The sequence below is a fragment of the Ambystoma mexicanum genome, chromosome 5p, assembly GCF_040938575.1.
Source record: "Ambystoma mexicanum isolate Mex_15411 chromosome 5p, UKY_AmexF1_1, whole genome shotgun sequence".
NCBI classification, from domain to species: Eukaryota; Metazoa; Chordata; class Amphibia; order Caudata; family Ambystomatidae; genus Ambystoma; species Ambystoma mexicanum.
Window position 1 is genome coordinate 53,728,124 of NC_090930.1, and position 144,179 is coordinate 53,872,302.

Below are 144,179 nucleotides of genomic sequence, written 5' to 3' on the forward strand. Positions count from 1 at the left end.
CCTAGTCAGCCCAATTGCAGGCAGAGAACTTGGCTACTGTGCCACTTGGAACTGCAGGCCGCCTGTAGTACCACAGTTGGCCTAGTGCGCCCCCACGACAGTCTTTCTTAAGTAAGCTGCTCTTGTTAGCCAGAGATGTTGGAGGGGCTGGGGCAGGATCAGGATCATTGTGACCACGCAATAAAAATATCACAATAGCACTGCTGCTCGCCTGGAAATGTTCAAAATAATATTTAAAAAATGGTGCAATTTCTTTCAGGTGGTTTTTTTCCAAATTCCACACCGTACATTTCCACTTTAAATCACTTACATGACACAAGTACACCCACTTTTAGTACATTAAGCAATCCATAGACACGCTGTACAGTAGAAGCCTACCAGGGTAGTTCAGCCGGTTGACAGACCGATGCTGAAATGTTATATATTCAAAACTACAGGTTGTTAATCGTATGACTTTTTGCAATGCATTATAAAAAAAGTGCTATACAATGTGTTTGGCCAGGGTATGGGTTGGGCTGGTTGCTTGCTTGTCTTCAGGGCTGAGGTGGGGATATTTCTGCCCCTCTGAAAATCAAAAGTTGGCACCCATGAACCCACAGTTTAATTTCCTAAAAACTGCTGTCAGCATAACAGAAAAATTTATTTGTGATTAACCAGTTTGACAAGCATATAACATCTTTATAAATATAACTTGAGCTAAAACACAGAGGGGCACACAAATAATGATAATGATGTGTTATTTATATAGCGCCTTAATCCAAAGCGCTTTACAAAGCACATATTTACATGCAATATCACCCAACTGAAATTGGTACTCATGTATCGACCTCAGAAGGATGAAAGGCTGAGTTGGCTTTGCTGGGATTTTAACCTGCGACCTGCAGATCACGCTCAGATCGCAGCAGCGAGCGCTCAACCCGCTGAGCTATATTACTGGCAAATAACAGATTATGTGTGGTGTCTGACAACAAAAAAAATTTCAAAGAAAACTTGTGAACGCAAGCAACATTTTTCAATTTGTAAATTACTTTTTTTTTATGTAAGTGTGAAATGCACATTTGGAAAACAATAGTTTGCCTAGCATGTAGAAAGACTGCATAAAACGCAAAGGAAGGGCACAAAAATGACAGGATATTTGTGTGGTAGTCCAACAAATATCTTTCTTTTTGAGACAGATACTAATAAATAATAATGCAACAAAGGGGTTTTTGAAGTTCTTAATATAATCGTGAAGGCATATGTTATTCCATCTGTTTATAGAGAAGGAAATAATCGAGCCCAAAAAATATTGGTAACAATTCAGAGGTTTATAAATATCCTCACCCCGATATCACCCGCTAGTAGCTCTCCACTGTTGGCCTCCACTACAAGTAGCTCTAGCTAACGTAAAGGTTGGAGACCCCTGTTCTAGAGTATTGCATGGGCTATTTTTTACCAACTAGGTCCTTTAATATTTAAATGGGGGCTTGTAACCCTTTAGGTTTACCCAAGCATTGCATTGTAAAGTATTGATTGTTCTTTACTACAACACTAAAACTGTTTTTTTTCTTTTACTTGTAGGGGCGTGTGACGCTGCTGAGTAAGAAGTTATAGCACAACCGCCCTCTGTGATCCCAACACCACGCACCCCGCCAACTACAGGTCAGCCGTCCGCACCACCATTGTACAATGCCAATATTCATCACTCTGTGTTAGATGGGGCGGTGAAGTTCCTTTTAATTAAAAAGAGGTGCTTTTCGCTTAACAGGAGGCGGGTGTCTCAAGGGTTTGCAAATGTTCTAGGGCCATCTAACCTGCAATGTATTATTGTGCCCAACAACCATATTCCCCAGACTATTGAAACACCCGGGCCTGTAGCACCTGTGAATGTTAGAACTCCCCAGAAGACAGATCAGGGGTGTCATTACACCGGGCCCGTGGCTCCCGGTAGTGGGCTCTGAAAACGCTTTAGTCAGAGTTGCGGTTAGCCCGCGTCCATGCACCTCCAGCTGGGGTGAGATCACACCACCTCATTTGGACTCCCCAACGAGCTCCAACGTTGGCGTCTCTGGTAATCCTCTACTAAGGACCCCCGGTTGTGGGGCGATCACACCACCCCACGCATACTCACCTACAAGCCCCAACAGCGTAATCTCTGGTAATCCTCTACTGTTGTCCCCCAGCTGGCGGGCGATCACACCACCCCACGCATACTCACCTACAAGCCCCAACAGCATAGGCTTTGGTAATCCTCTACTGTGGTCCCCCGGTTGGGGGCGATCACACCACCACCCCCCGCATACTCACCTACGGTCCCCAAAGCTGAGATATCTTTTAGTAATTCTGAAGATATAGAATGTGTGGGGGTTCAACCCAGCACCAGTGTGACCCTAGAGGTGGATCCTATTATACTAATTTCAGATTCCCCCTTAAAAATAGAGTCTCAAGACTTCGTATACGCCTCGGTTATCCGTGGATCAGGCTATCCCCCGAAACACCTTGATCTGTCCTGCAGGGGTCCCAACGGTGTAAACAAACAATGACGTACAACAATTATTTATTGTACCGAGTTTAATTTACAGCCCTTAAATACCCCAAAGCCTGTGAATCTTAATAAAGCCAACGGTTTTGTAAATATTTGTGATTCTAAAAGGGATAGTATTTTTAAGCAGATATTTCAGCCCCCAGTTTAAAAAAATCGGAGAAAGGAAAAGCACTTATTAGGATTGCATAACAACTATAGATTATGACGCCAGGCCTGCAACTTGAGACACCGGTTTGGTAAAAATGTTCTAGCAGATATGCGTAAGCACATTTCTAAGGCCAAGCACATCCTTTTCACTAGAGAGTCTAAAAACAGGTGTTCACCCAGCTAAAAAAATTATGAAAAATAACAGGCCCCAACGCTTAAAAATAAAATAGAAAAAAAGAAACGTCGGCTACAAAAGCATAGACCGCCCAGGCCTGATTTTGCAGAACCCCCTGAGCCCTTAAGACCCAGGGTGGACCCTGGGATGGGTACATCCGAGACCCACTTAAACGCAGCACCTAAGACACCGCGGCTAGTGTTGGAAGATACAAACACCCTCTCAAACCCGGTTAAAAAGCGCTGCATACCTGTAAAAGATTTACCGGCACGTCGTTTAAAATGGCTTCAAACCCGCAGGCAGCAGAAAATGTTTCTGAGATGCATGAGAAAAGCTAAAATAATCATCATGCAGCGCACACTTAAAGATTTAGACGCGCAGCCCCAAAACACACCACCACAGCACAAAACGGACATGGTTTTCTTGCAGAGTGTGGGTACATACCAGAGAGATCTAGCAAAGTTTAGAAGCGTTTAACACTATGAAGTGTTCCGCTTTGTAAATTTGGATCAGTTAATATCAACTGGTCAGGGTCTATTAATGATCACAGAGGCGGTTGTAAGGCTCTTCTCCCAGATTCTTGAAACGGTTGGGCCTAACGATTTTGTCCAGATACGCCAACACAGCACTGTTTTAAACAGGACTCTTTTCACCAGGCGGTCATTTCGGCAGACCTTTGATGTTTTGGAGTTTTGAGAAAACATTGGAAAACTGCCACAAAGTAAGGTGGAACTGGTCATAAACGTGCCATTGAGACTAGTGTTGGTGGTTGTCTGGTGTAGAGAGGGAGGGGTGTACAGGCCCCTCAAGAAACCCTTTACAGCATGGTGGTGTCCAAGAAGAAACAATGGCTCTTGGATTTCAATTACTGGGACTTGAACATATGTATGGCTGCAAGCAATATAGGCCTGCTAAAGCCTAGAATGATTACGGACGGGTACATTCAGTTAAAAGCTCTGGATGTTCACAGAGTAGTGGGTATATCCCCTGATATAATTGTTGGCTTTAATGAATTGTGTTTATTTTAAGATCACCTCAGTGTACCTATCAAAATCCTGTATAATGAGGACAGGTTTTGGAAATACTTCCTGGCAGGTGACAACATGAATAAGAACACTATATATATTTTACACCACAATCAGCACTATTATGGAATCTTAAACCTTCAGAGTTCCTTAGGGGCTCGAAATGTATGCCCTCATTGTTGTCACATATACAGCAATTAGGCGGCTCACAGGTGTCACTTACACTGTAACATGTGTCAGAGAGATGGTTGCGTGGTGACCAGTGAATCGGGGTTTAAATGTCCCCGGTGTAAAACATTTGCCCGGTCCAAAGACTGTCTTCAACAACACATTGAAAAAGCCTCTCAAGGTATGTCATCTTAAAACAGACTGCAGGACCTGCAGCCATTTTATAAAGGTCAAGCATGATTGTAAGGGACGGATATGCCCCCGATGTGATGTAGAAGGGGTCTCCTTGGATGAACACCAGTGTTATATGACACATCCAAAAGAAGAAGCCAAGACAAGGAATTACATAATCTTTGAGATGAAACGCATGCAAGAGACAGGCATACACATCCCCAACTATATCTATGCTAAGCATCTCACTCGTGAGGACAGCTGGCAATTCGAGGGAATTGACTGTGCCAAGTGATTCATCACCACATTTCTGGCTAAGAAATTCCGAGGGTATAGCTTTTTGGCTCACAACAGTCAGGGCTACGATGGCTTCTTCATAATACAACAACTGATTAATGAGAGAGTCAACGTCAAACTGATAACTCAGTGTGCAAAGCTGAAGCTCCTCACTGTACCAGACCGTAAAATTTGCTTTATCGACAGTTTGAATTTTCTGGCCATGAAATTAAGCAAACTGCCTAAGGCTTTTGGTTTCCCGGGGTCCAAAGGGTATTTCCCCATTTCTTTAATATGGTTCAGAATCAGAATTATGTGGGAGCCATCCCCCCTATGGAGTGTTATGGGTCAAAATACATGATGCCTGCTGACAAGGAGGCCTTTCCTAAATAGTATACAGAGGCCCGAACACAGGTTTTTGATTTTAAGAGAATGCTAAAAACCTATTGTTGTGAAGATGTCAATATTTTGAGAGCCGTCTGCAACAGTTTTCGAGACGCATCATAGACCTGACCCGAAAGGTGCACACTATGGATGATCTTCAAAACCCTGAGATGAAGATAACATATGTTGCCTACATAGATCCCTTTACATTTATCACCCGGCTAACATGTGTATGCATATATACAAGCAGCTGTTTCTAAAGTCTGAAACAATAGCCCTCATACTCCGAGACATGTATCACGGGTGCCAAAAACGCTTTTCCACACCCTCCATCCAGTGGCTAATGTATATGGCTGAGCAGATCAAGACTCCTATACAACATGCCCTGCGGGGAGGAGAGAAAAAGATCGCCCCTATTTTCTAGACGGCTATGCTTCTTTAAATGGGGTGCAACAGGCCTATGAGTTTAACTGGTGTTTTTATCACGGGTGCCCACAATGTTACAAGAAAGATGACTATAACACCCTGACGGCGTGTACTTATGATTATCTTTACAGGAGAACTCTTTTTTAAAAAAAATGTTCTTGAGACCAGGTATCTGCGCGTTATTACGCTTTGGGAGCACGAGTGGGCAGAAATGCTGAAAAAAGAATACAATTTAAAGATTTTCCTTAAGCATACAAATTTACCAGAACCCCTAGAACTGTGTGACGCTCTTTTTGGAGGTAGGACTAATGCCATCAAGCTCTATCACGAAACAGGCCCTGGTGAGAAGATACACTTCTACGACTTTACCAGCCTCTACCCCTTTGTCATCCATTCAAAACCCTACCCTTTAGGGCACCCATGTATCATCTATGAACATTTTGGGGATATTAAGCAGTATTTTGGCTTGATCAAATGCCAAGAGTACCCCCCTAAGAAGCTTTATTTCCCGGTCCTCCCTCAGAGGATTTCTGGTAAACTCATGTTCCCGTTGTGTATGGCTTGTGCAGAGTCAAAACAGACTGAAAAATGCACACACAGCGAGGAGGATCGCTCGATCATGGGTCCTGGTGTACCGTCGAGTTAAAAGTGGCCTTGCAGAAAGGGTACCATCTGGGGAAGATTCATGAAATATGTCAATTTGAGAACATCACGGTAGAACTCTTTTGCAAGTACATGTGTATGTTCCTGCAGAGCAAACAAGAATCTTCAGGATACCCCGAGGGCTGCGATGACCCCGCTTCTCGACAGAAGTACATAGATGAGTATTACACACATCAGGGTATACATTTAAGACCAGAATTCATCGAGAATAACCCCTCCAGATGGCAACTAGCTAAGCTGTGTTTAAATTCCTTATGGTGTAAGTTTGCTCAGAGAACAAATTTACCAAACACAGCTATTATAACCGATCCTTACAAGTTGACAACCTATCTTTTAGACGCTGGTTATGACATTTCAAGCCTGCAGTTTATAGATGAGGAAACAGCATGCCTCTGTTGGAAATACGCTGAGGAGTACCCGACGTGTTCCAACAATATAAACATATTTATTGCGTGTTTCACAACAGCTCATGCCTGTTTGGAACTTTATACCATCATGGATGCTCTCCAGGAGTGGTGTTTGTACCATGACACTGATTCAGTCATTTTTGTTGGCGCCCCCAGTCAGGAGAATCCCCCACTGGGTGATTATCTGGGTAATCTAACAAGTGAATTAGCTCCTGGTGAGCACATTATAGGGTTTGTTTCTGCAGGGCCCAAAACATATTCCTATCGGACATCCTCAGGGGCTTCTGTATGAAAGTAAAAGGCATCACTTTGAATGTCAGCAACAGCATGAAGATCAATTTTGACAGTTTGAAAGAGTTAGTGTGTGAGTACACTTTAAAAAAAACACTACGAAGGCTATTGTGGTGCAGCAGCCATCCATAGTGCGGGAGAAAAAGCGCTGGGAAATTAGCACCCAGATGCTGCAGAAGACTTTGAGGGTGGTGTTTGATAAACGGGTTCTCACAAGCAACTACAAAACATTACCCTACGGCTACTGAAAAGGAAGCATCGCGCAAGATGGACACCCGATTTCAACACCCATTTTCATGCGTGCTAGCGGGTCCTTCCAGCTGCTATAAAAGCTATTTTATCAAACAGCTCCTAGAAAATGCCCACACCACGATGTTGGCCACGCCGGATAATGTCATCTGGTTTTGTTCTTGCTGGCAGCCCTTGCATAATGAACTGGCCTCTAAAATACCACACATGAAGTTTGTGGAGGGTTTACCATATTCTCCGAATGACGACCGGTTGCTACCACCCAGCCTTGTTACTATGATTATCGTAGATGATCTCATGATGGAGGGTGCTCATAGCTCCGAGCTGGAGAATACATTCACGCAGTATTCACACCCCTGTGACCTTAGTATCTGCTACATTGTACAGAATGTATTCTACAAGGGCAAGGGCAACCGTTCGATAACGCTAAACGCCAGTTAAATCATTCTGTTTAAGAACCCCAGAGATAAACAACAACTCTCGGTTCTAGCTAGACAGATGTAGCCGGTTTTTCATGCAGGCCTTTGAAGACGCTACCCATAAACCTTATGGCTACTTAATGGTGGATTTAAAGACAGATTTACCAGTCGTTTACACACAAAAGGCCTCTTGAAAAACCCACTGAGGAGAAAAGCAGCCCTGATTAGTACCCACAACTGACCATCATGACGGCACGTATACGTCAGAATTACGCTCTCCTTCAAATGTTAGTAACGGTACCGCCCCAGCAACGCAAGGCCATTCTGTTCTTGCTTCTGATGATTTAGTATCGGTTATAGCCGAGATTGCCTTCAACACCGTCAGAGGGAACGTTCCGCTATCCGGCCGTCAGTTAGGTGTCTTAAAAAAAAAGAAGCTCGTCCTCAAGAAACTGCATATCAAGCAGCCCTCCATAAAAGTTCAAAGAAAACTTTTAAAACAATCTACGACAAAGTTACCCTCTATTCATCTATTCTCCAAACATACTTAACACATTTTACACAAGATAAGAACAAACTAACATTGTACATGCCCCCAGAAGAGCCCAGAAGAGCCCACGAGTCTCGGCAACACAAGCCCCGGACTCCCCGTTTCTGATCCCCTGGTGGCGGAAATCCTGAACACCATTAACCCCTGCTATCATAAAAATGCTGAACCATTGTTGAACAAGATGAATGGTGACCAGGGGCTGGTACCCTGGAACGCAAAGGGGGAGTTTGTATATAAAGGCACGGCTGTCAAAACGCCCATGATTTAGTTTGCAGCATTACCAATCCGCAGGCCTTTTGGAGACACAAAAAACCTAGAGGCTGGGATCTGTTCATGCAATCTGCTGCGGACTTAAACATTCCTGCTACTTTAGTGGGAAATATGGGGCATCGCGAGCTGCTTGAGACATTGAAAGACACAGGTGTTAAAACCCCATCAGAGGATGTTGATTCCCTAGATATTTCCTTAAAGAAAAGAAAAAAAAAGAAACCCAAACGCGAGGCCAGGTTTAGTGTGTAACTGTGTGTTTTTTTAATTTTAAGAGCCATGTTTAACCATTGTAATGTGTATATGTATATGGGTTTATGTATCTGTTTTTTATAAGTATACCCAAACCTGTTGATTAAACAAAGGCGCTGTTTGTAATAAAATATGTGTTTATGTAAATGCTTTTATATCTATATCCCTACAAACTGTATAAACAAAGGTTCTGTTTGTAATAAAATACCATTATTATTTATACCAACCACACGTTTTGCATCTAATTATTTCAAGCATGTCTAGCACAACATTTTGTTTTTTAAAAAATATTAATTAAACAGTACACAAGTAAGAAGGAGACTGTTGTTTAAAAGTACAAGATGTTTTTATTTAGACCTGTACACATATCTACTGGTTAGTAACACGCTTACATTTCTGACAAAAACTATATACATTTACAGGTGGCTGGCGATATTTACACTTTTTCACAAAATCCGCAACCATCTGATCAATTTGTCTGAGATCAAGAGAATAGGATTGCATAACAGACCGCAGTGATTGTTTCTCAGAAATTTTAGATACAAAGTAACAAGCGTGCTGCCCACATTTCACGGCTTCAGAATGCTGCATCTGAGCTCTATGATAATGTAATACAGGTGCTATATGTTTAACATAGTCCAATAGATCACTGTTGTATATAGGGTGGCTTGGGAAACACCCCAGACTATCAAAAACAGTTATTGCATCAGCGTCTATAAGCATAGCTATCCAATGTGTGCCTCCTTGATGCTGGGGATCTGTGTTCACCACAAAGCTGATGGGCAGCTCACCAGGTATATCCATTGGAATGTTATCACACGACTACACGCCTCGAAATGTTTTCACAGCATGTTTGTCTTTACGCAGGAAACGCATGATCTGGTAGGTATCCATTACATATCGTACAGCACCTGCTGCTGATTGTTGAGTGTTATGACTGAGTCAAATAGGGCCATAATAATAAGATTCACAGTACTTGGTAAATTTGCAGCAAACTGTACCTCAAGGTGTAAATTACCATTCCTAATCAGATTATAATGTCCTGTTGATGCATTATCGGGTCTCAAATCAAAAGCCACCAAGGTGTAACCACCGTCGTAGTCGTCACGCGGTATCACAAATCCTTTATCACGCATGTGCTTGCCGCTGGTGGAGACCAGTCCCAGATACTCCCTTATTGTATTTTTCTGTTGAAAACTAGGGCTGTAAGCTTTGGCGGGTATGACAACCCAATCCTTAAAAATAGCAGCGTAGTTAATGTTGTAATGTTTAAAATTAAAAGGATTGTTTGTGTAATCCCCTAAAAAAGCGGTGTTATCCCCAAAGCAAATAATGATTATTTTGGGTAGCTGTCCCAAGAATAAGTTATCTTGACTGGCGACACGGCTGCCCGCTGGTACACTGAAGATTTTCAAGGAGGTCCTCTCCACAGGGTATTTCAAGTTAGATACTTGTAGAGCGTAAGCATGAGCGAGTCTGACCGTAGATGACACGTTGACCCTTTAAATGAATACATTCGCTGATACTATTACCAGTTTGTAGGTTTCTGCATCATCACTGTTAAGACAGAAAGCGTCTTTATTTCGAGAGAGTTTAATTTTCAGATCAATACCATTCACCATAAGTTTCTCCTGGAAAAACAGATTCGCGTGTAGACGCCCTAGTAAATCAAAATTTCTGCTACCAGTCGCATACAATGATCTCTTTATAAAACCCTTGTTGTTTCCATCTAGACCATAATCCTCCATATGTTCCGCCGTGTCCTTATAAAAAAGCCCTGCAGTGAGCTGGGTGTCCAAAGTGTCATTGCTGTAGTTCAGAATGCTTTCAAGGTACGCTGTATAGGCGTACATATTGACACTCTGTGTAATCAAGCAATCACCTAGAGTAATGTCCACCTGGTTGAAAAGGGTGGCCACCGAGTAGGCAATCGTGGCCACCTTGGCAGCCGCTCCGATAGCTGTCCCATCCTCTTTAGTTATTCTACAGGTTAGGTAGAGTAAGTTGTCATTCAGATCCAGGTTCATCTCCGTTGGGCCCGATATGTAAAACTCGATGGGGGCTAATGATGATAGTGCCGCTAGGGGCGGCACGGCAAACAGGTCTAGTTCCGATTTCACACATTCCCCCGAGACAGAATGGATAAATGCCATCTTTTAGAAAATATTGATGCTGGATCGGTTTTTATTTCGCTTGCCCCATCTGTTCTTTGTCATACGTTTTGTCTTCTGAGCGGATCTAGTTGTTGATCTTTGTTTTTATGCGGCTTTGGAGGCCCCCGCCTGTGCGAAGCTCACCTTTTTCTTTTTGCCGGGCTTTTACCCACGTAAACCAGGCCAGAACCCTCTTGTGCTGGTTGGTTGAAACGATTTGCGATGGAAGTTGTTGCAGTAGACACCACATCCTTAGCAATATTTGTAGCAGCTGCTTTCATATGCGGCTTGGCTTATTCAAACCCTTTGCGCAGGAAGGGCATGGCCCTCTGAAAAAGACTTCTGAAAATACTGCCTAGACCCTCACCACACATCACAGGCGTGCCTTGGAAGTAGGGCTGATTTCCATAACCGGCCTGTCTGCGGTAATAATGCCAATAAGTGTGCGGCTCCCAATAATTCTTCGTGATCACCATGCTCTCATTGGCCCTCATCACAAGTCAGGCGTTAAGGGTTTAACGGCGCCGTCGGCGCCGTTAACCCTTAACACCTGATTCACACTTTAACGCCTGCTTTTTGCAGGCGTTAAAGTCCAAGGTGCCGTAATTAGCGCCTTCCCCATCCCCATTATGCCCTATGGGGCAAAAATGGGAATGAGGAAGGGCAAATGGTGAATGAGGAATTACCGCCCCACTCACCTTGGAATGGGGCGGAAATTCCGCCATCCACCATGGCGGAATCCGGCATGGACCATGGTGCTAATAGCACCATGGTCCACCCCCTGACTTGTAATGAGGGCCATTGTCTCTCTCCCATCTAGGGCGCACGTGTAGTTTCACCAGGACCTCCCCATATTTAAATGAGACCAGATCACTGTGATCGTCCCTTATCTGAATGTGATGGTGTCAAAATGACACTTAGAAACTGGAATATAATCAGGCTTCATGTATAGTACATTAACAATGCCGTTATTTTCATCCTTGACTTGTGAGGTTCGCATCAGGGGGGCATATGACTCACCAACTCTTTGGTATTCTACAATATCGCTGTAGATCAAGAGGCTGTAAAATCGACCATCAATATCTGTACGTGTTTTGTCCGTATTTTTCATATTATTTTTTATATGTTGAACGTTCCACAACACCATCCAAAGTTTCCCTCTACATATAAACTCCACAGTAAGATTGGGAGATCTTACAAATACTTTCCGGTGGGAGTTATTTAGAAACAGGTGTATATTTGCATAGCGCTAGAGACTTGCAATCGATTTGTTGATAGTACCTAGCAGCGCTTGTATTGTGGGGTAGAAGCCGTGAGGAAAACCCTCGTTTATCAATTCAGCAGGTTTTCCACGTCTGATGGTATACCAGGAATCTTTTTTGTCCTGGGTGTCCCACGTATGGGAGTACTGAATCTCCATCAGCCCCGCTTCCCACTGACCTTTTAAATTAACGGGTTTAGCCAGTTTAACAGAATAATCGATATTTTGTTTTTCGGGAATATATCTAAAGAGGCGTTACTGGGTAAGGTGATATAAAAGCCAGTGTTTTCCATCTTCTTCTTCTTCTCAGGGAGCGTCTCTGTTTTTTAGATCCTCTAGAGATGCTGCGTTGACCCAACTATTGAATTTCTCAGGGCAACCTACTCATTTTACCAGATGCTGTTTCTTAGACCACTTACCTTTACTCTGAATAATTTTTTCAACCCTATAAAGACGCTGGGGATCGTCAACCACCTTTTGTAACTCCTCTGTGTAGAAATTACTGCTTACAACTTCACCAGCATAATCATTCAACTCTTTCACGGATGCTTTTGCCACTATGAAAATGTCATCAGTAAAGGATTGATGGTAACCTTTTGTAAAGACACCTTTTAACTTGGATACTTGAACGTGGTCCCCTACGCAGAAGGCTGTTTTCTTGGTCTTCTCCGATAGTCTTCCAGCATACAGGTTCCGCCACGCTGACAATGAGTTTTCAGAGATTACAGACCTGGAAGGCATTTTGATAGACCGGTGGTAGCTGTCATTATACACATCGATAAAAGTCTGTAATATATCCACATAGCGTTGCGTATTATAGGCTATGAAATACCTCCATAGTTTAGATTTCAGGGTTCGATTAAAACGTTCAACAAACGCTGCTTTAACCTCAGTGTGTGTTATAAAATGATGCACACTGTGTTGCTTTAGAATGTTTTGGAGGGGCCTATTCAGAAATTCCTTACCGGCATCAGTTTATAATTTTACAGGTACTCGGCCCTTGCTGAAGATATGCTTGAAGGCCGCAGCCACTCTTGCACCAGTCTTATCCCTCAAGGCCTCGGCAAACGTGTATTTTGATAAAACATCTATCACCGTCAGGATGTACCGTGCACCTGAGTTCTGCTTTTCAAGGGTACAAACATCCACCAGGTCAGCTTGCCACTGCTTGTCTTTCGAGGCTGCAAAGGTCATTCTTCTTTTAAAACATTTTCTAGCATTTCTATGGAGGGTATACGTCTCCTGACCAAATAGCCAGGTCTTGACAGCTCCGCGTGTGATGGGGTGTTTATCATGCTGTAATTTTCGATAAAGCGCATCAACACCCCCATATCTCCCAACACTGCATTTATCATAATAGCTTTTATGCAATCTTGAATGCGTGTTGTTATCCATTGAAGCACTACAAAAAAATAACCAGACACAGGGTTGGTGTATAACATTTTATTTTTACTTTTTTTATACTGATTAGTATACATGTACGGGATGACGAACCGTTACCAACGCTGATATTTTATTGGACGCATTACATAACAAGCTATACACATCGACGTGGTTGCCCCACCTGTAACTCTGTAGGCACCAGATACTCGTAGCATTTAACAGCTCAGATAGTTCAGAGGCTTGTAAAATACGACCTTTAAGGCAGAGGTATCTTGCATACATTTCAGCCACGTGGTGTTGCAACACGGTTCTAGGACGCAGGTATAAAGATCCCAAATTGTATCGGAATACAGAACCGTATTCATCTCAAGCCGGCATCTTGATGATGTTAGAGATGTCCCTTATACAGATTGCACTTTCACAAGTCTGCGCATATCGGAGTCCCGGTGTAAAAAAAACCCACAACAGGTGTGGGCTGTTTCCAGCTATTCTCGCTTTCAGCATAGCGTATAAATGTTTTTCCACACACATACGTTCAGGCGTCAGGTAGCGCTCCACATGCCCGGCTTGTCCTCCAGAAACGCTACCCTAGAAACAACGGTACACGTATAAGGATCAGGTTTATTGTATTTTTATCTTTTAAAAAAAAAAGCTTTTGCAGTACCGGACACCCCTGATGGTTGTTCCTAAGACTGAACAGGTTAGAAAAGTATCTCTGCATTAAACATGTTTCTAAAAATCTTGCGACACGTGTGTATTTCCAGGATTGTTTTTGTTAGTAGCCCTGCCATACTAGCATGTACACGCATACCCATGGTTTTATAAACACATTTAAGCATCTGATAAATGTTATATGACTTCAACATCTGACATATCCCCCGTATTGCTCCAGATTGATAAGTCGGGAGTAAACAATCATGTGCATCTTGCTGCGGGTCTCCACATTTATGCCCTTCACACCATCGGTAATAATCACGCTTCAAACATGTTTTCACAACAGACGCCGCAAAAGTTTGAACCGTTACAGTCTCCAAAAAGGTCATATTTACATCTTCTTCCTCATCAGAAATTTCAAAACGTTTCAAAATGTCACATTTCTTACACATATCAGCGTCTGGGAATGCTGAGCTTTCGACCCTTTTTAGAACAGCACACGCAATAATAATTGACAGCGTTAAATGCGTTGGTCAGGCCCACCGCGCCGTCAAGCTTTTCTGGCATTTTCTGCAATTCAAAAAAGAAAGAAGTTTAACTCTTGAGCATATGTTTTCACAGGTTTTTCACACACACACACACACCCGCACACCCCAGCCTTGCTTTATTACTTGCCATAGTACACGTTTCAGACCCAGCATCTTCCAGCACAGAGGCGCTAGTGACGTCCATAAACAACCTGTCTTCATCGGATGCTGTGTCTAACGCCGGGGTCATTGCGGCCTCTGGAAACAGCTGCTCTAAAACATTCAGATCCTCATACAGCAACTCCTTAAGAGCCTTAACAGCCTTATCCATATCTACGTAGTCTGCATCAGTGTAGGGGTCATCTACACCAGAGTCGATGATCCCAGGCTGGCTTTCCCGTGTCTTATCCATAGCCGCTGCATCATCAGGGTCCCCGTCGACGGCTAGAGCCGGTGCCGGCGGACTTTCAGGGATGTACTATTTTTGAATGGCTTTCAAATCCTCGGCCTCTGTATTGTCCTTAGAGTAGTAGCTGTAGTGCATCATAATTCCCGGTCTTGCGGTCTTTGAGCTATCAGGTTTTTCTAGGGCTTCAGGAGTGGCTTGTACATCACACCAAACCCCTCTGTATATATGCACCCTACACGCTCCACCTCTATAGATGGCCGCCGCTCAGACATCATCTCCATGCACCCCACCATTCAAAACCCAACGCCACAATTCCGGGTCTTTGTAGGAGACCCCATCGGCGGATCCTCCGGATGTCACCCACAAAGACCTGGAAGTGTGGTGCTGAGTTTTGAAGGGCGGAGGACATCCAGGGGACGAACCCCTGGGGCCCCTAGGGACTCCAGGCTTTGGGGGGACCTTCCTGCTAACCCCTATGATGTCACATCCTGTGGGACATCCCCGCTAAGGACCAAGTTCCTGTTAAACACACCTGCAGCACTTCCGGGTTGGGATGTTTGCCCAGGCGGAACTTCAGGGGCACACCTTATGAGGTCACGTGCCAGAAGTGACATCATAGGGGCTGGATATCCGGTCCAAAAGGGGCATGGAAACCTGTCAAGCCTAGTTTGATGATTATAGGTATCATGCTTTACTACTCACTTCTCCTAGGCAGGGGGTAATGTATTTATGCGCCCAAGGGCACAGCTGGTGGGCCCCAAAGAAACCTACTGGTGCAAAGTGGCAACGGCCGAAGGCCATTCATTGCTAGTCGGCCTGAAGAAACTATAGTATAACAAAATCCTTGAAATTCAGTGAAAAGCTTTCTTTAGTTAGGAGAGAGTTAAGGTTATCAGATTTAGCATGAAACATGCATAGCAATGAAACCTTTAAAATTCAGTGGAAAAACCTTCGAAACTGCATGGAAGCATATTCCACGTGTTAGAGGAAGCATGATTCCAGGCTGTATGTCTTTCCTGGGTGAGCCCCATCCCCATAGACTTTGCCCCATTACACTGAGCATGTGCAGCAGGGGCCATGTTGTACTGGGCTGCCTTGCTGCAATGGGTGCGGCAGTAGCCCAAACCAAGTGTTTTTTTGTAACTATGGAAATTTGACACCGTGGCTAGAAAGCCATACCTTTCTCCCCCCACCCACTGGGACACTAAATGGCTTGAATGCCGCTGCACCAGATCAGTGTTTTTCTTGAACAGGCCTGATCAAATACAGGACACCCTCATGCTTTCTCGCCAGTAAGGTTCTTCAACCTTATCATGAGAGGTTTCTTTATGATGAAACACTTGGTACACCCAGTATATTTAAAGTGATTCTCAGTTGTATCAGTTGGTTTAATCCAAGCGGTGTGGCACTTCATGCAATCAAATTGTGCCTCCTGGCTGCAACAACAGCTGTCTCTTTTTACGATTTAGAAAACTGATATGGTTTCACACCAGTCTAGTATTTCTTTATTCCAATTATAATTTTTATTTAAGAGCTAACAGAGCTGGAAAAAAAAGTGATTCCACATAGAAAGCAACATAAAATGAATACAATACACATCCTAAATCCATTCCTAAAATGAAAAACCTTTAGGAGCAGAAACACATTTTAACAATCTTAAATTATGTTCAAAAAGACACACAAAAGCTAGTGGACAGACACAAAGGGAGAGGGACACACCGTAAATCATCAAATACAGAGCTAATTAATGGAAAAACAAATACTGTTGCATCTTTGTTTGCACTTTGATTACTGGATCGGTTCATTTTTTGATAACTATATTTGAGACCCAATCACTGAATATTGTTTATGGTCCATATTTAAATCTTTCAGAATCTGCTTCTTCTTTTTTTCAACATTCAAAGCACAGGAAATCTACAACACATACCAAGGAAGATATGCATAGGCTTCTGGGAGATACTGCAAGATTACACCCACGGGGCAACCAGAACCGCATGCTATCATGAACCTCTGTCAGAAATGAATGTAGTCAAGGGTATCCTCAAAGCCCTGTGCTATCATGAACCTCTTTCAGGAATTAATCTATTGAGGGCTTCCTAAAAAGGATGAGAAGCACGTAGAGCCGCAGATAATACCCAGCACAGTTCAGAAACGATCAGTGATAAAAATGGCCACCTAGGCAGAAGACCAATAAAAACAAATAACAATACCCGTTGCTCACCACTTTACCTGCAGTAATCAGCCTTCTTACTTTCTCAAATCCCTAAACTGATCAGTCCTATTTCCTCTTCTGCCATAACACAGTGCAGTATTTCCGATGTTGCAATAGAGCAAACTTCAGCCAGAAAGCTTTGGAACATCCAGACAATGCATACTGTTCTGCTGCGGGAGCGTTTCGATATCGCGTCAGATCTTCTTTTAGATAAAAGCCTGGACAAACTCAGTAGATTTATATGGTACGGGAATAGTAGTCAACTCTTTGTGAAAAGTATTTTTTACTGTGAGAACATTCACATGGCGTCTAACTTGTATGAATTCTTTGTACCAATATATTATTCTTGTAAACCTGATCACCATCATGACATTCCCATTCATCCTCAGAAGTTATGATGGTGCTATATTAGTTAATGCTTTAATTGAAAGTGTTTCTGGACTTTAGAACACATATATGGTTTCACAGAGTGAAGCATTTCTGATGTAACGATAGAACGCTTTTGGCACAAAGATTTGTATGTTCTTAGTTAGAATTAGTTAATTGATGACTGATCAGCTGTCTCTTTGTAATGAAGTCCTTGCCACACTTAGTACATGTATATGATTTCACACCATTGTGGTATTTTTGATGCACTGAGAGACCCTCTGAATGAGCGAAAGCTTTGCCACACACAGAACACATGTATGGTTTGAATTATCTGGTGTCTGATCAGGTTGCTAATTGTAATGAAAGCCTTGTCACACTCTGTACATGTTTACGCTTTCACTCCAGTGTGCGTGCTCTGATGTTGTATTAGATGTGTGTTTGTAATGAAAGTATTGTCAAGCATTTACAGGTTTTCATGCCAGTGTGAGCTACCTGATGTAGCATCAGATGTCTGTTTATACACTTCATATATTTCTATGGTTCAACGCCAATTTGAATACTTTGATGTTTCAGACCTTCTTTTGAACTCAAAGCGTTGTTGCACTAGGTACATTTACATGTATTCACTCCAGTGTGTATTGCCTGATGTAGCATCAGCTCTCTCTTTGTAATGAAAGCCTTGTCACACTCAGTACATTTAAATGGTTTCACTCCAGTGTGTACTGCCTGATGTAGCATCAGGTCTCCCTTTCTAATGAAAGCCTTGTCACACTCAGTACATTTAAACTGTTTCACTACAGTGTGTACTGCCTGATGTCGCATCAGGTCTCTCTTTGTAATGAAAGCCTTGTCACACTCTGTACATTTATATGGTTTCACTCCAGTGTGTACTGCCTGATGGCGCATCAGCTCGCTCTTTGTAATGAAAGCCTTGTCACACTCTGTACATTTATATGGTTTCACACCAGTGTGTACTGCCTGATGGAGATTCAGGTATGTCTTTCTAGTGAAAGTCTTATCACATTCTGTACATTTAAATGGTTTCACGCCAGTGTGTACTGCCTGATGGCGCATTAGGTGTGTCTTACTAGTGAAAGCCTTGTCACACTCTGTACATTTAAATGGTTTCACGCCAGTATGTACTGCCTGATGGAGATTCAGGTATGTCTTTCTACTGAAAGCCTTATCACATTCTGTACATTTAAATGGTTTCACGCCAGTGTGTACTGTGTGATGGCGCATTAGGAGTGTCTTACTAGCGAAAGCCTTGTCACACTCTGTACATTTATATGGTTTCACGCCAGTGTGTACTGTCCAATGCAGCATTAGCAGCGTCTTTCTAGTGAAAGCCTTGTCACACTCTGTACATGTAAATGGTTTCACTCCAGTGTGTACAGCCTGATGGCGTATTAGGCATGTCTTACTAGTGAAAGCCTTGTCACACTCGGTACAGTCATATGGTTTCACACCAGTGTGTACTGTCTGATGAAACATCAGGTATGCCTTTCTAGTGAAAGCCTTTTCACACTCTGTACATTTATATGGTTTCACACCAGTGTGTACTGCCTGATGTAGCATCAGTTCTCTCTTTGTAATGAAAGCCTTGTCACACTCTGTACATGTAAATGGTTTCACTCCAGTGTGTACTGCCTGATGGAGCATCAGCTCGCTCTTTGTAATGAAAGCCTTGTCACACTCTGTACATTTATATGGTTTCACACCAGTGTGTACTGCCTGATGTAGCATCAGCTCTCTCTTTGTAATGAAATCCTTGTCACACTCTTTACATTTATATGGTTTCATGCCAGTGTGTACTGTCTGATGTTGCATCAGCTCTCTCTTTGTAGTGAAAGCCTTGTCACACTCTGTACATTTATATGGTTTCACGCAAGTGTGTACTGCCTGATGGAGATTCAGGTATGTCTTTCTTGTGAAAGCCTTATCACACTCTGTACATTTAAATGTTTTCATGCCAGTGTGTACTGCCTGATGGACCTGCAGGCATACCTTTATAGCGAAAGCCTTGTCACACACTGTACATTTAAACGGTTTCACACCAATGTGTACTGCCTGATGCCTGATCAGGCACGCCTCTGTAACAAAAGCCTTGTCACACACTGTACATTTAAATGGTTTCACTCCAGTGTGTACTGCCTGATGACGCATCAGGTGACTTTTTGTAATGAAAGCCTTCTCACACTCTGTACATTTGCATGGTCTCTCGCACGTTTGCATTCTGCGATTCATGATGAGCTGTTTATTTGTAATGAATGTCTTGTCACACTCACTACAGTTAAATGGTTTTTTGCCAGTTTGAGCGTTCTGTTGTAGAATTAGCTGAGAGTTAGTAATAAAAGCGTTCCCACACTTAGTTAATATGTAGTATTTAACACTAGTGGGAGTTGGCTGATATAGCCTCAGCTTTCTATTTGATAAGAAAGCGTTGCCACACTCAGTCCCTTTGTATGGTTTTCAACAGTGGTGTCAGGTGCCTGATCACCTTTTGATTTATAATGAAAGCCTTGATTCCCCCTGTACACTTAAATCAGTTATTCATGGTGTACATTTGAAGGTGTTGCTTTGGGGCATTGTTATTTCTCAGTGTGATGCTTCTGCTTAATTTTCCTGCGTTATTAAAGCTTTATCATTTGCTCTAGTGCCTTTAAGTGCTCCCTGTGTGGTGTGTCCTGCGTGATGTCTCTTTAAGTGGGAACTGTTACAAAATACTCTTCTGCACTCGGAACATGTATACAGTCTACTCCATTCAGTGGGCATTCGGGTTATAAAGCTATCTCATTCTAAAAAAATCCTTCCAGAACTGGAGTTCATATGTTCACTCCCTGCAGTAATCATTTTAATTTGTTGTATATATATTTTTTCACTAAAGCTCTGCACATAGAACATAATATACATAATTAACATTAACCATGTGAAGTTGTTTTTCACTTAACCTCGGAATGTTGAGTGACTGAGTTGGCCTTGCCAGGATTGTAACCTGTGTCCTGAAGAATACACACATATCTCAACTGTCAATGTGTAACCCGCAGTGCTATCTTATTAGCTAATAGCTCCTGAATACATTACTGTAAGTCTTGTTCATTTTCTCCTTATAAAAGATACTTTCATACAGTCAGTACTCATATACAGTCACTCAACCGGAAAGTACATCCCTTGGGCAGGTATCTTTCTGCATAATAGCAATCACTTGAATGTACATTATTAAGATGGCAGGGCATGCCAGCGCAACGTTCTGCATGACCACATACTTCCCTTTTACGCTTCGTAAGTGCAGCTCAGTGTCTTCAGATGCTACTCTGGCAGGTGCTGCTGTGCCGTTGTCAACATTTACAATGTACTTCAGCAACCACGTCAGCCATCCCCGGTGCCAGAGAAGGTGGTGTTTAGCTGGTTATGCTGGCCATGGGGCATCAGTGGCTTCAACTTGCCGACATTTGGGAATCGGTTTCTACAATGATTTCCACCATGCAAACTTCTGATGGTTAGGCTTGTAAGTCATTCCAATCCTTCTCTTGTGGGCTTTCCACTCCTTTGTAGTTTTTTGGCCTTTGTGCTCCCAGAAAGAGTGGTGTAACATTGAGCGTACGGCAGTGGTATTGTTCAGGATTACAGTTACCTGTGCTTATTTTAAGATTGTGCCTAGCATTTAACTTTATAAAGAAAGTTGTGTTGCATTCAATGCATGCATGCGCCTGTCCCAGGATCAGATTTTCTTTTGTGGTTCTCTTATATCTACATGCAATCAATGTACCCCTTGCTACATTCAGTACATGTACGTGGCCTATTTCCTGTGCACATCTACATTCCCTGGTACGGTAAATGAGGTACTCGTCATTAGATGGTTAATATCTTCAGTGTATGGTACCCAGTGGGTACAAGAGGTTATGTGCCTTCTAAGCTCTTCTGACATCCATAAGCTTTCCAGAGGCTGCAGTGGAGAAAGTGGGAATGATTCTCTGCATCCTGAGAAGGTGTCGCTGGGGCGTTAGCCGTCATGGGAAAAGTCTTCTTGGAAAATCATTTTCCCGTCTATTCCTCCACAGGACTCCTTTTAAAAATGCTTTGTTCCTGCAGATCGTTACACTGTTGGACTGAAAAAAGAAACTTGGAATTAGTGTTTTTAGAGCAAGAAACTGAAATAATATAAGAAATTATTGTGTGGATTTCCATAAATGCATGTATTGCTATGGTACTGAACCGGTAATAACTTGGAATGCAATTAAAATCTAAATCAAACATTGACCATCAGACTGTCTAGTAGCGGCAGAGATCCTCTTATCCTCTCAAACATGATTTTATGGCAACAGCGCAGGCACATATTATATGCATGTACAAAGGGAAATCCCACAACAACGGCTTCCTCCCTTTAAGCTAGAAGGTTGTTCCTAATATCCACCTGGCACATACCCACATATTCTATTCAACATAATTCAAGAGACAGCTCATAATTATCAAAAATAACATACATATTTTAATATTCATACATTTATAAGACATAATCATGGTAAAATCAATTCTTATAAAAATAATTGTTCGAATGGTTCACACAACCAAATCATTTTTCTCAAAACACCATTTCATTATTAGTGTAAATGCATCAAGACACAAGATGCCAAATCATTTGTAAACAAATGTGCCAACCATAGTTCTTGTATCTATCAAACCACTCTTTTTTAGGGGAGGATAGATGTGTCAACACTTAGACATGGGTTCTAGAAACACATGTTATTTCAGAAATGCATACAAAACAATATTCTTTTGCATTTAACACTTAACATGTGTTTCTAGAACCCATGTCCATTTCAGAAATGCATACAAAACAACATTCTTTTCTAGGATCATCGTAGTAGGGTCACAGGGTAATGGTTTATAGAAGACAAGGTTGCTAAGTTGTTTCTTAATTTCTGCATTATAAGCTTCAATGCCCCATAATACCACTCCGCCCCCCTAATCTGCCGGTTTGATGACAAAAAGATTGTTATCTTGCAATGATTTCAATGCCTTTCTTTCCTCTCTCGATAGATTGTCCTTGTAGATATTCCTTGTTTTTACCAATGTTCTCATATCCCGGAGAACATTATTCTCAAAACTAATGATCTCAGGTGAGACCATTAGAGCCCCAGGAGTGAAATTTGAGGGTGGTTTTAGACCAGAAGTACTTTGTTGTTTTGATCATTGGCCCTCTGCATCCCGAAAGAAATATTTCAATTTTATGATACAAAAGAAATTCCTCATCTCAATCTCAGTCTTAAAGGGATCAGCCTTATTTGCAGGTACAAAAGTCAAACCTTTACTTGGGACTTGGTTCTCAAAAGTTGTTAGTACATGGGTACTCAAAGTAAATATAGGCATTACCATGTCTTTGGCGGTGGTTGCCACTGGCGGGTTCGCATCCCGTGGCTCCCTGGCTGGCGTGGTCTCCCCCGTCTGCCTCGGGACTGAAAAGGACAACCTCTTTGTAAGTTCCCACTTTGGTTGGTCTGAGGGCCAGTGCTTGAACCTGCGTCACTACTATTCGACGAATTGGAGAAGGTGACAAACTTCTTAAATGGTAGTCTATTGTTAATGCCCGCACTGTTACCTTGGTTAGTGTTACTTTGTGTGAAAAAGCCCGGAACAAGGTAGGGATAGGTAACCTCCTCTTTATAATTTTGTCAATTCTGTCTCCTATCCTTACGGCCGCGTCCGGGTGAATGGACATTCATACGGGCCTGTCGAAGACATAGGGCCTCATTACACGGATGGCGGTAATGGTTAACGGTCACCGTTAATGGTAATAGCACCTTGGTCCATGTGCCAATACCGCCATCCGTGTAATGAGGCCCATAGTGTCAGGAGTAAATAAATGTCCCAACTCTTTTGCGTGCATCAAATGCCTCTTATTTCGGAAGTTTACCTGGATTTCTCCAAGGTGTCGCCCCGTCTTCTTTCACTCGCGTTCGAACTCCACAACGCCTACACTTGGACCGATGTGATCAATTTGGGTAATGTGATCGATGCACATCAGGTATGCGCGGTGACGTCGTTTCTATATACCGTCTTCTTTTCAATGATTGGACACGAGTGGGTCTATTAGCCACAACCTACTTTACAACCTGTGCAAATTGGGTGACGGCGAACCGCCATTTTAAAAGATGCATTGAATATTGGCAACATTGCCAGTATCTACGTGAATGTGGCAGTAATATCGCTCCAACTGGGTGTGGGCAATGAAATTATTTTTAACTATGCCGCTCATGAATTATACTTCCACAATTCATTAATGACTGGTATATTTTAAAGGAAATATTGATGACAGACGTTCCTTATACCAATTCGGTATTTAAGACTGGGACACGTAGTTAGGGCAACCCAACAGTGTATGTCTCCATCGTCATAACTAAGGTGGATATTGCCTGTTAATATTTGTTTTTAAAAGGGGCTTATATTTAGTGGATGAAAAGACCCCACTATATGGCAATATTAAGGCCATCTTTCACTGTGTTGAGGTCAAACATCCATTTTTGTTCCAGTTTTCTCAGTCATAAATCCCTATCTCCTCCTCTCGGATGAGGTCCCAGTGTTTGAATTATATACCAACGTATATCTTCATGGGTGTGCTTTGCTAGTGCAAAATGAGCCGTTAATGGTTTATCTGGCACATTATTTTTGACACAGGATCTGTGTTCACAGATCCTTTGTCTTATGGGTCTCTTTGTCTTTCCAACATACAATAGCCCACATGGGCACCTAATCACATATATTGGCCATTTCGTATTGCAATTAGAAAAAAATTTTAATGTCCATTTTTCGGCCTTTCAGATCTATTTCTTTTGTATTTGATGTCAAATTGCATGCTGAACATTTTCCACATTTATAGTGGCCCACGACAGGTTGCATGTTCCACAATGTGGTCTGGTCATTCACTGGGTGCACTTCCTTGTACGTGTGAACCAATTTGTCGCGTAAGTTTGACATGCGTTTAAACGCCAAACGTGGTTTTTTGATCGAAAAATCATCTGTGTTGACCATATTCCAATTTTTCAATATGCTTCGCCGTAGGGCATTGCTAATGAGCGAAAAAGTTGATACACTTGTGATTTTATCTTCTTTAGCCCTAAGTTGTTTCTGAAGGCAGTCCTGTCTATTAGTATTTCTGGCTCTCTTAAAAGATCTAAGTATCACATGAGGCGGATAGCACCGTTGTTTTAGTCTTGCAGATAGGTATTTGCTATTAATATCGAAATCCTCTTTCAGGCTGCAATTCCTTCTTATACGAAAGAATTGGCCAAAGGGTAAATTCTCGTGTAGACTTGCCGGATGGTAGCTATTAAACAATAACAATGAATTTTTATCAGTTGATTTCCTGAAAAGTGTCATACCTATAGTGTTGTTGGTGCCTTTATAGATCTCTAGATCTAAAGAAGAGATCTTAGTGACACTTGAGGTCATTGCAAAGTTAATGCAAGGTTCTTGTTGGTTCAGCCATATCAGGAACAGATCTAAATCTTGTCTATTCCCTGTCCATAACATGAAGATGTCGTCAATATACCTATGCCAAGTTTTCATCAGATGTTTGAAAGGATTGTCCTCTGCGTAGACTGAACGACCTTCCAAGTCGTCCATAAAAAGGTTCGCCAGATCTGTGGCAAAAGTCGAGCCCATGCTTGTGCCATGTTGTTGTAACTAAAACTTACCATCAACAAGAATAAAATGATTAGCCAATGTAAGTTTGATACACTCCGTAATGAAGTTGGAGGGAACGGTTTTATCCTCTCTCATTTCCAACACACCTTGCATGATGTTAATGCATTTCATTTGAGGAATGCTGGTGTAGAGGGCCTCCACATCAAGTGTCGCAAAAAGGTCCTCTGAAGTCGTAGTTACATTTTCCAAAATGTGGATCATATACGTGGTATCCTGGATAAAGGAGCGCATTTTCACAACGAACGGTCTCAAAAAGAAGTCTGTGTAGATTAAAAGTGGTTCCAAAATAGAACCAATAGCTGCCACAATTGGTCGTGCAGGCGTACAATTTGCATCTTTATGCATTTTCGGCAGACAATACAATGCCGGAGTGGTCGGATTTTGTTGGATAAGGAAAGATCTTTCATCACTGTCTATCCACCTTTCTTGTTCAGCAAAAGTCATAAGACTAGTGATCTCATCTAGGATCATCGTAGTAGGGCCACAGGGTAATGGTTTATAGAAGACAAGGTTGCAAAGTTGTTTCTTAATTTCTGCATTATAAGCTTCAATGCCCCATAATACCACTCCGCCCCCCTAATCTGCCGGTTTGATGATAAAAAGATTGTTATCTGCCAATGATTTCAACGCCTTTCTTTCCTCTCTCGATAGATTGTCCTTGTAGATATTCTTTGTTTTTACCAATGTTCTCATATCCCGGAGAACATTATTCTCAAAACTAATGATCTCAGGTGAGACCATTAGAGCCCCAGGAGTGAAATTTGAGGGTGGTTTTAGACCAGAAGTACTTTGTTGTTTTGATCATTGGCCCTCTGCATCCCGAAAGAAATATTTCAATCTTATGATACAAAAGAAATTCCTCATCTCAATCTCAGTCTTTAAGGGGTCAGCCTTATTTGCAGGTACAAAAGTCAAACCTTTACTTAGGACTTGGTTCTCAAAAGTTGTTAGTACATGGGTACTCAAAGTAAATATAGGCATTACCATGTCTTTGGCGGTGGTTGCCACTGGCGGGTTCGCATCCCGTGGCTCCCTGGTTGGCGTGGTCTCCCCCGTCTGCCTCGGGACTGAAAAGGACGACCTGTTTGTAAGTTCCCACTTTGGTTGGTCTGAGGGCCATTGCTTGAACCTGCGTCACTACTATTCGACGAATTGGAGAAGGTGACAAATTTCTTAAATGGTAGTCTATTGTTAATGCCCGCACTGTTACCTTGGTTAGTGTTACTTTGTGTGAAAAAGCCCGCAACAAGGTAGGGATAGGTAACCTCCTCTTTAGAATTTTGAACATCTTTTTTCAATTTCCACAACATCTTATCAATTGTAAAGGTATTACATTTTTCCATGTCTCCTCTATTTTGTCAAGTAGGGTTTGTATCTCTGGTATTATAGATTCATCTCTGATTTTTTTGTCAAGAGTTGTTAATTCTCCCTTTTGTTTTTTTGCTTCTTCTTCTGCCGTAGATATAACCAGGATCACCCAGTCACAGGAGCATTTGTTGCCTACACCACTGAAACCCGCCATGAATTTTGGATTGTCTAGAAACACCCTAGTGATGTTTCTAACCTGTAACCCCTCTGGTATTACTCCTGATTTTAAGTACTCTACCATTAGCTGACCGTGGGATTCTGTACAGATTAATTTCTTCTTTTTTTGTGTCAGCAGATCTAAATCATTAGTATTAGGTGGTGTGGCCACTGGTGCTACCAGCGTGGGTTGACCTAGAATCGATGGCAGATCAAAAAATCGTTTTAATTGTTTGCCTGTAAACGAAACAATATTTACATTCTCCATATTGACAGTTTGTCATACTCAATTTGTTAAACCAAATTAGTGATGGCTCTACCAGCCAAAGGGTTGTACATAAACATCAGCTATACAGAGCTGTATTTGTCCTCTTTTTAGGGACCGTTTGGGTAAGGACTACAATATAACATGTACAAAGGGAAATCCCACAACAACGGCTTCCTCCCTTTAAACTAGAAGGTTGTTCCTAATATCCACCTGGCACATCCACACATATTCTATTCAACATAATTCAAGAGACAGCTCATAATTATCAAAAATAACATACATATTTTAATATTCATACATTTATAGAACATAATCATGGTAAAACCAATTCTTATAAAAAAATAATTGTTCGAATGGTTCACACAACCAAATAATTTTTCTCAAAACACCATTTCATTATTAGTGTACATGCATCAAGACACAAAATGCCAAATCATTTGTAAACAAATGTGCCAACAATAGTTCTTGTATCTATTAAACCACTCGTTTTTTAGGGGAGGATAGAAGTAACAACTCCTTTTTTAGGGGAGGATAGATGTGTCAACACTTCTTAACATGTGTTTCTAGAACCCATGTCTATTTCAGAAATCCATACAAAACAATTTTCTTTTGCATTTAACACTTAACATGTGTTTCTAGAACCCATGTCCATTTCAGAAATGCATACAAAACAATATTCTTTTGCATTTCTCATTAGTTCTGTCTTCAGGACACTTTGTTATTCTCTTCACGTAGTGCCATTCAACGTGTTGCATACTAGGACCGTGATGTGTACCATACAATCTAAAAATTAAAACAAACATGGATCTAAATTAGGGCCATCTCTGATTTTGTGTATTGTGTCAGAGAATTTGGATATACCAAGGAAAACATATCCTCACATTTATTTATAGCTTAAGGACTATCTTTTCTTTAATTGAGACAGAATTGGGGCAATGAGTCCACCCAAATACTCAACCATATCTACTCTGGCTGCATTTCTTTAGTTCTACAAAAACGTCCTTTCTTTTATTTTATGTAACTACCCTACTCACGTGACCAGTTGCAACATGCCACATCTTATCATTATTTCATGCATCTACAAGCATTGTGCTCAATACCACTCGTAAATAAAATCGTGTTACCTTTTATTTCCTCTGTGTCACATGAGGAAAACTAGATGCCCAATTTCATCTCTTGTCGTTGTTTATTGGACCTATTATGGACAGTAATATTCTCTATGTTAGCTCAACACTAACTCAATCCAATTCCGTCACATTCGTTTTTATAATACTAGCCCGCCCATTTTTACAGCGGTTCAAGAGAGGTTTTAGAGAGCTTACCAAAAGAAAGGATGAACCGCGTCTACTTCTTTCAAAACTTGACGCCGCGTGTGTCAATTCTTGCTCCTATCCTTACGGCTGCGTCCGGGTAAATGGACATTCATACGGGCCTGTCGAAGACATACTGGGCCTCATTACGACCCTGGCGCTAAGTGAAAAACGATGGCGGTGAATGCTTACCGCCATCGTTTTCCGCCAGGTCCGATCATGACTCCTGACCGTAAACTACGATGCCAATAGCGGCATCGTAGTTAACGCTGCCGCTAACTGCGCTAAGGGTGCGCGCACGCGACCGCCCACACCGTACTTAGCGCCATGGCGGAAAGGCACGCAAATGCCGACCCAAGCGGACATGCACCTAACGCCATCACCGAGGCCGCTAAGTACCTTACCGCCATGGTGCAAATAACGCCATCGCGAACCAACCGTAAAGGGCCAATTCAAGTGAATGCAGCTGCCACAGGTGCACAGAAAAAGCACAGGTGAAGGCAATACAGACTCAGGGGAGTACAAAAAGAGCACACCCCACCCCTACCCACACCCAGTCACACTCCACAATGATGCCAATACGACTAGCAATGTTGGGGCTGGAGGACCTGATAGCAATGCATGTGCTACTACAACAGCAACAACAACAACAACAACAGGCAGCACAGAGGAGACGCAGGAGGAGAAGGAGGGCAAGGCAGGCCCAGCAAGCCCCACCAGCACAGCCAGTGCCACCACGCAGGCAGCCCCCAATCCCACGCATCAGAGCCAATCCAAACAACCTCACTGCTGAGCAGATCCACACCCTGTACCGTTTGGACCGGGACACCATCACCGCCATCGTAGACATGACACACGACGACATCGTCAGCATGATAGAAAGTCCAACCGCCATCCCCCCCCTACTGAAGGTAGTGGCTGTACTCCACTTCCTGGCCACAGGCACCTACCAGCACACAGTGGGGCACCTGCATGGCATTTCACAACCATTATTCTCACGAACACTCATCCAAGTGCTCGATGCCCTCCTCAAGCACACAGACGACCACATCTCATTACCACGGACTGGCCAGGAGATTGCAAACACCAAAGTGGGTTTCCATGCACTAGCCAGCATACCCGGTTGCATTGGTGCCATCGACTGCACCCATGTGGAATTGGTGGTTCCACGTGCCATGGAGGTACCGTACCGCAACCGGAAACAGTTCCACTCTATCAACGTGCAAATGGTCTGTGACTCCAACAAGATCATCACACATTGTTGTGCCCGATTCCCCGGATCAACCCATGATTCCATGGTCCTGAGGAACTCCACAATACCACGCTACATGGAGCGACATGCAGGCCCAAGATCCTGGCTACTCGGTGAGTGCTATGTCATGGAAGTGGGCATGGGAATGACGTACCAGTGCATACTCCACCTGGCAGAAAGGGGGGGGGGGATGATGCATACTCCACCTGGCAGAAAGGGGGGGGGATGATGCATACTCCACCTGGCAGAAAGGGGGGGGGATGATGCATACTCCACCTGGCAGAAAGGGGGGGGGGATGATGCATACTCCACCTGGCAGAAAGGGGGGGGGGATGATGCATACTCCACCTGGCTGTGAGTAACACAGAGAACGGTTACAGAGGAAGGCCACTCACAATGCACAAAACCCCTCTGCATACATAGGGTGATGGCATGCAAAACAGGCCATGGCAGCTATGAGCATATACTGGTTGCATAGTGTGAATCAATTAGTGCATGTAGAAGTGAGCCAAGGTAACATTTCCATGCCTGCCATGGTGGAACATCATGTTCCTGATCAGACAACATGACTGACACATACATTCTCGCCTACATACAGGTGATGCAGCCTACCCCCTGAAGAGGTGGCTCCTCACGCCAGTCCGGAACCCGCAGAACCAGCACGAGGAGGACTTCAACCGTGCACATACACGTACTCGTGTGGTCATAGAGCAGACATTCGGCCTCCTGAAGGCACGGTTCCGAAGCCTCAGCAGGTCTGGTGGGGCACTCCTGTATGGCCATGAGAAGGTGGCAAAGATCGTCATGGCATGTGTCATGCTGCACAATATGTGCGTCAGACGGAATGTGCCCCTGCCCCCTGACGCAGAACTGCAACCACCTGACGATGAGGATGAGGATGAGGAGGGTGCAGATGGGGCGCCACCACATGGAGGAGGCGATGCACAGGAGGGGCGTGCCATGCGCCAAAGTATCATCAACCACTGCTTCTAGCACACACGGCTGGTGTTCATCGCATGGAGACTGCACTTGGGGCACTGTGTGTCACTGGGACATGCACACTGTGGACTGTACACCAATAAAGCACACATACGCAATGAAAATGTCCACACATTTCCTTTTTTTGAAAGAAAAAAGTGTATTGGAACTATGAACTGTCGTGTCACACCCCCTCCCACCTCCCCCCTGCACACCCCAACACACCCCCTCCCACCTCCCACCTCCCCCCTGCACACCCCAACACACCCCCTCCCACCTCCCACCTCCCCCCTGCGCACCCCAACACACCCCCTCCCACCTCCCACCTCCCCCCTGCACACCCCAACACACCCCCTCCCACCTCCCACCTCCCCCCTGCACACCCCAACACACCCCATGTAGCTGTCAACAGATGCCTGTGACAGTGTCCACAGGCCGTCACAAGCCCCCTCTCCCGGCACCCGGGGCACCCCTGGCTGTGGAGCGCAGGTTGCGTCCGGAACGGCGCACGGGGCTGCTCTGCGCAGAACTGGCAGTGGAGGATGTCCCTGGCTGCTCCTGTGCATGCACGTCCTGTCGTGTGTGGGTGAGGCCAGTGACCGCACGACGCAAGGCCGCAAGTTCTGCACAGATGTCCCTGGACATGGCCTGCATGGCATCCCTCAGGGTGGCAGTGCTCTGCGCCACTTCCGCCCTTAGTGTCTCCGTGGCCTGTTCAATGCTAAACCTAGCCCCCACACATTCCGCGGCATGCTCATCCAGCATTGCGGACAGTTGATGCTGCCGTTGAGTGATGTCCTCGAGGGACGGCTGGCCGTGCTGGCCCATGGCCAGTGCAGGTGGAGTGATGGAGGGGCTGGTCCCCTCCTGTGGAGTGTGGACAGGGCGTGGGGTGGAAGGCCACTCCTCTGCCTCAGTGTGCCCCTGTGTGTCGCCCTCATGGGGGCTGGCGTCTGAGAAACAGGGGGAATGTAGTTGGTCAGTGGGGCTTCTGACCTCCTGCTCCATGTCCGAGTCAGAACATGCAGCTGTTGCAGCTGTCTCCCCAATGTTGCTGCTGGCCGCTGACCCCCTGCCTTCTGTGGCAGGCAATGTCGGTGGAGGTGGAGCAGCTGCTGCTGGCCTGCTGCCAACAGGGGTGCTTGCCGGTGGGACCTCCGGTATGCCTGCAGTGGGACCTGCTTGTCGTGGGGTCTGCCTCACTGCAGCTGAGGTTGAGGGTGCAGGGAGGTTGTTGGTGGACTTCGCCCTCTTCGGCGCAGGGGTGTCCTGGTCCTCTGGGTGTGATTCTGTGCCTGTGGTGGAGCAAAGGTGGGAGGGCGTTATTGATGGGTATATGGACTTTTGAATGACAATGGTTGACATTATTTTGGCCAGTGGATGAGGCAGATTTCAGGCAGTGCCATGCAGGTTGTCTCCTTTTGGTGTGGTATGTGGATGCAGGTATGCGGGTGCCAGCAGTGTATGCAGGGTGGTGCTCACATGTGGCTATGGGCAGTATTGATTTGTGTTGCATTTACACTCTAGGGCATCCTTGTGCTACACATGATTGGACTGCTGTGACTATGGCATGTCTTGTATGAGGCACCTACCTTCATCGCCTGATGTCGGGGCTCCCCTTTCCATCCCTCCAACGCCTTCGATGGATTCCATGCCGATGGTGGCAGCACAGATCTCCTCCCACGGTTGGAGTTTCAGGGGGGATTCCGACCCTCCACCGGTTCCCTGGGCAAGGTTGCGGTTTGCCGAGATGACGGCTCTGACCCGTATGCGCAGGTCATCCCAGCGCTTCCGGCACTGCTGTGGGGTGCGGGGTACGGTCCCCACCGCGCTGACGCGCTCAGCCACCAGGGCCCAGATGGCCTTCTTCTTCCCGATTGCTGTCCTGGTCATTTCAGGGGAGAATACAACACCTGCGTTGTCCTGCAGGGTCTCCGCTAGCATGCAGAGTTCCTCCCGGCTGAATCGCTCCTGGCGCAGGCGGTCACATGCCTTTTTCACGCTTTTTGGCATTTTCGGGAACTTGGATGGGTGGGTGTTTTGTTGGGACAGGTGTCAGGGTTGGGTCTGGTGTTGTTTGGTAGGATGGCGATGGATTGTGTTTTTAAAGATGGCCGACGGGCTGCTTCCCGTTCCGGCGCGATGACGCTATTTCCGGTTTGGCCTTTTACGGCCGCCGCTAATTACGGTGGCCGTAAATTACGGTGGCCGCTACTTACGCTGGCGGAAGGGCACCTTGCTCGCTTAGCGATGCCGGTAGGGGCCTTTTCCGCCATGGCGTTATTTGCATTACCGCCATGGCGTAATGCTCGTGCGCGATGGGTCGTGATGTGGCGCTCTTTACGCCATCGTCCCACGGCGTAAACGCTCATTACGCCATGGCGGTAATGACGGGCGATTACCGCCAGGGTCGTAATGAGGCCCACTGTCAGGAGTAAATAAATGTCCCAACTCTTTTGCGTGCATCAAATGCCTCTTATTTCGGAAGTTTACCTGGATTTCTACAAGGTGTCGCCCCGTTCGAACTCCACAACGCCTACTCTTGGACCGCTGTGATCAATGTGGGTAACGTGATTGATGCATCACATATGTGCGGTGACGTTGTTTCTATATACCGTCTTCTTTTCAATGATTGGACTATTAGCCACAGAAACTGGTTAGAATATTTGTGAAAATTCAGTTGGACTGGCAAGTTTGACCATGTGGACCTTGTTGGATGTGATGACCATTGTGGATGTAACTAAGGATTACTATGCTAATACGGCCTAAGAGATTTATACCCTTGGGATACGTGTTACAGATTTTGGAGTACCATAATCGAAATTAAGAATTAGAATCTTGAGTGGAAAAAGAACGCCACGTCAAAGAACAAGATACATGATTGCCCCTGAGGAATGTCCAGTTATTACATAACATCTAGAACAGAAACTTATATAAGTCGGGCTATGATGGGTACAGTGTTGAGCAACAACAATTAATTTGGCTCTGTGCCTTTTTCAGTTCTAATTATTATTTCCTGGTTTTTTAACAAAAACTTTGTACGCGTTTTGTATATTGTATTGTAACATGTGCATATGCTTTTTATGTTTCTTAGATTTTGGTGTCATGATTTTGTTGCTTTGAATATTTAATAATAAAATATGTTATGTGTGTTTAGGACATACACCCGATACTTATTTTGTGTATATGGTGATGTCTAGGTACATACTGTGTCTGATGGTATATATGGGAATGATGGTAATGGATTAACACCCTTCCTTTGTTTGAGATTTAATAATATTATATCCCCACTGAGTAGGAGGGGTCAATACCTTATGTGTGGGGTGTCACCGCTGTAGACATTTTTGCCCATATATTCTCAGCCATGTGACTTATAATCGAAGGATTCTCATCTATATGAACATCCTTGAATGTAATGACCTGCCTTGCCACAATATAAAAAGAGATTATACTTTCGCCGCTTTTCTTTCTCCTCTTGTGACGGGGGACCCTGTACACTACCTATCTACATTAGCTCAAGCTCAGATTGATGTGGTGTGACCTCTTTGCTCTTATCTAGACACACCAAAGGCAGTCGTTTGGGTCTCCTTTTGTCCTCTCTGCGTTCACTAATCCTATGGTCTAATCGTGAGACCAAATCAATCAGGGCCGTACATCTCTCAGGTTGGGGTTCTACCTGAGCTATTGGGGTCCTACCTGAGCTATTACATCGTTCAATCTTTCTTTCAACCCCTTTTAAAATAAGACTGCTTGCTTGGGCTACGGCCCCTTCGTCTCCACCACACGTCTATTACACTGTGTCAGGGAGGAAAGATAGGAAGATATATGGGTTTAGAGTGGCAGTAAGGGAGGGAGGATGAGTAACAGAGGAGAGGAGACCTAACAGATTGGAAAAAGACATCCAAACAGCCATAGCACCAGCAGCAGGGACCAGCGCCATGGCAAGTGCAAACTCCACGGACACACCATTGCCTTTGCCAAGCCTCTTGTTGCTGAGCTGCCAGACAAAGTCCAACCTAACCCCACTACCTTGCTGGTGCATGTCTCTCTACTTTCCCTTAACAACCTATCTGTCCTCCTGCCCCTCCCTTGCCTCCTCTCTACTAGCCCCCCTACACAGGAATGCTCTTCCGCTGCCATGAAAGCTACACAATCAATGGAACTGGTCAAGACTAGGCTCAGGACCATCTGCTGACCAACGAAAGTGCACCCTGCCACCAATGACCCCCTGCACATGTATTAGACCAACCTGCCATTCCCAGGTGTTACATGTGTGCCCACCCATGCAGACTGCGATTTTGTCAATACTGGCACAGCGCCTGAAGGTCTATAATATTTATATATTTCCTTAGTCAATCCCCCCACTTGTAGCCATACCCCCTCACCATCTGGATACCTCTCATTTAAAACACACATCAAATTAGGGCTGCGGATGAACCACAGGCTAAAAGCATACCTTTTAAAAAACATATGTGGTTTACTCACAATTTAGCTCTGGTAAAAAGTGGCATGTAAACAACCTCTACCCAACTATAAGCAAAATGCATATGAAAAACTCACACGTGCCCCGCTCAACCATTTGCTAGAATACTTTGGTGACCCCCTTGTGTGTCTCACAGCACCTGCAGAACCCACTAGTCTAGAATATGAGTTATAATGATTATGCAAGATGGTACTGGCACTGAAAGGGAACATGTATATGCAGCTGAAGGACCTAATTGCAGTCTGGCTGGCAAAGGTAATTGTGTTTAGAGCTCCTATAGTAGATGTGCTAGTGTTTATCCTTAGCCAATCAGGTTACTTGTCTACTGTTGTTGCTACATGTTACACTACGTGGCTAGATTTTCATTTGTTCTGTTCACAGATGCACTGGTCTTCACGTTACAAATGCTTGTCTTTTTGCATGTAGCGCCTTGAGAAAGCTCGCTCAGAGCGAAACACCTGTTGGCATACTGTGTAATAAATACATTGGATTATCAAATTAGTTTATGGATTAAATGTAGTTCTGTATTATGCAACTGCCATTGCTCGTGTGTTGCACATAATCAGAAAGTCCTTGGATCAGCGCAGGACCCTCTCTGCTCCGCTGATAATCCATTTCCAGGTGTTAGCTGGTACCGTGGCAGGGGCGCCCTCCTTAGGGGGTCTCTCTACATACTGTGAGTGTCATGTGTGCAGCATTTCTGATACAAAAAGCCCCTAACCAAGAAATAAGAACAACAATCAAATACAAATGTAATAGAGAAAAAGTATTATTTCACACGCCATGTAGAATGCCAAATGCGCTGTTTTTAGCTCCTGCTGAGAAAATCTTTATTTCAACCGTGTGTGTATGTATGTATGTAAGTGGCGCTTCACAAATAACCAAGAAATAAATCAAGAACAAAGTAAATGAAGCCTGAACAGGCTGTAAAGCAGGATCCATGATAAGTGGCTGAAGATTGCAATAGACCCAAGGCTTATGTGCCACAGTGTTAGCCTTTATGTAAACAAGAGGTAGAAAACTCTATTCAACAGTTCTCAACATTAAACAAATGACTGTTTGGTAAATATTCTATTCATAGTTTATTAAGTCATAAAAATACATATATATAAAAACTTCAACACTTAAAACACTGTATATAAAAAATACAATTCAAGAGTTGTGACATACACAGCCTTTTAAACTCGGCTCTGATTATAATTAATCGGGGGTTAATCTAGTTTGAGCGGTTCCAATTAACGTCTCTTAAACACATTCATCAATTTCTTGACATATAGCTGTTCTTAATGGTACTCAACATTGACTGTTATCGTATTCTCAACATGTTTCAGTCCTCTATAAGTTGTTAATGGGACCTTCGTCAGGAGTAATGTCACTACTAAATCTACTTTCCTAATCTGGTCTTGAACAGTCCCCTTGACTGTGCAGCTTTGATTGCAGAGGGAGAGCATTCCAGTGTAGGGGGGCTAGTAGTAAGGAGGCAAGGGAGGGGCCGGAGGACAGAAAAGTTGTTGAAGGAAAGTAGAGGGAGATGTGGCCCACACGGTAGGGGGCAAGAGTTAGGATGGACTGGCCCTGGCAGCTCAGCGGCTAATGGCTTGGCAAAGGAAATGGTATCTCTGTGGAGCTTGCACTGGCCATGGTGCTGGTCCCTTATGCTGGCTTCATGGCTGCTTGGGTGTCTTTTTCCAATCTGTTAGAACTCCTGTCCTCTCTCACTCATCCTCCCTCCCTTACTTACACTTTAAACCCATATATCTTCCTATTTTCCCTCCCTTTTCCTGTAAATGACATGTCTGTGTCTCCTTGCACCGCCTCCTGCTGATTGTAGCCCCCACCAATTCTCCTTCTATCCCTTATACCATTCTGCAGCCCCCTGAGGCAGGAGTGCCCATCCACTACCTCCTGCACCTGACAAGTGCTCTGGCTCTCTTGCCTCCCCTCCCTTTCCTGACCTCTGCACCCTCCTCCCCTTTGTTGCCAGTACTTGCACACCTTCCCTCAAACCCCATGCCACACTTATACGAGGTGTGATCAGTGTTCTTACTTCCACTCCTGAGTGTGCAAGCACACTGCATGGTCTTTGTCCCGTATGGGGTCACTGTGTAATTCCCATATGTGGTCAGTGTGTCTGCCCCACATGGGATCACTGTGCCGGTCCCACATTGGGTCAGTGTGCCTGTCCTGCATGGGGTCAGTGTGCCCGTCACATATGGGCTCAGTGTATCTATCCCATATGGGGTCAGTGTGCCTGCCCCTGGCCGCGGTTGGTGTAGACCCATGTTGGTTCAGCTTTGCACCATTCTCTCCACTCCATGTGTTACTCCTTATTCCCATCTACCACACGTACATCCCACTCTTGAATTAAAGTGTTTATTAACATGCATTTTAAGGGCACGATTAGTTTCAGGGGAACCATCAGAATTGCATCACCTTTTACACTTTCATCCTGGCCCTTCTTGGTCAGGCATTCATCCCTAGACAGTGGGGCGAAAGCTTAGGGGCTCCTGAATCGTCCCCTTTGCTCCCCACTAAACTTCCTTTGGGAACCCCTAAGGACACGCGCTCCCTTGCCACCTCTATTCTCATCACCAAGCAACCTGTCAGGCTTTAGCAAAAAAAGCCATTTCCTCGGGTATTTTCATTAATATGGGTACTGTCATGTCCAGCAATAAACGTGGGTTTTGGACCTTCTGGGAGTCACAGAGAGGTGGCTCGAGAACATCTATACCCACTGTGTTCATACCCTATTGTCTACACTCTACAACATCCATGTCATGAACAGATTGCAAAACACTGGCGATGGGGTGCACATCATCTCCCCAACCTGTGCCGCCACTACCATGGTTCTGCCCTTGATGCCCACGCCCGTGAATGCTTGGCTTCCAAGTGTCAGATTGACCCTAATCCATCTCTTTCCTTCACCCGCTGCAGTCCCTCAGTGATGCCTCCCAGTTTCCCATGGAGTGGCCTGAACTCATGACGCACTTGCAGACTTCCTATAACTAAATCTTCATGTTGGATGACTTTAATATTTGGTTCGACTGTCCTGAGAACAGCTGCAACTGGATATGTAATATATAAAATAATGTAATTTTGTTGATTTAATTACTCCTCCTCTTTAGTTTGAAGCACTTGCCCCCTTAGGTTAATGTTATCTTGGTCAGTCACCTTTTTCCTTATATCATTTTTGTTTGTTTGTTTTCTTTTGTCCCTGGTATATGTCCTTATATTTGTACACATCACAGACTGTCTCACGACGTTTTCTCTTCTTTATGCTATTGTGCAGGCTCTCTCTCATGGGAAGGCTTCCACCATCTGTAAATGTGTTGTCATTTGTATTTGAAATTGACATCCCTGTTATTCAAATAAATACAAATAGAAATATTTCAGTCTGTTCCTCTGCTTCTTCACATTCTGGGTGTCTTTCTTTCTTGGGGAGCCCTACCTCTGGAAGTGATGTGTCTCTTTTCTGCCTTGTTTGAACGACCAATAGGCGGCCCATGCCTGGGAATATTCCTATCCCCCATCAGGCACCTGTGAGACTGGTGACCACCACCAACCCTTGAGAGCTCAGCTGTCCCTTCAGGCCTATGGGAAAATGTGCAGCCCGGGCTACACAATGAGATTTCAAGAGTTCCTGGCCTCCTGGCTCCTAACAGCTCTATAGGGTAAAACAGCACATGAAAGGAATAATTGATATGATACACAGCTGCCCCTTCTGAAGAGGAAAAGGGAAGTTTAACTTAATCTCAAGAAGGACGCATGCTTGCATGACCACATCTTGTAGGAACCTCACATCCCAGCTAAGGTGCCCACAGCGTAGCAGAGGCTGCTGCAAAGCAAGTAATCTAAAGGAGGACGCATGCTTGCATGACCACATCTTGTAGGAACCTCACATCCCAGCTAAGGTGCCCACAGCGTAGCAGAGGCTGCTGCAAAGCAAGTAATCTAAAGGAGGACGCATGCTTGCATGACCACATCTTGTAGGAACCTCACATCCCAGCTAAGGTGCCCACAGCATAGTAGAGGCTTCTGCAAAGCAAGTAATCTAAAGAAGGATGCATGCTTGCATGACCACATCTTGTAGGAACCTCACATCCCAGCTGAACTTCCCACAGCATAGTAGAGGCTGCTGCAAAGCAAGTAATGTAAAGAAGGATGCATGCTTGCATGACCACATCTTGTAGGCACCTCACATCCCAGCTGAGGTGCCCACAGCATAGTAGGAATCATCACTTGCACCAGAAGGTTCACGTCCTCGCGACTTCGAAGACCTCCCTGACCATCTTTCGTCCTTTTTTTGTGAAAAAGTCAAATCCGTTCAATCTCGCATTGCCACCAGGATATGCTCCATTGCCCCCTACCCGCCCCCGCCCAGCTTCCCATTTCTTACCCCTTCTCTATCGTTGCCACCTTCAAACATGTGATGTGAGCAGAGATCATCAAAACTGTGAAGAAGAAGAGGGTCTCATTGGCGCATTTTCTCCCCGTCAGACATCCACAATCAAAGGCATCCTTGTGTCTCTGGCTCTCAGCTTATATATTCTTGCTAGTATCTCTTTCATCACTGGCCACTTCCCATATCACCCTCATCTGAAGAAACCGCCACATGTCCAAACTGTTCTGACTAACTGCCATTCTATAACCAACACCCTATTCCTGGGAAGATAGTTTACACAAAGGCAATCCATCAGTTCATTTGTTACAGCAAGTCGAACAACTTACTACACAACAATCAATCCTGCCTCCGTCTACCAGAGGGACAGAGCCTGCCTTACTATTCACGAGGGACAGGCAGCTTCAATCCCTGGGCCCGGGTGCCCCAGCGATCCCAATCCTCTTTGACCTGCCAATGCTGGTCAACACTGTGAGACATTCCACATCACCAGAAATAACTTGGGGGCCTTTTTTTGCATCAAAGGTTTGGTTCTTGGGTGGGTTCTCCCCTTCCTCTCTGAGAGGCATCCACAAGTGAGGTCAGGTCAGTCTCCAGGCCATCAATGTTGACTTTTAGTGTGCCCTTTTAGTAAGCTCATTCCTTTCTCTGTTACCTTTTAAAGTTGACCTCAAGCAACTGGCTGAACTTGCTGAACCCATTGCTGCCTTCTCTACCACCAGGCAATCCTATCCTGGTGATATCCAGATTGCCTTCATTCGGGGTAATCCTTCACACAAAGGCGTCTGCATCTGCGTGCCTGTCCTGCATACATGATTGAATGATTGCCTCAACACCTTCTAAACAAAGATCATCTTGCCTCGCCCACACCACTGACTTTGGATCATACTCTGAGTTAATCAGATAACGAAATCTCGATATTAAATTTGCCAGCCTGTTTTCCTTTGCTCCTCACATCCAGGATGTCACCTAGAAGTGACATATGAGGAGCTGAACTGCATTATACTATTCCTAAAGGTGCCTTAGACAGTGGAGATCTCCCTGGCCATGTCGCTTTCATGTCTCAATTATTGTAATAGCTTGAACTTGGGTCTCCCGAAAGGACTTGTGATCCAAAACAATGCTGATAGGCTGATCCTGAGCCTAAAACCTCAAGCCCACTGCCAGATCTTTTGTGGATTCAATTATAGGTGTCACTGAGGTGCATCCCCTAATATAATGCACCCAATATGCAATCTCACCCCACAATTGTGGGACAAAAAGCAGGCTGTATTGGGAATCAAAATGTAATTATATTCAAATAAAATCACTTGAAAATCACAAAACCACTGTCAGATCTTTTGTGGATTCAATTATAGCTGTTACTGAGGTGCATCCCCTAATATAATGCGGCCAATATACATTGCCACTAAGCAATTTGTCAACAAGAAGCAGGCAGTATTAGGAATCAAATCAATATTTTATTTTATTCAAATAAAATCACTTAAAAGGTGGTCCCCTAACTTTAAGCTAGGGAAATCACCACAATAAAATATCGATATATGTGTAAGTAAAAAGAAAAAGGGGGATCCACACCCTGTCTATGCGCTAGCAGCTGGCAGCTCCACGTGTCAGGTGTCGCAGAGAAACCTAGAGAGTGAACCGTTCCCCTCACGATCCAATAATTGAACTAAACAAACGTACATACTACGTTTCAAACAGTGCTCAACCTCCGGATAAAGAAGGAAACTGCACTATATTTAAAATGAAGACTTATTAACTTCAGTCAAGTGCGTGAGTTTACAATTCCTCTGATTTTATTCTGCGTTGTTTGAGCCAACATGTGTTTTGAGCAATTGCTCTTCCTCAGGGCTCCAAACTAATAAGTTAAACAGTTTCCTTAATATAATTTCTAAAGTGTCTAGTGTTGTTAGAAAACATGTGTGAGAAAAAATGAAGTTTATACAGAACCAAAGTCATGAATATAAATCATAAACAGCAAAGAAATTATAAATACCAAAAGAAACACATGATATAGTGAGAACATATGAAATCATAAAGTATAATTAGTCCAGGAAGGCAAGCAGGCAAAAATAATAAGAGAAAAAGGAAACATTTTTGAAAGCAAGAAAATGTATGGTTACTAGAAATCCTTGTTCAAGATTCTTTTCATTTACGCTCCAATGTTCATGTCATGTCACTCAGAATTCCCTTATAATTATAAATCAAAAGATGTACAACATTAATTAACTGACAAACATTCTACCCGTGCCGGGTCTGAGACCACCAACAAAGGACCACTTGATTACTTGTGTGAGCTGGTCCCCTAATTATGGAGTTAACCAGTTCGCACTAAACATTCATGTTTTTATATATATTTAAAGCATGGTATTATCTGTTGCAGCATATTTTAAAGGGCTAGTTTGACCAGAAATGTTATTGGCCAAATGGATCGGGCATGTAATTCAGAACATACATCGATCGTTCTTAAATACATTTCCAATGCAACGTACCTGAGTATTTCTCACTTTAACACCTGCGAAGGCATCAGAGGTTGTCCGGCATACTGTCTGGGGCCCAAAGGGATAATAGTGAGGGAGAGAGAGGTACAGGGATCACGGACGAGTGTAGCGATAGGAACAGTGGAGTAGAGGCTTAGTAGCCTCTGTGTAGATCTATTCCTGCAATCATATTGATTTCTGCAGTGATACAGGCACGCCTGGTTGCCCTCTACATGTGGGACTCCACAGTAATATGTAGATGTGCAAAGGCCACAGGCGCATGTTCATAATGCACAGTGGCAATACATATTCCTTTGCCCGTTATTTCAATGTTGGCTAACACTGTTAGATTCAAGATTCGAGCGACAATTTAATATTATTTATTTTTTAACAAATCGACCAACAAAGCAATTGTTTACTGCATTTACATACAGATCTGAAAGGGACTGGATACACGGCTACTAGAGACCTAGCTTGAAGGCCTGAAAACTCCTTCATTTATACAGCAACATTATAGATCTAGGTAAGATTTTCTCTTTCTTACCACGATATTATGATATCATTAATAGTTTAAAATTACCATAATTTTCCAACTAAGTATACTATTTTTAATTACCGATAGGTGTCTAGACAATATAAAATCTACACCAGCGTTCGAGATAAACACTCTGAAGAACTCCACCCCTTAATATTTATGAGAGTACGAATAAGGAGAATTGAGACTCCTCCCTCTCGCAGCAGGTACAGACATCTCCTGTTTTTTGCGTTTACATTTAATTTTAATTCAACAGCATTGGTCAAACGAGCGAAAGTGTTCGCGTGTCAGTCGTATTTGAATTCCAGACACTCAGGAATATAAAAGCAATACATCCTTTTTTTACAGGTGAATTATTTCTACAATCTGAGGGATATTCGACCTAAGAGAAGATAACCCTTGCTATATTCAAGGCTGCTTCTTTAAATCCTCCACAAGAGATTCAATCAAGCATATAAAGCTTACTTTCTCTTTTTTGTTGTTGTTTTTCAACAGTTACAATGATTACTGTATGAAGAAATCTACAGTTACACTGTTTTATAAGAAGCTGTAGGAATTTTCCAGCTATATACAATAACAGTATATCTTGTAGTTATGTTTTTATACCCTCGAAGGTGCTCACTACTAGCGCCCTACGCTGGAAGGAGATCCTGCAGCCATCAAAGCTACACAATCAATGGGACTGTTCAAGACCAGGCTCAGGCCCACCTGCTGGCCCTCGAAGGTGCTCACTACTAGCGCCCTATGCTGGAAGGCTCTCCCGCTGCCATCAAAGCTACACAATCAATGGGACTGTTAAAGACCAGACTCAGGCCCACCTGCCGACCCTCAAAGGTGCTCACTACTAGCGTCCTACGCTGGACGGAGCTCCCGCTGCCATCAAAGCTACACAATCAATGGGACTGTTCAAGACCAGGCTCAGGCCCACCTGCCGACCCTCGAAGGTGCTCACTATTAGCGCCCTACGCTGGTAGGCGCTCCCATTGCCATCAAAGCTACACAATCAATGGGACTGTTCAAGACCAGGCTCAGGCCCACCTGCTGACCCTCGAAGGTGCTCACTACTAGCGCCCTACGTTGGTAGGCGCTCCCGTTGCCATCAAAGCTACACAACCAATGGGACTGTTCAAGACCAGGCTCAGGCCCACCTGCTGACCCTCGAAGGTGCTCACTACTAGCGCCCTACACTGGAATGCTCTCCCGCTGCCATCAAAGCTACACAATCAATGGGATTGTTCAAGACCATGCTCAGGCCCACCTGCTGACCCTCGAAGGTGCTCACTTCTAGCACCCTACGCTGGAATGCTCTCGCACTGCCATCAAAGGTACACAATCAATGGGACTGATCAAGACCAGGCTCATGCCGCCCTGCTGACCCTCGAAGGTGCTCACTAATAGCGCCCTACGCTGGAAGGCTCTCCCGCTACCATCAAAGCTACACAATCAATGGGACTGTTCAAGATCAGGCTCAGGCCGACCTGCTGACCCTCGAAGGTGCTCACTACTAGCGCCATACGCTGGAAGGCTCTCCCACTGCCATCAAAGCTACACAATCAATGTGATTGTTTAAGACCAGGTTCATGCCCCCCTGCTGACCCTCGAAGGTGCTCACTACTAGCGCCCTACGCTGGAAGGCTCGCCTGCTGCCATCAAAGCTACACAATCAATGGGACTGTTCAAGACCAGTCTCAGGCCCACCTGCTGACCCTCGAAGGTGCTCACTACTAGCGCACTACCCTGGAAGGCTCTCCCACTGCCATCAAAGCTACACAATCAATGGGACTGTTCAAGATCAGGCTCAGGCCCACCTGCTGACCCTGGAAGGTGCTCACTACTAGCGCCATACGCTGGAAGGCTCTCCCACTGCCATCAAAGCTACACAATCAATGTGACTGTTTAAGACCAGGTACATGCCCCCCTGCTGACCCTCGAAGGTACTCACTACTAGCGCCCTACGCTGGAAGGCTCGCCTGCTGCCATCAAAGCTACACAATCAATGGGACTGTTCAAGACCAGGCTCAGGCCCACCTGCTGACCCTCGAAGGTGCTCACTACTAGTGCCCTACGCTGGAAGACTCTCCCACTGCCATCAAAGCTACACAATCAATGGGACTGTTGAAGACCAGGCTCAGTCCCACCTGCTGACCCTCGAAGGTGCTCACTACTACTGCCCTATGCTGGAAGGCGCTCACACTGCCATCAAAGCTACACAATCAATGGGACTGTTCAAGACCAGGCTCAGACCCACCTGCTGACCCTCGAAAGTGCTCACTACTAGCGCCCTATACTAGAATGCTCTCCCGCTGCCATCAAAGGTAACCAATCAATGGGACTGTTCAAGACCATGCTCAGGCCCACCTGCTGACCCTCGAAGGTGCTCACTACTAGCTCCCTACGCTGGCAGGTGCTCCCGTTGCCATCAAAGCTACACAATCAATGGGACTGTTCAAGACCAGGCTCAGGCCCACATGCTGACCCTCAAAGGTGCTCACTAATAGCGCCCTACGCTGGAAGTCTCTCCCGCTGCCATTAAAGCTACACAATCAATGGGACTGTTCAAGACCAGGCTCAGGCCCACCTGCTGACCCTCGAAGGTGCTCACTACTAGCGCCATATGCTGGAAAGCTCTCCCACTGCCATGAAAGCTACACAATCAATGGGACTGTTCAAGACCAGGCTCAAGCCCACCTGCTGACCCTCGAAGGTGCTCACTACTAGCGCCCTACGCTGGAATGCTCTCCCACTGCCATCAAAGCTACACAATCAATGGGACTGTTCAAGACCAGGCTCAGGCCCACCTGCTGACCCTCGAAGGTGCTCACTACTAGCGCCCTACGCTGGAAGGCTCTCGCACTGCCATCAAAGGTACACAATCAATGGGACTGATCAAGACCAGGCTCATGCCGCTCTGCTGACCCTCGAAGGTGCGCCCTACGCTGGAAGGCTCTCCCGCTGCCATCAAAGCTACACAATCAATGGGACTGTTCAAGACCAGGCTCAGGCCCACCTGCTGACCCTAGAAGGTGCTCACTACAAGCGCCCTACGCTGGAAGGCTCTCCCACTGCCATCAAAGGTACACAATCAATGGGACTGTTCAAGACCAGGCTCATGCCCCTCTGCTGACCCTCGAAGGTGCTCACTAATAGCGCCCTACGCTGGAAGGGTCTCCCGCTGCCATCAAAGCTACACAATCAATGAGACGGTCATGTGGCACAGCGAGTAGAGCACTCACTTTGACAACCGTGCAGAGCCTGCTAACGCAGGTTCGAATCCCGGTGGGGCCAAACTCAGCCTTTCATCCTTCCGAGGTCGATAAATGAGCACCAAACACTGAGGGTAATAATAAGCAGCGCTCAGATACCTGAGGGTTCGTAGCGCTATATAAGTGCCAAATTATTATTATTATTATTATTATTATTATTAAGACCAGGCTCAGGCCCACCTGCTGACCCTCGAAGGTGCTCACTACTAGCGCCCTACGCTGGAAGGCTCTCCCACTGCCATCAAAGCTACACAATCAATGTGACTGTTCAAGACTAGGCTCATGCCCCCCTGCTGACCCTCGAAGGTGCTCACTACTAGCGCCCTACGCTGGAAGGCTCGCCCGCTGCCATCAAAGCTACACAATCAATGGGACTATTCAAGACCAGGCTCAGGCCCACCAGCTAACCCTCGAAAGTGCTCACTACTAGCGCCCTACGCTGGAAGGCTCTCCCACTGCCATCAAAGCTACACAATCAATGGGACTGTTCAAGACCAGGCTCAGTCCCACCTGCTGACCCTCGAAGGTGCTCACTACTACTGCCCTACGCTGGAAGGTGCTCACGCTGCCATCAAAGCTACACAATCAATGGGACTGTTCAAGACCAGGCTCAGACCCACCTGCTGACCCTCGAAAGTGCTCACTACTAGCGCCCTACACTAGAATGCTCTCCCGCTGCTATCAAAGGTAGACAATCAATGGGACTGTTCAAGACCATGCTCAGGCCCACCTGCTGACCCTCGAAGGTGCTCACTTCTAGCTCCCTACGCTGGCAGGTGCTCCCGTTGCCATCAAAGCTACACAATCAATGGGACTGTTCAAGACCAGGCTCAGGCCCACCTGCTGACCCTCAAAGGTGCTCACTAATAGCGCCCTACACTGGAAGGCTCTCCCGCTGCCATCAAAGCTACACAATCAATGGGACTGTTCAAGACCAGGCTCAGGCCCACCTGCTGACCCTCGAAGGTGCTCACTACTAGCACCATACGCTGGAAGGCTCTCCCACTGCCATGAAAGCTACACAATCAATGGGACTGTTCAAGACCAGGCTCAAGCCCACCTGCTGACCCTCGAAGGTGCTCACTACTAGCGCCCTACGCTGGAATGCTCTCCCGCTGCCATCAAAGCTACACAATCAATGGGACTGTTCAAGACCAGGCTCAGGCCCACCTGATGACCCTCGAAGGTGCTCAGTACTAGCGCCCTAGGCTGGAAGGCTCTCGCACTGCCATCAAAGGTACACAATCAATGGGACTGATCAAGACCAGGCTCATGCCGCCCTGCTGACCCTCGAAGGTGCTCACTAATAGCGCCCTACGCTGGAAGGCTCTCCCGCAACCATCAAAGCTACACAATCAATAGGACTGTTCAAGATCAGGCTCAGGCCCACCTGCTGACCCTCGAAGGTGCTCACTACTAGCGCCATACGCTGGAAGGCTCTCCCACTGCCATCAAAGCTACACAATCAATGTGACTGTTTAAGACCAGGTTCATGCCCCCCTGCTGACCCTCGAAGGTGCTCACTACTAGCGCCCTACGCTGGAAGGCTCGCCTGCTGCCATCAAAGCTACACAATCAATGGGACTGTTCAAGACCAGGCTCAGGCCCACCTGCTGACCCTCGAAGGTGCTCACTACTAGCGCCCTACGCTGGAAGGCTCTCCCACTGCCATCAAAGCTACACAATCAATGGGACTGTTCAAGACCATGCTCAGGCCCACCTGCTGACCCTCAAAGGTGCTCACTACTACTGCCCTATGCTGGAAGGTGCTCACACTGCCATCAAAGCTACACAATCAATGGGACTGTTCAAGACCAGGCTCAGACCCACCTGCTGACCCTCCAAAGTGCTCACTACTAGCGCCCTACACTAGAATGCTCTCCCGCTGCCATCAAAGGTACACAATCAATGGGACTGTTCAAGACCATGCTCAGGCCCACCTGCTGACCCTCAAAGGTGCTCACTACTAGCTCCCTACGCTGGCAGGTGCTCCCGTTGCCATCAAAGCTACACAATCAATGGGACTGTTCAAGACCAGGCTCAGGCCCACCTGCTGACCCTCAAAGGTGCTCACTAATAGCACCCTACGCTGGAAGGCTCTCCCGCTGCCATCAAAGCTGCACAATCAATGGGACTGTTCAAGACCAGGCTCAGGCCCACCTGCTGAACCTCGAAGGTGCTCACTACTAGCGCCATACGCTGGAAGGCTCTCCCACTGCCATGAAAGCTACACAATCAATGGGACTGTTCAAGACCAGGCTCAAGCCCACCTGCTGACCCTCAAAGGTGCTCACTACTAGCGCCCTACGCTGGAATGCTCTCCCGCTGCCATCAAAGCTACACAATCAATGGGACTGTTCAAGACCAGGCTCAGGCCCACCTGCTGACCCTCGAAGGTGCTCACTACTAGCGCCCTACGCTGGAAGGCTCTCTCACTGCCATCAAAGGTACACAATCAATGGGACTGATCAAGACCAGGCTCATGCCGCCCTGCTGACCCTCGAAGGTGCGCCCTACGCTAGAAGGCTCTCCCGCTGCCATCAAAGCTACACAATCAATGGGACTGTTCAAGACCAGGCTCAGGCCCACCTGCTGACCCTCGAAGCTGCTCACTACTAGCGCCCTACGTTGGAAGGCTCTCCCACTGCCATCAAAGGTACACAATCAATGGGACTGTTCAAGACCAGGCTCATGCCGCCCTGCTGACCCTCGAAGGTGAGCCCTACGCTGGAAGGCTCTCCCGCTGCCATCAAAGCTACACAATCAATGGGACTGTTCAAGACCAGGCTCAGGCCCACCTGCTGACCCTCGAAGGTGCTCACTAATAGCGCCCTACGCTGAAAGGGTCTCCCGCTGCCATCAAAGCTACACAATCAATGAGATGGTCAAGTGGCACAGCGAGTAGAGCACTCACTTTGACAACCGTGCAGAGCCTGCTAACGCAGGTTCGAATCCCGGTGGGGCCAAACTCAGCCTTTCATCCTTCCGAGGTCGATAAATGAGCACCAGACACTGTGGGTAATAATAAGCAGCGCTCAGATACCTGAGGGTTCGTAGCGCTATATAAGTGCCAAATTATTGTTATTGTTATTATTATTATTATTATGACCAGGCTCAGGCCCACCTGCTGACCCTCGAAGGAGCTCACTACTAGCGCCCTACGCTGGAATGCTCTCCCGCTGCCATCAAAGCTACACAATCAATGGGACTGTTCAAGACCAGGCTCAGGCCCACCTGCTGACACCTCGAAGGTGATCACTACTAGCGCACTACCCTGGAAGGCTCTCCCACTGCCATCAAAGCTACACAATCAATGGGACTGTTCAAGACCAGGCTCAGGCCCACCTGCTGACCCTCGAAGGTGCTCACTACTAGCGCCATATGCTGGAAGGCTCTCCCACTGCCATCAAAGCTACACAATCAATGTGACTGTTCAAGACTAGGCTCATGCCCTCCTGCTGACCCTCGAAGGTGCTCACTACTAGCGCCCTACGCTGGAAGGCTCGCCCGCTGCCATCAAAGCTACACAATCAATGGGACTATTCAAGACCAGGCTCAGGCCCACCAGCTAACCCTTGAAAGTGCTCACTACTAGCACCCTACCCTGGAAGGCTCTCCCACTGCCATCAAAGCTACACAATCAATGGGACTGTTCAAGACCAGGCTCAGTCCCACCTGCTGACCCTCGAAGGTGCTCACTACTACTGCCCTACGCTGGAAGGTGCTCACGCTGCCATCAAAGCTACACAATCAATGGGACTGTTCAAGACCAGGCTCAGACCCACCTGCTGACCCTCAAAAGTGCTCACTACTAGCGCCCTACACTAGAATGCTCTCCCGCTGCTATCAAAGGTACACAATCAATGGGACTGTTCAAGACCATGCTCAAGCCCACCTGCTGACCCTCGAAGGTGCTCACTACTAGCGCCCTACGCTGGAATGCTCTCCCGCTGCCATCAAAGCTACACAATCAATGGGACTGTTCAAGACCAGGCTCAGGCCCACCTGCTGACCCTCGAAGGTGCTCACTACTAGCGCCCTACGCTGGAAGGCTCTCGCACTGCCATCAAAGGTACACAATCAATGGGACTGATCAAGACCAGGCTCATGCCGCCCTGCTGACCCTCGAAGGTGTTCACTAATAGCGCCCTACGTTGGAAGGCTCTCCCGCTACCATCAAAGCTACACAATCAATGGGACTGTTCAAGACCAGGCTCAGGCCCACCTGCTGACCCTAGAAGGTGCTCACTACTAGCGCCCTACGCTGGAAGGCTCTCCCACTGCCATCAAAGGTACGCAATCAATGGGACTGTTCAAGACCAGGCTCATGCCCCCCTGCTGACCCTCGAAGGTGCTCACTAATAGCGCCCTACGCTGGAAGGGTCTCCCGCTGCCATCAAAGCTACACAATCAATGGGACTGTTCAAGACCAGGCTCAGGCCCACCTGCTGACCCTCGAAAGTGCTCACTACTAGCGCCCTACACTGGAATGCTCTCCCGCTGCCATCAAAGCTAGACAATCAATGGGACTGTTCAAGACCAGGCTCAGGCCCACCTGCTGACCCTCGAAGGTGCTCACTACTTGCGCCCTACGCTGGAAGGCTCTCCCACTGCCACCAAAAGTACACAATCAATGGGACTGTTCAAGACCAGGCTCAGGCCCACCTGCTGACCCTCGAAAGTGCTCACTACTAGCGCCCTACACTGGAATGCTCTCCCGCTGCCATCAAAGCTAGACAATCAATGGGACTGTTCAAGACCAGGCTCAGGCCCACCTGCTGACCCTCGAAGGTGCTCACTACTAGCGCCCTACGCTGGAAGGCTCTCCCACTGCCACCAAAAGTACACAATCAATGGGACTGTTGAAGACCAGGCTCATGCCCCCCTGCTGACCCCCGAAGGTGCTCACTAATAGCGCCCTACGCTGGAAGGGTCTCCCGCTACCATCAAAGCTACACAATCAATAGGACTGTTCAAGACCAGGCTCAGGCCCACCTGCTGACCCTCGAAAGTGCTCACTACTAGCGCCCTACACTGGAATGCTCTCCCGCTGCCATCAAAGCTACACAATCAATGGGACTGTTCAAGACCAGGCTCAGGCCCACCTGCTGACCCTCGAAGGTGCTCACTACTAGTGCCCTACGCTGGAAGGCTCTCCCAATGCCATCAAAGATACACAATCAATGGGACTATTCAAGACCAGGCTCATGTCCCCCTGCTGACCCTCGAAGGTGCTCACTACTAGCGCCCTACGCTGGAAGGCTCTACCGCTGCCATCAAAGCTACACAATCAGTGGGACTGTTCAAGACCAGGCTCAGGCCCACCTGCTGACCCTCGAAGGTGCTCACTACTAGCGCCCTACGCAGGAAGGCTCTCCTTCTGCCATCAAAGCTACACATTCAATGGGACTGTTCAAGACCAGGCTCAGGCCCACCTGCTGACCCTCGAAGGTGCTCACTACTAGCGCCCTACGCTGGAATGCTCTCCCACTGCCATCAAAGCTACACAATCAATGGGACTGTTCAAGACCAGGCTCAGGCCCACCTGCTGACCCTCGAAGGTGCTCACTACTAGCGCCCTACGCTGGAAGGCTCTCCCACTGCCATCAAAGGTACACAATCAATGGGACTGTTCAAGACCAGGCTCATGCCGCCCTGCTGACCCTCGAAGGTGAGCCCTACGCTGGAAGGCTCTCCCGCTGCCATCAAAGCTACACAATCAATGGGACTGTTCAAGACCAGAGTCAGGCCCACCTGCTGACCCTCGAAGGTGCTCACTAATAGCGCCCTACGCTGAAAGGGTCTCCCGCTGCCATCAAAGCTACACAATCAATGAGATGGTCAAGTGGCACAGCGAGTAGAGCACTCACTTTGACAACCGTGCAGAGCCTGCTAACGCAGGTTCGAATCCCGGTGGGGCCAAACTCAGCCTTTCATCCTTCCGAGGTCGATAAATGAGCACCAGACACTGTGGGTAATAATAAGCAGCGCTCAGATACCTGAGGGTTCGTAGCGCTATATAAGTGCCAAATTATTGTTATTGTTATTATTATTATTATTATTATTAAGACCAGGCTCAGGCCCACCTGCTGACCCTCGAAGGAGCTCACTACTAGCGCCCTACGCTGGAATGCTCTCCCGCTGCCATCAAAGCTACACAATCAATGGGACTGTTCAAGACCAGGCTCAGGCCCACCTGCTGACACCTCGAAGGTGATCACTACTAGCGCACTACCCTGGAAGGCTCTCCCACTGCCATCAAAGCTACACAATCAATGGGACTGTTCAAGACCAGGCTCAGGCCCACCTGCTGACCCTCGAAGGTGCTCACTACTAGCGCCATATGCTGGAAGGCTCTCCCACTGCCATCAAAGCTACACAATCAATGTGACTGTTCAAGACTAGGCTCATGCCCTCCTGCTGACCCTCGAAGGTGCTCACTACTAGCGCCCTACGCTGGAAGGCTCGCCCGCTGCCATCAAAGCTACACAATCAATGGGACTATTCAAGACCAGGCTCAGGCCCACCAGCTAACCCTTGAAAGTGCTCACTACTAGCGCCCTACCCTGGAAGGCTCTCCCACTGCCATCAAAACTACACAATCAATGGGACTGTTCAAGACCAGGCTCAGTCCCACCTGCTGACCCTCGAAGGTGCTCACTACTACTGCCCTACGCTGGAAGGTGCTCACGCTGCCATCAAAGCTACACAATCAATGGGACTGTTCAAGACCAGGCTCAGACCCACCTGCTGACCCTCAAAAGTGCTCACTACTAGCGCCCTACACTAGAATGCTCTCCCGCTGCTATCAAAGGTACACAATCAATGGGACTGTTCAAGACCATGCTCAAGCCCACCTGCTGACCCTCGAAGGTGCTCACTACTAGCGCCCTATGCTGGAATGCTCTCCCGCTGCCATCAAAGCTACACAATCAATGGGACTGTTCAAGACCAGGCTCAGGCCCACCTGCTGACCCTCGAAGGTGCTCACTACTAGCGCCCTACGCTGGAAGGCTCTCGCACTGCCATCAAAGGTACACAATCAATGGGACTGCTCAAGACCAGGCTCATGCCGCCCTGCTGACCCTCGAAGGTGCTCACTAATAGCGCCCTACGTTGGAAGGCTCTCCCGCTACCATCAAAGCTACACAATCAATGGGACTGTTCAAGACCAGGCTCAGGCCCACCTGCTGACCCTAGAAGGTGCTCACTACTAGCGCCCTACGCTGGAAGGCTCTCCCACTGCCATCAAAGGTACGCAATCAATGGGACTGTTCAAGACCAGGCTCATGCCCCCCTGCTGACCCTCGAAGGTGCTCACTAAAAGCGCCCTACGCTGGAAGGGTCTCCCGCTGCCATCAAAGCTACACAATCAATGGGACTGTTCAAGACCAGGCTCAGGCCCACCTGCTGACCCTCGAAAGTGCTCACTACTAGCGCCCTACACTGGAATGCTCTCCCGCTGCCATCAAAGCTAGACAATCAATGGGACTGTTCAAGACCAGGCTCAGGCCCACCTGCTGACCCTCGAAGGTGCTCACTACTTGCGCCCTACGCTGGAAGGTTCTCCCACTGCCACCAAAAGTACACAATCAATGGGACTGTTCAAGACCAGGCTCAGGCCCACCTGCTGACCCTCGAAAGTGCTCACTACTAGCGCCCTACACTGGAATGCTCTCCCGCTGCCATCAAAGCTAGACAATCAATGGGACTGTTCAAGACCAGGCTCAGGCCCACCTGCTGACCCTCGAAGGTGCTCACTACTAGCGCCCTACGCTGGAAGGCTCTCCCACTGCCACCAAAAGTACACAATCAATGGGACTGTTGAAGACCAGGCTCATGCCCCCCTGCTGACCCCCGAAGGTGCTCACTAATAGCGCCCTACGCTGGAAGGGTCTCCCGCTACCATCAAAGCTACACAATCAATAGGACTGTTCAAGACCAGGCTCAGGCCCACCTGCTGACCCTCGAAAGTGCTCACTACTAGCGCCCTACACTGGAATGCTCTCCCGCTACCATCAAAGCTACACAATCAATGGGACTGTTCAAGACCAGGCTCAGGCCCACCTGCTGACCCTCAAAGGTGCTCACTACTAGTGCCCTACGCTGGAAGGCTCTCCCAATACCATCAAAGATACACAATCAATAGGACTATTCAAGACCAGGCTCATGTCCCCCTGCTGACCCTCGAAGGTGCTCACTACTAGCGCCCTACGCTGGAAGGCTCTACCGCTGCCATCAAAGCTACACAATCAGTGGGACTGTTCAAGACCAGGCTCAGGCCCACCTGCTGACCCTCGAAGGTGCTCACTACTAGCGCCCTACGCAGGAAGGCTCTCCTTCTGCCATCAAAGCTACACATTCAATGGGACTGTTCAAGACCAGGCTCAGGCCCACCTGCTGACCCTCGAAGGTGCTCACTACTAGCGCCCTACGCTGGAATGCTCTCCCACTGCCATCAAAGCTACACAATCAATGGGACTGTTCAAGACCAGGCTCAGGCCCACCTGCTGACCCTCGAAGGTGCTCACTACTAGCGCCCTACGCTGGAAGGCTCTCGCACTGCCATCAAAGGTACACAATCAATGGGACTGATCAAGACCAGGCTCATGCCGCTCTGCTGACCCTCGAAGGTGCGCCCTACGCTGGAAGGCTCTCCCGCTGCCATCAAAGCTACACAATCAATGGGACTGTTCAAGACCAGGCTCAGGCCCACCTGCTGACCCTAGAAGGTGCTCACTACTAGCGCCCTACGCTGGAAGGCTCTCCCACTGCCATCAAAGGTACACAATCAATGGGACTGTTCAAGACCAGGCTCATGCCCCTCTGCTGACCCTCGAAGGTGCTCACTAATAGCGCCCTACGCTGGAAGGGTCTCCCGCTGCCATCAAAGCTACACAATCAATGAGACGGTCAAGTGGCACAGCGAGTAGAGCACTCACTTTGACAACCGTGCAGAGCCTGCTAACGCAGGTTCGAATCCCAGTGGGGCCAAACTCAGCCTTTCATCCTTCCGAGGTCGATAAATGAGCACCAAACACTGAGGGTAATAATAAGCAGCGCTCAGATACCTGAGGGTTCGTAGCGCTATATAAGTGCCAAATTATTATTATTATTATTATTATTATTAAGACCAGGCTCAGGCCCACCTGCTGACCCTCGAAGGTGCTCACTACTAGCGCCCTACGCTGGAATGCTCTCCCGCTGCCATCAAAGCTACACAATCAATGGGACTGTTCAAGACCAGGCTCAGGCCCACCTGTTGACACCTCGAAGGTGATCACTACTAGCGCACTACCCTGGAAGGCTCTCCCACTGCCATCAAATCTACACAATCAATGGGACTGTTCAAGACCAGGCTCAGGCCCACCTGCTGACCCTCGAAGGTGCTAACTACTAGCGCCATATGCTGGAAGGCTCTCCCACTGCCATCAAAGCTACACAATCAATGTGACTGTTCAAGACTAGGCTCATGCCCCCCTGCTGACCCTCGAAGGTGCTCACTACTAGCGCCCTACGCTGGAAGGCTCGCCCGCTGCCATCAAAGCTACACAATCAATGGGACTATTCAAGACCAGGCTCAGGCCCACCAGCTGACCCTCGAAAGTGCTCACTACTAGCGCCCTACGCTGGAAGGCTCTCCCACTGCCATCAAAGCTACACAATCAATGGGACTGTTCAAGACCAGGCTCAGTCCCACCTGCTGACCCTCGAAGGTGCTCACTACTACTGCCCTACGCTGGAAGGTGCTCACGCTGCCATCAAAGCTACACAATCAATGGGACTGTTCAAGACCAGGCTCAGACCCACCTGCTGACCCTCGAAAGTGCTCACTACTAGCGCCCTACACTAGAATGCTCTCCCGCTGCTATCAAAGGTAGACAATCAATGGGACTGTTCAAGACCATGCTCAGGCCCACCTGCTGACCCTCGAAGGTGCTCACTTCTAGCTCCCTACGCTGGCAGGTGCTCCCGTTGCCATCAAAGCTACACAATCAATGGGACTGTTCAAGACCAGGCTCAGGCCCACCTGCTGACCCTCAAAGGTGCTCACTAATAGCACCCTACACTGGAAGGCTCTCCCGCTGCCATCAAAGCTACACAATCAATGGGACTGTTCAAGACCAGGCTCAGGCCCACCTGCTGACCCTCGAAGGTGCTCACTACTAGCACCATACGCTGGAAGGCTCTCCCACTGCCATGAAAGCTACACAATCAATGGGACTGTTCAAGACCAGGCTCAAGCCCACCTGCTGACCCTCGAAGGTGCTCACTACTAGCGCCCTACGCTGGAATGCTCTCCCGCTGCCATCAAAGCTACACAATCAATGGGACTGTTCAAGACCAGGCTCAGGCCCACCTGCTGACCCTCGAAGGTGCTCACTACTAGCGCCCTACGCTGGAAGGCTCTCGCACTGCCATCAAAGGTACACAATCAATGGGACTGATCAAGACCAGGCTCATGCCGCCCTGCTGACCCTCGAAGGTGCTCACTAATAGCGCCCTACGCTGGAAGGCTCTCCCGCAACCATCAAAGCTACACAATCAATGGGACTGTTCAAGATCAGGCTCAGGCCCACCTGCTGACCCTCGAAGGTGCTCACTACTAGCGCCATACGCTGGAAGGCTCTCCCACTGCCATCAAAGCTACACAATCAATGTTACTGTTTAAGACCAGGTTCATGCCCCCCTGCTGACCCTCGAAGGTGCTCACTACTAGCGCCCTACGCTGGAAGGCTCGCCTGCTGCCATCAAAGCTACACAATCAATGGGACTGTTCAAGACCAGGCTCAGGCCCACCTGCTGACCCTCGAAGGTGCTCACTACTAGCGCCCTACGCTGGAAGGCTCTCCCACTGCCATCAAAGCTACACAATCAATGGGACTGTTCAAGACCATGCTCAGGCCCACCTGCTGACCCTCAAAGGTGCTCACTACTACTGCCCTATGCTGGAAGGTGCTCACACTGCCATCAAAGCTACACAATCAATGGGACTGTTCAAGACCAGGCTCAGACCCACCTGCTGACCCTCCAAAGTGCTCACTACTAGCGCCCTACACTAGAATGCTCTCCCGCTGCCATCAAAGGTACACAATCAATGGGACTGTTCAAGACCATGCTCAGGCCCACCTGCTGACCCTCAAAGGTGCTCACTACTAGCTCCCTACGCTGGCAGGTGCTCCCGTTGCCATCAAAGCTACACAATCAATGGGACTGTTCAAGACCAGGCTCAGGCCCACCTGCTGACCCTCAAAGGTGCTCACTAATAGCACCCTACGCTGGACGGCTCTCCCGCTGCCATCAAAGCTGCACAATCAATGGGACTGTTCAAGACCAGGCTCAGGCCCACCTGCTGACCCTCGAAGGTGCTCACTACTAGCGCCATACGCTGGAAGGCTCTCCCACTGCCATGAAAGCTACACAATCAATGGGACTGTTCAAGACCAGGCTCAAGCCCACCTGCTGACCCTCAAAGGTACTCACTACTAGCGCCCTACACTGGAATGCTCTCCCGCTGCCATCAAAGCTACACAATCAATGGGACTGTTCAAGACCAGGCTCAGGCCCACCTGCTGACCCTCGAAGGTGCTCACTACTAGCGCCCTACGCTGGAAGGCTCTCTCACTGCCATCAAAGGTACACAATCAATGGGACTGATCAAGACCAGGCTCATGCCGCCCTGCTGACCCTCGAAGGTGCGCCCTACGCTAGAAGGCTCTCCCGCTGCCATCAAAGCTACACAATCAATGGGACTGTTCAAGACCAGGCTCAGGCCCACCTGCTGACCCTAGAAGCTGCTCACTACTAGCGCCCTACGTTGGAAGGCTCTCCCACTGCCATCAAAGGTACACAACCAATGGGACTGTTCAAGACCAGGCTCATGCCGCCCTGCTGACCCTCAAAGGTGCGCCCTACGCTGGAAGGCTCTCCCGCTGCCATCAAAGCTACACAATCAATGGGACTGTTCAAGACCAGGCTCAGGCCCACCTGCTGACCCTCGAAGGTGCTCACTAATAGCGCCCTACGCTGGAAGGGTCTCCCGCTGCCATCAAAGCTACACAGTCAATGAGATGGTCAAGTGGCACAGCGAGTAGAGCGCTCACTTTGACAACCGTGCAGAGCCTGCTAAAGCAGGTTCGAATCCCGGTGGGGCCAAACTCAGCCTTTCATCCTTCCGAGGTCGATAAATGAGCACCAGACACTGTGGGTAATAATAAGCAGCGCTCAGATACCTGAGGGTTCATTGCGCTATATAAATGCAAAATTATTGTTATTATTATTATTATTAAGACCAGGCTCAGGCCCACCTGCTGACCCTCGAAGGAGCTCACTACTAGCGCCCTACGCTGGAATGCTCTCCCGCTGCCATCAAAGCTACACAATCAATGGGACTGTTCAAGACCAGGCTCAGGCCCACCTGCTGACACCTCGAAGGTGATCACTACTAGCGCACTACCCTGGAAGGCTCTCCCACTGCCATCAAAGCTACACAATCAATGGGACTGTTCAAGACCAGGCTCAGGCCCACCTGCTGACCCTCGAAGGTGCTCACTACTAGCGCCATATGCTGGAAGGCTCTCCCACTGCCATCAAAGCTACACAATCAATGTGACTGTTCAAGACTAGGCTCATGCCCTCCTGCTGACCCTCGAAGGTGCTCACTACTAGCGCCCTACGCTGGAAGGCTCGCCCGCTGCCATCAAAGCTACACAATCAATGGGACTATTCAAGACCAGGCTCAGGCCCACCAGCTAACCCTTGAAAGTGCTCACTACTAGCGCCCTACCCTGGAAGGCTCTCCCACTGCCATCAAAGCTACACAATCAATGGGACTGTTCAAGACCAGGCTCAGTCCCACCTGCTGACCCTCGAAGGTGCTCACTACTACTGCCCTACGCTGGAAGGTGCTCACGCTGCCATCAAAGCTACACAATCAATGGGACTGTTCAAGACCAGGCTCAGACCCACCTGCTGACCCTCAAAAGTGCTCACTACTAGCGCCCTACACTAGAATGCTCTCCCGCTGCTATCAAAGGTACACAATCAATGGGACTGTTCAAGACCATGCTCAAGCCCACCTGCTGACCCTCGAAGGTGCTCACTACTAGCGCCCTACGCTGGAATGCTCTCCCGCTGCCATCAAAGCTACACAATCAATGGGACTGTTCAAGACCAGGCTCAGGCCCACCTGCTGACCCTCGAAGGTGCTCACTACTAGCGCCCTACGCTGGAAGGCTCTCACACTGCCATCAAAGGTACACAATCAATGGGACTGATCAAGACCAGGCTCATGCCGCCCTGCTGACCCTCGAAGGTGCTCACTAATAGCGCCCTACGTTGGAAGGCTCTCCCGCTACCATCAAAGCTACACAATCAATGGGACTGTTCAAGACCAGGCTCAGGCCCACCTGCTGACCCTAGAAGGTGCTCACTACTAGCGCCCTACGCTGGAAGGCTCTCCCACTGTCATCAAAGGTACGCAATCAATGGGACTGTTCAAGACCAGGCTCATGCCCCCCTGCTGACCCTCGAAGGTGCTCACTAATAGCGCCCTACGCTGGAAGGGTCTCCCGCTGCCATCAAAGCTACACAATCAATGGGACTGTTCAAGACCAGGCTCAGGCCCACCTGCTGACCCTCGAAAGTGCTCACTACTAGCGCCCTACACTGGAATGCTCTCCCGCTGCCATCAAAGCTAGACAATCAATGGGACTGTTGAAGACCAGGCTCAGGCCCACCTGCTGACCCTCGAAGGTGCTCACTACTAGCGCCCTACGCTGGAAGGCTCACCCACTGCCACCAAAAGTACACAATCAATGGGACTGTTGAAGACCAGGCTCATGCCCCCCTGCTGACCCTCGAAGGTGCTCACTACTAGCGCCCTACGCTGGAAGGCTCTCCCACTGCCATCAAAGCTACACAATCAATGGGACTGTTTAAGACCAGGTTCATGCCCCCCTGCTGACCCTCGAAGGTGCTCTCTACTAGCACCCTACGCTGGAAGGCTCTCCTGCTGCCATCAAAGCTACACAATCAATGGGACTGTTCAAGACCAGGCTCAAGCCCACCTGCTGACCCTCAAAGGTGCTCACTACTAGCGCACTACCCTGGAAGGCTCTCTCACTGCCATCAAAGCTACACAATCAATGGGACTGTTCAAGATCAGGCTCAGGCCCACCTGCTGACCCTCGAAGGTGCTCACTACTAGCGCCATACGCTGGAAGGCTCTCCCACTGCCATCAAAGCTACACAATCAATGTGACTGTTTAAGACCAGGTTCATGCCCCCCTGCTGACCCTCGAAGGTGCTCACTACTGGCGCCCTACGCTGGAAGGCTCGCCTGCTGCCATCAAAACTACACAATCAATGGGACTGTTCAAGACCAGGCTCAGGCCCACCTGCTGACCCTCGAAGGTGCTCACTACTAGCGCCCTATGCTGGAAGGCTCTCCCACTGCCATCAAAGCTACACAATCAATGGGACTGTTCAAGACCAGGCTCAGTCCCACCTGCTGACCCTCGAAGGTGCTCACTACTACTGCCCTATGCTGGAAGGCGCTCACACTGCCATCAAAGCTACACAATCAATGGGACTGTTCAAGACCAGGCTCAGGCCCACCTGCTGACCCTCCAAAGTGCTCACTACTAGCGCCCTACACTAGAATGCTCTCCCGCTGCCATCAAAGGTAACCAATCAATGGGACTGTTCAAGACCATGCTCAGGCCCACCTGCTGACCCTCGAAGGTGCTCACTACTAGCTCCCTACGCTGGCAGGTGCTCCCGTTGCCATCAAAGCTACACAATCAATGGGACGGTTCAAGACCAGGCTCAGGCCCACCTGCTGACCCTCAAAGGTGCTCACTAAAAGCGCCCTACGCTGGAAGGCTCTCCCGCTGCCATCAAAGCTACATAATCAATGGGACTGTTCAAGACCAGGCTCAGGCCCACCTGCTGACCCTCGAAGGTGCTCACTACTAGCGCCCTACGCTGAAATGCTCTCCCACTGCCATGAAAGCTACACAATTAATGGGACTGTTCAAGACCAGGCTGAAGCCCACCTGCTGACCCTCGAAGGTGCTCACTACTAGCGCCCTACGCTGGAAGGCTCTCGCACTGCCATCAAAGGTACACAATCAATGGGACTGATCAAGACCAGGCTCATGCCGCCCTGCTGACCCTCGAAGGTGCGCCCTACGCTGGAAGGCTCTCCCGCTGCCATCAAAGCTACACAATCAATGGGACTGTTCAAGACCAGGCTCAGGCCCACCTGCTGACCCTAGAAGGTGCTCACTACTAGCGCCCTACGCTGGAAGGCTCTCCCACTGCCATCAAAGGTACACAATCAATCGGACTGTTCAAGACCAGGCTCATGCCCCTCTGCTGACCCTCGAAGGTGCTCACTACTAGCGCCATATGCTGGAAGGCTCTCCCACTGCCATCAAAGCTACACAATCAATGTGACTGTTCAAGACTAGGCTCATGCCCCCCTGCTGTCCCTCGAAGGTGCTCACTACTAGCGCCCTACGCTGGAAGGCTCGCCCGCTGCCATCAAGCTACACAATCAATGGGACTATTCAAGACCAGGCTCAGGCCCACCAGCTAACCCTCGAAAGTGCTCACTACTAGCGCCCTACGATGGAAGGCTCTCCCACTGCCATCAAAGCTACACAATCAATGGGACTGTTCAAGACCAGGCTCAGACCCACCTGCTGACCCTCGAAAATGCTCACTACTAGCGCCCTACACTAGAATGCTCTCCCGCTGCTATCAAAGGTACACAATCAATGGGACTGTTCAAGACCATGCTCAGGCCCACCTGCTGACCCTCGAAGGTGCTCACTACTAGCTCCCTACGCTGGCAGGTGCTCCCGTTGCCATCAAAGCTAGACAATCAATGGGACTGTTCAAGACCAGGCTCAGGCCCACCTGCTGACCCTCAAAGGTGCTCACTAATAGCACCCTACGCTGGAAGGCTCTCCCGCTGCCATCAAAGCTACACAATCAATGGGACTGTTCAAGACCAGGCTCAGGCCCACCTGCTGACCCTCGAAGGTGCTCACTACTAGCGCCATACGCTGGAAGGCTCTCCCACTGCCATGAAAGCTACACAATCAATGGGACTGTTCAAGACCAGGCTGAAGCCCACCTGCTGACCCTCGAAGGTGCTCACCACTAGCGCCCTACGCTGGAAGGCTCTCCCGCTGCCATCAAAGCTACACAATCAATGGGACTGTTCAAGACCAGGCTCAGGCCCACCTGCTGACCCTCGAAGGTGCTCACTACTACTGCCCTACGCTGGAAGGCTCTCCCGCTACCATCAAAGCTACACAATCAATGGGACTGTTCAAGATCAGGCTCAGGCCCACCTGCTGACCCTCGAAGGTGCTCACTACTAGCGCCATACGCTGGAAGGCTCTCCCACTGCCATGAAAGCTACACAATCAATGGGACTGTTCAAGACCAGGCTCAAGCCCCCCTGCTGACCCTCGAAGGTGCTCACTACTAGCGCCCTACGCTGGAAGGCTCTCTCACTGCCATCAAAGATACACAATCAATGGGACTGATCAAGACCAGGCTCATGCCGCCCTGCTGACCCTCGAAGGTGCGCCCTACGCTGGAAGGCTCTCCCGCTGCCATCAAAGTTACACAATCAATGGGACTGTTCAAGACCAGGCTCAGGCCCACCTGCTGACCCTAGAAGCTGCTCACTACTAGCGCCCTACGCTGGAAGGCTCTCCCACTGCCATCAAAGGTACACAATCAATGGGACTGTTCAAGACCAGGCTCATGCCGCCCTGCTGACCCTCGAAGGTGCGCCCTACGCTGGAAAGCTCTCCCGCTGCCATCAAAGCTACACAATCAATGGGACTGTTCAAGACCAGGCTCAGGCCCCCCTGCTGACCCTCGAAGGTGCTCACTAATAGCGCCCTACGCTGGGAGGGTCTCCCGCTGCCATCAAAGCTACACAATTAATGAGACGGTCAAGTGGCACAGCGAGTAGAGCACTCACTGTGACAACCGTGCAGAGCCTACTAATGCAGGTTCGAATCCCGGTGGGGCCAAACTCAGCCTTTCATCCTTCCGAGGTCGATAAATGAGCACCAGACACTGTGGGTAATAATAAGCAGCGCTCAGATACCTGAGGGTTCGTAGCGCTATATAAGTGCCAAATTATTATTATTATTATTATTATTATTATTATTAAGACAAGGCTCAGGCCCACCTGCTGACCCTCGAAGGTGCTCACTAATAGCGCCCTATGCTGGGATGCTCTCCCGCTGCCATCAAAGCTACACAATCAATGGGACTGTTCAAGACCAGGCTCAGGCCCACCTGCTGACCCTCGAAGGTGCTCACTACTAGCGCCCTACGCTGGAAGGGTCTCCCGCTGCCATCAAAGCTACACAATCAATGGGACTGTTCAAGACCAGGCTCAAGCCCACCTGCTGACCCTCGAAGGTGCTCACTACTAGCGCCCTACGCTGGAAGGCTCTCCCGCTGCCATCAAAGCTACACAATCAATGGGACTGTTCAAGACCAGGCTCAGGCCCACCTGCTGACCCTCGAAAGTGCTCACTACTAGCGCCCTACGCTGGAAGGCTCTCCCACTGCCATCAAAGGTACACAATCAATGGGACTGTTGAAGACCAGGCTCATGCCCCCCTGCTGACCCTCGAAGGTGCTCACTAATCGCGCCCTACGCTGGAAGGTTCTCCCGCTACCATCAAAGCTACACAATCAATAGGACTGTTCAAGACCAGGCTCAGGCCCACCTGCTGACCCTCGAAAGTGCTCACTACTAGCGCCCTACACTGTAATGCTCTCCCGCTGCCATGAAAGCTACACAATCAATGGGACTGTTCAAGACCAGGCTCAGGCCCACCTGCTGACCCTCGAAGGTGCTCACTACTAGCGCCCTACGCTGTAATGCTCTCCCGCTGCCATGAAAGCTACACAATCAATGGGACTGTTCAAGACCAGGCTCAGGCCCACCTGCTGACCCTCGAAGGTGCTCACTACTAGTGCCCTACGCTGGAAGACTCTCCTTCTGCCATCAAAGCTACACATTCAATGGGACTGTTCAAGACCAGGCTCAGGCCCACCTACTGACCCTCGAAGGTGCTCACTACTAGCGCCCTACGCTGGAAGGCTCTCCCGCTGCCATCAAAGCTACACAATCAATGGGACTGTTCAAGACCAGGCTCAGGCCCACCTGCTGACCCTCGAAGGTGCTCACTACTAGTGCCCTACGCTGGAAGGCTCTACCGCTGCCATCAAAGCTACACAATCAATGGGACTGTTCAAGACCAGGCTCAGGCCCACCGGCTGACCCTCGAAGGTGCTCACTACTAGCGCCCTACGCTGGAAGGCTCTCCCGCTGCCATCAAAGCTACACAATCAATGGGACTGTTCAAGACCAAGCTCAGGCCCACCTGCTGACCCTCGAAGGTGCTCACTACTAGCGCCCTACGCTGGAAGGCTCTCCCGCTGCCATCAACGCTACACGATCAATGGGACTGTTCAAGACCAGGCTCAGACCCACCTGCTGACCCTCGAAGGTGCTCACTACTAGCGCCCTACGCTGGAAGGCTCTCCCGCTGCCATCAAGGCTACACAATCAATGGGACTGTTCAAGATCAGGTTCAGGCCCACCTGCTGACCCTCGAAGGTGCTCACTACTAGCGCCCTACGCTGGAAGGCTCTCCCGCTGCCATCAAAGCTACACAATCAATGGGACTGTTCAAGACCAGGCTCAGGCCCACCTGCTGACGCTCGAAGGTGCTCACTACTAGCGCCCTACGCTGGAAGGCTCTCCCGCTGCCATCAAAGCTACACAATCAATGGGACTGTTCAAGACCAGGCTCAGGCTCACCTGCTGACCCTCGAAGGTGCTCACTACTAGCGCCCTACGCTGGAAGGCTCTCCCGCTGCCATCAAAGCTAAACAATCAATGGGACTGTTCAAGACCAGGCTCAGGCCCACCTGCTGACCCTCGAATGTGCTCACTACTAGCGCCCTACGCTGGAAGGCTCTCCTTCTGCCATCAAAGCTACACAATCAATGGAACTGTTCAAGACCAGGCTCAGGCCCACCTGCTGAACCTCAAAGGTGCTCACTACTAGCGCCCTACGCTGGAAGGCTCTCCCGCTGCCATCAAAGCTACACAATCAATGGGACTGTTCAGGACCAGGCTCAGGCCCACCTGCTGACCCTCAAAGGTGCTCACTACTAGCGCCCTATGCTGGAAGGCTCTCCCGCTGCCATCAAAGCTACACAATCAATGGGACTGTTCAAGACCAGGCTCAGGCCCACCTGCTGACACTCGAAGGTGCTCACTACTAGCGCCCGACGCTGGAAGGCTCTCCCGCTGCCATCAAAGCTACACAATCAATGAAACTGTTCAAGACCAGGCTCAGGCCCACCTGCTGACCCTCGAAGGTGCTCACTACTAGCGCCCTACGCTGGAAGGCTCTCCCGCTGCCATCAAATCTACACAATCAATGGGACTGTTCAAGACAAGGCTCAGGCCCACCTGCTGACCCTCAAAGGTGCTCACTACTAGCGCCATACGCTGGAAGGCTCTCCCGCTGCCATAAAACCTACACAATCAATGGGACTGTTCAAGACCAGGCTCAGGCCCACCTGCTGACCCTCGAAGGTGCTCACTATTAGCGCCCTATGCTGGAAGGCTCTCCCACTGCCATCAAAGCTACACAATCAATGGGACTGTTCAAGCCCAGGCTCAGGCCTACCGGCTGACCCTCAAAGGTGCTCAATACTAGTGCCCTATGCTGGAAGGCTCTCCCGCTGCTAGCAAAGCTAAACAATCAATGGGACTGTTTAAGACCAGGCTCAGGCCCACCTGCTGACCCTCGAACGTGCTCACTACTAGCGCCCTACGCTGGAAGGCTCTCCCGCTGCCATCAAAGCTAAACAACCAATGGGACTGTTCAAGACCAGGCTCAGGCCCACCTGCTGACCCTTGAAGGTGCTCACTACTAGCGCCCTATGCTGGAAGGCTCTCCCGCTACCATCAAATCTAAACAATCAAAGGGACTGTTCAAGACCAGGCTCAGGCCCACCTGCTGACCCTCGAAGGTGCGAACTACTAACACCCTATGCTAGAATGCGCTCCACTTGCTATTAAAGCTACACAATCAATGGGACGGTTCAAGACCAGGCTCATGCCCACATGCTGACCCTCGAAGGTGCTCACTACTAGCGCCCTACGCTGGAATGCTCTCCCGCTGCCATCAAAGCTACACAATCAATGGGACTGTTCAAGACCAGGTTCAGGACCACCTGCTGACCCTCGAAGGTGCTCACTACTAGCGCCCTACGCTGGAATGCTCTCCCGCTGCCATCAAAGCTACACAATCAATGGGACTGTTCAAGACCAGGCTCAGGCCCACCTGCTGACCCTCGAAGGTGCTCACTATTAGCGCCCTATGTTGGAAGGCTCTCCCACTGCCATCAAAGCTACACAATCAATGGGACTGTTCAAGCCCAGGCTCAGGCCTACCAACTGACCCTCGAAGGTGCTCAATACTAGTGCCCTATGCTGGAAGGCTCTCCCGCTGCTAGCAAAGCTAAACAATCAATGGGACTGTTTAAGACCAGGCTCAGGCCCACCTGCTGACCCTCGAACGTGCTCACTACTAGCGCCCTACGCTGGAAGGCTCTCCCGCTGCCATCAAAGCTAAACAACCAATGGGACTGTTCAAGACCAGGCTCAGGCCCACCTGCTGACCCTTGAAGGTGCTCACTACTAGCGCCCTATGCTGGAAGGCTCTCCCGCTACCATCAAATCTAAACAATCAAAGGGACTGTTCAAGACCAGGCTCAGGCCCACCTGCTGACCCTCGAAGGTGCAAACTACTAACACCCTATGCTAGAATGCGCTCCACTTGCTATTAAAGCTACACAATCAATGGGACTGTTCAAGACCAGGCTCATGCCCACATGCTGACCCTCGAAGGTGCTCACTACTAGCGCCCTACGCTGGAATGCTCTCTAGCTGCCATCAAAGCTACACAATCAATGGGACTGTTCAGGACCAGGTTCAGGACCACCTGCTGACCCTCGAAGGTGCTCACTACTAGCGCCCTACGCTGGAATGCTCTCCCGCTGCCATCAAAGCTACACAATCAATGGGACTGTTCAAGACCAGGCTCAGGCCCACCTGCTGACCCTCAAAGGTGCTTACTATTAGTGCCCTACGCTGGAAGGCTCCCCCACTGCCATGAAAGGTACACAATATATGGCTCTGTTCAAGACCAGGCTCATGCCCATCTGCTGACCCTCGAAGGTGCTCACTAATAGCGCCCTACGCTGGAAGGGTCTCCTGCTGCCATCAAAGCTACACAATCAATGGGACTGTTCAAGACCAGGCTCAGGCCCACCTGCTGAACCTCGAAAGTGCTCACTACTAGCGCCCTACGCTGGAAGGCTCTCCCGCTGCCATCAAAGCTACACAATCAATGGGATTGTTCAAGACCAGGCTCAGGCCCACCTGCTGACCCTCGAAGGTGCTCACTACTAGCGCCCGACGCTGGAAGGCTCTCCGGCTGCCATCATAGCTACACAATCAATGGGACTGTTCAAGACCAGGCTCAGGCCCACCTGCTGACCCTCGAAGGTGCTCACTACTAGCGCCCTATGCTGGAAGGCTCTCCCGCTCCCATCAAAGCTACACAATCAATGGGACTGTTCAAGACCAGGCTCAGGCCCACCTGCTGACCCTCGAAGCTGCTCACTACTAGCGCCCTACGCTGGAAGGCTCTCCCGCTGCCATCAAAGCTACACAATCAATGAGACTGTTCAAGACCAGGCTCAGGCCCACCTGCTGACCCTCAAAGGTGCTCACTACTAGCGCCCTACGCTGGAAGGCTCTCCCGCTGCAATCAAAGCTACACAATCAATGGGACTGTTCAAGACAAGGCTCATGCCCACCTGCTGACCCTCGAAGGTGCTCACTACTAGTGCCCTACGCTGGAAGGCTCTCCCGCTGCTATCAAAGCTAAACAATCAATGGGACTGTTCAAGACCAGGCTCAGGCCCACCTGCTGACCCTCGAAGGTGCTCACTACTAGCGCCCTACGCTGAAGGCTCTCCCGCTGCCATCAAAGCTAAACAATCAATGGGACTGTTCAAGACCAGGCTCAGGCCCACCTGCTGACCCTCGAAAGTGCTCACTACTAGCGCCCTACGCTGGAAGGCTCTCCCGCTGCCATCAAAGCTACACAATCAATGGGACTGTTCAAGACCAGGCTCAGGCCCACCTGCTGACGCTTGAAGGTGCTCACTACTAGCGCCCTATGCTGGAAGGCTCTCCCGCTGCCATCAAAGCTAAACAATCAATGGGACTGTTCAAGACCAGGCTCAGGCCCACCTGCTGACCATCAAAGGTGCTCACTATTAGCGCTCTACGCTGGAAGGCTCTCCCACTGCCATCAAAGCTACACAATCAATGGGACTGTTCAAGACCAGGCTCAGGCCCACCTGCTGACCCTTGAAGGTGCTCATTACTAGCGCCCTACGCTGGAAGGCTCTCCCGCTGCCATCAAAGCTACACAATCAATGGGACTGTTCAAGACCAGGCTCAGGCCCACCTGCTGACCCTCGAAGATGCTCACTACTAACACCCTATGCTAGAATGCGCTCCACTTGCTATTAAAGCTACACAATCAATGGGACTGTTCAAGACCAGGCTCATGCCCACATGCTGACCCTCGAAGGTGCTCACTACCAGCGCCCCACGCTGGAATGCTCTCCCGCTGCCATCAAAGCTACACAATCAATGGGACTGTTCAAGACCAGGCTCAGGCTAACCTGCTGACCCTCGAAGGTGCTCACTACTAGCGCCCTACGCTGGAAGGCTCTCCCGCTGGGTGGGCAGTCATAATTTCGAAAAAAAAATGTCGACAGACAAAAATGTCGACAAAAAAATGTCAAAAAAAAAAATGTCGTCTTTCGTTTTTTTTAATTATATATTTATTTTAGGGGTTCGGGAGTTAAAAAAAAGGGAAAGATTTAAAAAAATTTAAAAAAGGGGGTTGGGGGGGAACCCCCCCATTTCGAAAAAAAAATGCATTGAAAAAAAAAGTCGACATTTTTTTTTTCGACTTTTTTTTCGAAATTTTGACTTTCGACATTTTGGTTGTCGAAATTATCACTATGAACCCTCCCGCTGCCATCAAAGCTACACAATCAATGGGACTGTTCAAGACCAGGCTCAGGCCCACCTGCTGACCCTCGAAGGTGCTCAATACTAGCGCCCTATGCTGGAAGGCTCTCCCGCTGCCATCAAAGCTAAACAATCAATGGGACTGTTCAAGACCAGGCTCAGGCCCACCTGCTGACCCTCGAAGGTGGTCACTACTAGCGCCCTACGCTGGAAGGCTCTCCCGTTGCCATCAAAGCTACACAATAAATGGGACTGTTCAAGACCAGGCTCGGGCCCACCTGCTGACCCTCGAAAGTGCTCACTACTAGCGCCCTATGCTGGAAGGCTCTCCCGCTGCCATCAAAGCTACACAATCAATGGGAATGTTCAAGACCAGGCTCAGGCCCACCTGCTGACCCTCGAAAGTGCTCACTACTAGCGCCATATGCTGGAAGGCTCTCCAGCTGCCATCAAAGCTAAACAATCAATGGGACTGTTCAAGACCAGGCTCAGGTCCACCTGCTGACCATCAAAGGTGCTCACTACTAGCGCCCTACGCTGGAAGGCTCTCCCGCTGCCATCAAAGCTACACAATCAATGGGACTGTTCAAGACCAGGCTCAGGCCCACCTGCTGACCCTCGAAGGTGCTCACTACTAGCGCCCTATGCTGGAAGGCTCTCCCGCTGCCATCAAAGCTAAACAATCAATGGGACTGTTCAAGACCAGGCTCAGGCCCACCTGCTGACCCTCGAAGGTGCTCACTACTAGCGCCCTACGCTGGAATGCTCTCCCGTTGCCATCAAAGCTACACAATCAATGGGACTGTTCAAGACCAGGCTCAGGCCCACCTGCTGACCCTCGAAGGTGCTCACTACTAACATCCTATGCTAGAATGCGCTCCACTTGCTATTAAAGCTACACAATCAATGGGACTGTTCAAGACCAGGCTCATGCCCACATGCTGACCCTCGAAGGTGCTCACTACTAGCGCCCTACGCTGGAATGCTCTCCCGCTGCCATCAAAGCTACACAATCAATGGGACTGTTCAAGACCAGGCTCATGCCCCCCTGCTGACCCTCCAAGGTGCTCACTAATAGCGCCCTACGCTGGAAGGGTCTCCTGCTGCCATCAAAGCTACTCGATCAATGGGACTGTTGAAGACCAGGCTCCGGCCCACCTGCTGAACCTCGAAAGTGCTCACTACTAGCTCCCTACACTGGAATGCTCTACTGCTGCCATCAAAGCTACACAATCGATGGGACTGTTCAAGACCAGGCTCAGGCCCACCTGCTGACCCTCGAAGGTGCTCACTATTAGTGCCCTACGCTGGAAGGCTCTCCCAATGCCATCAAAGCTACACAATCAATGGGACTGTTCAAGACCAGGCTCAGGCCCACCTGCTGACCCTCGAAGGTGCTCACTACTAGCGCCCTACGCTGGAAGGCTCTCCCGCTGCCATCAAAGCTAAACAATCAATGGGACTGTTCAAGACCAGGCTCAGGCCCACGTGCTGACCATCGAAGGTGCTCACTACTGACGCCCTACGCTGGAAGGCTCTCCCGCTGCCATCAAAGCTACACAATCAATGGGACTGTTCAAGACCAGGCTCAGGCCCACCTGCTGACCCTCGAAGGTGCTCACTACTAGCGCCCTACGCTGGAAGGCTCTCCCGCTGCCGTCAAAGCTAAACCATCAATGGGACTGTTCAAGACCAGACTCAGGCCCACATGCTGACCCTCGAAGGTGCTCACTACTAGCGCCCTTCGCTGGAAGGCTCTCCTGCTGCCATCAAAGCTAAACAATCAATGGGACTGTTCAAGACCAGGCTCAGGCCCACCTGCTGACGCTCGAAGGTGCTCACTACTAGCGCCCTACGCTGGAAGGCTCTCCCGCTGCCATCAAAGCTACACAATCAATGGGACTGTTCAAGACCAGGGTCAGGCCCACCTGCTGACGCTCGAAGGTGCTCACTACTAGCGCCCTACGCTGGAAGGCTCTCCCGCTGCCATCAAAGCTACACAATCAATGGGACTGTTCAAGACCAGGCTCAAGCCCACCTGCTGACCCTCGAAGGTGCTCACTACTAGCGCCCTATGCTGGAAGGCTCTCCCGCTGCCATCAAAGCTAAACAATCAATGGGACTGTTCAAGACCAGGCTCAGGCCCACCTGCTGACGCTCGAAGGTGCTCACTACTAGCGCCCTATGCTGGAAGGCTCTCCCACTGCCATCAAAGCTACACAATCAATGGGACTGTTCAAGACCAGGCTCAGGCCCACCTGCTGACCCTCGAAGGTGCTCACTACTAGCGCCCTATGCTGGAAGGCTCTCCCACTGCCATCAAAGCTACACAATCAATGGGACTGTTCAAGACCAGGCTCAGGCCCACCTGCTGACCCTCGAAAGTGCTCACTACTAGCGCCCTATGCTGGAAGGCTCTCCTGCTGCCATCAAAGCTATACAATCAATGGGACTGTTCAAGACCAGGCTCAGGCCCACCTGCTGACCATCAAAGGTGCTCACTACTAGCGCCCTACGCTGGAAGGCTCTCCCGCTGCCATCAAAGCTACACAATCAATGGGACTGTTCAAGACCAGGCTCAGGCCCACCTGTTGACCCTCGAAGGTGCTCACTACTAGCGCCCTATGCTGGAAGGCTCTCCCGCTGCCATCAAAGCTAAACAATCAATGGGACTGTTCAAGACCAGGCTCAGGCCCACCTGCTGACCCTCGAAGGTGCTCACTACTAGCTCCCTACGCTGGTAGGCGCACCCGCTGCCATCAAAGCTACACAATCAATGGGACTGTTCAAGACCAGGCTCAGGCCCACCTGCTGACCCTCGAAGGTGCTCACTACTAGCGCCCTATGCTGGAAGGCTCTCCCGCTGCCATCAAAGCTAAACAATCAATGGGACTGTTCAAGACCAGGCTCAGGCCCACCTGCTGACCCTCGAAGGTGGTCACTACTAGCGCCCTACACTGGAAGGCTCTCCCGTTGCCATCAAAGCTACACAATAAATGGGACTGTTCAAGACCAGGCTCAGGCCCACCTGCTGACCCTCGAAAGTGCTCACTACTAGCGCCCTACACTGGAAGGCTCTCCCGCTGCCATCAAAGCTACACAATCAATGGGACTGTTCAAGACCAGGCTCAGGCCCACCTGCTGACCCTCGAAAGTGCTCACTACTAGCGCCCTACGCTGGAAGGCTCTCCCGCTGCCATCAAAGCTAAACACTCAATGGGACTGTTCAAGACCAGGCTCAGGTCCACCTGCTGACCATCAAAGGTGCTCACTACTAGCGCCCTACGCTGGAAGGCTCTCCCGCTGCAATCAAAGCTACACAATCAATGGGACTGTTCAAGACCAGGCTCAGGCCCACCTGCTGACCCTCGAAGGTGCTCACTACTAGCGCCCTACGCTGGAAGGCTCTCCCGCTGCCATCAAAGCTAAACAATCAATGGGACTGTTCAAGACCAGGCTCAGGCCCACCTGCTGACCCTCGAAGGTGCTCACTACTAGCGCCCTATGCTGGAAGGCTCTCCCGCTGACATCAAAGCTAAACAATCAATGGGACTGGTCAAGACCAGGCTCAGGCCCACCTGCTGACCCTCGAAGGTGCTCACTACTAGCGCCCTACGCTGGAAGGCTCTCCCGCTGCCATCAAAGCTACACAATCAATGGGACTGTTCAAGACCAGGCTCAGGCCCACCTGCTGACCCTCGAAAGTGCTCACTACTAGCGCCCTATGCTGGAAGGCTCTCCCGCTGCCATCAAAGCTAAACAATCAATGGGACTGTTCAAGACCAGGCTCAGGCCCACCTGCTGACCATCAAAGGTGCTCACTACTAGCGCCCTACGCTGGAAGGCTCTCCTGCTGCCATCAAAGCTACACAATCAATGGGACTGTTCAAGACCAGGCTCAGGCCCACCTGCTGACCCTCGAAGGTGCTCACTACTAGCGCCCTATGCTGGAAGGCTCTCCCGCTGCCATCAAAGCTACACAATCAATGGGACTGTTCAAGACCAGGCTCAGGCCCACCTGCTGACCCTCGAAGGTGCTCACTACTAGCGCCCTATGCTGGAAGGCTCTCCCGCTGCCATCAAAGCTAAACAATCAATGGGACTGTTCAAGACCAGGCTCAGGCCCACCTGCTGACCATCAAAGGTGCTCACTACTAGCGCCCTACTCTGGAAGGCTCTCCCACTGCCATCAAAGCTACACAATCAATGGGACTGTTCAAGACCAGGCTCAGGCCCACCTGCTGACCCTCGAAGGTGCTCAGTACTAGCGCCCTATGCTGGAAGACTCTCCCGCTGCCATCAAAGCTAAACAATCAATGGGACTGTTCAAGACCAGGCTCAGGCCCACCTGCTGACCCTCGAAGGTGCTTACTACTAGCGCCCTACGCTGGAAGGCTCTCCCGCTGCCATCAAATCTAAACAATCAATGGGACTGTTCAAGACCAGGGTCAGGCCCACCTGCTGACGCTCGAAGGTGCTCACTACTAGCGCCCTACGCTGGAAGGCTCTCCCGCTGCGATCAAAGCTACACAATCAATGGGACTGTTCAAGACCAGGCTCAGGCCCACCTGCTGACCCTCGAAGGTGCTCACTACTAGCGCCCTATGCTGGAAGGCTCTCCCGCTGCCATCAAAGCTAAACAATCAATGGGACTGTTCAAGACCAGGCTCAGGCCCACCTACTGACCCTCGAAGGTGCTCACTACTAGCCTCCTACTGTTAAGAAAGGAATAAGGCATACTATGGCAAAAGGGAAAATGCACACAGTTGCACTGTGAACAACTCTGAATCTAACAACGTGTATATAATACCCAAGTCTTGTGTATATATGTAAAACCCAGGAACGTCAATAAGGTAAAACAGTATTACCAATCTAGGAAAAGGGATGTGGGGTAAACACTTAGGACCTCCTTATGGCTGAAAGGAAAAGTCGGCAAACTCTTTACCCACTATGCTCTTACAGATACTGACAGCGCTAAACCCACGTAGCGGGCAAGCAAGGACAGATTCTGTGAACTGACAATCTGTAGAATACTGAATAAGGCAATTATAAACAGTACTCACGAGGACTGGAAAGACCACTTGAATGTCAGTGATTTCACGAACCCTGTAGATCAAACAGGGACCCAGAAGGCTGTAAAAGCAAAGGGTTAAAGATAACAAAATACATAAACCCTAGTAAAAGGCAAGTATGAATTGTGATAATAAATCGTGAGGAAAACTAAAAGGGGAACACTCTGGAACTTGTAACAACAAACCCACACCTAATATTCAATGGAAAATGAATGCAGAAGTGCAATGGATAGTTCGTGAGGAAAACTAAAAGGGGAACACTCTGGAACTTGTAACAACAAACCCACACCTAATAATCAATGGAAAATGAATGCAGAAGTGCAATGGATAGTTCGTGAGGAAAACTAAAAGGGGAACACTCTGGAACTTGTAACAACAAACCCACACCTAATAATCAATGGAAAATGAATGCAGAAGTGCAATGGATAGTTCGTGAGGAAAACTAAAAGGGGAACACTCTGGAACTTGTAACAACAAACCCACACCTAATAATCAATGGAAAATGAATGCAGAAGTGCAATGGAAAACATGGAGTGGAATCTCAATAAGTTGGATCAGGAGCAGGGAAAATGATATCACAAAAGGAAACCTTTCCCACCCAATCCAAGGAGAAAAGGCAGTAACTAATTCTACGAAAGTAAATAATAATACATCATGCTTTTCAGTAACCAGGGCAGCATAAAGGGACAGAAAACACTGGCAAACTGGGCTGCATCAAATAGTAAAGTACAGAGAAAGGCTGTCTGCAGACAGAGGAAGACAGAAAGGGAAATTCAGAAAGCATAAATCAAATAAACGCATAAATCCGAAATCCAGGACAGAGGAACAAGATACAGGAACTAGTAACTGGGCACAAAGCTAGGAACAGGAACTAGGTACAAGGCATGGAACTAGGAACAAGGAACTGGAACTAGATACTTGGCACAATATCTATGAACAAGGAACTGGAACTAGGTACTTGGCACAATATCTATGAACAAGGAACTGGAACTAGGTACAAGGCACAGAAACTAGGAACAAGGAACTGGAAATAGATACTTGGCTCAATATCTATGAACAGGGAACTGGAACTAGGTACAAGGCACATAAACTAGGAACAAGGAACTGGAACTAGATACTTGGCACAATATCTATGAACAAGGAACTGGAACTAGGTACAAGGCATGGAACTGGGAACAAGGAACTGAACTAGATACTTGGCACAATATCTATGAACAAGGAACTGGAACTAGGTACAAGGCATGGAACTAGGAACAAGGAACTGGAACTAGATACTTGGCACAATATCTATGAACAAGGAACTGGAACTAGGTACTTGGCACAATATCTATGAACAAGGAACTGGAACTAGGTACAAGGCACAGAAACTAGGAACAAGGAACTGGAAATAGATACTTGGCTCAATATCTATGAACAGGGAACTGGAACTAGGTACAAGGCACAGAAACTAGGAACAAGGAACTGGAACTAGATACTTGGCACAATATCTATGAACAAGGAACTGGAACTAGGTACAAGGCATGGAACTAGGAACAAGGAACTGAACTAGATACTTGGCACAATATCTATGAACAAGGAACTGGAACTAGGTACAAGGCATGGAACTAGGAACAAGGAACTGGAACTAGATACTTGGCACAATATCTATGAACAAGGAACTGGAACTAGGTACAAGGCACAGAAACTAGGAACAAGGAACTGGAACTAGATACTTGGCACAATATCCATGAACAAGGAACTGGAACTAGGTACAAGGCACAGAAACTAGGAACAAGGAACTGGAACTAGATACTTGGCACAATATCTATGAACAAGGAACTGGAACTAGGTACAAGGCACAGAAACTAGGAACAAGGAACTGGAAATAGATACTTGGCTCAATATCTATGAACAGGGAACTGGAACTAGGTACAAGGCACAGAAACTAAGTACAGGAAACAGGGACTAGTCACAACAGGAACACTGCTACAGTGACCAGCGCCGGACTGAAGCAAACTGAGGCTTTTAAAGCTGCTTAACGAGCACACCCCTCAGGCGTGCCGCCTGCTGCACCTGCAGCCACAGGTGTTGCCTATCCTCCTCCCAACTTTGTGCTGCAAGGGAGGAGATGATGCAGTGAGCCAGGCATTCTGGGAAGCAGGAGGTGAAGCAGTGAGCCAAGGCATTCTGGGAAACATAGTCATTTGATTTAAATAGCATGCCGGATGCCAGAGAGGAGATGAAGCAGTGAACCAGGCATTCTGGGAAGCAGGAGGTGAAACAGTGAGCCAAGGCATTCTGGGAAACATAGTCATTTGATTTAAATAGCATGCTGGCTGCCAAAAACCAGGAATGGATCCGGAAGGGAAGTAACTGGGAAAATAAGGTTTTAACGCTCCCAATTCATCAGAGCACTGTAGCATAGGGTTCGAAGGAAATGTCCAGTAAGGAATAAACCCCAGAACATGCCCCCAAGTGGCGGGGACGGGAACGAAGGGAGCGAGCCGTGACACTATACCCCCTTCCACGGCCGACTCCAGGCGGCCGTTACTCGCACAAAACATCTTCTTTCCATGACTGGAGCGCTTCGTCTTCGGAGGTGGCACAGACGAAAACAATGATCCACGGGCAGAAGCAGAAGGACTGGAATGAATAGAATCAGGCTGCAGTCTATAAGAGTCATAGGCAGGTTTTCGGTAAGGAAAGGACTCATGGGTTGAAGAAAGGCATGAAGGACTTGCAGGACCCGAAGCAGAGTCGGAAGGTCCGGGAAGCTTAGTCACTGGAAGAGGATATGCATACATCTTTGGGGAGAGAGGCAGGCTGGTGCTACATGCTTTAGACAACGGTAGAAGTTCTGTTAGCCTCACTGCCGAGAGTGGACACACAGGAGGTGAGGAAACAGCAGGTTTCAGGAAATGTTTATGTTCGGAAGAGGAAGCTGGCGGCTGAGGTAGAGGTTCGGATACTCTGTCATCCATCTGGGTAAAGGTTTGTGGTTGAAAGTGACAAAGATTCGCCTGCATAAGTTCCATGCCTTGGAGGTCTGGAGATCCAATGGGTTGTACGAGGCTGCCACTCCGGTTGACAGTCATGTAGCCAGTCAAGTAGCCACCTTGTTGCACGTGGGATACAACCGCAGGAACGTTTGGCATACCGATAGGAGTGATAGACGCAGTACTTGGTACATCAGGCACACTCGAAGCTGGAGCAATAACAGACACATCTTGAACTGCAGCAGTCATATCCTCCCTTTGGCTACTAGCACCCGAATGGTGCAGCAGTAGGGGAGCCGTGCCCGTCCCTTCCTTCAGGCTCATGTGAGATCCGGCAACAAAAGGGCTGTCAAGCGGTTTATCCAAACCGGCCCCCAAATGTGAACCGTCCGGCCCGTTATCCTGGTTGGCTGCTTGTTCGATGTCTAGGCCATGGCTGATGGTATCGGTCACCCTCTTGTAACACTCCAGGCAAGTCCAACGGCCTTGCATGTAAGGCTCTCCCAAGTCATGAACCAGCTTGATGTTTTTGGCAGGAGTCTCAGACTCAGATGTAGCATATGCGGGAGGTGCTAATTCTACAGACAAGCAGTTGGGGGAATTAGCTTGTGTAAAAGGCAGGCCTTCTGGTGATCCTCCTGAAGCATAGGATGGGCAGATTGGATGTTCATCCGTAATAAATGGCTGGGATTTAGGAGGTAGCTCTGAAGTAGATGAATCTGCAACATGATCAAACAGAGCAGACAGGTTCACCTCCGATATTGGCAGGGAGGCTGAGCAGGATACAGGTCTTTCATGAACTGAAGCCAAACTAGCAGTAGGCTCTGGGACCGGAGACAGGCACTCAGGATGTGCTACCAGAGGCTTCATGGCTGAAGGATAAACTGCTGGATGAGTCACTGTATCTGAAAACAGGCATGCCAGAGGAAATTCAGAGGCTGAGGGCATGCAAGCTGGAGCCGTCTCGTTAGCTGAAGACAAACTTGTCAAGGTCTTTGGCTCTGACCACGTACATGGTGAAGGCTCTTGAGTGACTGGCAGATATAGCAATTGTTCATTGATTGAAGACACGTTTGACAATGATGACTGCAGAGCCGTGGACTGGGTAGTCGAAGAGTCAATAGTTGTAGAAGGACAGACTGAAGTCCCAGAAGTCGACAGACATATTTGTGAATCAGGAATGGAAAGCACCTTTAGGGCGGTTGACTCCATGACACCATTAACCAAAGACTGAGCTGGACCCATGCCGCACCTTTCCTTAGTGGATGACATAGAGTCATTTCCAAAGTCTCTGTTAATCAGGATTCCGTCAAGTGTCCATTCCTTTGTCTTAACTTCTGAAGGTGGCAGATTATCTATCAACAGTTCAGGAATCGCTTGCCTGGTCCTTGTTTTAGTATACTGTGGAATGAGTCCATCAAAACAAGAAATATGTACTGTCTTTGATTGTTCATTGTGACAAAATTTGGCAGAAGGAGGAGTGAACACAGAGGTAGCATCGTTTTCCACATCAGCTTGAATGTTTACTTCAGTCTCAGCAGCTGGATCAAGGGCTGAACCTAAGCCTACAGTAATGACTGATTCTGTGTACGCATCCATTGTGGATTGTGTTCGGAATACAGAAGCATGTATGTGTTCAAACTCTGAATTATGACTGACTGCTACAGAGGAATTCTTAGGCAAAGGAGTGACTTGTAAATCTTCTACTAACAGCAATTCCTGACAAACGGTAGAACAATTGTCAGAATCTGTGCTCTGAATAAGTGCTGTGCAAGAAAGAGGACTCTCACTCCCAATAGGTTTTTCATATTGACAAGTATCATGACCTACTAAAACCTCCTCACTCAGAGATTGAACAGTATTCACTTCATCAACGGATAAAGTTTGAGGTGTAGTCAGAAACAATCGTAAAGTTTTATTCTCCTCTAGTAAACTGATGTATTCTCGTCTTAATTCCTCAAGTTCAACTCTTAACATGCCCAGGCTTAACTGTACATCCCTATCAGTAGTCACAAGGGAAGGCATGGTGGCATCGGGGCTGGAACCTGCCCTAGTCATCTGGACGTGTACTGATTGTACATCGTCATTTACTGCTTGCAGGTCTTGCGATCTATACTCTCGCTTACCGACTTGGTCTGTGTTACCCTTAAGTAAACTACTGACATCAGACCTCTTGACATTAGGGACTACAGTAAGTACTTGTGCGGAGGAGTAAACAGTTGGCTGAGGGCTGAAAACAGAAGTTATGTAATGAACCCCTTCATTCTTTATGTTTGAATCATGAAACTGTTCAATCTGAGGTAAAACACAACCGGAATCATGGGGTTCAACAACAGATGTACTCATATTTAGTAAATCTAACAGTGTTTTATTTTCCGCTGCTAAGGCTTGTGCGGACATATCTGGATCAAAATTAAAAACAGAATTAGGATCAGGCAATGTATGATGGGCCAGGCGATGGGTATAATATTTTGCACGTAAATACCCATTCGTGTCAAGGAGTTCATTTAAGTCTGAATCAGTGTTTTGATTATCACAGGCAAACGTAGTCAAAACTTTCTGTACACATTTTTTAGTAGCCTTGCTACCCTTCTTTCTTGATCTGGCCGTATACAAACGGGAAGAAGGGCTGGTCATTCTGTTAAGAAAGGAAGAAGGCATACTATGGCAAAAGGGAAAATGCACACAGTTGCACTGTGAACAACTCTGAATCTAACAACGTGTATATAATACCCAAGTCTTGTGTATATATGTAAAACCCAGGAACGTCAATAAGGTAAAACAGTATTACCAATCTAGGAAAAGGGATGTGGGGTAAACACTTAGGACCTCCTTATGGCTGAAAGGAAAAGTCGGCAAACTCTTTACCCACTATGCTCTTACAGATACTGACAGCGCTAAACCCACGTAGCGGGCAAGCAAGGACAGATTCTGTGAACTGACAATCTGTAGAATACTGAATAAGGCAATTATAAAGAGTACTCACGAGGACCGGAAAGACCACTTGAATGTCAGTGATTTCACGAACCCTGTAGATCAAACAGGGACCCAGAAGGCTGTAAAAGCAAAGTGTTAAAGATAACAAAATACATAAACCCTAGTAAAAGGCAAGTATGAATTGTGATAATAAATCGTGAGGAAAACTAAAAGAGGAACACTCTGGAACTTGTAACAACAAACCCACACCTAATATTCAATGGGAAATGAATGCAGAAGTGCAATGGAAAACATGGAGTGGAATCTCAATAAGTTGGGTCAGGAGCAGGGAAAATGATATCACAAAAGGAAACCTTTCCCACCCAATCCAAGGAGAAAAGGCAGTAACTAATTCTACGAAAGTAAATAATAATACATCCTGCTTTTCAGTAACCAGGGCAGCATAAAGGGACAGAAAACACTGGCAAACTGGGCTGCATCAAATAGTAAAGTACAGAGAAAGGCTGTCTGCAGACAGAGGAAGACAGAAAGGGAAATTCAGAAAGCATAAATCAAATAAGCGCATAAATCCGAAATCCAGGACAGAGGAAAAAGATACAGGAACTAGTAACTGGGCACAAAGCTAGGAACAGGATCTAGGTACAAGGCATGGAACAAGGAACTGGAACTAGATACTTGGCACAATATCTATGAACAAGGAACTGGAACTAGGTACTTGGCACAATATCTATGAACAAAGAACTGGAACTAGGTACAAGGCACAGAAACTAGGAACAAGGAACTGGAACTAGATACAAGGCATGGAACTAGGAACAAGGAACTGGAACTAGATACTTGGCACAATATCTATGAACAAGGAACTGGAACTAGGTACTTGGCACAATATCTATGAACAAGGAACTGGAACTAGGTACAAGGCACAGAAACTAGGAACAAGGAACTGGAACTAGATACTTGGCACAATATCTATGAACAGGGAACTGGAACTAGGTACAAGGCATGGAACTAGGAACAAGGAACTGAACTAGATACTTGGCACAATATCTATGAACAAGGAACTGGAACTAGGTACTTGGCACAATATCTATGAACAAGGAACTGGAACTAGGTACAAGGCACAGAAACTAGGAACAAGGAACTGGAACTAGATACAAGGCATGGAACTAGGAACAAGGAACTGGAACTAGATACTTGGCACAATATCTATGAACAAGGAACTGGAACTAGGTACTTGGCACAATATCTATGAACAAGGAACTGGAACTAGGTACAAGGCACAGAAACTAGGAACACGGAACTGGAACTAGATACTTGGCACAATATCTATGAACAGGGAACTGGAACTAGGTACAAGGCACAGAAACTAGGAACAAGGAACTGGAACTAGATACTTGGCACAATATCTATGAACAAGGAACTGGAACTAGGTACAAGGCACAGAAACTAGGAACAAGGAACTGGAACTAGATACTTGGCACAATATCTATGAACAAGGAACTGGAACTAGGTACAAGGCATGGAACTAGGAACAAGGAACTGAACTAGATACTTGGCACAATATCTATGAACAAGGAACTGGAACTAGGTACAAGGCATGGAACTAGGAACAAGGAACTGGAACTAGATACTTGGCACAATATCTATGAACAAGGAACTGGAACTAGGTACTTGGCACAATATCTATGAACAAGGAACTGGAACTAGGTACAAGGCACAGAAACTAGGAACAAGGAACTGGAACTAGATACAAGGCATGGAACTAGGAACAAGGAACTGGAACTAGATACTTGGCACAATATCTATGAACAAGGAACTGGAACTAGGTACTTGGCACAATATCTATGAACAAGGAACTGGAACTAGGTACAAGGCACAGAAACTAGGAACAAGGAACTGGAACTAGATACAAGGCATGGAACTAGGAACAAGGAACTGGAACTAGATACTTGGCACAATATCTATGAACAAGGAACTGGAACTAGGTACTTGGCACAATATCTATGAACAAGGAACTGGAACTAGGTACAAGGCACAGAAACTAGGAACACGGAACTGGAACTAGATACTTGGCACAATATCTATGAACAGGGAACTGGAACTAGGTACAAGGCACAGAAACTAGGAACAAGGAACTGGAACTAGATACTTGGCACAATATCTATGAACAAGGAACTGGAACTAGGTACAAGGCACAGAAACTAGGAACAAGGAACTGGAACTAGATACTTGGCACAATATCTATGAACAAGGAACTGGAACTAGGTACAAGGCATGGAACTAGGAACAAGGAACTGAACTAGATACTTGGCACAATATCTATGAACAAGGAACTGGAACTAGGTACAAGGCATGGAACTAGGAACAAGGAACTGGAACTAGATACTTGGCACAATATCTATGAACAAGGAACTGGAACTAGGTACTTGGCACAATATCTATGAACAAGGAACTGGAACTAGGTACAAGGCACAGAAACTAGGAACAAGGAACTGGAACTAGATACAAGGCATGGAACTAGGAACAAGGAACTGGAACTAGATACTTGGCACAATATCTATGAACAAGGAACTGGAACTAGGTACTTGGCACAATATCTATGAACAAGGAACTGGAACTAGGTACAAGGCACAGAAACTAGGAACAAGGAACTGGAACTAGATACTTGGCACAATATCTATGAACAGGGAACTGGAACTAGGTACAAGGCACAGAAACTAGGAACAAGGAACTGGAACTAGATACTTGGCACAATATCTATGAACAAGGAACTGGAACTAGGTACAAGGCACAGAAACTAGGAACAAGGAACTGGAACTAGATACTTGGCACAATATCTATGAACTAGGAACTGGAACTAGGTACAAGGCATGGAACTAGGAACAAGGAACTGAACTAGATACTTGGCACAATATCTATGAACAAGGAACTGGAACTAGGTACAAGGCATGGAACTAGGAACAAGGAACTGGAACTAGATACTTGGCACAATATCTATGAACAAGGAACTGGAACTAGGTACAAGGCACAGAAACTAGGAACAAGGAACTGGAACTAGATACTTGGCACAATATCTATGAACAAGGAACTGGAACTAGGTACAAGGCACAGAAACTAGGAACAAGGAACTGGAAATAGATACTTGGCTCAATATCTATGAACAGGGAACTGGAACTAGGTACAAGGCACAGAAACTAAGTGCAGGAAACAGGGACTAGTCACAACAGGAACACTGCTACAGTGACAAGCGCCGGACTGAAGCAAACTGAGGCTTTTAAAGCTGCTTAACGAGCACACCCCTCAGGCGTGCCGCCTGCTGCACCTGCAGCCACAGGTGTTGCCTATCCTCCTCCCAGCGTTGTGCTGCAAGGGAGGAGATGAAGCAGTGAACCAGGCATTCTGGGAAGCAGGAGGTGAAACAGTGAGCCAAGGCATTCTGGGAAACATAGTCATTTGATTTAAATAGCATGCTGGCTGCCAAAAACCAGGAATGGATCCGGAAGGGAAGTAACTGGGAAAATAAGGTTTTAACGCTCCCAATTCATCAGAGCACTGTAGCATAGGGTTCGAAGGAAATGTCCAGTAAGGAATAAACCCCAGAACATGCCCCCAAGTGGCGGGGACGGGAACGAAGGGAGCGAGCCGTGACACCTACGCTGGAAGGCTCTCCCGTTGCCATCAAAGCTACACAATCAATGGGACTGTTCAAGACCAGGCTCAGGCCCATCTGCTGACCCTCGAAGGTGCTCACTACTAGCGCCCTACGCTGGAAGGCTCTCCCGCTGCCATCAAAGCTACACAATCAATGGGACTGTTCAAGACCAGGCTCAGGCCCACCTGCTGACCCTCGAAAGTGCTCACTACTAGCGCCCTGTGCTGGAAGGCTCTCCCGCTGCCATCAAAGCTAAACAATCAATGGGACTGTTCAAGACCAGGCTCAGGCCCACCTGCTGACCATCAAAGGTGCTCACTACTAGCGCCCTACGCTGGAAGGCTCTCCCACTGCCATCAAAGCTACACAATCAATGGGACTGTTCAAGACCAGGCTCAGGCCCACCTGCTGACCCTCGAAGGTGCTCACTACTAGCGCCCTATGCTGGAAGGCTCTCCCGCTGCCATCAAAGCTAAACAATCTATGGGACTGTTCAAGAGCAGGCTCAGGCCCACCTGCTGACCCTTGAAGGTGCTCACTACTAGCGCCCTATGCTGGAAGGCTCTCCCGCTGCCATCAGAGCTAAACAATCAATGGGACTGTTCAAGACCAGGCTCAGGCCCACCTGCTGACCATCAAAGGTGCTCACTACTAGCGCCCTACGCTGGAAGGCTCTCCCACTCCCATCAAAGCTACACAATCAATGGGACTGTTCAAGACCAGGCTCAGGCCCACCTGCTGACCCTCGAAGGTGCTCACTACTAGCGCCCTATGCTGGAAGGCTCTCCCGTTGCCATCAAAGCTAAACAATCAATGGGACTGTTCAAGACCAGGCTCAGGCCCACCTGCTGACCCTCGAAGGTGCTTACTACTAGCGCCCTACGCTGGAAGGCTCTCCTGCTGCCATCAAAGCTAAACAATCAATGGGACTTTTCAAGACCAGGCTCAGGCCCACCTGCTGACCCTCGAAGGTGCTCACTACTAGCGCCCTACGCTGGAAGGCTCTCCCGCTGCCATCAAAGCTACACAATCAATGGGACTGTTCAAGACCAGGCTCAGGCCCACCTGCTGACCCTCGAAAGTGCTCTTGTTGCGCTTTGAAACACCATTTGCTGTATAAGTGCTTTATAAATACCCAATAAATAAAATATACACCAGCAGAGGAATGACCCTGGCACCACCAGCAGTGGAATAGCCCTGGCAACACCACCAGAGGGATGACCCTGGCAACACCAGCAGTGGAATGACCCTGGCAACACCAGCAGTAGAATATCCCTGGCAACACCAGCAGAGGAATGGCCCAAGCAACAACAGCAGTAGAATATCCCTGGCAACACCAGCAGTGGAATGACCCTGGCAACACCAGCAGAGGAATGACCCTGGCAACACCAGCAGTGGAATGACCCTGGCAACACCAGCAGAGGAATGACCCTGGCAACACCAGCAGTGGAATGACCCTGACAACACCAGCAGTGGAATGACCCTGGCAACACCAGCAGAGGAATGACCCTGGCAACACCAGCAGTGGAATGACCCTGGCAACACCAGCAATGTGATAGCCCTGGCAACACCTGCAGTGGAATGACCCTGGCAACACCAGCAGTGGAATAGCCCTGGCAACACCAGCAGTGGAATGACCCTGGCAACACCGGCAGTAAAATATCCCTGGCAACACCAGCAGTGAAATATCCCTGGCAACACCAGCAGTGAAATATCCCTGGCAACACCAGCAGTGGAATATCCCTGGCAACACCTGCAGTGGAATAGCCCTGGCAACACCTGCAGTGAAATATCCCTGGCAACACCAGCAGTGAAATAGCCCTGGCAACACCAGCAGTGGAATAGCCCTGGCAACGCCTGCAGTGGAATAGCCCTGGCAACACCAGCAGTAAAATGACCCTGGCAACGCCTGCAGGGGAATGACCCTGGCAACACCAGCAGTGGAATTACCCAGGAAACACCAGCAAGGGAGTGACCCTGGCACCACCAGCAGTGGAATGACCCTGGCAACACCAGCAGTGGAATGGCTCTGGCAACACCAGCAGTGGAATGACCCTGGAATGGCCCTGGCAACACCAGCATCGGAATCACCCTGGCAACACCAGCATCGGAATCACCCTGGCAACACCAGCAGTGGAATGGCCCTGGCAACACCAGCATCGGAATCACCCTGGCAACACCAGCAGTGGAATGGCCCTGGCAACACCAGCAGAGGAATCACCCTGGCAACACCAGCAGAGGAATCACCCTGGCAACACCAGCAGAGGAATCACCCTGGCAACACCAGCAGTGGAATGACCCTGGCGACACCAGCAGAGGAATGGCCCTGGCAACACCAGCAGAGGAATGGCCCTGGCAACACCAGCAGCGGAATCACCCTGGCAACACCAGCAGCGGAATCACCCTGGCAACACCAGCAGTGGAACCACCCTGCCAACACCGGTGTTAAATGATGCAGATACCGATGACCTAATAAGGAGGCGTGCCCTTTGATAAAAGTCAAAAAAATGGTCTCCGACTCGCGGACTCGCGTCAGTCCGAGGGGATGAACAGTGCCCCCACTAGCGTGTGTCCATGACCCCAATTAGCTGCTACTTTGGTTGGTTTGGCGCCCCAATCTACGCACGCAGAACTGGCAGTTTGCCGAGCGAGGGACACCGATGGATTCATGCGAACCTAGATTAAGAGATCTCACGGGGGAACTGCCCCACTGACCGTTGGAAATGTATGTGGGGATGCGTGCCGTTTTCACTGCCCTGACCCCCAATTCAAGACATAACAGAGACACGTATGGCAAGTAAGGAAGAATGCAGAGATATCTGACGCACAAGAGCGTACATTGTTGGGTATCATCCGTTGTTTGAGAACCAGCGATAGTTCACTTTCCTTTACCTAGTGACAGTCACGTGGTTTCAATTTAGCTCGGACGAGCTAAACAACGTAGACAACCTTTAGGCTCTATTAAATGAAATGAATACACACCATGGTGATCAAAAATGAAGACTGTTCTTATGTCCTGATGACGGCACCGGTTGGAATATTTTATCATCAACCTGGACCGAAACTTGAGTCGACACAACTACAATTTTCAGTTCCTCGTTAAGAGTTTAATTGTTTGTTTTTTGGTCTAACATGAATTTATGTGGTGAATTGTACGTATCAGAATCACTTGACAATATGTGCCAGTGTGAAGTAACAATTGATGTATAATTAGATGAGAAATAGACATCTCCATCACAAGTCTCATAGTTAGACTGGATGTGGTGTTTTGCACAGTATGATTGGGTTTGTGAATGAGGATGTGTGTGATTGATGTGGATGATTAGGTATTGTTGGGTGTGTGATCACAGTATGGTGTGTTGCGATGATACAATAGTATTGCGTCACTTTAGTATTTTACTGTAAACATGTTTTGTGTATTAAGGTTTCACTAGACCGGTAACCCTTGATTGTCACACCTTTTCTACACCTTTTCTATACACATGAAGATGAGGATGTACATAAAGGAAAAAGGGAAAAAAACATGAATACAGTAAGAATCTATTTAATCACAATATATGTATCGGGATGATTTTTTGTAACTATTCTCCTTGCACGGTATTAGTTTGGAATAATATAAATGCAAAGAAAGTCTGTACCCGTCTCTTGACACACGTACTTTTTGGGACATGACCCCAATCTAGCCAGTGGTGAAGCATTGCTCGATGTGTAGGAGCCCACCTGTAACCCCTGGGGCGCCCCCTATGTACAGCGCTCTGGTTCTGCCCAGCGAGGCTTACGCTTTATAAATTGCATTCATATATGCGTGCTTGGTTTCCTAAAAATGTGAAGGTAGGAATTGCCATCTTTCTTAATTAAGCATAAATGATTTACAAAGCACAGATTCACGAGGACACAGCAGCCACATAGGCTCCTTGCGTTCCCACATGACACCCCACCCACATGGCTAGAACATCCCATGCCACATACAGTACCTCCCCCTCATATGTTACCCTCAGCGACATGTACAGCGCTCTGCTGGTTCCTACCTATCTGTGTGCTGTAGAACTCCCCTAATGCAATCAATACTAAACGCCCCAAGTGCAGAACTCCCAGCAGCTCTAAGGTCCATCCTCTAAATCGAACACACATGCTTCAACATGTACACAGGGTGGACTGGGAAGCAAAAGAGGGCCTGGAACTCGTTCAAAGGGGCCCATATTATTCAAAGCCCAACACCTACCCCATAATAACATGTGGAAATAAGTAAGTAGCCTGTCCACCCCTGCACGCACACCTGTAGACTAGTCCACCCCTGCATGCACACATGTAGGCCAGTCCACCCCTGCAAGCACACCTGTAGACTAGTCCACCCCTGCATGCACACATGTAGGCCAGTCCACCCCTGCATGCACACCTGAAGGCCAGCCCATCCCGGCATGCACACCTGTAGGCCAGTCCACCCCTGCATACACACATGTAGGCCAGTCCACCCCTGCACGCACACCTGTAGACTAGTCCACCCCTGCATGCACACATGTAGGCCAGTCCACCCCTGCATGCACACCTGTAGGCCAGCCCATCCCGGCACTCACACATGTAGGCCAGTCCACCCCTGCATGCACACCTGTAGGCCAGTCCACCCCTGCATGCACACATGTAGGCAAGTCCACCCCTGTATGCACACCTGTCGGGGTAAGTCCACCCCTGCATGCACATCTGTAGGTCAGTCCACCCCTGCATGCACACCTGTAGGCCAGTCCACCCCGGCACTCACACATGTAGGCCGGTCCACCCCTGAATGCACATTAGTTTTCTGCTATGGACAGTGGGCTATGTTCGGTACGCGCTAAGAAGCCCCTCCTAGAGACCCCCTTGGGCCAGTCTCACAGACATATGGATGTTAGTCTCATGAGAACAGATGGGTAGCCTTGCATCATGCAGGGCTGTGACTGTGGGGGGCACTAGACAAAAGGAAATGGCCCCCACGCGTCAGTGCCCCCCTACATCGCCCACTAAGGAATTCGAGGTGGCACAAACCCCCAGCGTATCCCCAACACAGGCACATGGTGAGGGTGAACCCCCAGTACACCCCACGCCCCGCCCCTACCATCCTGGGTGCTGCAGCTTCTTTATAATTCAAATGCCAACTCCAGGCGCCTGCTCCTGCAGTGTGGCAAGTACCAGCATGTTGCACACATGTCAACATCCTATGACTAATGTCAGTAAAGGGCATATAAGCCCCCCAGGAAAGTGGGCATTTGAGAGACACTGGAGATCACGTGGCCCTGAAGCTGCTAAGAGAGGGGGTGACTTACCTGGGAGTCTTTCTGGGGGAGACTTTGCTGGTCCCTGGAAGATCAGCTCATCAAGCTGCAGAGCAGGCAAAGTACAGTCAGGTACAGGCAGCAGAAGCAGCAGGGTACAGGTGCAGCAGGCAGGAAGAGGGGAGGGGCAGGAAGAGAGGGGAGGGCAGGAAGAGAGGAAGGGGCAGGAAGAGAGGGGAGGGCAGGAAGAGAGGGAGGGGCAGGAAGAGAGGGCAGAGCAGGAAGAGAGAGGGTGGGCAGGTCTCCTCAGCCCAGAGCACGGGCATTCAGGACCCCCAGCCTGGGATCACTGTGGGGGGGGGGGCAGCAGGGCAGGGGTCTGGGGGAGGCTGGCTCATGGGCAAGGCCAGGCGCTTCCTTCCTCTGCTACTGCTCCTCTTCCTCTTTTTAGAATGTTGGCATGCGGCGCTTTTCATCAAGGCTTGGTGGCGAGCGCCCCCTAGTGTCCATGTCATTTACTGCTCTCCACTGGAGGACCTGTCAGTGCTCGCTCAAAATTTCTCCACCACCTTTCAAGCCGTTTAAATAACAGTTCACAAGCAGTGAGGAGTATTTTATTTCCAGTGGCAGTTCATGTATTCTCTAAGCATTGCTCACAGTGACTCATGTGCCTATTACCATGCCTGCTGGAATACTTTACACACCACTGAGAACAGGTATTGATGTAGCCAACAGTTTAGGCTCACCTTTAAGCATTTTATAGGCACTGTCATCATAACTCTAGGCACTAATGCTAATTGCCAAATTAACAAGAGGGGGGGTCCTGGGAGTCCCTCTGCCAGCCATTAATCCTAATGCTAATTGCCAGCTGTTTCCATCATGACCCCAGAGAATAGCACAATTTGTCAGGTATTGTCAGGACGTGCTCTGGTACTCACACCATGTACCTTATCTTGCTACCCCATACCAGGTAATGATATCAAAAGCCCGGGCACTCACCATTTCAAGATTGTACAATCAAAATTCCGGTAAAATAGCTCAGCTGGTTGAGCGCTCACTGCTGCTATCTGTGTGTGATCTGCCGGTCGCAGGTTCAAATCCCGGAAAGGCCAATTCAGCCTTTCATCCTTCCGAGGGCGATAAATGAGCACCAACTTGGGTTGGGTGATACTGTATGGAAATATGTTCTCTGTAAGGTGCTTTGGCGAAAGTGCTATAAAATAAAACACCTAAAAAATTCAAGATACGCATACCATTACCAGCTACTGCCTTCAATAAACCAGGTTCCTGCACCGTTACCGTTCAATACCCAGGTACCCACACCATTGTCAAGGCTATGCACAGTTAGTATAGCAGTGCCAACCTCCATGATTCCAATGAGGAGTCAGCGCCAGGTTCCCTGATGTCTCGACAGCACAGCACTGAAAGATTCCATTACACCAATGGCACCTTCCATTATGCCCGCTAGGCACAGCAAGGCCAGATACCAATATGCCAAGTTATCAAAAGCTATGGCGGTTTTAAATGTAGCGAGTTGGCACAGTGAGGCCAAGTTCCATTATTTGCATGTATCACAGTGAAGCAAGATACCATTATGACCACCAGCACAGTAAGCCTAGACCTCAGTTTGTCCGTTATCCCTCAAAGACATATCCTGTAGGTGTGTGTGTGGTGCAGTGGGACGAATATGTGTTGTGCTAGGGCAGAGTGAGCTGCAGGGATATGTGTAGTGTGCACTGCCGGAACGTTAAGTGTGTGTACGTAGTGCAGTTCTGAGGGTGGTGTGTGTGCACACAGCCTTTTGAGTGGTGTTTGTGCAGTACTCTGGCAGTGTGTGTGTATGCAGTGCTGGGCTGGTGGTGTGTGCATGCTGGTTAGTGCTGGGTCCATGTTGAAGCAGTGCTGTGTATGCAATCAATGGTTAGGCAGTTTGTGTATGCAGTGTTGGGGTAGTATGTGTGTGCAGTTCTGGGGCAGTGTGTGCACAGTGCTGGGGTTAGGGTGTCTTCGTACACTACAATGAAGTGCTAGGGACAATGTTTGTGGTGGTGAGGTTGATCTGTGTGTATAGTACAATACTTTGGGCAGTGTGTGAGCATGTGTGCAGTGAAAGAGCCTGTATGTGAGTGCTGGAGACAGCGTGTCAGTGTGTGAAGAGCGGTATTGGGGCTGTAAGACTGCATGCAGTTTCGGATGGTGTCAGTGCCTGGCGGGAGGAAGTGTGTGAAGAGCAGGGTTGGGGCAGTGTACATGTGTACAGTGCAGTGGATGGTGTGAGTGGAGAGCAGTGTTGGGGCTGTGTGCATGTGTACAGTGCAGTGGATGGTGTGAGTGTAGAGCAGTGTTGGGGCTGTGTGCATGTGTACAGTGCAGTGTATGGTGTGAGTGTAGAGCAGTGTTGGGGCTGTGTGCATGTGTACAGTGCAGTGGATGGTGTGAGTGCAGAGCAGTGTTGGGGCTGTGTGCATGTGTACAGTGCAGTGGATGGTGTGAGTGCAGAGCAGTGTTGGGACTGTGTGCATGTGTACAGTGCAGTGGATGGTGTGAGTGCAGAGCAGTGTTGGGGCTGTGTGCATGTGTACAGTGCAGTGGATGGTGTGAGTGCAGAGCAGTGTTGGGGGTGTGTGCATGTGTACAGTGCAGTGGATGGTGTGAGTGCAGAGCAGTGTTGGGGCTGTGTGGATGTGTACAGTGCAGTGGATGGTGTGAGTGTAGAGCAGTGTGAGGGTGCAGTGAAGTGGAGTGATGTGTATGAACTGTGCTTGGCAGTGGAGTGCGCAGTGCGGTGGGGAGGTGTGTATGCACAGTGCTAGGTGGTTCAGGTGTGCCAGGAAGTAGGGTTTATGTGCAATGCAGGGCGATGTAGGTATGCAGTGCAGTGGGTTGGTGTATACACAATGCTGGGGAGGTTATGGTAGCTGGTGTTGGTGTTTGCGAATGTGCAGTGCTATGATCTCCCTGGTCAGTGCTTGGGCAAACCTGCTTCATGCTTCATAATTAAAGGAGGTCCATGATGGTGAACACTTCTGAGAACAAATGTCCTTTTAATTTACCCAATACATCGAAAAGAAAATCCTTTCTCACACTTTTTAAAGAAGTTTTGCTTTGCCAACTTTTAGTTCCGAAAGTCAAAATAAAAGTATATATATTCAAAAAATTACATTGTTTTTATCACTTCCTGACACAATCATGAAGCATTTTAGCACTATTGTAACCAACAAATGTTTCTAAGACCCACTCAATGGCACTCATTTCGTCACTTTCAGTAGGATGAAAGTCTGAGTTGGCTCTGATAGAATAAAGCTGGTGCATCAACCCACTAAACTATTCTACTACCTACATCATGTCAATGTAGTAAATGTCCAGCAGAATTGCTCAAGCACACATTTCCTGAGCGTACTTACATGTGTTTATGAGCAAAGCAGCAAAGCTGGGTTCTGTAAAATTTGGGTCAGTTTGCCAGGTGGCTCTAGGGCAGGGTCAGCTGAAGATGTATCAAGGCTGGTGGGGATTTTCAGCATGATGTTTGGGAGCCCCTTCGTTTTACAACTGGTGAAAACAGAAGCGCAAGTGGGGTGTTTAAATTATAATACATTTAAAAGAATGCAGTGAGGTGGTTAATAGATGGATATTATCACGGGAAAGGCAGCCAGCAGGGTGCTGAAACACTAAATGTCCCCTGAAAAGCTATTAATTGCTCTTTGGCAGCAGGGTGCTAATGATGGGAAATTCTGAATAAAAAGGCAACGAGGTGCTAAGAACATTCCTAGAGACTGCCAGAAGGAGGTGACAGTCTGCAATGTGCACGCTGCACACATTTAATGCCCCAAATGAAATATTTTTGTTTCTGTTTCATAAGACTACAAACCCGGGACACCTGCTCCCTGCCCCCACAGCTCCATGGCACATTTCAATTGAAAACATTTAAAGGCTCTGACACTATCCCTGCTCTGGGGCGAGTGCCGAGGTCAACAGGCAGCAACTCTCCTCAAGAGGCAAGCAAGTAGGTCCAGTTAACAAGTTGGCCATATCTTTCTACATATACCCAGGAACCAAACACTAACATACTGATAATTATCAACTGCTATTGGAATCCTGACCAAATTTCAAACATCGACTTCATCAAGAAAGTGACCTCGATAATCGACGAGGCTCAAATAAAATTTGATGTACCACAATTTATCATTTGCGACGATCTGAATGCGATTTGTGAACAGCGCAACTGGATCACTAACCAGTCTGCTGAGAAGGATCACAGAGAAATAAGAGGTACTCTTTGGTCATCAACAATGTCACCAAGAGACATTGTGTCTGTAGAATCGATTCACCCAAGAACCAGACAGTTGTTTCCAACCTGGCAAAGGGGTGATCAGGCAGCCAATTTAGTCCATGTCTTCATCTTGAGTGACCTAGGGAGAAAGGTCCTGCCTCATGAAATTATTCGAACTCAAAACAGCGATCATAACCTAACAACTACATCTTTTGCAAACGGATTTGAAAGTCGGCCTCAACAAATGAAATTAGCAGTTGAATCAAACAACAGAGGGAATAGACTTAGACTAAAACCCCAGGAAATCAACTACCTACGGAAAGATTACATCAAGGCAACGAAAAGTGACCAAGGACCAAATGCTGTCCTACAAGTTGACTTCCAACCACTTCTGGAAAAATGTATGACACAAAAACCGGGCTCAAAACCGGGTCATAAACCTCCAAAACACAGTTATGATGCAGCCCTTGTGGAGAACAGAAGAGCTCTCCGACAGATTAAAAGAATCGCTGCAAAAAGGAATTCCTCACGTCTGAGAGAACAAGCAAGAGTTGCCAAACAAGCCTACAAAAAATGGATAAGATGTCAAAGAAGACTCCTCCTACAAAACCATGCAGAACAGATGCTGAAGGCTTTAACCAACAAGAACTCAAGAGAATTTTGACAACTCATCAAACAGAGTGAGGATATTCCGCTCGACACCCAACAAAACCCAGTTTCAGAAGAAATATGGAAACAACATTTTCTAACTCTGCTCGGTGGTCGAAATAATATCATGCCGTATCTTTCCACAAAATCCGAAGCAACCTGGGATCTAGAACAATCCCTAGAAGATATTGAGCTCAAAATCAAAAGGCTAAACCCCTCAAGAGCCCCATGGCCTGATGGGTTAACTAACGCCATGCTAAAGGAACATCCCCAGGAATGGGCTCACTTCATTAAAGAAGTTCTAGATATGATCTGCAAAACTCGACAACTTCCACGATCTTGGAAGACAGCAACTATAGTGCCAATTTACAAATGCGGCCAAAGAGATGACCCTAAAAACTACCGACCTATTGCACTATTAGACGTCGTAGGGAAAATCTTTGGCACTTTCCTACTGACAAAATTTAACAAATGGACAACTAAGCATGGTTGGTATGACCCATTTCAAACAGGGTCCATCAAGAATATTGGCACATCTGCAAACATCGCACTGCTGAACATTATCAAGGCCCAAAGCCATCAGTCAGGGACAAGGATCTACATTGCTTTTGTCGATCTTGTTCAGGCATGCGACAGAGTAGACCGCAACCGTCTGTGGAAAAAGCTCGAGAATGCCCGGACGGAATCCTTGATCCACTGATTCAATTACACTCCAACCCTTCAGTAACTGTTCGTCTCAATAGAGAGGGTCTATGAAGTCACCCAATCCCCACTTCAAGGGCAGTCAAACAGGGTTGTCCTTTGGCCCCTGCAATTTACAATTTCTTCATCGCTGACATCAAGGTTCACAAACCTATATTGCGAGCATTCCCACCAACAATCGGGAAATCCAAGATCAACAGACTACTCTACGCAGATGACCTGATCATGATTGACCAGACGCCAATGGGCCAACAAAGGCAATTGGACAGTTTACAACGTTACCTACTTCAAAACGCTCTAGAACTGAATGAAGACAAAGCCAAAATCATCTGTCTACTGAGAGCCAAAAAGAAGTTGAACTGGCCAAATCGGTATGTGAATGGAAAAAGGATTGAAGAAGTGGATTCCATTAAATACTTGGGTTTTCAGTTCAATAACAGTACAGTCGAAGCCCACGCTCAAGAGCTATTGACATCTAAAGCAAAGATCCTAGCAGCTCAAGGACAACTGTTGGATACCAAGTTCGGTCGGTTCTCTATCGTTGCCATAGTGAATTCTTATAGAAACAAGGTCATCCCCATCTTAACCTACGGTGCAGAAGGCACGTTTCATATGCCAACCAAACTATGGCCTAGTCTAGAAGGACTATTTTGGAGAAAAATACTAAACCTCCCAAATGCTGCAAGTACAACAAGGATCAGAAATGAGCTTGGGTTATCGTCCCTTACTTCAATCGTAGAATGGAATGCCTTGAGTCTTTATAGGAAAACAATTCCACCAGTCAGTGCAGCAATCTTCGAGATCATCTACGATGAAATGCAAACTGGCAAAAATGAGGTACTGAATACCTGAGTGTCAAACAGAAAGGCAACTCTGACAGAAATCAACAGCTCTGAGGAAGAACTAGTAGCAAACCCTTTGAGAGTAAAAATAAAACTACTCGAGCTGGATTGGATTCGAACATCCGAAGAGGCCTCTAAAAGTACCCTGGCAAAAGACTTACCACTAATTGAAATAAAGCTGAATTATCGTAGAGGGTACTTGAAGAGATTTCCGGACAGATCTTTCCGAGACACCTTCCTTCGAATGAGATTGAATTTGCTTAAAACAAACGAAGTAAACTACATTTCGAGGAATTTCAAATTCAGGAGGCTGTCGATTTTGCTCACAGACTGAAGAAACTGAGTCGATCAAACACCTTCTACTAACGTGCCCAAAATGGACATCCGAAAGAACTAAATATTTGGCACCCTTAACAACGAAATTTCCATATATAAGCAGAGAATTCCTTTGGAAGACCCTTATTTGCAGAGAAAAGACAAAAACTGTTATTGCAGTAGTCTCCATGATGAACTTAATCATCCCAGCGTTGGAGGGAGAACCTGGACTGACTTAGATTAGAGACTTGTAATCAAATTGAGCGGAATGGAGGAGTAACTCCATAATTTGATAATTTTCAAATATTATTTTATGGTTTAGCATCAGCAATTTAGAATGGCAACAATAAACATCACAGCCAAGGAGGCTTTCTATCCCTTTTTGTAAAAATTGATTGATTCAATTAAATCAAATAACATTTTTTTTTTTTTTTTAAAAGTAGGACATGGGCCCAAGAAGTAGCATTTCCAGGGCTAGGGTGGGTGGGTGAATGATGTTTCACTTATGCATCTGTCTTTTATCTCTTCTTTCATTCTGTACCTGGGTTGTGATTTGCAGAGGAAATGTTGCCCTCCCAATCAAAATGGTGAGGCAAAGTCCCCCCTCTTGTAAAAAATGGGTCTTCGGGTAACAACTGGAACACCTTCTCTCTGTGGCAAACTGAAACATCAGGCTCTCAGCATGAACTGCTAATTTTTTTTTTTTTTTTTTTAATTTTATTGTATATGGTTTACAAGAAACCTTTACAAAAGAAAAAAATGTATCTTTAAAAGGTAGAAAAACATTCATTACATTTAAATTTCAAATTATACACTCACAAGCGCTAAAACATAGATCCAATTTCCAGTTAAAATTTCCAGAGAATGAGGGACAAATTTAAATTTAAATTTTAAAAAGTACAGTGCAGAGTACCCTGCAGCAATAAAGGATATACCGACAATAAAATTTAAAATTTACAAAATTCTAAAAAAGAAAATAAACCTACAGAGAATAAGAGAAATTTCATAGAGTCAAGCATAGTCATAACAGGCATAATCATTATCGTAATCATAGCAACGGGGCGTATAAATCTAAAGCTTTGATAAATCCAGCCACAGCAAGTCCATCCTTAATGTTTGTAATAGTGAGACACTGAGACCAGATCAAATCTGCCACCCCCATTTGCCCCATTGCATTAAAACGACCTAGATATTTGTCCCTTAGAGCTGTCAGAGCAGTGCAGTCTAAGAAGAGATGCCGAGCAGTTTCAATCACCCCCAAAGTTTTGCAGAAGCGGCAGCTAGGATCTAAATCAGAAAACTCCTTCCTTTTATGTAGAACTTCCCGAGTGGGGAGGAGATTCCATCTGAGTTTAATGAGAAGGGAGCGATAATATCTGTTGGGGAATTGGTTCAAAATAAAAGACAACAGGCCTCTTTTCTTATGATCAAATTGTAAATCTCTCAAAGAGGGGTACGAATGTAATTTCTCAATAGTATTACTCCAGTCGTGACAAAAGAGACGCTCCTTGACCATATTCGGGTCATTAGTAGGGTGTCCCTATCGGAGGAAATATCCAACAGAGTCTTGTCACAGAGATCACTAAAAGCATTGAGATATAAATTCTTGACTAAATGTCCCTGAGAAGAAATCATGTGGCCCACATCAGCATAGAGAGTGTCAGGTTTTGGAGAAAGCAAGGCTGAGAAAAGTGAGAGAATCCTCCAGAGAATCCTGGCTCGAAATGAGACTAACCCTAATTCATACCTGATAGCTACTATTGGAATGGAATTTGGCAGTTTTAAGATTTTCCTCCAATAGATACCCTCGAGAGAGTCCCAGAAAGTCAAAAGTGCCGTGAAGTGGAATTCCATTCCATACAAAAGTTTTGGAGTAACCTTACCCTTAAAAAAGTCTACTACAGGCTTAAGGGAGAACATACCATATTTATTGTCTAGTTTGAGGGATTGGGAGATGAGAGGGAGCAATTTGTTTCTGAGGAATCGTCTAAGTTCGATCGCCGAGGGTCTAGCCAAAATCAAATAACCAAGATAGACGATTTTATTTGCTCTAATTATATTTTCGCCACCTATTTTCCATACTTTGTTATTCCCCATTTTCCCCTTTGAAAAGACCATAGTACGGGTTTTGCTCGGGTTAATCTTAAGGCCATTAAGACTACCGTATTCTTCAAATTTGCATATGAGCCTCTGCAGGCCCACTTTAGTTTTATCAAAAGAAGAAAGTCGTCGGCATAAGCCAACCATGAGAGCCTCAGATCCCCTAGTTTAGCACTCACCATGCTTGCATTTCTCAGGAAGTCATCAACATCAGCCATATAAAGGATAAAGAGACAGGGAGCTAACGAGCAACCTTGTCTCACCCCAATACGTGTCCTAATCCTTCTAGAGAGGGTTCCTGCCAAGTCGAGCCTGATGTGAACCCCTGAATTTTCATACATGGCCATGATAAGAGATAGAAGCCCTGCCGGAATGCCCCATTTGGTTAGTTTTTCCCATAGTCTTGACCTGATAACCAGGTCAAAAGCGTTTGACAGGTCAATAGATGCAACATAGAGAGGACCATCAAATTTACCCCAGGAAGAGGTCTGTAGGGCGCTGAGAATAAGACCATTGAGATTAGTTGAGTGGCCTGCCCTAAAGCCTGTTTGTTGTTTGGGGAGAATATTATTTTCCCTGATCCAAACATTAAGGTGCGAGAGCAACAGAGAGGCAAAAAGCTTACAATCCGCATCAATAAGCGAGATAGGTCTATAATTTTTGACCTCGTTACGCAGTCCTCTTTTGAAGATTGGAACAATATGAGCTGTTTGCCAACTAGTCGGTACCTTCCTAGAATTGACGACATCTTCAAAGAGCAGAGAGAGGAGGTTAGCCCAGAGAGCTGGCTCAGCTTTGAATGTGTTGTTAGTAAGGCCGTTAGGCCCAGGAGCCCTAGATTTCTTGGCTTTGGAGATGAGTCCTAGTATTGTCTCGGAGTCAGTCGGAGGCTTCCATAAGTCCTTAGAGCGGTCGTTCCCCAGTAGACAGGAAACTGATCTCTCACCCCCAATGTCAAAGAGTTTAGTGTAGTGCTCAACCCATTGAACCTCAGGGATGGGATTTAGCTGGTCGGTGACCGCCGCATTATCTAAGCTAGATACTGTAACCCAAAATGCCCTCAGGTCTCGTTTTATAAGCACTGCAAGCATATGATCTGCATCATTTTGTAGCATAGAAGCTTTTCTGGACTTACAATAGTTTTTATATTTTTGGCAGATGGTTTTAATTTTTATGATTTTATCGGCCCATTTCATATCTAGGGATTGTACATCTCTAATGAGTTTCTTAGTGAGACTCTTTACATTAGCCAATTCTTGGTCAAATCTATGAAGGTGAGATATTTTAAAAACACCTTTCCTAAGCTGACCGTGAATACTGCGCTGTAGAGCCGTAAGAAAGCTATCGAAATGGACTGTATTGAAAACTGCCAATTTCCAACAGAAAGAGGTATGGTTAAAAGAAGAGATCAGTTTACGATTCAGTAGGCTGATATTGAGAGGAGACCAACGAACCCCTGTCCCTTGTCCCACAGTTTGGAGATGGGTAGGTCCCCCCGCGGGCAGAGACTTAGTTGGAAGGAGACAGAGAAATGAGACCCGGAGAATACCATGGTCACTCCATGAGTTGAAAGAGACCTCGACATTAGACGAGAAAGGAATGAGAGAGTGATCTATAAACACATAGTCTAAGGTAGATATTGATGAAGATCTACGCCATGTGGGTCGAGATAAATTGGTAGCATCGTAATAACCATTAAGACAAGTAAGACCCACTGAATCCATGGCGAAGTTCCAACAACGACCACGTGCGAATTTCATACCTAGGCGGGAGTCGTCCTCCAACACTAGTCCCAAGTCGTCATATTTGGATTCGGAAGAGATAGAACAATCCGAATTAAGATCACCTGCCAGGATCAGTTTACCCCTGGGATACACAGATCTCCAGGAAAGAAGCATGTCCGTTAACTTTTGCAAAAACGGCTCAAGAGGAGAGATTCCCTTGTGCCAATATAATTTACCAGAAGTAGAATAACCGTATGATCAAGGGAGAACACCTCCAGGGCCTGGATACCAAAAGGCGTATCCAAAAGCATCTTAGTCCTATAACCCAAAGAAGTTCTTAATCCAATAAGAAGACCCCCCGATGGCCTACCTCCCCGGCTGGGTCTAGCATTTTGAGAAAAAATATTAAACCCATCTAAAATGGGAGTTGAGAGCATCCAGGTTTCTTGAAGAAAGAAACAGTGTGAAGCCCTGATCAAAGTAACAGTGTCTAAGTTCGTAAAGAGGTGAGAGTTACCTCTAGAATTCCAGGAGAGAAACCCAAAGCTATTCACAGAAAGAGCATCTGGAGGTAGTTCTGGATTAGTCAGGAGGTACTCATTTCACAGACCTGCAGTGACCTGTGTCCAATTGCGAAAGCGTCCATTTGATTTGGGCATGAATTGCCTCCCATGGGGCTGTGGGGCTCTATCCGGATAATATACCATAGTGAGATTATCCCTATATTTTGCATCCCCTCCATTGTTACTGGAGAGTTGAGTGGATTTCAGTAAATTTGCTTCAAAGCCAAGTTGCTTTAGCCCTTCCTTATGTCCCATGATTAAATCCAGAACCACTCTTGATTTAAGAATGATATTGCTTACATCTACCCGGTCATGAATGGGGAAGATAATGCTATCCAAGTCATAGCTAGAGATAAGTGAGAGCGAGGGAAGTTGATGGAAGATCTTTAAAATATTACCACGGTTTAAGCAGATTGGCGTATCTTGGCCCCAGAGGCTGGTAACTTGTATAATATCCCGGGGAACTTTTGGTTCTGACATATTAGGAAGGGAGTCAGAGATCTTTTTAGTAAACTGAGCTAAAGAATCAACCGCCAGGTCGGGACCCCTAACCCCTCTAAGTATAGTCCTATTTTGAATAACATTTGGACCTACAGGAAATCTTTCACAGAAGTTAAGAGAAGTATTGTAGCCAACAGAATCGAGCCCAGAGGGGGCACCTTCACAATCCATAGTCGGGGCGGCAATAGGCAGACTAGGAAAAACTGAATTAGAAGGGAGAGGGGCAGAAAAACCCCTCTCTGCTAGGGCTCCAAAATCCCCTTCCCTTGTTATAAGCTCAGTACTCACTGGGAGACCCTCAGTGACAACAGTGAGCGTTGGCTCCAGAGGTAGAGGCGAGGTAGAAGAAGCCCCATCTAGGGGCAGGCATAAGTTAGATTTAGGCACTGCCCCACATACACTTTTAGGAGCCAGTATCTCCCGGAAAAGGTGTTTGACCATATCAATGTTAACCAAATTTGCTGTAGGCATTGGCCGAGAAGTCTCTAAGTGACTCTGAACTGACCCTGTTATACAGTTAGATAAAACAGTCGGGGATACTGCATCAGAGGAGGAGTCCTTTGCTTTGACAATAGCATTAGTAGTAAACACAGTCGAGGCATTAACGGAGGTAGGCTTTGGTAAAGTTGAAGTAATTGTCAGGGTACCAGAAGCCACAGAGTCCACAACCCCATCAATATTGGGTCCCTTTACTAGTGAAGGAATGTTGTTAGTCGAGAGACCATCAACCACATCATCCGGTAAGGGAGATGGAACTGCTGTAGTGGGAAGTAGGTCAGCGGTGGCTGCAGGAACCACCATAATAGGGTTAGGGGTCCGAGAAGCCACTGGATCAGCATGATTCCCAGTCCCCTTCGGTACGAGAGTAGTAGATGAGGAAGCCACAGTATTCGCCAAGAAGAGATTTTTAAAAAATTGGTTCGTATAAGAATTTAAATGTTTCATGTTTTTCTGATTTTTTGTTTTCTTCATTTGCTGAGTGATTTTCCTTTTCCTTCCTATACAGGGCGCAACTTTTTGATGTAGGATTTCTTTGATGGGTTCAATGGAGATAGATGAATTCTCTGAAGATGAAACAGATATGAACTCCAGAGAAGAGGCGGTCTGGGGACCCTTGGGGAGATCTGCCAATTCTAAAGACCCTCCCATGAGGGGAAGGCCTTGTACAATAGGGTTAGCAAGCGGACCAGCTCTTCCTCTTGGACTTTCTCCTCCATTGATACCATCGTGAGTTTAGTGTGAGGGGTAGGTAGTACTGGCTTCGATCCAGTGAGCTTTTGCAGACCCTCGGAGGTAGTTATTGGCATCCTAGCGGGTAAGCTACATGAATTCAAAGCTGGACCTTTAGGGACCGTGGGACTCTGGCACTTAACTAGGCGTGATCATGGTAAATCCTTTATGTACGGTATGGGCTTCAGAGGGTAGTTGATTAAGAGGAGTAGGGTCATGACCGTGTGTAGGCAGAAGTGGATGTTCTTCCTTTATAATTTTAACTAGCTCTTCAAATCTGTCAAGGCAATCTAACCTAGAATAAATTTCAGATAAGAGGAGAGAGTGGGATCTGACCTCAGACCATATATTGTCATACAGACTCACAAAGGAACTCAGAACCATATTCAGAGCCGAAATAGTGGGTTGGGAAAGTTTAATTCTTTCATCTGCCTCCTTGAGAGTGTGGTGTAAAATCGATTCACTACCCTGATCCCTTTTTGAGTCTGGGAGTAGACCCCTTTCTTTCAGCCAATTATGTTTCTCTGTGTATTCATCAATAAAATTGATGAGGTCAGAAGGAGAGCCTGCAAAGGAATCATCACAGATTTGCTGGGTGACATTATTTGTATTATTATAGTTGGGGCCCAGGTGGCTATCAGCAATTGCCTTGTCTGCACATTCTATAATACTAATGTCGTCAATGTCCTGAGCTGAAGGATCTTCAATCTCCAATTTCTTAACTACATCAACTAGGTTAGTATGATCTGATGAAGACACTGTAGGAAGTGAGTGTAAAGATTTAACAAGGGTGCTAGATGTGGACCTCTTTCCAAAAAAATGTGAAATGTTTTTCCCTTGAATTGGTTTCCCGTGGGTACCCAGATTGGATTTTGTTTTGAGGGTGGGATTCTGGGATTTATTAAATGGAGTTTTAAACAAGGGAGGTATCGATTTCCCTTTAGGCGTGTATGGAGTACCAGCCACATTAGTAGACAGATTAACATGGATAGTCGAAGTATGATTAATGGCCCTAGTTGCCGAGTTAACCTCGAATGGAGGTTCAGTGGAAGGAAGAGCAGTGTTCCCATTAACCGTTGTCATTGGTAATGCAGAGGCATTAGCTACAGAGTCAGCTGCCCTAACAGATAAGATAGGCATCGTGGGGTGGGAGTTGGCAGATGTTGAGAGAACAGAATTGACCCTATTGTTATTGGAGTAATCCAAATGGCCCCTATCCTTTTGAGGGGAAGCCCCTTTCGCAAGATTAGAGGTTAAGGTAGCTGCTAGGCGTTCTTCCTGTGTGTCTATCGAGATATCATGAGTTCCATTAAAGATGCAGCTATTGTAGACTGCATTGCGGGGTAGACTACCCATAGCATTGAGTACCTCAGACCTATCGCTGACATGAATTTGAGCCTGGGCTAGGGTTTTTAAGAGTAAAGGGTTATAAGGGGCAACTGCTGGAGCATGCTGCAAATTCCCCATTATAGTTGTGGAGGGAACTTCTAACAGAGTAGTAACTGATGAAACAGAGGGTAAATTACCAGTAGCAGACGGAGTCGAGGCCAGTGAGGCCTCCATAGCTGTCTGACTTCGCAGTCCCTTGCGTGTCATTCAGAGAGAACTAGAACCCAGTAATAAAAAACAGAGGACTTAGGAATCTAACAGGAGAGGATTAGGCTAAAAGTAGACTGAAGTTGCAATGATGCCTATTTTATACACCACAGTCAATAAAATGTGAGCACAGCAATCTAATAATTGTTACAATAAAAACCAAGGCAACCTCAGCCCCCAAAAAAAATTATAAAAAAGAAACCAGTTTTCCCAAAAAACACTTTTGGATAAAAATACAGAAAGAAATGGATCTATGCAACCCCCCACCCCAAAGCAAAATTATAAACACAGCTGTATTGTGAGCTAGGGGTGAGATGATCTTATTCCATACGTAGTTAAAAAAAATAATAATTTTAGCAGAAAGCCACAATTATCAGAGGAGCCAAGAGGAGCGCTCAGTCTCAGGGTAGGGAACGCCCGACAGCTTGTGGAGCTGCCAGAGTCCGACTCTCCACCCCAGACCCTTAGAGCTGATAAAGTGTTATGTACTGTGCAACGGGATCCAAGCTCAGGTTACTCACAGGTCACAGCACAACAGCGTCTCCAGCCCTTACTGCCTCCAGGGCTTAACGCCGCAAGGGTGGATATGCCGGCACTTAATGCTGCCTTCAAGTCACGTGACCACTCACGTGTCCGCGTTAGGCCCCGCCTCCTCCAGGAAGCAGGGGAAGCAGCAAGAGCTCGGCTCGCAGTGCTGCTGGGCTCACGCTGCAATCTAAGTAATTATCAAGGCTTCGTTTGTGAAGCGCAGCCTCCAAGGATTCCAATCACACGCCGCTCGGGCGGATATGCCGGCACTTAATGCTGCCTTCAAGTCACGTGACCACTCACGTGTCCGCGTTAGGCCCCGCCTCCTCCAGGAAGCAGGGGAAGCAGCAAGAGCTCGGCTCGCAGTGCTGCTGGGCTCACGCTGCAATCTAAGTAATTATCAAGGCTTCGTTCGTGAAGCGCAGCCTCCAAGGATTCCAAACACACGCCGCTCGGGCGGATATGCCGGCACTTAATGCTGCCTTCAAGTCACGTGACCACTCACGTGTCCGCGTTAGGCCCCGCCTCCTCCAGGAAGCAGGGGAAGCAGCAAGAGCTCGGCTCGCAGTGCTGCTGGGCTCACGCTGCAATCTAAGTAATTATCAAGGCTTCGTTCGTGAAGCGCAGCCTCCAAGGATTCCAAACACACGCCGCTCGGGCGGATATGCCGGCACTTAATGCTGCCTTCAAGTCACGTGACCACTCATGTGTCCGCGTTAGGCCCCGCCTCCTCCAGGAAGCAGGGGAAGCAGCAAGAGCTCGGCTCGCAGTGCTGCTGGGCTCACGCTGCAATCTAAGTAATTATCAAGGCTTCGTTCGTGAAGCGCAGCCTCCAAGGATTCCAAACACGCCTGAACGCATGAACTGCTAATAAAGCACCATCTTTCTGAAAGTGTGACGTTTAAGAATCCTGATGGTCCAAAAGCACAGGTCTCCTCTCCAACCCATCACATACAAAAAATGACCAGCATGTGTTGAACAGGAGAGCGATTCTCACCTTGCTAAATCTAAATAAAGCAATAGAACGGTAAATGGGGGACGGCCAATCTGAAGCCCCCGCATGTGCTTTTGTCACAGACGTGTGGATGTGGAAGGGGCGAGTAGGGGTTAAATGGCTTTTATTTGTTTTTGATAGATTACACAATGACAGCCATTTTATTTGAATATTAATATCTTTTAAACTCTGAATCATACACAAAAATATGACTCAGTGACTTTGTGGGCTTAACATTACAACCTTGTCACTATCTCTGAAAAGATGCTCTGAAGAAGGCCTTTGATTTCTCGGATTTGCCCCCCCCCAACCTCTGACAGGAAGGGGGGAGCGGGTGAGACAGCATCCAGATATGCACCCACTCACCCCCTACGCCACAGAAGAGTGACCTTAATTGGCAATTCAAAGGGAGGAGAGCACTGTTTACATGTCTAGCACTTGGGAAAAGAAAGGCAGCTTTCTAAACAGAAGGCCACGCTTCCCAATTGGAAAAATGAACAGCCTTTCTTTCCACTTACTCCAGATTCTGGGAGGGATAAATCATATTGTATCCCCCCTGCTTAAAATTGTGGGGGGGGGGGAATTATCCCCTCTGCCCCCCCATTTCCTATGTCTATGGCTCACAATGCTCTCTCTAATACGTCTAGCCAACGGGAAACTCAAGACGGCAAGCTTTCTTCACCGCCAAATCTAGCCATACATGTAAGGACCATAGTGCAGCATCTGCTTCTCAGTGCCGACGCCTGCTTGAATCTCTCCTGACATGTTGTACATCTATACAGTTGCAGCAGGTGACTGTTGAGATGCACGTTCAGCTCCCATGTCTGCCCACCTAAGCGGTTCAGGAAAACCTATTGGCGCACGTGAGAGTGAACATTCTCAGGTGTAGGGGGTGCAACTCGCAATGTGGGAATAATAAATGTAGTTGTTTTGTAACAGTTATGGGAGCGAAGACAGGCCCAGATATAGTGCACGAGTGATATTGTATTATAATAGGCAAAATACAGTATATAGAAATGATGACGTAGACCCTGGTCCCAGGCACGAGAAATACCGAAGAACTGCCATCTTCTAAGTGAGGCCTAGTGCTATGCAGGCCCTGTTGGAAGTATGGCAGCATAGTACAATAAAGAGTCTGAATAATCTTCCCATCCCAAGCCCCACCAGGGAAACCAAGCACAGAGGCCTTCAGGGCGAACCGATAAAAGTTTCATTGTATGGAGATTTAGGCCTGCAAAACCTAAAAGGGATATGAATGGCCGAGCACAGGCAAACCCATGGGAGCCGGGGCAGAGGTTTTGAGCTGCCAAAATATCCAGTCTAGATTTAGGGCACCAGCGCCCCCCAGGAGAATGGCCACCCCATTTGAACTGCCAGATGCCCATGAAACAGGATACCTAAATCCATCCGAATTTGGTTGATTAGTGCAGTCCTCGAAAGGGCTAGACCTTGAAAGGCCCACTTGAGAGTGCACCTTCAGTGCACTGTTTGGATGACAGGCTGTATTCTATCGGTGGCTGCGAGGAAGTTAGACATTCCCCCCCCCGACTTGCAAAGTTTTATCTGCATGCCTCCAGCGTTTCACAGCACTTCAACAGCATTTTACAGTATTTCAACAGCATTTTGACAGTATTTCAACAGCATTTTGACTCAGAACATCTCTCTTTTACCTGATTGACTAAAGTGCCACCTTACTCACCTAAGGATTGTACAAAAGGAGCAGGCCCCCGCGTGTGCACTCGGAGAGTGCACTGCGAGTGCACAGTTTGGCTGTTTGGCGTTGAGGCGGCGGTGCGGACAGAAGTACGACCCTCCACCTTACTAGCTATCCAAATCCCTTCCATCATCAGTATACATGCATAGGGTAAGTGTTATACTGCTATACACATAATAGCCTGATAGTGTAAATGCCTTACGCCTACACGTTAACATCGGCAATGCCGGAGGAGCGGGAGCTGACTACCATTAGATCACTGGGAGGAGGATTGACTTGTTTACATTTATCTTGGAACCTGATAGGTGCCCGTATTTTTCTACAGCCATGAGCACTCTTGGCACTGACTCCATCACCTCCAAGAGGTATACCATTATATCATCAGCATACATGCTCAGTTTATGGGACTCATCCCCTACCCATACTCCCCTCAGCTGCATGTCCTTCCGATTCTCCTCCCCCAGTGGAAGCATTGCAAGGGCGAAGAGGAGTGGAGACAGCGGGCAGCCCTGTCTAGTACCCCTGCTTAGTCCAAACTCCCTGGATCTCGCCCCATTCACCACTACCCTGGCCTTGGGTCCGGAGTAGATGGCCTGAATTGCTCTACACATTTTGTCTCCCACTCCGATTTTCCTAAGCACTGCAAATAAGAACCCCCATTCTACCCGGTGAAATGCTTTTTCAGCATCTAGGCTCAACATTGCATGGTCCCCCTGGCCTCCTCCCACATGTACCATGAGATTGAGGGTTTTTCTCACCGCATCAGGGCCCTGTCTTCCCGCTATAAACCTCATCTGGTCCGGGTGTATTATCTGCAGTAATTTATCCTCAAAACGTGAAGCTAGTATACGTGTAAAGAACATCTCATAAACGTTCAGTAATGAGATGGGGGCGATAGGGCGCACATTGTGTGGGGTCTCTCCCCTCTTTAGGGAGCATTGATATCAGCACCTTGCTAAAGGTGTCTGGGGCCACCCCTGTTTCCTGGATGTGGTTGTAGAACCTTACCATGTGGTCAGCTAAAATCCCTGAGAACGTCTTGTAAAATCCTATAGTCTGTCCATCTTCCCCCGAGGCTTTACCATTGGGGAGACATGATAATGCTTCTGCACCTCTTCTATTGTTATGGGCCCTCCAATTGTTCTGTCTCTAAGTTGGTGAGTGAGTTCAGATCTATCCTATCCAGATATTCCCTTATTGATCTCTCTCCCCCCTGCACTTCTGATGTGTAGAGGGTCTGTAGTATTGTGTGAATCCCTCTGCTATCTCTCTGGGCGAGTCCCTCACATCCCCCCCGGGGTCACTAAGGGATGATATCCACCTCTCCGCCCTCTGCTCCCGGAGCCTCGCTGCCAGCAGCGCGTCTGCCTTATCGCCCTTCTCATAGTATTTCTTCTTGAGGTATTTCAACTTCCATACAGTCTTGCCCATTCCCAGTGCATTTCAGTTCTGCTCTTTTGAAGTTTATCAGTTCCCTGATGTCCTCTGCATCTCCCTCCATCCCATGCATCTTCCTCTCTTCTTCCATTATCTCTCTCTTCAACTTCTCTTATCTGAGGTTTCTTTCCCTTTTGTGTCTCGCCCCCTCCCTGATGAGAAGTCCCCTCCATGTTGCCTTTCCTGTGTCCCAGAGTATCCTGCTGTCTACTTCCCCGTTGTCATTCAGTTCAAAATATTCCGTAATTGCCTCACCCAGTTCCCTAGCAAAGAGGGGGTCTTCCCAAAGGGTTTCATTGCAGCGCCAGCTAGTGTCAGGCCTGTAGAGCCCAGTGACGTTGAGGGATATAAGGACCACATCATGCTCGGTCCAACCCACCGGTCTGATTTCACTGTGAGTCATTCTCGTCCCCTGGTCCCTGTTGATGAGAAGGTTGTCTTTCCTGGTTTATGTGTGGGGCGGGGCAGAGTAAAATGAATATCCCTCCTCCCCCGGGTGTAATTCCCTCCATACGCCAATCAAGCCACAGGCCGCCAGTGCGCATCCCGGGTGTCTGAGCTTAGCACCCACCTCCCTCCGTTCCATGGTCTCCATGGTCTTCCTATCTCTAGCCTCGTCTGCCCAGGAGTTGAAGTCTCCCCCTATTATGTAAACATCTGCCTCCTGTTCCTGTATTGTGTCAAGTGCATTCGCTATAAACTGTGCCTGCCCCTGATTGGGGGCATATAATGCCGCCAGGAGTACCCTCACCCCGTCCAATATCCCCTTGAGTATCAGTAGTCTCCCTTCTTGGAGGCGGGTTTGTTTGTTTGTTTGTTTGTTTTATTATTTATAATGTGCGCCAGACCCGGGAGTATCAGGGCGCAAAGAGTAACAAGGAAGGTAAAAAACATTAACATTTAGGAAAAAAGATATATACAAGCAAAAAGAAGCATAAAAACAGTCAACTGTGGTGTGGCAGAAGTAGCGATATACACAATATATACAGTGGAGGATAGTGTCCATAAGTCAAAGGGATTTGTCCGTCGTGGGGGGTCAAGGCAGGCCTTACTTGTTTGAGTCTTTGAGCCACGTTATAAAGTTCTGTCGTAATTTAGGGTATGTTTGATCCACTCGCAGAGGCGGGGGTAGTGAATTCCAGAGTAAAGCCGCTTTAGCCTGGAAGCAACATCCCCCTACTCTAAAGTTTGAATCTTGGAACTAAAAGACTGTTGGTACTGGATGATCTGTTATGCCTGATGAGGATAGTTTTAGTGAATCTGTCTGCGAGAGAACAGGGTGCAGCATTGTTCATGTATTTGAATGTGAGTGAAGCGACTTTTAACTGGATTATTTCATGAGTAGAGAGCCAGTTATTTAATTTTCTAATTTCAGATGTATGCTCTCTCTTGGAGATGCCAAGAGCTGCTCTCAAGGTGTTATTCTTGAGGAGCTGGATTCTTTTAATGGTTGCCTTTTTAGCACCAATGTAAAGAGCATTACAGTAATCCAGTTTCGACAGAATAATCGCTCTTGCCAGGGTAATACAACTGTTGTTGGAGAGGAAAGATTTAACTAATACAGAAAAAATTAGTACTGCTACTGATAAAGGCTCATCCTGACTTTGTCATTGACCTATTTGTTATATCAAGGAACCTTTGTTGATTTTACCAATGGAATATATCCTAAAGACAAATGTCCCATCGAAAATGTCCAGAAGGAAAACCCACATACACACAAGGGGCTATGGAAATAAATAGCTTGTATTAAATGAAACACTTACATATATGTACAAAACATTTTTTTGAATTGTAAACAAAAACAAATAGTAAATTGTTCGACAAACCAATACAACTTAAACATGAGTGTTTTTGAAAGAAATTCAAGATAGAACGTATACCATACATAAAGCAAAAAGGTGTTTTGAATGTGCAAATAAAGTAACAAATGTGTATATTTATCGGCAATTTATGTTCTTTGAAACTACCCAGATTCAAAGTGCCTGGTGCATATATCAGTCTGCCTCGCACCCTTTTAGGAAGTTTTTATGGGATACCTAGGTAGTTCCAGCAGTCTCAAATCTGCCTGTTTTGGTGGGTTCTATCAGAGAAGAGTATTCCCAATGGTTGGATGCCTGTTTTGGTAGGTTCTATTGGGAAAGAGTGGTCCCAAATAAGAGAGGAAAGATTTACCTGCTCTAATTAATTTGCAGGTGTATGCAGTGGTGGATGCCATCTCATTGACCTGCTTATTGAAAGTAAGGTTTGAATCCAGGTAGACACCCAAAGTTTTCACCTCGTTAGCAGTAGAGATAAGGTTATTGTCTATGTTGAAGGATGACTGTCTCTCACTAGGGCCTTGGGTATCGACGTCCGGCTGTCATCTTGCTAGGCCCTGAAGACCCTCGCACATGTAAACAAGGCACAATCACCACACACAAAGTGATACGCCAGACACCAGGTTCAGTTCCCAAAATCTAGGGTTTATTACAATGTAAATATTCTCAGACGGTCGACTGGATCTCACGTCTCGCAACGTGTGTCACCCAGACCTCATGAGACGCAAGAGAGTGAGCATTCTACAACAGTATCATATATACAAAAAGACAATCGTACAATCTGCTTGTGACACATCAAAACCGCCCATAATGTATCTTCTTGAGCTAGGGTTCAGTAATTGACAATTATGACAAATATGACACATTATGACACGTTTCTTTCTTAATCTAGATTAGTTGGTTTAGCAACAGTTGCAATTTGCAATAAGCAGACATGGTTCTTTGTTATGGAGAACATAAAGCACTTGTTTAGCAAGCAAACTGTGTTCGTAGGAGAGACACATTCCAAAGCATGCTATCTTCTAGTTTCTATTCGTGAACCAGGGGTCTGCCTTATCTAAGAGGGCCCGAAAGGAGGGCCGTTAGGAGAGTATAATTCATGCCTTTAACGGCCTGTTTCTACAGTTTCAGCGAGACCAGCTGGCACCTGGCTTGGTGAATAAATGCCTCTCTGCTGGCCTTCAAGGACTTGTGAGGAAGGAAAACAATGTATTTCTGTACTGCTTGGCATTTCTGTCTGGGCCGGTCTCTCAACATGTAACTTGTGGCCTTGCTTCGTGTAAGAGCAGAACAAAATGAAATACATTTTGCAAAGCGTTTCAACAGAAAGGCAAGGAAAAGCAAATGGCGGATCTTGTGGGCACAAAATGGACGCTCTATGGTTTTGCTGACAATTCTGTATTTGGCGATGTAAGGCATATGATGCGAGTGGTTTTCGGCCAACATAATATACCATCTATGCTTTGGTAGGGTAATTTCTAGACTCACAATCTTCTTACCACCCACAAACCAACGGCCAGACGGAGCATCTAAACGCCACCATGGAGCAGTACCTTCGATACCTCTGCCTGCAGTTTCAGTCCGATTGGCTATCGGTGTTAGGGGCAGCCGAGTTTGTGTATAACAAATTGCGTCACTCAACAGTCAGCTGTTCCCCTTTTTACGCCTTATGCGGGCAACATCCGAGGATCCTGCCCCAAGTTCTGCCCTCTTTAGCTCAAGTACCAGCAGCCGACATGGCTAAACACGCTCTGGTCTCTGTCAGCGAGGCTGTCTTCCGGCACCTTCAGGCCGCTCAGGAGCGCATCAAGACACAGGCTGACAAACACTGCTCTCTGGCTCGGGAACATCATCCTGGTGACCTAGTTTAGCTGTCCACCAAGCACCTGCGTATTCCTGGCAAGCGCAAGCTACTTCCCCGATACGTAGGACCCTACCCTGTCAACAAATGCATCAACGCTGTGGCTTTCTGTTTGGCTATTTCTTCCCGTTGGTAGATTCACCCCGTGTTTCATGTCTCCTTCCTACAGCCTACGTGCCTGGCATCAGGCTGCCCAGCGTTCCTGCTCTGCCGGTATCGTGAAGAGGGACAACGAATATGAGGTCCAGGCCATACTTGATACCCGCATCACCCGGGGACTTCAATATTATTTGGTCTACTGGAAGATCTATGGGCCCGAAGACAGGACCTGGGAGCCCATTACGAATATTCATGCTGCCTGACTATAGCGGGCCTTCCACCGCTCCAGGTCCTGTCCCTCCTGGGGTTGCCCTACTTTGTGGGGGGGTATTGTCATGCCCCGCATATTCCCGGGCCGTCCCCGTACCCGTTGACTGAGGACTTGGCGATTGCCATGGAGATTGTTACAGCGCCAGCCACAACAAAGGTCTCAGACCACAACTCCCATCCATCGTAGCGCAGGGATGTGCGTGGAATACTGACCATCATGTGTTCCACGCCTCACCCGGAAGTATGTTCTTTAGACTCAGCCCTGCTGTTGCACGGTGCTCCTAAACCGGTTTTGCTTCGGAGTGGCAAAGCTGCAACCGCTCTGTTCTTGTTTCTACGTTCCTGGATTCTGACTCGGCTATTCTGTATTGGCTACACTTCTGCCTTGATCCCTTTGGTTGTGATGCTCGGTTCCTACGGACTGCCTCCACTGGTGTTCTCTGACGCGGATGGCTCATCCTGACATTGCTCTCTCCCAACCCTTTGATGTCTGTTTGCCTCTATCTATTGTTACCCCGTGTACACGCAGACAATCTGACCCAACTACCTTGCTTGGACTGCTACCATTATACTGCACTGCCCCACTCTCTCGCAGATCAGGATGCTTTGCTGTATTCCGTGAGGGGGTTCTTTATCTTGCTTCCTTTTTCATCATTCTGGCTACTAGCCTCACACTCCGGGACGCTTTGCAGTTTGTGTGAGGGCTCTGGTAGTTCCTACGATTCCGCATAGGTCCACGGACACTTTGCTGCTTCACTGGATTTCCTCTGATTCATCTCGCATCCTGCCTCCCTCAAGACCTACTGGAATACATGTTCTAGTGACTTCCTATTTTTCCATAGTTGCACCCTCGTGCCGTTTGGGTCAGGGCTTACCTTTGTGTCTTCCTTCACCTTGGACCCCACCACGTTTTTCTGGACACTTGGTATTACTCTGGACGATTCTACTTTGGTATTACCCTGGACTCTTCTGGTTCAACAACCTTGTGCTAGCCACAAGTAGGTGTACCATTCAGCTGCAGAGAATGACAGGTAAGACTGTGGAGTTTGGGGGCGTCTGGATGTGCAGAGGAAAGTTGATATAGAACCATACTTACCGTTCAATCTTGTGTTTTTCCTTCCTTAGCTCTGCTGCATTCTACTGCCTTTTTACCTGAGCCCCTGGCCTGACAGGTTCTTGTACGCTGCAAGCCACGCTCTCTGGAAGAAAGTATTTTTTTTCATCGGCAGGAGCAGGCCTGGTCGCCCTTATACCCAGTGACAGGCCCAAGCAGATTGTGACACTTCGCCACATGCACCGTCCCCTTTGCCTTGAAAGAATCCTGAATCTCCCCTCTTCTGAAGAAATTTGCACTCGACCCTGCTGTCCCGCTCCCAAATATTATCATATAACAACTGTCCCTTTCCTCCAGAAAATTATTGATAGGGTTGCCTACCTGCAAATCCAGACATTCCTTGAGCTCCACCACATGCTAGGCACATGGGTATCCGGCTTCTGCCCTCAAGCATGGACCCGAAACAGCTCTCCTAGACCTCAATAATCAGCTTGACGAAGCTAACGACCATGGCAATCGCTCCCTACTACTATTGCTTGACTTCGCTGCCGTGTTTGACCTCATGGACCATGAAAACCTGTTTTAGACCATCCCCTTCTCTGCCCACTTCTCATTGGACCCTGCCAAATGGGATGGCTCTTTCTTGGAGAACAAAGGTTTTTGGGTCTTCACTGGAGACAATGCTGCTATCCCCACACCCATCCCTTGTGGTGCACCCCAAGGTTTGTGTGTCTCCCCTACACCCTACAATGTGTACACCAGGCTGCTGTTCGACCACCAGGATTCACTCGGCATATCATATACAAATTATGCTGATGACACAGAAATCCTTATTCCCGTCGCCGGTGATCATAGCTCTGATTTGCTCAGAATATAATCGATCTACGGAGCCATTCAATCATGGATGGCCGCACACAGCTTTTGTCTCAATGACGATAAAACTGGGCTCCTCCTCATCAGCCTGCCAGCTCACCTCTCAAAACTGGACCAAGCCTACAAAGTCTTTACCACCGAGGTACCACACTATCCCAGTAGCCGCCGCTGTCAAGATGCTAGGTGTATACCTGGACTCAGCACTAACCATGACCCGCCAAGTCAACCACATTGCAGCATCATCAGGCTATGTCACCAAACTCATTAACAATAGCAAACCCTTCCTTTCACCCAAGAATCGGTTTGAAGTTGCACATGCCCTCATAGTATTCAAACGTGACTATTGTAACTCTCTCCTATGCGTCACTACTGAAGAAAACCTACACAAACTACAAAAGTCCTTCAAAATAATGCCCTCTGGGATGCCCTAGACATCGGCAGAGAGGAACATATTTCGCAAGCCTGAAAATCTGTCCACTGGCTCCCAGTTAAGGACATAATCCAGTTCAAGATTTTGTTCATCACCCACTGAGGCCCATCGCATAACGCTCCCTCCTACCTCTCCCAGAAAATCAAGAAGCACTCAGCGACGAAGCCAGTAAGATCTGCTTACACACATCACCTCACCACACCAAGATTCTACCGGAAAAAAGCAAGAGGTTCCAGTTTCCCATTCCGAGCTTCCACTCTCTAGAATGCACTACCCCCCATTGCCCCACCTGTGACGAGAACCTTCCTACATACTTGTACAACTGACATTCCGCATCTATGCAACTCCCTCCCTGGTAGCCTGGCTATCACCTTCCCCCTACTTTTAATGTTTCGGTAACCTAGATGCCCATGGGCTTTGTGTGCTGCTTTATAAATGTACAAATGAATAAATAAATACATTTTGAGTTGTGAGATCAAACATGACTCCCTCCAACTCTACTTGTTGCCTTTTATTAGAACTAAATAGGGCCGACGTGTTGAAGTTGTTTGACACAATCCAAAGCCTGTGATCAATACAATCAAGAGACATCACCCAGATTGAGCTCATCAACAACAAAGACTTGTACAGAGTTCTTTTGCAGAGTTTTTAAAGCAGAACAGGAAAAGATGCACACTGGAGCTTAGCACAGTCTCTGGCTTCTCTAGCAAAAGGATGCAGTTCAAACATTAGCATCATGGCCTTCCATGCACAAGTCTCTTTGCCTTTCAAAGTTTCCTCTTTTAGATGGCCTGATGTGACAAACAAACAATACGTTCTTTCCTCTCAGGATTTCACATGCACTCAATGTCTCAGGTGATTCATTTTCACCTCGGATCCCCCACAGCCGGGCTCATATCCCCTTTAGCACAATGCTCATAGGGTTTACATGTATCCAACTTCTCGGGTGATTCACGGTTTACCCCGGTTCCCCCTCTGTTGGGCCCAGATCTGTTTCAACACAATGTGAAATCAGTCTGCCTCCACCGGGCTCGGACCAATTTTACTTTATTTTTAACACAAACTCGCTTTAACCAAAAGTTTATAGCTGATCTCCCTCGTACGGGCTCGACCAACTTTTCTTTACTCTATTAACATCGAAAACATTCGATTGTGCACAGGATTTTGCTTGACCCGTTGCAAGACCACTTCGATTCACAATCCTTTGTCACTCTTTCGCTTTCGCCACCTCTCAGTTGGATACCTTACAGAGACCTTTGAATGAGCATACACACGGTGCCAGACCACTCTGTCTAAGGTATCGTATCTTGGTTTTAAAGTTCATTCACTCAACTGTTGTCCAGTTTTACTCGCGTTGGTTATCACATGTGCTTCATACACTGTTCTCTTCAGCGTTCACCATCCAATGTTGCTGCTTGCAACCTTGGCTTCAACTCAGTCCGGTCTGGTATCGGCCTCCCCAACTCCCCTGCTGTGTTAATTTCACTGGCGCTGCTTTGTTGTAGGAGCTAAGTACAGCACCACGGCAGCAGGCGATTCTTCCTGCCTTGATTATCGAGGCTGGAGGGCCCCAGATACCTCTGAAACACAATACAGGATTCTTCAGCCTGGTTTACTGGTTTTACGCTTTCTATTCTCGAGGTTTAATGAAAGTAATGATTCCTCGTCGAAAAAGTCAAGGGCACTTCTCTCCTTCCGATCTCCTTCTGTTTTGCTGTCTTTTACCTTGTATTAAACTGCCGTCTTGGAACTGCTGCTTCCTTGTGTGCTTTGCCTCGCTCAGAGTTTGCTCTCGTACTCCTCCTTTTATCCGTGTTGGGAAATGGAAGTCAGGTGTGTGTGATGGTCAGTAGTTGCCTGAGTATTGTATTGTAATTGTTATTATTTATTTATATAGCGCTTATACACAAGTGAAGTGCTTCAAAGTGCACTGGGACATGTCAGGTATACGGCACAAGTGTTAGTCCATTTTCTCTCATAGAAAGCTATCTGTGAGAAAGTGTTTGTGTTGTGAAGGGGGGGTTGAGATCCTAAGTGTCCTAGGATGGGATAAAGGTGTTACAGGAAAGGTGATACAGCGTCTCGCCATCCGGTGATCCGACTCCCACTCCTCGAAGACCCCTCATCCAGGTGATCCTCCTACACTGGTCCATTCCGAGGTACTGGATCCAAAAGCGTGTCTGCCCATATCATGAGGCATCAGGTAGATCAAAACCCATGGGATGGGCACCTAGGTCTGGGGCATTATATTTTATAGACCCCTGGGTCCATATGGCGGAATGCCCATATACTTGTCAATAACCCCTGAAAGAACCCCAATCATGCCAAACTTGTATGCTTGTCATTTGTCTTGTGCCCTCAGAACCTGTTATTTTAGTCAGATAGCTATGGAATGTTCAACACGGCCTATGGAGCAAGCTGCCCCATAAGGGCTCATCCAATCATAGCTCAAATATTGTACTGTATAGAATTGCGTCACTAGAGACGACAAACCATCTTATAATGTGCTGCTCATGTATTGTTTGGCCGAGCGCTCTCCAGGCAGCAGAGTTCTCTGTGTGCACAATGTATCTGATATAAAACTTTGTTCTACTTGCAATCCATCTCCCGGTCTCATTCACTAGTGGGGTCTATCCATTAGTCAGAGTTTTGGATATTGTGTTGGGGATATATGAAAGGGTGCCAGGTTTCTTGTAAAATAAATAAATCAGAGCTCCAAAGTTTTTGAAGACTAGTTGGATGAGAAAGAAAGGACCGGTAACCCCTTGTGTTCCATGAAAGCCGGGACATTGTTCTTTCCGAAGCAGATTGTCAATTGCCTCTATTTTGCACTTGCTCGGGTGCCCAGTATTCTATTTCTTGTTAAGAAAACAGTTGTGGCTTAGTGGGTAAGGTTTGTCAAGGCGACAAATATATGAATAAAGGAAAAGATTCCTATATCACGACTGACCAATAGTGCTTAGTGTGTCGCATCTCTAGGAAACAGGAGTATGCGATCGAACGCCATTAAAAACAGAGCTCAGGTAAGGGACTATCCACGAACTAAGACTTTAGAAGTGCCTGCAGATTAGCACATCGGGTACAACAATAGTTCAATAATATGAAACAGTGAACCATTACAGCGGTTTACGAGACAAAGTCAGATGATTACATGTGATTTATAGAAACCTGCTCAAACATTATTGATCGCTAACTGAGTGCGGGAAGTGAAAAGACACACATTTTTATTTAACGGCAACACTAAACGTGATACGCTAAAGAATGCAATTAGAAAAAGTGCGCAAAAGGAAACGCGTGAATTTAACATATTACTATGAGTTCTAAATATAACTAAAGAATGCAGAGGGCATTAATACATGCGTGACTATGGATACACAAGCAGATGCGCTTTAACTAACAGTGTTATCAAATAAAATACGGAACCCAGCGTGATGATAAGTGTGCCTAAAGAATTAATATGGTCCTTTGAATGAAAGGGATACCGATGTGCTCAAATAATCTATTTAGTTTGGTGTATTAAAAGAATACATTTAATTTTGAAGGGATTGAACCCAACTATTGACAAGAGCCAACTTGACATTACATACGGGGACAAGCCTCCATAAGGTAATTGCAACGGCTAACACAAAAATGATATTATAAGACAGTTCTGTGCAATTTTCAAACTTTAACCTTTTAAGAACACGCAACTAATACTGTTTTTATTTGTTTTCTCTTTATTATTTTTCTTCATTATTTTTTCATTATTATTTTTCAACATGCTGATTCCTTCTTTATGTATATCATATACTGCCAATTGCCTTTTGATACCTTTTCAAATTGTTACAACTGATAATTTCATGCGAAACCCATTCTCCGACCCTAATTTCTCTGTGATTTGAAATTTGAAATTTATGTTCAATGTGATATGAAATTATGATTTTTAAATGTGAAAAAATAACAATAACTTTGTAAATATGGCTTTGATAACAAAGAGCAACAGTAAACAATGGCCTGATTTGAAAAAGGCTGGTTTAAGAGCCGAAACACGTGTTATCATCAAGGGCAACTACAAATAAAACAAACTTTTGGTTTTGGAAAGTATCATTTGGCGCTGTCTCCTATCTGAGTATTTCTTGTAACATTTTCTATTTCTTTGTGTTTTATCGTTGTCTGATAGTTGGTACATTGAAGAGCTCTGAGGGCAACGCGCTCCAAAATAGCATGTCCGCCCCTTGTGAACATCCTACATTAAATGGAGGAACAACTACTGCTGGGTTTTGTTTCCTTGTTTTTCGACAGATAGTAAGGGCAAAGCCCAGATCCTTCAGTAGTGAGGCATCATTTTTTAAGAAAACCACCATAAGCAGAGTAGTAAATTTGATAAGTGCCCAGTTATTTTCGCAACCCTTTTTTGGGAGCTCTATGGATACTATGGGGGTCATTCCGAGGTTGGAGGTAAGTAACTGTCCTTACCGGCATGGCGCAAATAGCGTGCCATGCAGTCAAGAGCCCGCTAATAGAGGGCTATTACGACTTTACGGCACGAGCTTCGCGCCATGCCGGTAAGGGCATTACCACCATGCCGCAAAAGGCATGAAAAAGGCCCTTAGCGGCATCATGCAAAGCTCAGATTGCACTACCGGCATGAACCAATGCGGCATTAGCGACCACCGCTATAATAACGGTCACCGCAAATAAGTGGAGCCGGAAGTAGCGTCATTGCACATGAATGGGAAGGAGCACGGCGGCCATCTTTAAAAACACAATCCATTGCCATCCTCAGCACACAGGACCTGTGGGACACTGCTGTTCGTGGAAACTCATCCTCTAACACACCACAATGCCAAAGGCTGTTAAGAAGGGTGCCTCCCGCCAGCGCAAGGAGCGCTTCAATGAAGATTAGCTGGCCATGCTAGCTGAGACCCTGCAGGAACATGCTGACATCGTGTTCACCCAGAGCATGAAGAGGGAGGCCATCATTTGCAAGAAAGAGATCTGGGCACTTGTGGCACAGAAAATAAGCGCAGTCAGGAACACCCCATGCACTATAAAAGACTGCACGAAGCAGTGGGACGACTTGCAGCTGTGAGTATGAAACATACTCTCTGCCAATAAGAGCCAGGCAATGGCAACAGGTGGAGGAGCCAGCTCCCCCATCAAGCTGTCCCGATGGGAGGACATCTGGGCTAGCCTGATTGGAATTGAGGGCATAGAAGGTGTTGGAGGCATGGAGTGTGGCGCTACAACATCGGCGGATGGAGATGAGTGTCCTAAGAAAACGTTGTAATGCAGAGTCTGATGAAGGTCCACCAATATGTCTGTCCAAAGAGACAAGCCATGGCCCAGCACACACACATTCCCAGCAAAGTTGTCGGGCGCATCACAGACACATGCAGTTTCCTGCAGTAAGGCAATGCCGTACCTGACACATACCACACAAATATGTAAATGCAATAAGTCACACTGCATGCAGGCCCCAACAAATATGCATGTCCCATACCATACGTCTTCCCCAACATTAGTGACCCTGACATTTGCATCACCCACCCATGTATCAAACAACGTGATCATCCAAACTCAAATGCCAATTACCCTGTATTGTGTGGATGATCAATTGTACAAATGTAGGTATGATGCCTATCAAAACATCACTCATGCCGTCCCTCTCTTCGACCCCCACAGGCTCAGACCATGACAGCGATGCCCAGGACTCACACCCACAGCAAACCACACCCCGGAAGAGGGCCTGGGATGAGGCCAACTGGCCTTCCACCTCAAAGGGCCAACCCAAGGCCCGCCGTGCACCACCATTGAAAACACCTCAAGTTGCCAGGGCACCGGTGCTGCCAAGGGCGATTGAGGCGGAAGCGCCAACACCTGTCGCACAGCTACAGGAAACAGCTGAGGCTCCACACTCGGCACTCAGCAGAGTCCAGTTTGGCTGGGGAGGTGGCAACCACAGCACCCCAGGCTGAGGAGGAGGCACAGGGAGGGGTATGGGTGCCCATGGAGAACGATTCCTCAGAACTGCCCCGCACACCCAGTCCACTGCCATCCCCCCAAATCACATTTTCTCTTGAGTCAGACCACGGCACCACCCCGGAGTAGTCTGGGGGAGAGTTAATTCAAGGGGCCATTAGTCCCATAGTGGAGAGTAGTGAGGCCGAACATGAGACCCAGGCACTGTCCACCTCCACAGGTGCACCCACATGGCCGCAGGCCTGATTTGAAAAAGGCTGGTTTAAGAGCCGAAACACGTGTTATCATCAAGGGCAACTACAAATAAAACAAACTTTTGGTTTTGGAAAGTATCATTTGGCGCTGTCTCCTATCTGAGTATTTCTTGTAACATTTTCTATTTCTTTGTGTTTTATCGTTGTCTGATAGTTGGTACATTGAAGAGCTCTGAGGGCAACGCGCTCCAAAATAGCATGTCCGCCCCTTGTGAACATCCTACATTAAATGGAGGAACAACTACTGCTGGGTTTTGTTTCCTTGTTTTTCGACAGATAGTAAGGGCAAAGCCCAGATCCTCCAGTAGTGAGGCATCATTTTTTAAGAAAACCACCATAAGCAGAGTAGTAAATTTGATAAGTGCCCAGTTATTTTCGCAAACCCTTTTTTGGGAGCTCTATGGATACTATGAGGGTCATTCCGAGGTTGGAGGTAAGTAACTGTCCTTACCGGCATGGCGCAAATAGCGTGCCATGCAGTCAAGAGCCTGCTAATAGAGGGCTATTACGACTTTGCGGCACGAGCTTCGCGCCATGCCGGTAAGGGCATTACCACCATGCCGCAAAAGGCACGAAAAAGGCCCTTAGCGGCATCATGCATAGCTCAGATTGCACTACCGGCATGAACCAATGCGGCATTAGCGGCCACCGCTATAATAACGGTCACCGCAAATAAGTGGAGCCGGAAGTAGCGTCATCGCACATGAACGGGAAGGAGCACGGCGGCCATCTTTAAAAACACAATCCATTGCCATCCTCAGCACACAAGACCTGTGGGACACTGCTGTTCGTGGAAACTCATCCTCTAACACACCACAAGCGTTATGAGCAGCTGACTGCCCTTGTGCGGCAGTTCATGGAGGACAACGCCCAGGCAAGGTAGAAGTGGCGGGAGAACATCGCCTCTCTAGGCAAGACAATCACTGACAACACCGCCTCAATGGGCAAGATATTTGCAGAGAATACTAGCCGCCTGTGCGAGGAGGTATCCGCCCTGCGGCAGGTACTCAGCTGTATAGGCGATGCCATGGAGTCAGAACGTGCGGCAACCCAATTTGAGCAGGTGGCCACACCATCCTCAACAAGCTCTACCCAGACCAGCCCACTCCACAGGTCGTCGCGCACCCTGCGCCGGCCGAACATACCGCCACCAGGCCCAGGGAGTGCAAAGAAATAGTCTGGCCAGCCTGATGAAGGCATTAGGGACTTGTTGGGACATGAGTGGGGGAGTTGTGGGGGGAGAGGGAGGGTGTAAGGGTGTGTGGGAGAGTTGTGGGGGAGGTGGAGGGGGGTGAGGGTGTGTGGGGAGTTGTAATAGAGGAGGAGGGGGCGAGGGTGGTGGAGGGTTATTGTTTTCATTGTTAATTTCAATACACCCGTTGTGTCAAAAGCAAGACCTGAGTGGACATTCATCATTGTGCATGTGTCATTTATCCATATAAAGTGCATAATGTGCATGTATCCCCACACCCAGTGCCCTCTGTCAAACAATCATGTCACCCTCTGCAGCCATGTGTGTCAGTAATATTGTGCAATCACTGACTGACCCACAGCACGTCCCTCCTGTGCATCGACACTGCAATGATATGCAGTCACTTCTTCTTCATCCCCTTCATCATCACCAGGTGGTTGCAGTTCAATGTCAGGGGGCAGAGGCACGTTGCATCGGATACACATGTCGTGCAGCATGACACATGCCGTGATCATTTTGGCTACCTTCTCATGCCTCTAGAGGAGTGCCCCGCCCGAGGTGCTAAGGCAGCGAAACCATGCACTTAACAGGCCGAAGATCTGCTCAATGACCACACGGGTACGGGCGTGGGATCGATAGTAGTCCTCCTCGTGCCTGTTCTGTGTGTTATCGGGCAGGGGTAAGGAGCCACGTCATCAAGGGATAGCCACTGTCACCAGCATGGGAGGCAAAAAAAAAAAGGTATATGTCAGTCGATTCATGATGGACAGCTGTACTAGTCACACATGCCGGAAGATTATCGTTATCGTTGGCCACATGCACATGTCCCTGGTTGTATGCACGCCATTTGTATGTCCTCAATGTGTCCTGTGCCATGGAATAATGGTGTGGGTTGCATCTTCAAGATGATAAACGTGCTCTGCCATCTTGTTGCTCATGCTTTGTGTACACATACAGCTGTGTCCGTGTCCATTTAGTGATGTGTAGCGTTCCGTAGGATTTTCTGATGGGGAGTGTTGGCAGCAGGCTCTACAATGTTAGGCATTCTGCGCTGATCTTTGCCATGGTGAAATGCAGCATTCCTGTAGTTGATCCGGGATATCGGGCACAACAATGTGTGATGATCTTGCTGGCGTCGCATACCATCTGCACCTTGTTGGAGTGGTATTGCTTGCGATTGCGGTACACCACATCCATGGAATGCAGGGCCACCAACTCTACATGGGTGCCGTCAAGGGCACCTATACAATTTGGCATACCTGCCAGTGCATGGAGGCCACCTTTTGTTTCAAGAATCTCCTGGGGAGTCCATGGTAGGGATATGTATGCCGTTGTGTGCTTGAGGAGGGCATCCAGCACTTGCTTCAGGATGCAAGTGAATAAGGGTGGTGATATGCCATGCATGTGCCCCACTATGTGCTGGTAGGTGGCCGTGGAAAGGAAGTGGAGTACCGACACTACCTTCAGTAGAGGGGGGGATGGTGGTGCGTATTTCATTGAGACTGACAATGTCGCTGTGTATCATGTTCACAATGGTGTTGATGGTGTCCCGGTCCAGACGGTACAGGGTGTGGTTCTGCTCCGGGGTTGGGTTGAAAGGACTGGCTCTGATGTTTGGGATTGGGGGCTGCCTGCGTGGTTACGCTGTCTGCACTGGTGGGGCATGCTGGGCCTGTCTCACCCTCCTTCTCCTGCTGTGTCTCCTCTGTGGTGCCTGCTGTTGCAGTTGGTGGTGTTGCTGGTGTTGCAATGCATGCAAGCATGCCCTCCAGGTGAAGTATTGATGCTACTATTGGATTAATCTTGGTGTGGAAAGTGGTGTGGTGTGTGGGTGTGCTCCTTTTGTACAGGCCCAGACTCCATTGCCTCCACCTGTGCCCCTGTGGCAGTTGGGAACACTGAACATAGCATTTTACGGTTGGTCCGCGATGCCGGTATTTACGGCATGCCGGTATCCTCTTTTAGCGCCTTCATTAGGCCGGTATTTGCATGTCCGCTAGACTTGTGATGTCCTCCACTTTACGGCATGCCGGTATTGCCGACATGAAGGGTCGCGTGCCCGAGCTCATGCCGCTATTAGAGACACCTTTATTTACGGTGCCGCTAATAGCGGGTTGGCAGGTCGGAATAGCCTGGAGCGGTATCTGATGCCGGTAATCCTTTACCGGCATCATTTTCCCTTACCTTCAACCTCGGAATGACCCCCTATGTCAGCAGAATTGATGACTCTTAATTGGCTTATCTGATCAAACAAGGCCAAGATGTAGGAGCAATTTAAGAACAGGCTGATGTTTGCAGGGTACATTTCCTTCAGAATTGCCCATTTTCCCAATTTGCCAGTTTCGTCCTGAAGATTTATTTATTTATTTTAATTTATATTGCATTTTTAAAGCGCTCACACAGCCCGTGGGCATCGAGGCGCTGTTCCAGGAATTGTTTGTTTTTTAGTTGCGTAATTGTTTTGTCTTAGTTGCTATTTATAACGTGCTTAAATACCCAGAGGTTTCTCAGCGCGGACCCGGGGATTGAACCTGTGTTGCTTTGTGTCATCTTGCTTCCAAGGCGAGCGCTTTGCCGCTGAGCTATCCTCCCGGGACGATTCCCTGCTATAGTGGAAACTCGAATGTCAAATGCAGTGGATTTCATTTGCTTCTTGGTCATTTCCACAAAATGTTTAGAGCTGTCAAAATGGCCAATTTGGGATGAATGCATAAAAGGTTCTTAAGCTTGAGTTTGAGTGCCTAACGAGAGGGCAACTTTGGGGGAATTTACCAACAATGGGCAATGATTAGCTTCGGCCAATAGCGGTCGATTCACCCATCTGTCCATAGGGCAATACAGATGTGTTTGCCTTACAGTGCTGTTTGCTGAATAATGGGTCACCAGTGTTTTGTTAGCTTTTAGGCAGCCGCATTTCTGTATCATATGTTGGTTTGAAGGTTTTATGATGGGTTTTTGGGTTTTTACTTTTGTCCTCCTTTTTTTGATCTTATTTGTTTCGGTTTGTATCGTCAGAGCGGCCTGCTCGCTTCTCACTGACAGCGCTGTGGGCATGGGCGGAAAAGAAGGAATATTTATCTCCTCATAACCTCAGCCGGTGGAAGAAGCGGGCGAGGAATAATCCAACCAAAATGAGAGATTGTGCAGACCATGGAGAAAATCACAAGGACCAATACAGAGGGAGAGGAAAAGATGGAGCAAGCAGAGAGCGGAAGGCCCTGGAAACATATTCATGTCACACTTTAAACACCTGATAAACCCACAGATCCTAGTTTAAATATTACTAATGTGGCAATATCATTCTTCACCTTGAATGTCAGAGGCATGAAGGCTAATGTGATGAATCTGATTTCATCACTTCTTTCCCAGAGGTAGACTCTCCTCAGGTGGCCAGGGGATGGCAGCCTCTGCGTGGTCCTGATTGTGGGGACAGCTTTGTGAGGGAGGACTACATCAGGTGAGACATGGAATCCATCTGCCCCGTTTAGGAGTGTCCCATCAATTCCCCATGCCTTTATGACATATTGTGATAACCCCCCAACATCCCACAAGACTTTCTGATGACATCCCACAATATCCTGTAGTGACAAAGACTGACTGTCAATCTCATGTGTAGGAGCCCTTCAAAGATACTGGACGAGGAGGAGGAATGGAGTTATGAAGATCACTAGAGCATGAAAGCCCACTCCACGCTCTAATTGTTGGAAGGAGTGGCACTGTGGTGGGAGCTTCAAATCCCCAATAGATGATGAAGCCGAGGAAGCTGACGGGAGCAGGCGGCTCCCGTTAGAAGAAGAAATGGCTTGGCGAGAGCCCAGCTGCATGCAAGGCCCGCAGAGGAGAGAGGAGCATACCGAGCCTGCATAATGTGGAAGGTCTGCCTGTCCTGCCAAGAAGGTTATGCTGGAGAAACTGAGTCCTCCTGCTACCCAGGCAGTGACAGTGGAATGCTGCCTCCAGACCGAGGAAGTGAGCTGAAAAGCAGAGAAAGGATGGGACGCTCTCCCGACCTGCCGGAGTGTTACAGCACCCACAGAAGCTCACGAAGGGCACTGAAGCAGCCGTACATTACCAGTGAGCCAAGATGGGAAAGGTGGGACACCAAGGCGCTTCATGGCAAGTGGTGCGCACCGTGAGAGAGGTCAGCAAGCCTAATAAATGAAATTAAGAAAGGGTTGTTCACTAACTGGATATAAATATAAAAAGCATGGCAAAGGTTGAAGCCTGCAGTTTAATATGAGTCTCAGACCGACACGTGAAATTAAGAGATGTGTGATCCTTTTGTAAGAAAGTCCTGGCAGGGGAGTCCAGGCAAACCCAATTGTGTGAAAAGAATCCTGAGGAACACCCATGCCCTTGGGATTGTGAATTAAGTGAACTGTGTAAGCATGTCCTGGCAGGGGAGTATACCAGGCAAAGTCAATTGTGTGAAACAAATCCTAAGGATGTCCCATGCCCTTGAGATTGTGAATTGAATGAACTGTATAAGAAAGTTCTAGCAGGAGGATTTACCAGGCAGAGTCAAGTCTGTGAAGTGAATTGCAAATGACAGAAAGAGGAAGTTATCTTCTTATCTTACAAAGAACTCAGTTGTATTTTTGAAATTTTGTTTTTCTGCAAATATACCTGGGGAAGGGAGACATTGCCAGGAATTGTGAACATCATCCAAATGGAAGCCTTTTTGTTGGAGTTGAATGTTTTGTTGAACTTGGACATGTGTGCACTTTTCAAGTCAAAGACATTACCCTTAGCACGTTAGAGTTCCTTTTAAACTGAGGGCAGAATAGGATTTCGGACACAGGACATTTTGCTTTGGACATCTTGTCATTGGACAGACCTCTAGCTTTGGTTGAGGTAGGGAAAAAACTCTTAGAGCAGGGACAGCAAGGTATTTTTCAAACCTCTTATTAGAATAAAAGTCTATAGCAATCCACATGGCTCCTTTTGTGTTCGCGTCTCATTCCTGGTTCATCACATATGGTGTCAGTTGTGGGATTCTGTCTCAGCTGACTCAAACTTCATCAGAATTCCAAATTAGTTTTCCCAGATGGTATTTTCTATGATTTTAATTATCAAACAAATGGGTTCCCGAGCACCTGGGACCTCAATACCTTCAACTCTCTTCCTAAATATCTTCCTTCTCGAGCTCTTTGCCCAACCGCCTCCAACTCCCTCAGGGTTAGTCGCTTCTCCAAGCAGGGAGTTGGTGGTAGATCTTTCTTCTGCTGGCGCCTCCCTCTGGAACAGCCTCCCTGCCTCTCTGAAAAGTGAGGAGAACCATCTCTGGTTCCGGATGCACCTCAAGACCTTCCTTCCTCTTTGCTTTTGCTTTCTCTACTCCTCTCCCCTGCTGATCTCCTGGCTGAATCAGAAACTGCACTGGTTACCTGGCTACCCTCTGATCTCGGGCCCACGTCCCCTCTCCACAAGTTGCACACCTGCACTGCCCCCCTGGCAACTGTGGTACTCGGGGACTGTATCTGTATCCTTACAGCCCCTACTAGCACTTGACACCTGATGTCTGCACTTATCTTTGCACTTGCCACCAGCTGGCTGCACTTTTATTTATTGGCTTTATTTATTTTAATACTATCCTATGTACTGCACTGCCCCCTCCCCTTTCCTCCACACTTTTCCCCTTCCCCTGCACTTGCACGAACTCAATGTCACCTGGCCTAGTAGAATCGTTGTCTCCGTCTTCCCTCGGGTTCCCCTCCCTTGCCTCATCACGCCTTGAAACACTTGTTTATAGGCGCATTATAAAAGTCTTATCATATCATATCAACTACAGGGAGAAGAGTTTATAATTGAGGTAGCTGCAGATGAGACGATATTTAATATCAAACAGACCATAGTGAACACATTTCACCTCCCCAATGGATGTCAAAGGCTTCTTTATCAAGGGCTCCCTCAGTTAGATTCTTTAGAGTTATCAGAATATGCCATCATGCCCAATAGTAAGATACATCCTGTGGTCGACACCAGTGTACACCTCCCACCAGTAACTTTGTTGGAGATTAAACCAAGTCTTAGGAGACCTGTTAAAGTCGTTATAGAAAATCCTTAGGAGCCTTTAAAATCAAGTGTTACATCTGAACAAGGGGCCCAGGTGGGAATAGAAATCCTTCAGAAACCAGAAGAGAATTTTCTTTCCTTTTCATTAGAGCAAACGGAAGACCCTTCTTGAAAAACTGATCTTTGGAATTTTGAAAAAGAAATTGATTTCTCAGATGAAGAGCCTATTGAGTCACCAACTGTAACTGAAGAGTATCGACTAGAGCTTTTTGTAACCGAAAATGTTCCCCTATAGAAACATTTGGAACCCAATTTACAGCTCATCAGATGCAAGCTGAGTTGCTGAGCTGGACTGGATCAAATTCTTGCCACCCAAGAAACACCTATTTTGCCCCACAAAGTGCTACAACCTTATAGAGATGGGGAGGACTTAGTACATTTTTCCTTAATTTCGAAAGGTTGGCACATCAGGTTAGTTGGGGGGTTATTTATAGACCTGTTATTTAGGTCCACTATTGACAGGGGAATTACAAACTTCATACCAACTTTTAAATCCCTTAGGAAAGGTAACATTTAATGAGATCAAGGAGGGGCTATTAAAAAGGGTTGGTCAAACAGATAATTTCTATAAAACATTTTGAGAGATTGGGTTAGGTCGTGGGGAGACACCTATGGAATTGGGGGCCTGAGTACCTCAATTCCTTACCAGCTTTTCTCCAGAAGATAATCCTTCAGTTAAATAAACCCACCATGGCCATAGCAAAAGAAACAGTGGGGGCTAATAGACAGCTAAGATCATTCCACAGACGTGAGGAAGCCAAGAATGATCCTAAAGGCTTCCCCTGGCTAACATATCACCCAGGAGAGAGGACAAATATGAGGGACAAAAGTCAGGACGCCATAAGTAAACCAGGAGTAAATGATTTTGAAAAGGGAGACAGGAGGAACATAATTAATAAAGACACAGAAGAAAAACCCGTGGGGGAGAAAATAGTCTTCAAACCACCCATGATCATATGCTTTTCCTGTGGTCAGTCTGGGCACTTGGCAAGACACTGTCCACTGAACAAAAAAGAAGAACCCATGGAAATTGGGTATATGGCCGGGCAAGGGTGGGCGGAATTAAACTTCCCTGATGACCAATTACTAGAAACAAGGAGTAATTATTTCTGTAGCATCACTCCTTTCAAAACACATGAATCGGCATTAGTAGATGTGGTACCAGTCAGAGCCTTAATTGATTCTGGTAGTAAGCAGACAGCAGTGAGAGCTGATTTAATCTCAACTGGAAAGCTGGGGAGGGGACATCATGTAAAAATCACCTGTGTCCATGGTGACAAGGAAACAAACATATCATAAGACTTCAGTTACCATTCAAGTTCAGGGTTATACAACCCAGATAAGCTATAATTCCTGGGTTGCCAGAGGAGACTATAATAGGTACAGATTTTCCCAAATGTGAGACCATCCTGAAAAATGTTATCAACTGTTTTCCTCCCTATTCCCCTTTTGATTCTTTGGAACAATAGGTATTTGTGCTAGAAAGTTCCACCTGTAACTGGGAAACGAGATTTAAGGGAAAAAATCCTTACCCAGAGGAAATACTGTGTGAAAGCAAGAAAAAGAGCCCCTGGGTGGGAAGCCAGAGCATTAGGGGAGAGGTATGTGATTATTCTGAGGATGTCATCACTTTTTTCCCAGAGGTAGCCCCTCCTCATGTGGCCAGGGGACAGCAGCCGCTACCTGATCTTGACTCATATGAGGGAGTACCACATGAGAGGAGGCGACACCCATGAGGGGAGATTGGCATCTTCAGATGAGACATGGTATCAATCTGCCCCGTTTAGGAATGTCCCATCCATTTCCCATGCCATAATGGCATATTGTGGTTGCCACGCCCAACATCCCACAAGACTGGCTGATGACATACCACAATATCCTATAATGACAAAGAATGATTGTCAATCTCATGTGTATGAGTCCTTTAAAGACACTGGATGAGGAAGAGGAATGGAGTTATAAAAAGCATGAAAGCCAACTCCATGCTCTAGTTGTTGGAAGTGGCACTGTGGCAGGAGCCTTAGCTGACAGCTGATGAAGCTGACAGGAACAGGCAGCTCCCGTTGGAAAGAGAAATGGCTTGGTGAGAGCCCAGCTTCATGTGAGGCTCGCAGAGGAGAGAGAAGCATACCGCGCGTTGCGCGACATGGAAGATATGCTGGTCCCGCCGAGAAGGTGAAGTTGCGGAACCAGAGTCTGCACACTACAATGGCAGTGACAGTGGAACGCTACCTCCAGACTGCTGAATCCAGCCGAGGAGGGGAGAAAGGACAGGACACCCTCCTGACCTACCGGAGTCTTACAGCAACCACATAAGCTCGGGAAGGACACCAAAGAAGCAACATATAACCGTTGCGCCCAGCTGAGGAAGGTGGGACACTAGTGCACTTCAAGGCTGCACACCGTGGGAGAGGGCGGCAAGCTTAATAGACATAATTAGTAAAGGGTGGGTGACTAACTGGATATCAAAAGCATGACAAAGGCTGAAGCCTGCAGTTTAATAAGTAATAATACATAGAAGTCAAGCCAGCGCAAGAGAAAAAAGAAGTTCACTCAAAGGACATCATTCAACCATGAACACAGGGGAAAAGGACCCCCGTAGCTGCCCCACACATCATCATATGTGACACAAAAAGTTGGTTTACAATATTGTATTTATTTATTACAAATAGAGTCTTAAAAAAGTATTAATTGTCTAGAGCTCTAGTACAATGTACAGAAATATATCTTGCAATAGTCTAAAAACGTGCATACTGTTTAAAGTGCTAGTTTCAAATAGTGAATGCTGCGGGAAGTAGCAAACCAATGAATCGCATGAAACCTAAGAGTTAATCTGGGCATGCCGTGAGTGGTGCTCCAAGCGAGTGAAGGGAATCACTCAAGTGGGGGGCCCCTAGTCGCTCTGACCAGACTAAGTATGTAAACAATAAGATATATATCAATAACGCAGTCCAAACAATATTAAATCCAAAAAACCAACCAAACAAGGTTTCATTTCAATAATCAAGTCAAGAACAAAAGAGGAACTAGAAAAACATTTCTTTTTGTATAAAACAGTAAAGCACATACACTAAAATCTAACCATGGGATGCTGTGCGTCAACTACTAAGGTGTCATGAAAGAAAAAACAAATAATAAATGTGAATAACATGGCACCATTGAAAAATAGTAGTTTCGATGGGAGTAACACATCTAACAAGACATGCAGGTGATGTCCATCTTCGTCAGGACATAGCATTCCCTTAGAATTCATAACTTCTGGATCGTTCGTCTTTGTCTTTCTGAACGTGCCCAGATGTGGTTAAAAGGCTTTTTTTCCTTTTCTATATGTTTACGCATATTTGAAAATAAATACATTTATTCACCTAAAGCGAGGTGTGAAAGAAAAAGAGAAAGGAAAACACATCGTAAATAACAATGACATACTGGTTAAAAAAATAGATGATCTGTGCATACAGCAAGCGGGACTTCTCCCATGTCAATTGGTTTAAACAAGTCATGTGACACTCAATGTGGAAAGGGGAGAGAAGGTAATTACCATAATCTCAACCCTACAGGGGGGCTGAGTCCACAATCCTGTCTGTAAATCCAGGGGGTAACTGTGCAGCCACACCAAAAGAAGATCGCAAACAAATTGGATCTACAACGCAAGGAATCAAAGTACAATTAGAGTTTTCAATTATCTTCTAAAGTACATAGTCACAAAAGTACTATATTGTCAAGCAATTTCTCCAGAGGGAAAATGAAGCAAGGGGCTCCAATAGGTTCATACCATCTGGTTATCCCAAAGGCCAAATAGCAAAAAAGGGAAAGAAAGAAAAAAAGAAGTAAAATTCAAGAAAAACAATCTAATTGGAGTGAAAAAAGCGTGAAGGTAAATGAATGAAAGAACTTAACTGGGATGTATAGAAAAGTAAATAACGACTGAGACATTGGCTTAGTCTGTTACTGTCAGAAACAATAACAGGACCTAAAATAGTCAGTGCTGGATTGGTTATCCACAGGGAAACCGCTAAACACTAAATTAATAAATACAAGCGGAAACTAAAAAATAAATAAAAATATAGAGTTTAGTGACTCACCTGAACGTCCCAATGTGTGTGTTCAAATTTTGGGAGCGTAGCGTGAAAAAAATAGCGCGGGTGAGGTTCAGACTCAAATATAGTTGTAGTCTCAGTAGGAGCAATGAATCCCATGGACCACAGGGCTTCTAGGTTCCCCAACTGGGCATAAACAGACCTAATAAAACGGATACACATGGATGAGTAAATAAATGAAAAAAATCAATAAATGGATGCCATGAATGCGAGCCTTAAAGAGTTCCGCAATTTGAGATGATCCCCAAGTAAGTAGATAAATTGCTCTAAAAGCGCCAACGCTACTCTCCCATCTGCACGCTCCGGCTGACAGAGACGAATAAAACAACAGAAGAATGCCACCAATGTAGCCGTGGAACTGTTGCGCGAACTCAAAAGACCCCAAAGAAGCAAATGAGTACTCATAAAGCACCATCATGGCAGTCCCGTCTTCCCGACTTGGGCAGGCACAGGAAAATGCAGACAGTGATGAAAGGCTAAATGGCCATAAATCTGTCTGTATATTGCCAGAAATAACAGAGCTCTATTCTAAATGCCCCAAGGTTCGTAACGAGCCTTTGGTGTCAAAGGCTCCTTATAAAAAAGGAGACAAAGTGCAAACCCCCTCTAGCAATTAACGAAGAAAGGCAGGCAGTAAACACGTGTGTAAAAAGCTTAAATGTTGCCTGAGATTAGATCTGCAGCCGACGTGAATTGTGCTCGAACTGAACCGAGACCGGAAATCCCGGGCCGTCATTCTTCCGATTCAACCTGGTTTACATACGTGACTGAAGGCTTGGGGCATGTAGCCTAAGGCATTAGGCAAATATTTTTTTTTTTTTTTTTTTTTTTGATGCTGTAGTTTATTTGAAAACTTTTTCATCGTATAGTTAAGTTGGATCCTTTTTTTTAAAAAAATTGTTTGTCCAGTTCGAGTATAGAAGATAAAAAGAGGGCAATTGTGTAAGTGTACTTGTTGTTGTGGCCGCTGAGTAGAGCGGTCCATCTTTCTTGCGTACACATTTGTATCGATGAGAGTTGATAAAAGGCACCAAATTCTTTGCGTTGTGGCGCGAGTGCATTACATTCCATGACGAGGTGGAATATGGTTTCCTCGATTTTTTGGTCTTTGCAGAACCTGCAGTAGTTGTCTTCCTTTTTGATTTGTCTTCTTGTAGCTAGGTGTGCTTTTGTAGGGAGAATGTTTAGGCGGATTTTCAAAAATGTTGTTCGAATGGTTGGGTCTGGAAAGGTTTGCAGGTAGGCCGGTGGTTCATGGATTCTCCTGTTGTCTTTTGTACAGTGTAAGTTCTGTTTGTAGGTATTTTTTTGTTGAATGGTCTTTATCCAATCATTATGTAGCAGTTTTGTTTTTGCGTGTTGTGGACGAAGTGTAAGTAATTCTTCTGTGATATTTTCACTAACCATTTCTTTTCTCATTGTGGCTTTCCATTTTTGCAGTATTGTCGTGTTGAAGGTATTTTCTTTATGTCGCAGTATTTGAATTGCTGGGGTTTTCCCGTCTGTCAATATTTTGCGAAAGATGTCTAGTCTTTTCCACTGTACGACTGATTCAATTGATTGAGTTGCCAATTCATAACGTATTCTTGGCATTGGAAATGTTTGTGGGAGGCGAAGGACTTTGCGCCAGAAAGTCGCTTCATATTTTGTCCAGTTGACTCTCTGAGCGTTTAGCATTGCTTCGGTACCATAGGTGAGAATCGGGATGTATTTGTGTCTGTAGTAGGAGATAATTGGCTTGAAGGAGAATTTGCCGTATTTTCTGTGAAGGAGGCAGCCTTGTCTTGATAGCGTTTGGGATGTTTGTTCGATTTTGTCCAGCCACTGCTCTTCTGATTTAGACTGGTTTATTGTGATCCCAAGGTATTTAAACTCAGTAACATTTTCTAGTTCGACGTTGTCTATCATGAATATACGTTGGTTTATTCTTTTTTTTTTTAGTGATTTGGTTAGGGTCATTATCTTTGTTTTTCCCGTATTGATCATTAATTCATTTTTTTTCATGTACTGGCTTAAGTCTGCCAGTGTTGTTTGTAACCCAGTCGGTGTTTTGTCTAGTATCACGATGTCATCGGCATATGCCATGACTGGGACTGGGATCGAGTTGATTTTGGGGGGATTAGTTTTGTCTGATTTTAGATGGTCTTCAATGTCAGCAGTGTAGAGGTTGTAGAGTGTCGCTGCAAGTGGACAGCCTTGTTTGAGTCCGTTTTCTGTTGGTATGGCGGGTGTTGTAGTTCCTTGTCTCGACAATCTGACTTTTATCGTGGTTTTTGAATATAGTAGAATGATCGGTTCTAGGATGTCGGTTGGGCAGTTCCATGTTCTAAGTTTCGACCATAATTTTTCTCGCGAGATTGAGTCAAAGGCCATTTTTAGGTCAATGAATGCTGCGTAGATTGCCGAGTTGGAGTTGATAGCTTCATGTTTGATTACTTGGAGTAATACCAGGTTGAGGTTTGTTCCAACATTGGCTGTAAATCCTGTTTGTCTGGTCGAGAATTTGTTGTTTTTTGTGGCCCACGCAGTGAGTTGGTTTAATAATATTGTTGCAAATAGTTTTCCTAGCGGATCGAGCAGGGCGATCGGACGGAAGTTTTGAGGGTCTTCTTTAGGGCCTTGTTTGTGGATTGGTACGATTACTGCTGTTCTCCAGGAGTTAGGTATTCTATGCAGTTTATTGATCAGGGTTGTAATATGGCATAGAAGGGTTGCCCAAGCGGTTGGATCTTCCTTGATCATGGCATTAGATAGTCCATCTGGGCCTGGTGCTCTAGAAGTGTTGAGTTTGTTAATCAGGCAGATGAAGTCTTCAAATTCTGCTTGTACTTTCCATGTTGAGTCTGCTGTAGTTTGTGTATTCTGATGAGCTGTTTCTCGTAGTGCGTAAATGGTAGTAAAATGCGTTATCCATTTTTCTTGGGTTACATTAGCTATGAGTTTATGCTGTTTTTGTTGATTGTCATTGAGTAGGTTCCAAAGTTCTTTGGTATTGTGGGATTTGTGGCTTTTCAGTATTTGTTCAGCATCCGCTTGTTGAATGAGACTTTTTTGCGATTTGATCCAGTTTCGATGATTGTTTTTCAGGGTTTTGATCTGGTGTGAAGTGTCGGGAGCTGGAGTTTTCTTTAGCTGTCGTATTATTCGGTTTAGGTCTTTTTTCCTTTCGGCAATTTCCTGGTTGTAGAAATGTCGGTGGTCTTTCTGCGGACGATTTTTTCTGGTTTGTTGGAATGGGATTAGTATCCATTCATAGTCGATTTTTATATCATTTGCCAGTCTTGCCTGATGGAATTGTTCCGGCAATGAGGTTGAGGAGGCTTGCGGGATTCTCAGTCTTGTAGTTGTTCCATTTAGTTCTAATGGAGGAGGTGGTAGTGCTGTCACTGTTTTTTCTGGTTTCGCTTCTGAGTGTGCGGTAAGTTGGTTGTGATCGCTCTTGTCCGTTGATATCGTCTGTGCGTTTGTAACTGAATGGTGAAGGTTTTCAGATAGGAATATATAATCGATGATTGCATGGGACGAACCTCTGCTCCATGTGGGTGTATAGGAATTCAAAGTGTTCCCTTGGCTTAGAAGGAGTAGGTTGCGCGTTGTGGTTTCTTTTATCCATCTCTTTGCATTTGGTGATAATTGTGAGTGCTTTAAGAGGCTACCGTTTTTATCGTATAACTTGATGTTCAGATCGCCACAGATTATTGTTTCTGATAACGGGTATTTAGCTAAGGCCTCGTCAATCGAAATGAAGACTCCATCTAGGAACGTGTTTGTAGATATTGCTAGCGGGTTCCAATAGAGGTTTAGAATTAGGATTGTTGAGTTGTTTTTGTCTTCTCGCTTTTGCTGGTGTTTTGTGGATGTTATTATGGTCAGTTGCGTCCAAGGGTTTATATTCTCGGAGAGTATTACTCTGATGTATGGGTTTATCTTGATCAGGGTGAGTAAGCCTGAAGCAGGTCTTCCTTGTTTTTGTACGATAGCTGGGTTTAGGAATGTGATAAAGCCATCGCATGCCGGTGGGTCGCTGAGCCAGGTTTCTTGAAGGCATATGAAATGATATTGCTCTAATTCAGCGGTTGTGTCCGTGAATAGATGTAAATTGCCTCTGGTGTTCCACGAGCACAATGACCAATTGAATCCATGGTTCATTAATTGTTATGAGTTTGAGCTCATTGAGTATTCTGTAGATTCTGTATCTGAGAGGGTGTTTTCGTAGTCATAGATTCTTCTGATTGCATCGGCATATCTGTCTGGATGTTGGCTTCTTATAGAGTATTCTGTAGATGCAGTGTCTGATGAGGGAGTTTCAAAGCTAGTTCTGTTGGGTTTGTTAATTCTATCTGAGTCTGCTTCTTTTGAGGCACGATTTGAGTATCTATCGTCAGTTGTCTGTTTTTGATTCCTCTGTTCAATGTGTAGTTCTTCATACCTTGTGGTTGCTTTGTCTTTTGGTTTGCTTGGTATTCTTGAGGATGTTGATGCCCAGCATGAGAAGCCTAATTTGTGTAGTTGTTTTCTTGTTGATATGATGAGTTCTTGGTTATTTTGGTCTGGGAGCTCTATGACGATCTTATCCAGGTTCCGGTCGTCTTTGAAGGTTATCAGAGCAATATCTTTTGTTGTGAGTTTGTTCAGGCGAGGTATTACGCCAAAGAGGCGTAGTAGGTTTGTTCTATTTAGAATTACCGGTTCTTGGTTTTTATTTGCATTTTCAATATGGATTTCATATGTTTCATTTTGTCGTAGTGGATTGACGAATATTGGTCTGGTCTGTCTGTGTTGACTGTGATCTTGTGGTGGTGTTGTTATCGAGGTCGACGAGATTGAATCATACGGTTCATCTCTGGTTGTGAGTGTTGAGATGTTTTCCATCGAGATCATTGAGATTTCTTCTAAGGAGATTTCAGTAGAATTGTCTTGATTTTGGTTCGATTGTTGTTCAAGTATTGAGGCGTATTCGTCGATTATTATGTAGCTTGTCTGAATTAGTGGTTGTGAAGATTGTTGATTGTTTTCTAGTGGTTGTTCTTCATGGGTGGTGATGTCGAGCAAGTCCTCGTCAATCAGCGATTGTGGCAGGGTAGGTTGCGCTAGTTTGGGTTTTATCTGGGTTAGCTGAACTTGAATGCTTTGTGTGTTGACAGCTGTTTGTTTCTTCTTTGGTTGATGCGCGATTTGGGTATTCTGGGTTATATTTCTTAGAAATGCTCGCGAGCCCGTTTGTCGTTTTTTATTATTTTTCTGTTGGGTTCCTTTTATTTCGTTCGTTGTTTTTTCTTTTTCGAAGATTTGAAAGTTTTCCTTTGGATTCTTTGTTATGTTGCTTGAGATAATGGTTTCTGTTTTTTTGTTAGTATTATTTTGAGGTGGTTCTTTCAGTGTTTTTTGGGCAAAATCTGTAATTGTTTCAGGTAGTGGTTGTATCTGAGTTGGGGGTTGTGATGGTTTTGAAAGCGGCGAGGTTTGTAGTCGTTGGTCGTTGGGTCTGGTTGCTTGTTGCTGATGGTGTTCTTTAAGCATCTGTAGTAATTCTCCTGTAAGTTTTGTTTTTTCTTGTCGGTCTCCTCTTGCGATCTCTGCTAATCTTTGTTGCCACCGGTATGTCTCGTCTGCTTCTATTGTCAGTCTTGATTCCACTGTCGAGACAAAGTGTTCGATGTGTATCTGTTTTGAATGGATTAGTGCTAAAAGGGTCGCTTGATCTTTTATTGAATCTTTCAGGTCTTCTTGTAGTTTCAAGAAGGGGATCATTGATTGGGAGAGTAATGCGATGAGCATATTTTGTAAGTCCAACATTGTTGTTGGGATTCTTGGGTGCATATCTTCTTCATCTTGTACATGATTGTCGTTTTTCTGTTGTGGGTCTTTTGGTTTTTGGTTCTTGATTATTGGGTCTGGGGTATAGTAGGATTCATCCGAGTCATAGTTGAATCGTGATGGGACAGTTTTACGTTCATCCAATTCTGGTTGTCGTTCCTTTTTCATCTGTTTGTTTTGGTTTCCATAGGGGATGCAAGGGGTTGAGGTTGATTGTATTTGATTTATTTCTGTTCGTTCTCCAGGTACTTCTTTTGTTTTTTCTGCAGTAGACATGATGAATTCTATTTCGGTGGTGTCCAGTGATAGTTTTGGTAGTTTATTTCTTGTTTTGGATGTTGTTGGTTCCACAGTGCTGGCGGATTTGGCGGAATTGTGAGTTTTAAGCCATGCAAGGCGGGCTAATCTTGCTTTTTCTTTTTGCTTCAGTTGGTCTGGTGTTGGGATTGCTGGTTTTGTGGTTAGGTCTTGTGTTCGTTCTGTTTGTTGGCTGGTTGCGGTTAGCTTGGAGGCGACAGGGTCAGCTGTGAGTTTTGGTTCTTGATTATTAGTTATTTCCTGAGGGTTGCTGTGTATTTCGTGTAGTTTCTCCGATTTCATGGATTGTTGATTCTGGATTTGTTTGTCTGATATTAAGTCCTGTTTTGTGGTCGTCTGCATCTGTTTAGTTGTAAATTCGATGGGTTCTTCGTTGCTGGTTGCAAGGTTTGTCAAGGTGTCTTGTATCCCGTTGTTTAAGGGGTCTTGTTTTGCGAGCTGGTGGTTTGCGTTCGGATCAGTTGATGAGTTGGTCAGTTGTTGTTCTAATTCGAGTTGGGAAGACAGTAATGATGGCGCGGACATAATAGGTTGTCCAGGTTTGGTAGTGTCTGAGCTGTTTAGTTCAGATGAAATTATTTGGTGATTTTCTACTGTACTGTGTGAGTCTACTGATAGTTGGAGTTCCACTGTGCCGACGGATTTAACGAAGTTGTTGGTTTTCAGCCATGCAGTTGGATTGGCAGTTTCTAGGGTTTGGGCTCTGGAGTCTTCTAAGTTCTGTTTATAGTCTGAACACTGTGTCAGGGACTTTGGAATTTCTTTGTACAGTGTCACTTTCTTGAAGGATTGTTCCAATGTTAGCTGTAGTTGGTCTCTCTCCGTGGTGTTATCGGTCGCGTTCTTAGTTGTTTGTCTTGTTTTTGGACGTTGAGTTGGGTTTTGTTTATTAGTGCGAGTTGTGGCCATTGTTTCCCGATTGTAGAATGCTAGGCTTAGGTTTTGCAAGATTTCTGTTTGGTTTGTCAGAGTGCTGGTCTCCTTTTTTTTTTCTTTTTTATCGGGTTCGCTTTTAGGATCCAAGGGACTAACCCTTTCGGTCTCCTGGTTAGCAGTGACTGCGAAGATGTATCCTTGTTTCGGTTTTCTCTGGTGGATCAAATTGCGCTTTCAGGATCCAAGGGTCGAACCCTTTCGGTCTCCTGATCGGTTATTTCGCGCAGGTGAGTGTTTGATTCGTCCTTCTGTAGTGGCGCGAGTTGCGCTTTCAGGATCCAAGGGGCAAGCCCTTTCGGTCTCCTGGTCAGCAGGGGCTGCGTAGGTATATCCTTGTTTCGGTTTTCTCTGGTGGATCAAATTGTGGTTTCAGAATCCAAGGGTCGAACCCTTTCGGTCTCCTGATCAATTATTTTGCGCAGGTGAGTGTTTGATTCGTCCTTTTGTAGTGGCGCGAGTTGCGCTTTCAGGATCCAAGGGGCAAGCCCTTTCGGTCTCCCGGTCAGCGAGGCTGCACTGGTGAATCTTCGTTTCGATTTATTGTAGAAAGTCAGGTACGCTTTCAGGATCTAAGGGCGGACCCCTTTCAGTTTCTTGATCAACGAATGGAACGAGGATGTATGGTTGTTGTTTTGTTTCTCTGGAGCGGTTGGGGTTGGAGGATTAGGATCCAAGGGCGAAGCCCTTTCCGTCTCCTGATCGACGAGGGTAACTGGAGATGCCAGAAGTTAGAACGTTAAGTAGCAGGGGCGAGGCCGCAAAAGCGCGGGCGGTAGAGGATTCTATTCGGTGTGAGGTGGGGTGAAGACGCGTGTACAGTAGGCACAGGCAGGCTCCGGCGTCAAAGATGAATCGCTTGGTTACAGGCCAGCTGGTGCGAGCACACGAAGGGACAGCAGGGCTGTCAGCGGTCGCAACTGGGCTCAAGGCGATCAGCAAGTTCAGGGTCAGTGATGCAGGGCGTGGATGGGTGGTAGGCGAGGAGCATGTAACGGGTTTGAGATCCTGCAGGACGGGGAGCGATGCTTTAGGTGTATGTAGCGTGATGAGAAGTAGGTCACTTACACTATTTTGGCTGTCTTTGGCTGTCTTTGGGTGGTTCAGTAGGTGGATTTTTCTGGGGGAGGCGCCGCGGAGCCTGCAGAGCCTAAAGACCAAAAGACTCTGCAGCAGACTCCGCGGCCGCTCCGCGGTGTTCTGGGTATTTTAAAGTCACCAGGTGGAAGTAGGCAAAACAAAGGTAGGACAAGAAGCAGGTCCTCACTGGGTTCAGGAGCAAAAAGCTGTAGAGTCCTCTCACAACCGCAACCAAAAGACTCTGCAGCAGACTCCGCAAATATTTAAAGTGGAAGTAGCTAGCAAGGCTATTAGCTAACTAGGGGACATGCGTTATCCCGAGTGTGCATTGTAGATAAGCACACTTCACATACACAGAATCATAAACGCGCAAGAAAATGCAACCCGATGTTGCAAAGGTGAATAAAGCGGCAGACTGAAAACAAGCCGCCAAGCAGCCCGCTTATAAAGTGTGCCATCAATAAAGGGTAATAAAATCTAAATACTGAGGATAATGGTCATGGGAAGCAAAGTAAATAAATAAATAAATTGTATCAAACGAAAAAGAACCAAAATGAAAGCAGAACAAAGGGAATAACTCTGTTGGTAGTTGGTAGCTGCAGTTTAATAAGTGTCTAAGACCCACCTCTAAATTAAGAGACTTGGGAAACGTTTGTAAGAAAGTCCTGGCAGGGGAGTCCAGGCAAAGCCAATTGTGTGAAAAGAATCCTGAGCAAGACCTATGCCCTTGGGATTGTGAATTAAGTGAACTGAGTAAGACAGTCCTGGCGGGGGAGTATATCAGGCAAAATCCAATTGTGTGAAACAAATTCTAAGGATGTCCCATGCCCTTGGGATTGTGAACTGAAAGAACTGTATAAGAAAGCCATGGCAGGAGAATATAGCAGGCGGAATCAAGACTGTGAAGAGAATTACAAATCACAGAAACAGGAAGTTATCTTCTTAAGTTACAAAGAACTTGGTAGTATTTTGGAACTTTTGTTTTGCTGGAAAGAAACCTGGGGAAGGGAGAAATTTCCAGGAACTTTGAACACCATCTAAGTGGAAGCCCTTTCGTTGGAGTTGAATGTTTTGTTGAACTTGGACATTTGTGCACTTTTCAAGCCAAAGAAATTATCATCACATTCTATAAGGAACTCTAACATGCTAAACGTTAGAGTTCCTTTTACAATGTGAGGACCAGATTAGTATTTTGGACAAAGGACATTTTGCTTTGGACATCTTGACACAGGACAGACCCTTAGTTTTGGTTGAGGTAGGGAAATACCCCTTAGAGCAGGGACAGCAAGGCATTTTCCAACCCTCTTATTATTTGAATAAAAGTCTATAACAATCCACATGACGCCTCCGTGTCCGTGTCTCATTCCGGGTTCATCACACTAGAAACAGCCAGGCTACCACATTGAGCTTTTTTGGCATTTCAGAACTGTGCCGTGTGCTTTGCGCATAAATGCCTTACGCCCAGTTACTCAGTCAAAATCAGTTTATTCAGATTAACAAGGAATCCATAAACAGTATCATAAAACAGCATCATAGCAAGCATCCATCCATTATACCTATGACATGAAAACCAGCATCAAGATAAATCAGCAACAAGAATAAGAGCCTTTTGGTTACAAACAAAACTAAGTATGTGAAATCTCGTAGAAGTTGATTGTCTCCTTTTCACACAATGTGTATGAAACAGGGCAGTGGCGTCAGGGTTAGAAAGCAACAACATAAAAGCAGGATTCCAGTGTCTGAAGCCACTTTAGAAAACCCAGGAGATACCGTCCCTGTACGTCATTGTAAAGAGGACAAAAAAGCTCAAATTGGGCCAAGGTTTCAACGCCACCACAAAGACAGAGAACTTCATTTGGAAACTTTACACCGGACCATTTTCGGGTTGTGGCATTTACCAGCAACACGCTTAGCCTGGCGCAGGTCAGCAATAATCTTCTATGATAAAAAATAGTGACCCATTTTAAATACCCCACTGTCCCAAGAGATGGTGATAGGGATTTGCCCTACAGAGGATTTAGAACAGTTTAGATCTGCCCTGTCACTTCCCCAGAGGACCATACATGTCAGTTTCAGCACATGAACTGGAACTACAGCAATGTTTTCAGGGTTCTCAAAGCAGCACTCCAGCCCCACTGATCGGAGGGATCTTCTTATGTATGCCAACCATTCAATACTCTGGCATCTACCCAGTGCAAATATTGAACGGGGCGCCTTGCTCTGCCCAGGTAGGTACACTTATATAAATAACACAATTGAGCAAGATCATGGAGGTCTAACTGCTGAAATAGATATACTGAACCCTGGGTTTGTCACAACATGACTCGGTGGACACAGTTTTTTTTTTTTAAAGTCTATATACTTCAGTTCTGATGTAATTTGTGTGCAGTAAGTGTCAAGATACACTACAATGTATAAAGCATAGGATATTCAACATTAAAACATTCATGGAAGTAGTACCTGAGTTATACAAATCAAATGACAAATATTTGAAATACCAAATTTGATTGCTTATACATTCTCTACAGGTTCCTTGGGAAGGAAACTAGAGAACTCAGTGAGGTAATAGTCAGGCAATCAGCACAGTTGTGTGAAAACAATCCAAAGTTGAACAACAACATAAACAACAAGTCAACACGACAGTGTTTCGGCCATTTAGAGTTAAGCTAGGTAAGCTGTGGTAGTGTAGGCCTTCATCAGGGCGAAATATTCCTGTGGGTGAAGTATCCTATGTAGTCTGTTGAGGTAAACAGACAGAGAATATGTCAGGAGTCAGTATTATCTAAACAGTCTAGCAGTAGAGATGTAACTATATACATTGAGCACATGAGGATTGCGGTGCTTACCGAATTCGGGGAAGCACAGTGGTTTAAGGCATCTTAGTGTCTATGTACACTGAGGAGGGTAGGAGAATTCTACTTCTGTGAGGCAGCCATTCCTCTTGGTAAAGATCATGGAATATTCAGTGGTGCTGTGAGCAGCCATCTATTTCATATGTAGGTAGAACAGGAGATGTGTCTTACCTAATAGGAGCCTGTTGCTTAGATAGTTTTCTTTCAGAATGTAGCGCAGTTAATGCGGTAAGTATTCAGGGAGAGACCAATGTGGAGTACTCGCTGTGGATACAAAAGTCAAAAAAAGAGTACCTCAGTAAGGACCAAAGAATAGTCTCAACAGAGTTTTAAACAATACTGGGTTCGGTAGTTATGACCCGTGTTCAAATTTGGGAATGGAGTGCAGCCGTAATATTGCTGAATCGATGTATAAATAGCCCCGTGGAAAACCAAAGGGGCTGAGGTTGTGTAAAATAAAGGCTGTGTCAGCATGGTGCGCTACAGGAAAGCGTGAAAGGCGCTGGCATTAAGTGTCTGTACAAGTGATCACACTGCCCGTGTGGTGAACTGCTCGTGATGTAACCCACTAAAGTATATAACAGATAATTACGGTAAAGACAGCGTGATGGGCGGTGACAGCTGCTGTAAGGAGCTGGCAGTGATCGCAGTTTCAAAATGAAGTTGACTGCGAGGTGCACGGCTGGTGATCTGTGTGCCGTGAGGCGTACTAGATATGCGAGCGAGAGCGGGTGCAAAGCCGAGACGGCACTGCACCTGTCAGGTCTTACCTCCTGCAGATGCGTGTTCGATTAAGGGCCGCTGCGATGAGTGTGCCTGCGGTCGATCTGTCATCTCCTGCACGGCTCACAATGCGTGCGCGCCGTTGCAATGGAGACGGGCATGTTTATATAGACGGCAGCCATTTTGGAAGGCTGGGATTATAGGCGGTCTCTGTAAGCGCCAGCTGCAAGTACAGTTGGAACGGTATAGCAGTGGCGTATGATTCTAAATTACAAATTACATAGTGTGCATATGACAGCAAAATGGGATGAGTATGAAATGTGCCATAAATGCCGTGATGTAAAAAAATGAGTAAATAGGCCATAAAAGGGCGGGGGACCAAAAATGAGGACCCTATGTGTGTGATGTAGCCAATATCTGTGGTGGGCACATATAGTCAGGTATTGTGCATGATGTTGTATACGGCGGTAAATTGCAGAGAAGGATGCACAACGTATCAAACAGAGAATCACTTGGTTAGTAAATCCATTGCCAACGTATTTTTCACATTGTAATAATTCCTCACATAATAGATTTTGTATACATGAGATGCAGTTATTTCACATTGCAGTTTTTCTAAGATATAGTGCATGATGTTATATAAGGCGGTAAGTCGCAGAAACAGAGTACATTTTGTCATGGCCC

At 46.9% G+C, this 144,179-nt stretch overlaps 1 protein-coding gene across 1 annotated transcript; it reads right to left on the bottom strand.

Annotated features, from left to right (window-relative positions):
- Positions 1-14,476: 14,476 nt before the first annotated feature.
- On the bottom strand, positions 14,477-89,086 carry LOC138480719 (zinc finger protein 160-like). Its single transcript, XM_069612425.1, has 2 exons — positions 88,677-89,086; positions 14,477-21,471 (listed from the first exon to the last, which is right to left on the bottom strand). The coding sequence occupies exon 2, from the start codon at positions 19,607-19,609 to the stop codon at positions 17,966-17,968; it is 1,644 nt and encodes a 547-aa protein (XP_069468526.1). The 5' UTR covers positions 19,610-21,471; positions 88,677-89,086; the 3' UTR covers positions 14,477-17,965.
- Positions 89,087-144,179: the final 55,093 nt, after the last annotated feature.

Coding starts and splice junctions, on each gene's coding strand:
- LOC138480719 (XM_069612425.1), bottom strand. CDS start 19,609: ATGAATCGCAGAATGCAAACGTGCGAGAGACCATGCAAATGTACAGAG.